Source organism: Nesoenas mayeri (genome assembly GCF_963082525.1).
Source record: "Nesoenas mayeri genome assembly, chromosome: 2".
NCBI lineage: Eukaryota > Metazoa > Chordata > Aves > Columbiformes > Columbidae > Nesoenas > Nesoenas mayeri.
In genome coordinates this window covers 114,785,143-114,894,968 of record NC_137543.1, presented here as the reverse complement: position 1 = coordinate 114,894,968, position 109,826 = coordinate 114,785,143, and the positions used below count along the sequence as shown (strand labels likewise).

At 38.8% G+C, this 109,826-nt stretch overlaps 2 protein-coding genes across 2 annotated transcripts in view; one reads left to right on the top strand and one right to left on the bottom strand.

The window, feature by feature from the left end:
• The window catches only part of NPSR1 (neuropeptide S receptor 1), a gene marked incomplete at its 3' end in the record, with an annotated part of 60,275 nt that extends 49,281 nt beyond the window's left edge, over positions 1–10,994 (top strand). Inside the window, exons 6-9 of the mRNA XM_080340509.1 lie at positions 6,399–6,475; positions 8,432–8,521; positions 10,610–10,790; positions 10,901–10,994. Of these exons, the coding sequence (XP_080196635.1) occupies positions 6,399–6,475; positions 8,432–8,521; positions 10,610–10,790; positions 10,901–10,994 (442 nt within the window). The remainder of the gene's footprint in view (positions 1–6,398; positions 6,476–8,431; positions 8,522–10,609; positions 10,791–10,900) is intronic.
• Positions 10,995–38,303: 27,309 nt separating this feature from the next.
• DPY19L1 (dpy-19 like C-mannosyltransferase 1) lies at positions 38,304–84,975 on the bottom strand (the record flags this gene model as incomplete). The annotated part of the gene is made up of 24 exons (XM_080364181.1): positions 38,304–38,460; positions 39,442–39,567; positions 41,213–41,312; positions 42,076–42,250; positions 49,098–49,217; positions 50,347–50,371; positions 51,456–51,505; positions 52,858–52,929; positions 53,684–53,785; positions 54,567–54,647; positions 57,170–57,229; positions 58,738–58,824; positions 60,817–60,894; positions 62,191–62,290; positions 64,341–64,432; positions 66,580–66,637; positions 70,683–70,776; positions 72,423–72,543; positions 75,409–75,546; positions 76,176–76,263; positions 77,556–77,580; positions 82,428–82,496; positions 83,445–84,143; positions 84,690–84,975. The coding sequence occupies 24 exons, from the start codon at positions 84,973–84,975 to the stop codon at positions 38,304–38,306; spliced, it is 3,003 nt and encodes a 1,000-aa protein (XP_080220307.1).
• Positions 84,976–109,826: the final 24,851 nt, after the last annotated feature.

Here is a 109,826-nt window from a genome sequence, read left to right as displayed (position 1 = left end):
TATTCCGAAGTGCATATAAAGGATAAAATTTTACTTTTCAGGTGCAGGACTTAATTCCCCACTAGATATCCTGCTTTGGCTGAGCAGTTTTCACTTGCTATAGTCCAGGTTCATCACCTTTTAAAGCTTTCTCATCCATCCCTCAGCTCTCTCGGCAGAGCTGATTTCCCATGTTCCTGACACAGCCCTCAACTAACTCACAGACATTGTGTTATTCATAACACCGCAGCCTGTGGAATGAATTATTTATCTGATAACCTTATGCTCAGTCTGGAAAATCCTTCCACCCGTGTGTGAGCAAACCCTATAGATTTCAAGCCAAAGCACAAACAAGAAGAAAATGTCTTTATATATATATATATATATAAAGGCAATCTGTGAACAAAACTGCAACAGCCCTGAAAGATTTAAACACCTGGGAGGTCTGTTCCCATAACTTTTTCACAACTGGAGAATCAGCAATCAGTTATCAAATAGCTTCTTGTGTTTTTGTGGCAAGTCTTTTTTCTGATTGTAATACAAATGAACAAGATCTGAATAATGAAAGGAGAATGAAGAACTGTGATTAGATATTTAACCCAAGTGTGTAGTTATCTTTGAGAGGTGAGAAAAGAGGAGAATATTTGTTATTTTAATATAAAAGCTTCACTTCTCCCCACTATCTCAATGTTGGTCAGGGGGAGCCACAGATCCTGCTTCAGGTTCTTCTTTACAGTGCTAAAAAATGTGGCCTGTTCTTCCCTCTTATTTAGACTAATCTATCACTTTTTCTGATCTTGATATTGTCATCCTACCCAACCCCAGAAAAATCAGAAAAAATTAATTAGGCAACCTGCAGTAATTAGTTCTCTCCTGTTCTGAGACAAGTGTCATGATCTGTAACCAAAGCCATTTCTCCTAAGCCAAGATATGCCAAGCAAATCTCAAATGGTATCTGTGATAGCTGACCATCTCTGGGGAATGGCTGAACTGAGGTTAAATATGGGTCAAAATAAGATTACTGACTTCTTTCCTGTAAATATTTGCACCTAGGTCCCTCAGATCCTGTGATGGGTAGACAGGAGAGCGACTGGGTTTCTGTTCTGTATCACTATGCTGTGCCAAACCATAATTATATTCTGGCACTTGGGTATCCAGAAACTCAGAGTCTTTTTAGCTGTTATTTATGATTGGCAAATATGTTTGCTATATTTTAACCTGATAAACGTAATACATTTACATTTCTCTAATTCCAAATTCAGGTTTAAAAAATGGCAAAAGTTCTTCTTGAAGTACAGAGGAAAAAAGATCCATCTGCTGTTTAAAATCAAAACTCCAAAGAGAACATTTGCTTTAGAGCAGCAGAAAAATAATTAGAAGAGGAGAAACAGAACTACTTAAAAGGAAAAATTGGAACTAAAATCAAGGCATTGCAATTAAATTTAAAAAATAGATTAAATAAAAAGTATTTGTCTGAATTAGATCAAACAAAGGGAAGGCAAATACCATTAATAAAAATAACAGAGGTAATTTTTGAGCTTAATTCAGCGAGCACAATCATTTTTCCCTGCAATTTCCATTTCTAAATAAAAAAAAATTAGATCTTGAACTTATGTTCTAATATCACTGCCTGTCTGTTCTCAATTACCCATTACACATGCCTACAATGATTTGTTCAGATGAAGTTACATGTACCTTTTGTCTTTGGATAAATAGTACTGTAAATTAGCTACCATAAAACATAATGCAGCTTCACCACTTTACACAAATAAAGTACAAGGAACAATAGGCAATGCTGGATGATAAATACAAGCAATTAGCAGGGAGCTTAAGTGTACTTTTTGCCATGGTAAAGACTCATACCACTGGTAAATACTGAGGCTGGGTGGGATGCTACCATAATGTAATAATTTATTTTTTAAAAAAATCTGTGTTTAAAGATTAGGCAGATCAATAACTCTTATATTTGTTAACATCAATACATGGCTTTACCAGAAGACATTTTATTTTACAAAACAAAAGTGATTTATGAATTAAAGATGGAGTGGGACTATTCACAGTAACATTTGTATGACTAACCACAAGTTATTTACTTTGACAAAGAATGCTGTAATTATCAATGAGGTCATATTAAACAACACCATTAACTGATAACATGCTACAATGAACATGCGTCTTAGTCATTCAGAATTTGGATGAAGTTAAATTGCTTTTAGAGATGCCATGAATTTAATTTGCTGAATTACATTCATAGTCTGAACAATATTCTTGTACTTTCCTGCCACATCCCTAGATATGCATCTTATCAGAGCTAGAAAAATCACTGCATTTTCAGATCAACAACATGTGCTTTTTATCCTGTGGTCTTCGCAGCCTGAGCAGTTTCTTCTCAAAAAAGGTCTGAATTATTTTTCCATCTAGGTTTGACTACTTCACCTAACCTCTTTCTTCTCTTTCTTTAGTCCCTCACCTGGAAATAATGGGCCACAACAACCTATATAACATTATAACATCATGGTATGCATTAAAATAACTACAGCACATATTTACATAGCCCCGGAGTATCCCCAGTGAGGGTTGACAGCCCATTGCGCTATGCATTTAGAAACACAAAGAAACCTGGAAACATCTGGGCTTAATGAACTATACATCACATTTCCTGGTGCCTTTAGAGGAGATAAAAGCAGGCAGCATGCAGGCATGCTACGTGTATTGGAATATGAGGCTTGTGGCAACAACAGGCTTGCCATGCACATGTGTACAGTTTGCTTTTACATCTTGGCAGTGAAGACTGAGCAGCCTGATGTCAAGAGGATGGAAAGAGAGATGACGATACAGTCAGAATGGTGCAGACCATTGCCGAACACCCTCCTGTCCAGCCGAATACCAGTTGTCATCTGTCCCTTGCTACTCTTGCCTCATCAGCCCCTTCATTTTCCATCAACTGGGAATCTCTTCCCACCCTTTGAGATGTCACCAACTGCCATGTCCTCCCCCAGCCACCTTTTACAGAATGAAAGAAGCTACGAATGCATTCTGAAAAAAAAAATTCTGCTTTTCCCTTGTAAGAAAAATGCAGCTTCTGTTCCGAAAGCACTTTCTTTTTATTGTGGCTTAAAACACACACACAGATGCCTCTCATGACCTTAAGCTTTGGGTGACACATTTCCAGAAACTCCAGTTTTTAGCTCCGTGCCAGTATAGTTGGAGGAAAAAGGAAAAATTAAACACTAATAAGATCTGAAGTTCCAGAGAGTGATGCATAAAGGCATAATTGTGATTGGCAAAACAGTTGCTGGGAAGTGTACCTGGCATGACAAGTGGCCCCTCTTGCCTGACCACCCACCCAGAGCAGCTTTACGCCAACTCTGGTCCCCTCCAGTAGATCCAGTAGATCCAGATATAGAGAAAATAAGGACTGTTGAACAGATGCAAAAACATCAGGACAATCCATTATGCTGGCAGCACTTTAGAAGCCACTGAATTAAACCAGGAATTAAACTTTCCCCTGGACTTCTGAAAATTAAGGATTCAAAAGGAACAGCATGAAATCTCATATGTAAAATGTCAAGTGTATTCCTGGGTTTGACTTCACCTCTCTCAGTTGGTGCACAAAGAAGACAGAGCTATAACTGCACCCAGGGAAAGGGATGCTCCTACCAGACTTTGCAGACAGGAGGGTAGGGTTTCTGGGGTCACACAGAAAGCAAGTGAGGAGCCCAACTTCATAATTCAGTCCTTGGGGCAGCTGACTGGAAGTAGGGAGTCTGAGTAGTTTGACTATGGAGTTAAGCTCCTTAGAGCTGATGCTCAGGAAATATTGAATGTGTCCTGCTGGACACAGGCAGGTCGGCATCAGAGGGGATATTGTTTAAACTGCAAATAAAAAGGTCAGGCTAGAGCTAGCAGACTAGGGAAAAAAAAGAAAAAAAGAAAAAACTGAAACAGGATTTTAGGAGCTGGATGGAAATTTTCTTGACAACGATTATCATTATAATACATTCTTATTCACTAGAATAATCAAAGGAAAAATGATACATCCATTTTCCACCATTGTCAGTAAAAAATACAAAGAAACTCTCAAGTGCACCAGCTGATAAATAAACAGGCTCTTGAAAAGCCAGGAGATAAAAGGAAAATGTTCAAGTCAGCTGGGAACCATGCTGGACTTTTGAAGAGACTAAGGAGGAGTCCATGGCAGATGCATTCAGAACACTCACTGGGCAAATACATTACTGCTCTGCTGCACAGCCCAGACTGCATGTTGAATTTCCAGCTCTCACCTATGGAACCTGGAAACCAGATGGCTCAAACTTCCACACAAAGGAAACCTCCAAGACACACAAATACTGCCTTTGCAAGTGTGCCTAGGAATTTAGGGTGCTGTAGGAAAGGCTCATAGATCACTCTGAAAGCTCCCGTAAGAATAATATCTTTTCTGATAATAAAGCTAAACTACATGATAGTAAGACTCATTTTTATCTCTAGAAAATACTCTGAAATAATCTCCCTAGTTGCACCTTTTTCAAGGGTCATCACTAAAGTTTATGGCAATTAATGGCCAGGCTGCTGCAGGCCCCCTGTAACACTGCAGTTATTGCAAAGAGCACACAATTACTTCTATTACAATGCTTGGTTTTTACATCAGGAAAACATGGCAACCTGACTGCATTAGCTAAAATATTTTTAAATTATTTTTGTCTTCCTCAGCAGACTAAAAAGGAAAACACCAGTCAAAAGTATGCTGTTGCTTAGTGATTTTAGCTGCACGTTATGCATGCTTGCAGGAGAAAAGGCAGACAGAGCAAGACCTCGTTATTTTTTGATGTAAATTGCTGAAAAAGTAACATCCTTATCCAGGATGTGGGTTCAAACAGCTCTTCAGCTTGAAGGAATTATTTTTGCCTATTCTATATTAAATAAATAGAATTCCAGATTTGTTATCACCTAGGAAAATGTCATAACTATCCAAGGTCATTGTGCGTTAACACACTTATCAGCTTTCTCATTAAAAGCATATGTATATTGCCCTCTAAACATGCAAATTGTGCTGGATCTAGTTTTGAAACATCTAACTCTTCCCATCTACCCTGACACTTCTGTCCTCCTCAATTTCCATCTCAGGACCTTCATGTCTGAAAGGCAGTACCATAGTATTTAACTGCATTTCTCATGGATCCTGTCCCTATCAAATTCCCCAGGGTACCATTTTATTTGTCAGCTTCATACTCACAAAGTAGACTCATAGAATCATTTTGGTTGGAAGAGACTCTCAGGATCATTGAGTCCAACCATAACCTAACTCTAGCACCAAACCATTTCCGTAAGAACCTTGTTTAAACATCTTTTAAACACCTCCAGGGATGGTGATTCCACCACCTTCCTGGGCAGCCTATTCCAATGCCAGACAACCCTTTCCATGAAGAATTTTCTCCTACTACCCAATCTAAACCTCCCCTGGTACAACTTGAGGCCATTTCCTCTCGTCCTATCACTCACTACTTGGGAGAAGAGACCAACACCCTTCACGCTACAACCTTCTTTCAGGTAGTTGTAGACAGCGATAAGGTCTCCCCTCAGCCTCCTTTTCTCCAGGCTGAACAGCCCCAGGTCCCTCAGCCATTCCTCATCAGACTTGTGCTCCAGACCCCTCACCAGCTTCATCACCCTCCTCTGCACTCTCTCCAGTACCTCAATGTCCTTCTTCTGATGAGGGGCCCATAACTGAACACAGAGTTCAAGGTGGGGCCTCACCAATGCTGAGTACAGTGGAACAATCACTTCTCTAGTCCTGCTGGCCACAATATTCCTGATACAAGCCAGGATGCTGTTGGCCTTTTTGGCCACCTGAACACACTGCTGGCTCATATTCAGCCAGCTGTCAATCAACATCCACAGATCCTTTTCTGCCAGCCAGTTTTCCAGCCATTCTTCCCCGAGCCTGTAGCACTGTCTGTGGTTAACACCAAAGTAACACCAAAACACCAAGTAACACCAAAACAAAAATATACACAGAGCAAAACCAGGTCACTCCCTTTGCTTCCCCAATTTCAGAGCTAGTGTCCTGGGACTGGTACTCACGCAAATTTCACCTAGGCTAGCTCAAAATCCCCAATGAGCTCTTGCCTATGAGATCTTGGGCAAATCATCGCTTTCCTCTGTGCCTCCAATTTGACATCTGCAAAGCCAGGATGACACTCACTTCCACAGTGAAAACTCTCCATATCTGCTTCTGAAAAGTATCATAGGAGAGTCATATTTTATTATGGTTGTTATCGTCATTATTGTTATTATTCTTACGCAGTCCCATGGTCTCTATGAGCTCCTCATACATAAACGTGTTCACAGAGCATGAATGACTGGCACGTCAGTTAAATTTGCACTGCCTCATAATACCGATGACTCTTTCCCTTCTGTAGCGTCATATACTCAATCGTGATTCGAACCATCTGGATGAAGAGCAAAGCTCAGGCTGTCATCATATCCAGCTGCCCTGGTGAGTGTCAGCAGACATATCTCCAATCTCATTATTCAAATCTGGCAGGTCACCCCAAATGCTGGACACGCAGTATTGCATTGGGCTTCTATCACTGTGGTGGAAATGGGGTTTCTTTAATTGTTCATTCATAACTCTTTTCTACATTATTTACCTTCTTTCCTTTGACACTAAGTCGCCTTTAGAGAAAGGATGGAAAACATCTGTGAGAAAATAATTTAAAAGTAAAAAATCCTTGTTCTAGAAATTAGAATCCCTATTCCTAGAACTTTGCCCATTTCCAGAATAATTTTTTCTAGCATATACTTCGATAACACTTTTGCTGTGCTTTCATATGCCCTTACACATCTGGATTTTGGTCAAGCTCAGAAATTCCTGGCTACAGAAATCCATAAAATGAGCTAAGATTTCCACCATAAATATTTTTGGACTGTTCTGAGCTACTTTGGCAAAGAGCACAAATTGTTTCAGTATCTTCACTTGTCAGCTGCCTTTGCTATTAGTTATGAAGAAAAGTATGTTCATTTATGCTAATATGGTTTGCAGCACAACTGTAAGAGCACACAACCAGTTAGTGCAGCCAAGTGGTGAGTGGAAACACATCAAACCACAGGGACCAGGTTGCTGCAGCTTGCCTGAAGGGAGATCATGGATCATGTCTGGCAGAGAAGGAAGTTCCCTAATGTGATGTTGCACATATTCAGATATCCTTATGTCATAATCTGACATCTGTCAACTATAATCTAAGATTTATTCCTTTGAAAAGCTTGAGCAGGACTGATTTCTAATGATCCTGCCTTCAAGACACGGTAAATATTAACTAGTCTTGGAAAAAATATCGTTCTCTTAATTCAGGAGGTATATTCTGCTCTGTAAGTCACCAAGTGATTTCCAGTATTCTATATATGGACTAATTTCAAGCTTCTACACGGGATGTTTCACTGATAACACGACCACATTAACTTTATTTGTATTTTTTCTTTACAAATTACACAGCCTGAATATTCTGTTTTTATAAGAGGTGCAAGAAGTTGTGTACACAGTTATTTCCAATTACATTCATCAAAATTCCAGTCCTAAGTTTGGATTACAAGAGTTTAAAGATGTTTTCATAAAAAATGACCTTCTTGTCTATTCACTATGGTGAACCTAATTATTCTGACCCAGTAACATGAACAGCAAATTGACACCAATAATGAAATCAAGCATATTATTCCAGTCATGTTGGAACTGTTATTCAAATATGGAACTTGATCCTCAGAGACATTAGTGTGGCTTCAGAGGAAATGAGATCAACCAGCCTTGGTGTGAGACTGAATAGAATTTGCTTCTCAATTCAAGCCACACTTCATTTCTGAAAAGGTAGTATAACAGCATTTCGTATCTCATTACTGAATCAACATGGAAAGTAAAATGCATGACTGATTACCCAAAGCATCAAAAAGAGTAAGAGGTTAAGGGAATGGAGTATGTAGATTTTTAAAATCCTCCTGACTGAAACGCAGTTAAAAGTGAAAAGGTAGTCTGTTTTGCCAGGTTGTATTTTCTATTTTCTTAAATGTAGCTGCCAGTTCCTTTCAGAAAATGATTCCTATAACATCACTCTGGTCGCATTTTTGTAGCTGTGTTGGCACATGTTTTTTATTAAACTGACTCAGGTGGGCACATAGGCAGTGATTTTCTTGACTAAGTGTCAAGGATCAGGAATACCCAGCTGCCACAAAACTTCAGAAAGATCTCTTCTGCTTACATTTCCCCTTTTGATTTTGGATGGCTCAGGTTTTAAGTGCCCAACTTGAGCAGGTTTACAAGTGTCCAAATTTCAGGAACTACAGAGCCCCTGCCTGGCATTAGGGAAGGATGCACTACATATCACTGTCCTGCCTGTGGAGGGATGTACCGACACATCCATGCGGTATCCCTCCTCTTTCACAAGCTGAACTTTTCTCTCCACAGGTGGCAAAACCTCTGCTGGCTACACCAGTCGTGGGTTCATATCCAGGGCAAAAGTGAAAGCAATCAAGTACAGCATTGTAATTATCCTTGGTAAGTAAGAAGCCCCACAGCTGGTAGCTGGGAAGGATGCTGATGTTGGGAATCTGGTCTTCCTCAGCTTCCTCTGTTATTAGCAGATAAAGCGCGGTAGATGGCTCAGAGAAGGAGCTTTACTTAGATCCCCTTACTTGCCTTCTGACCTTGTCATCCCCTCTCCTCTGACTCATAGGCTCCTATTTTAGGTATCTGACATGTGCCTCAAATGAAATGAAATGCACAGCCCCTCACATACATAAGGGGGGACGTTGTCTAAAAGGAACAGTGGAAGAGGTCATCTCCTTCCCATCTGGGCCAAAACACTTGGCAACTGAGTTGTCTTTTAGGCTTAGAGACTACATATGGCATGTTAGCTGCAGGGGTGGTACAAGGGAGAAGGAGAGGTGAAGGATGCAGAGCAACTGAGTTTGATGTCAGAAGTGCATTGTCTGCTGAGGTGGGAAGAATGAGCTTCCCTTTCCCAATTAGGCAGCAGATGACTCAGTGCAGGTGTCCTACATCTCCTGGGGCAATGACATAATCCTGATGGAATTAGAAGGCTGAAACTTTATCTCAATAAATAAAGGTAGCATCACACAGGGCTTGTGATTAGCTGCCAGAGACCGGCAGGAAGGCAACTGAAGCTATTTACTCTAAAGTGCTGACAGCCATCCCCCTACCACTGAAAAAGAAATCACTTCTCTTTCCAACACTACAAAAAAATCAGACTGGATGATATTGTGATAATAGCTACTACTGATGTGCTTAGCTCACTGTTTAGCAGTAGCAGTAGCGTCTGCAGACATGAGAGAGGCTGGTGTGATTCATGCATTTCAAAAGTTCAAGAACGGCTCCTCTGTGTCTGAACTTTTCTGTGTGGCAATCAGAGAAAGCTTTTGTCAGAAACAACTGCTATCACAACACCATCAGATGTCAAGAGCTCACCTGGATGCTCAGTATTTCAAAGGACCTTGATAATATTAGGCATCCAGCACCTCTTGACATGCAGATGAAGGCACCTAACATTCATGGATTTCTTTAAAGCCACTTTAAGTTCTGCATAGTTGGTGCTATTATCTATACACTGACAATGCATATTGCTGTTTTGCTGGTATCTGTGCATAGACACTGATGGTTTGGTTACTCTAGAAAACAGGAGGGGAGTTTACCTCCTCCTTGCACATTCAGTGAGTGCTTAGCTAACTGCCAACTAAGAAATACTGATTATTGTAACAAGAAAGCAAGCCTGGGATCACTCTGCTCTCTCATTAGACTCAGGGAGAGATGGTGTGTCTGATTTCACAGGCACCTGTATATACTCAAGGGTTAGTTGAGTGAACTGCCTGTTCCAGTGTTCCTATGTAAAGCTTTAATCAGAAGCCTTTGTGAAAGGAGGTGACATAAAAATTTGTGAGGGACAGATTCATTCCCTATGTCTGCAAATAAATGTAAACCTGTGGCCTTTTTATTTCTACCACCTCTGAAAAAAAAACAAGGGCTATGAACAATTCCCTAAATTCACCTCTCAAATTACAGTAGAGGAATTAGAGATTCCTCCTGCATACTCCATATACACAGCACCTCCAAACAACGTGCCAAATGACATGTTGGCCTGCTATAATGTGGTGTGAAAGGGTGTTGTTCCTTGCTCCTGGGTGTCTATGAGCCCTTTTTTAATAGGTGGCTGTGACAGGCGGTGCTATCATGGAGCGGCACTTTGGTGATGCGTACATTTAGATTGGCTTCTCACTCAGGGGACCGTTAAAAGAGCACTTCACTATAACATATGATGTTTTAACTGGCTACCTATTTACCCTTTATGTGTTGTGCAGTGTTCAAAAGTGCCTCAATATGTCTAGAGGGAGCACTCTAAACACTTAGAGGACCGTGCATAATATATTTTATGGGCATTAAAATAAAAATAAAGACAAATAAAAGCACAATCTAATAACTAGTCTCTTAAATAAGACCCTGAATAGGGAGAGATATTGTTTTGCATGAACAAATATTTATGTGTTATGACAGTCTCTCTATGCACGTGTGATTATCTCCTTAAATTGCTAAACTACCTAATGTCAAGCTCTTCCTCTCTCTCTCTTCCAGCATTTGTTCTCTGTTGGAGCCCTTACTTTCTTTTTGATATCCTGGACAACTTCAACATACTCCCTGAGACCAAAGAGCGTTTCTATGCATCTGTGATCATTCAGAACCTGCCAGCCTTGAACAGTGCCATCAACCCCCTCATCTACTGCCTCTTCAGCAACCGCCTCTGCCCCCCTTTCGAGTATCACTCCTTTACTGTCACTCTCACTACCTCCTAAGAAGGGAGGGAACACATAAACACAGCCACTCTTTTCACCTGTTTTAATTCTGACCATTCCTTATTTTCTTTAGGGAAAGAAGAACACGAAGGCTGGGGGGAACGTTCCGGGAGAGGAGTGATGGAGGGCTGGAGATGCAGGTCCTGTCCAAACCAGAGTACATCTAGCATGGGCAATGTCCTCCAAAGCCATGCTGGGACATGTGCCGAGGAAATCAGAGGTTCCCCACAAGCCCCAAACACCATGAGCAGACGGACATCGACTGGAAAGAGCCTGCACCTCTCTGCTGTTGAGCAGCACACATGTTTTGGATTGGCACTGAAGCTTCAGCAATCGCACACTGATGGGGCCAAACTCAGTCCAAGGGGTTTGCATTCCACTGTTGTGAGGGCTCCTCTTGGCCCTCTGTTTTCAAGCAAGCTGTAACATAAATGTATTCCAAATGGAAAAAAAAAAAAACATGCAAGTGGAATGTGGTCAGAGTCTTCTCTCTATTTTTCAGGAGTCACTAAAAGCCATCTACTCTACTGTATGGTTCACATAACTGATGAAGAGTATTTAAAAGTAATTACAGAGCAGGGAGCCTACTTAAAATTAAAACACTGGCACGCTATGTAATTATATCTGATTTTTGTACACAGCCACCCATGAAGTGATACCCAGAAAAGAGGGGACTGAAGGGCTGGGTTACTGCCTCCCACCTCTCCTGGCCCATCTCCTCAGCTCACACAAGTCCTCCCAACTGCACCTTCCCTGCAGTTCATCATCCCTTCCCAGGCACTCTTTCCCTGCTGTCCTACCTTGATATGTTGGTGGCACCCAAGGTTCCCTGCAGGTCTGCCACGTGACAGGTCCGGAGAGTCATTTATCTCTAGGGTACTGTATTAACAAAGCATCTGCCAAGCCCTTTCCAGCCCCCACAGCGCATCAGGTGTGCTGATCCTCACGTGCTTCTGTGGCACTTAGAAAAAAAAGAATCACAGAATCATAGAATGATTAGGGTTGGAAGGGACCTTCCAATGTCATCTAGTCCAATCCCCTGCAATGGGCAGGGACATTTTCAACTAGATCAGGTTGCTCAGAGCCCTATCCAGTCTAGTCTTGAATATTTCCAGGGATGGGCCATCTGCCACCTCCCTGGGCAACCTGTTCCAGTGTTTTACCACCCTCACTGTAAAAATTTTCTTCCTCATGTGTAACCTGAATCTCCCCTCCCTTAGTTTAAAACCATTATCACATGTCCTATTGCAACAGCCCCTTCTAAGAAGTCTGTCCCCATCTTTGATATAGGTCCTGTCTGTTGATGGTCCAGTCTTGTAAACTCATTGCAGGATCCACAAAACATTGGCTGTCAGGCAGAGCTGCACAGCACCCCAAGCAGCTGGGCATCCGCTTCCCCATCCCCCTTCCAACACACTGTTCTCAAGTTTAAGAAGAAACCTTCTCATGCAACTTTAGCAGGTGGGTGGATGATATTGACTTAAATGTTCAATTTACTGCAAGGTAGCTTAAAGTGTTTGCGTGATAATATCCTGTAATCAGCTGTATGCCAAGTGTGTTTGTTTTCTCTGGGTAAAAAAAATGCATTCTTTAAGTGGAGTCAGTTTAAACAGGGGTTTTTTATTATTATGATCCTTTGCAATGAGTTTGTTCCCTGCAAAACAAGAACTGAATAAAATTTATATAATTACCTATATTACAAAAAAATTTTTTTCCTAAGTAGGAGATACATAAAATCTTGGGGTTTTATGTTCTCAGGAAAATAAATAAGGTTTCTCTTTTTATTACGATGAAGTTCTGTTATGGCTAAATTTTGCTAACAGCTTAATTAAAACCATGAATCTACACCAGCCTATACAGCAGCTACCATGGATAGATTGTATATAACTAGACAACATTTTTTCTTGGGGACATGTTATAAAATTCCCAAAAGTGGACTGCTCAGTTTAAGCCTCATGGTGATATAGACTTTATTTTTTTGACTTTTTCATTGGCTACCTACTTTTGAACAATTAATGGAGTTCATTGACTTAATACCTGGAAATCAGATAACATTTCTGAGCAGCACTTTGATTTGCAAATTTAACATGCCTCGATCCCTCCATAATTTACATATAATTCACTGAGGTCACCCCATGAATTATACCATCTAAATTAAACACATGCATGAGTAAATGTAAGACTCTGGCCCTAAATGAAGTCATTACTCATTTATTTTCAAAGAAACAGCCTTTCTGTTTCATTCTTTATTGTATAATGTTACGTATCATTTACATGTTGTTCCTATCCATTTTCCTCTGGACACAACTGTAATGCCCTTACGCATATGAGGATCTTTCAGTTTAAATGGCACCACACCACTTTTGTCTGCATAGCTTCTAAGTATTTAATACAGAAATAATTTATCTCATTTTCTATCCTGCTTTCTTACTGTGCAAGAGATGGCATTTCATTACCTTTTTATATTCCCCAATACAATTTTGGTTAAGAAACTGAGAAAAAGCTGAGTTTTTCCATTAGACTGGAAAACACTTGCATGGCTTTCCTTAGTCTCTTGGGAAGGTGATCTAGGCAACTTCATCTGACTCCAGCAGGTTTCTGACTCTTACTCCATGTCTGCAATTTGCTCTACATGTGTTGACTCTTTAGTTGCTTAACCGCGAGAGTTGTTACGAAAGACCCCAGGCCTATAAGGAGAGGTAGCAAAAGCCAATGCCAAGGTCTAAATGATCAGAGGGAGTCTGAAGACAAGAAGAAGAGAGCACCCAGCTGGTTTTTTCCATGACAGCCCTCAAGGATCTGTGGTTTTCATTAGCTTTAATGCTTCAAGATACATCTACGAGATCTTTCTGACATTCCCACAGCAACAAGAAATACTTGTGTGCGTGACTGTTAGGACATAAAATCCTGTATGATGATAAAGTCCTGTATGATTATAGATTCCCAGGAAGAATGAAAAATCAGATACTCATCCCTCAGAGAAGTCACATCAAACAGCATTGAACTAGGATACTTTTCAAACTAATACATTAATCCAAGAGAATGGAAAATGTGTGCTTTCTGTGACAAGTTCAAATAAAAGCTGAATGAGAAAGCTATTTAACTTTCTCATGGACATTTTGGATGTAATTTAAAGTTCACTTCTCTTAGTGCAGATTTCCATCTGTTGCTGAAAGTTTAAAGCAATATTTTGTCTTTCATCTTGGTCTTGCTTTTGAAATGTGTGTCTCCTTTTTTATTTTTACTTTGAAAAAACTAATGTAAGAGAGCAAAATTTAACATCAAAATCACTGTGCAAGTATTCTCTAATAATGGAGTGCAATATTTCACATTGTAACCATGGAAGAATAGCAAAGTAAAAGCCTATCTAGAAGCATTTTGCATCCTTCTGCATGCTGCTGACCAAGCGCTTATAGGTGCAGATATTATCATTAAAAGAAAAAAAAAAAAGAAAAAGAAAGCCACTGCCTGGATATTTGTAGGTTTGGGAGTTTTTTTGAAATACATATTTTAATGGAAAATAATTAGATCTTTTGGTATGATACAGGATGATTTGTCTTCCACAGAACAAAAAAAAAATCCCCAAATTGACTCATCTCTAAGACTTCCAAGGCATGAATGAATGAAGGTCCATATTCTATAAGTTACCTAGATATTTAAATATGAATGGTTTTAGTAGGAATCAGGCACATAAATGTAACTACAGAAGTGGACTCTCACAATATGTTTTTAGAATACCAGCTATTGCAGATGTGAAACCCTTGCTGATAGCAGCCTCTAAGAAGGACACACAGGCAACAGAAGTAAAAGCAAGTCCAGTAATTATTTTAGTTCAAGCCCTGGTATTTGAATACCAGAAACTTTTGTGTCTATTAAGATTTTTTTATTTTCTTGGCACTACAAGGTGCAGGAAATGGGGAAAATCCTCTCTCAAACCACAGACCCCTACTCAAAACATAGGAACAAATTACACACAACCACCACACATACACATAAGCAACAACAACAAAAAAAACCCTAAACATTTTCAAAATGACTTTGGCAGAGAATTTCTCAAGAGCTGAGCTTTGGGTTAACACTGACCTGGGATAACTAAGAATAGTCTCTTGGTATCCTCTCTACAAGGAATACACTTGCTGGCAAGATGCCTTGAGTTACATGTCTCTTCAGAAAGTCCTACCTTGCTGCTTGTGCAGATTTGTTTCAGACAAGAACCCAGAAGGCATCATGCTACCTGCCACTTCACCTTACCCTTCACAAGGACTGCATGTACTCCTCAGAAATACTTGATGAAAATGGAACTACAAAAGAAAGAAATAGTAGAAAGAACAGCAAAAATGTATATACATGCCATGGGCACAAGTGGTTTGTTGTTTTTTTTTCTTCAAGAGAAGAATCATTCCACAGACAAAAATAAACAAGTGCAGAAGCTACCCATCTATACCTTCCAATCCAGAGCCTGTTGCTCACAGGAGCTGAGATTTTTGTTTATTTATCAGCCTTAGGAAACATGATTGATTTGGGAAGTAAATGCAATTTTTAGTGTAAGGTAAAATATGCTTCATTTTCTTCAGCAAACTGTAATTTATTTTACACAGCGTTCAATTTAAATAAGCATTATAGCTGAATGGTTCATCAGATAATCTTTTGTCATGTTTGATAGCATCTTATTCTTAGTATGCATAAAATATGGAAGTAGAGGGTTAGGCATACAAACACAGGCATGAATTTACAAATAGACATCACTGATTCCTCAGACTGAGTTGGTTATAGTGGTACATAATTAGAAGCTTAGCTGTTAATTCAGACTCAAGCAAGGCAAATGAAAATGAGCTAAAATTCAGCAGCTTTAATAAATTCAATAAAAATGAACAGTCTGAGGCATCACATGGAAAGATTTTTCTGATTTTTCTGATTTTCAGAAGCTGGGTAAGCAGAAACGTGGTGAAATGTACCACGCTGTGCGCTAATAATTACATCAATTACCAGAAATTCTGTTATAAATTGGTAGCTCATCAGCTGGAAATATCTGAAGAAAAGGAAGCCTTGAGCATGTTAATCAGCCAGATGATGCCTGGATATTGACAACAATGTGGCTGGTGGGATCAGGTGGCTCATACAATCCCAACATACATTAGGTGAAACATTTGTCAGAAGAACTAAGGTGCTTGTGCTGGTATCACTGTTGCCCTCTTTGGAGACCACTCTATGGAAAACAAGAAAAAGAAAGGGCGTGGAAAAGAACAACCTGAGATTTTGGCTTGTTGATGCTGGTAAAATGGAAAGCTGAAGACGGGTATTTCTGCTGCCTGGTAATACAAGTATGTCAACAGGGAAAGAAAGGAGAAGAGAGAACTACTTAAAATACATGATAAATCTGCAACAAACCCTGGCCCCTGGAATAAGCTCACCATGAATAAATTTGAATAAATTCAGCAGACACAATGATCAGGCTATCCAGATCTTTTTGCATGGGTCAGGAACAAGCTTTTTGTGAATAAGAGAGTCCTCCTAGTTTGTGCTATGGCTGTTTATCAAGATCTAAATGCAAGGCAAGGTAAGACTTTGTCTGCAAGATTTTCAAGGGGACCAGGGGTGGTTTCCTCTCATTTTGAATTGTGCTAATGGCAATGTCTTTGCAATCATGCAGCAAGGAGATCTGATATGAAGAATATGAGTGGGGAACATTTATTTGAAGACATAATTTCTTATTTAATCAAGGTGGCAGAGCTGGAAAAGCAAATGAACTTTCAGGCATGAACACACCCTCCCCATCCAGACACATTCAAGGCCAGGCTGGATGGGGCTCTGAGCAACCTGATCTAGTTGAAGATGTTACTGCTCATTGCAGGGGCTTGGACTAGATGACCTTTGAAGGTCCCTTCCAACAGAAACTATTGATTCTATGATTCCTGCCCTACCAGCTTGCATCACAGGTTTCAGAAAAGTACAAGGCAGCAGCTGGCCTTTTTGCTTGTGCTCAGGGTGAGACCAATACTGGTGAGGGCAGAGATATACAAGCATTACTCTTTGAAGTATAATCATCTCTCTTCTTTGCCCAAGAGGCACTGTGGCTCACACTCTTCGGCCTCACACAACAACCTCATGTTGGAGCAGCAGCCCAGAGCCATGCTGGCGGCTTGCAGACAACCTGGATCTATTCACATGGCAACTGGGTTGTCACTCGACTACCTTCACACATGTTCATGGTTTTACAAAGAAGTGATTAAGAGCCTGTAATCTGGCATAGCTTTATGCATAGCGTGACTGGAAAAATGCACCTCCTGGGCAGTACAGACTAATGCCAAAGGGAAAAAGTCTTGTAGCAGTAAATTAACAAAGTGCCCTTGACTTAAAGGATTTGGGTCACTTAAATGCATTACACAGAAAATTAAAGAGAAGTCAGACTCTCTTGATCATGCTAAAAGCTAAAAGGTACTTTATGAAGCTACCATAGAGTGAGAAAAGTATTTTAAGTGATCGAGTAGGAAAATATCAATAAATTCCATTTGGAGCCCATTGCTTAATCTCCTCATTTGGGGAAGCAGGATTATTTTAAGAGAGTCTTTAAAAACCTAGACAGGGGAATTAGTGATTTACACAGACATCAGGTAGGTGGAAGAACTGTGCTAAGTCTTGATATGGTGCCAAAATAACAGTTTAAAGGTGACTCTGATTTGTGCTGTTTGTTACATGCCATGGCTGCAGGATAATTCACAGATGAAAGTCAAATGCAGTTATTCATTCAGGAATACTTGGCAATTCCCTGAACATCCCCCAGAGAATGGGCTGTTAATATGGTTGTTCCCATGGGACAGAGCATAGGATCATTTGGGAATATTTATTGCCAAATAAATTCCTGCAGGAAAATATTATTTTTGTGAAAACTTTGATTTTGAAGAGTTTTGCATACAGAGAACATTTTCTGGATCAAACAGAAGAGCGATGCACCTCAGCACAACCATGGCCACAGCCATGGCGTTAGGAAATGTAGTTAAGCAAGGTCTATGAAGATCGGAAAAACACAGGGCTATACAATCAGGTACTAAATAAATATTCGCTCATTTGAATGAGAATGGCTCCAGCAAGAGAGGTAAGGAGAGGCTTTCTGGTGACATCTCCCACATGGTGCCCACCACTTGTGGTGGTGAACCCCTTGGACTCATCTCACAACTCCCTGTTCAAGGAGGAAGGCTACCTCAGAGGAGTACCCTGGAGATGCCTCTGCTTTTGCACACCTCTGCAGCCACTCCCCTCTTTCTCAGTCTGTCTTCTCTCCCACAGTGAGATTTTCATTATTTGGGACTTCTTATTGAATCTGGAAAAATGTCTGCATTCTTAAGGAAAAAAAAAGTATTCTTAAAGAGCAGTGCTTGGTCGGCAAGAATTATTGCAACATATCATGCAACACGACTACATTAAATGCTCTTTTCAAATCCTGAAGCTGTGGGTCAGATACCTAATTAAATATGTACAGAGGCACACTGTTGGTGTGGCTTACAGAGGGGCTTAGTACGACAACACAAGGGGCCTGTTGGGAACTCAGCATTACACAGCTGAACATGTTTAATATTCTATGCCAGATTCTCCATACATGTATCTCAGCAGGGCTTTATCACCTTCCGTTTATCACTAAAAAAACATAATACAGTGTTTTTTAGAGCCCGCCTACATTCATGTATCAAGGATGAGCCATTCTGAACCATGATCAATCGTCAGAAAACAGGCATAATTATAATTCTATAATTATGAGAATAATTGCAAAAGATTAGTAGTCTACCCAGCTGGAGTCTTTGCAAGAGCCTGAAGGCAATTAAGCTGCTATATTTTAAAAGTAGCTAATCAATTTAATTTTCTTAGATAAGGCAGCATGAATATTGTTCACATTGTCAGAGATCTGTTGAGTGATGAATCAATGTAAGTGATAGATCAACCCAGCCCTATCACAAGTCAGGAAGATTCTTCTTGCTGGTGTCAGTAGGAGTTGATCGGGCTCTTTTCAAGGAGAACGCAAGACCTGTGTAACACATTTACATTTACTATTTTGGGCAGGACTGAATTGATTTAACTACCACCCCAAATCAGACTGACATTTAAAAAACAGTTGCAGGGACTTTTTCATGTTGGCCAGGCAAAATGCTAAGAGAAAATAGTGCACATTGACACAGAGTTATCTAAGAAAAACCTAAGAAATTGAATGGGAGGAGTCACTTCAAAGGTGACAAAGGAGGAAAATACAACACAAGCTTCCTAGAAGCACAGGTCATTCCTATTTCTTGAAAGATAGCCCTGATATCCAGCTGAACTTCAGTGGATTCAAATTATACCACAGACAGGAAAATCATAGAATGTCAACAGTTTTGAAACAAAGTGTATTTGATGATGCTGTGGGGCACAAATTTCTCCAAGAACATTGCACAAACCTCAAACATCTTGATATTTTTATGGGCTCAGCAGTGGTATAGTGCAACTCCTGCATCACCGAGGATGCTCAGAGTCACACCCATGGCAATCTAAGGGATAATGTAAGCCTGTTCCATAAGCCTCCTCCTATTCAAGATCAGAACTGTGCCAAATTTCACTCCTTCCCACACAAAACTGGGATTAAGCAGCACAAAATCCATGGGACCTGTTTCAAACGTCCTGATAGACAAAAAGTCTTAAACCAAATAAAATTTGCTACCCTGCCTCCAGCATGTGACGATAAAGTTATAGACTTTCAAAAGTGGGTCTGGAGTATTTCACAGGTGCTGGGATTTTCATTAAGCATTTGAGAGTCACTGTCATCTTCTCTTCGCACACTGGGGAAACTCTGGTTACTGTGGGGTAAAAGGTAACACATGCCGGTAGCTGCAGCCTGAACCCCAGTCTGGAGAGAGAAGGAATCGGGTGGAAAGAAGTACAGAAAAGATTTACTCATGGTCAAAAGCCACATCCAAGCCCATCTATATAGCACTGTAGTGCATGTGTGGGATTACAGTCAAGAAGTCAGGGGCCACAGTACCCCGACAATTTTACTTCATATTCAGAGCTGGTTTGGATACCTCTGCATGCTGCTGTGCCCAGCTGCACCCTTGGACACCTCCGCTGCCACCCTTATGTCTAGGCCACAGTCACACCAAGTCTGACGTCTGCCTTTTTAATAAAGTAAAGGCTTTTGGAAAAAAAGACTCAGCATGCATGCTTGCTTTGCTTTTTCTCCGAGCAACACAAGCAAAAGGTGAGTTTCAGAGTAAAAGTGTTTCCACAGCCAAGACATCCTTTTTTTAAGGTTCATGATATAGCAATTTGATTTTAATATTTCTATAGTGTATAAAAGCCACCCACTGCTCCATTTCTGCTTCATAAAGCTAATATGACTCAGATAATTAACTCAAGGACAAATGATTGTCAAGCTACAGGACACTCAGCAGTGGATTCATTAAACCCTTTAAACATATAACCGTTGCTTTATTGACTGACAATCTTTATGTGATTAACTGAATTCAGTTCATGATCTTTTCAATCAGTCACCAACACAAAAGGTATGACTGCAGTTTCTCGGTCCTTCTTCCTTCTCTTCTGAATTACTGCATTAGCCTCCTCTGAAGTTTGAATCACAAGGATTTGTGAAGCTTCTGCTGCTGTCTATTAAAGTGATTTATAGTTCCTTCTATTTCAGGTGACATACCTGCAAGCAGAGACCGAAGTGACACTTTTTCTCTAAAGCTGCTTTTAAGTTCTTTAAAGCATTGCTGAAAAGAAAGGTGGGGGGAGGGAAGACTTTTCTAGTAGAGAGTAACTCTCAGGAAAGTTTGTTTACTTCAACCCACAGCTAAAATCAGAACAGCAGCATGACATTTTGGCATATTGAACCCCTGCATTTAGGGCTTTCTCCTACCACCCCATTGCAGCACCATAAAACCCTTATGGAGCATCAGAAATCCTCCTGTTGCCATGTTGCAGTATGTTGGAAAGCTGGAGCACACAACAGCCTACTGATGGCATAGATACTCTTTCCATCTAATCCTCCAGCCCCACTTGCTATGCAGACAAGGGACAGGAGGAAACGTGGGGATTAGCGAGGGACTGGCAGGGCTGACATTAGGTGCCCTCTGCCAGCACAGTGCAGGCAAAGAAGTCATCTCCTCCTACCAAAGGTCCTTTGGGGCTCTGGCAATCACTTTGCTACCAAGCATTACGCAGTCTGACCAAAAAGAGTGTAGAGAAATATCTTATTGATCTGATTCAGTATGCTTATCACTGATTTGGAAATATAAAGGAAATCACTTCTGCTAAGCTATGCAGATGTCAAACAGATAAACACAGATGAGGGTTCAGTGTTTGCAAAAGCAGGACAAGGACATTCAGTGAATTAGTCTTATACAAAAGGCGTGTTAGTGCAGTCAAACACTGAGCTATGCATCAAGGAGAATAAATGTCCCCTCTATCTAGAGAAAGTGGTTCTGTGGCTGGAAAACCTAAGACTATAAAGGAGTTAGAGAAAATATTAATGGATGAACAACACAGCATGAGCTCCCAGTGTGATCAGGGGATCAAAAGAGATTGGGGAAAAGAAAGAAGGGGTGGTCTGACATCCTTCCACACACAATGGGAAGGACAGATGTGGAAATCACATCTTTTCAAAAAGCTTTCACAAAACTGGACTAGGCTGCCAGAGAAGAGCCATATACCAATCTGAGGATGGAAGAAAATCTCCTACAGTAAGAAATGTCAGGATCAATCTCTTTTACTTAGAACAAGATTAGCAATAACAGCACCTAAGAACTTTCACAGGGAGAAAAAGCATAGAGCCAAAAAATTAAGTTTAGTGGAGCAAGGCATTGCACATCAGTAGGATAAAGCTGAAGCCTACAAATCAAGTCAGACATTAGGATCACATTTTAACACTGAAAATTTTTAACTAGGGGAGGGAATTACCATGAGGAATACTGGATTCTTCATCTTGGATGTCTCCTAATAAAAGTTGAGAAGTTTCTAATCTGTAAACCCAATTCAACAACCCTTCCACAGTTTAAAATATTTGAAAAGTAAAATTATATTCTGCATATTTTTACACCTTCTCTTCTAGCAATAGTTAACTGTACTGGGCAATATAAGAACCAAAGGTAAAATGATTGGCCAGCTTCCAACCTGATTTTTGCATCCTTGGTTTTCGATAGAAACAAACTCAAAACATTGATTGTTTATATCTACTTAAAAGGAATAAACCACCCAGCTGTCTTTTAGGACACATTGAAGTGGCACAGGGAAACCAGCAGAAGGCACTTTCAGTCTAAGCAAAACAGCCTCCTAACCTCATCCCAGCAGGACACAGGAGAAACAGAGCAAGGGGTAAACAAGACCCCAGCTGGGTAGCAAAAAGGGATGCGCAGGACTGTGAAGGAGATCTCCTGGCCCTACTGCAGGCAGTGGAAATTCTGCCTTTGAGTTCAAAATGAACCAGGATTTCACACAAACACTGTTTAGCTTTTTCTGGGAAAAGTCAGAATTTGGACAATGTTGTGATATCATTTATGCACTGCTGGGACAGTTGCCTTAGAAGGATAGGAATAAGGTATCTAAAGCAGGGATATAAAATAGACTGGACACTCCTATCTATTTTGCATGAAAACCAAAGAAAAGAGAACATTAGATTCAATTAGAAAGGCAATCCCACTTGTAGCAATCACTGTAAATGCAATATTATAATTAGCATATTGGTATTTGGAATTCATTACTCCATGCTAACATTTAATCAGTTTAAATCTCTGTAAACTCTTCAACGCTTGACTGAAAAGAGCAGTACCTGCAGCTACTGTAGCTCTGGGTGGGTTTCAGATTCAAAATATCATGATTGCTATATTTGCAGATAAAAAATATCACTGGTGGGATCAGAAATAAATTTCCATTCCCTGCAACATATATCTGTGAATGAATGCCCTGTTATATCTTGCTTTTGGGCCTGTCTCCTTTTTCTTCTGCTGACAAAGCCAGCCAAGATCACTCTGCTGGTAAAACAAGACACTTGGGGGAATGGTCTCTAACCCATTTGAGGGTGTCAGTTCCCCCACTTTCCTCTTCTAGCAGATGTTCTGGCTTGATGTAAATCTATTCATATGGTACTTTGCATGTAGCAAGTAGGAAGAGAGTAATTTTTCATTTTCACAGTTCAGCACAACGACATTACCAATTGTAAATTTAATCTGCAATGTGGACTGTGTATAGCTCTACAGCTGAGTCACTGTGATGGCTTGGATCTGCTTTTGTAATTTTGAGGTTTTATTGGAAGAAAAAAAAAAAAAGGCAGTGAGAATGAAAAAAAAAATAAATAAAAGGACTAAACTGCCTCATTGGTGCTTGGCAGGCACCCGAGTCTTCTTCTCCTGAATGAAGGATTAGTGGGCATTAATCCTTCCTGAAGGCAGTATATTCAACAGATTCCCATGGGGAACATAGTCCACTGTGGCTATTGAGATGTTCTGCTTCAGAAAAGCTTGACAACTGCACTTGTCAAAATGCCAGGATGCCCGTAGCCAAGCAGCAATGGGCCAGGCTGCCCCCTGGAAGAACCATAGCAAGTGGGATCCTTGAACCCAGGGAAGGAAGGAAGGAAGGAAGGAAGGAAGGAAGGAAGGAAGGAAGGAAGGAAGGAAGGAAGGAAGGAAGGAAGGAAGGAAGGAAGGAAGGAAGGAAGGAAGGAAGGAAGGAAGGAAGGAAGGAAGGAAGGAAGGAAGGAAGGAAGGAAAAAAATCTGTTCCCTCCATAGCTCCCACAGAGATGCTGAAGCTACAACATCTTTGACCCGTCCTCAAGAGACAGCCTGTCTTTGAAAGGACCAACACATTCATCAGCATCTCATGTGTGGGAGTGCAAGCACAGCACCTACAGGAACAACGCAGACTGGTAAGGGTCTCACAACCTATACCAATTTTGCATTTGATTTTCACGTCACTATATTAAGGCCTCAAATTGGAATCCACAAACTAATGGCAAAGTTAAGCCTGTTTTATTTTCTTCTAATTGGAATAGGAAGGTGATATTGTGGGTGTTCAGGGTATTTTTTTATTAACTTCTCTGTGCATCCAGGTTCAGTTTAAATATATTGCTCCCTCCTCACCTTCAAGTTCAGATGATGGTATTTTTTGTTCAATAAGACAGATGTGGAAATTATTTATTGCCTGATGAAATAGTGGTGGCTGAGGAAACGCATTCATTAATGCTTGAGGGAATTTGTTTACATGCATTCATTCATTGTCAGTGTTAAGCAGACTAAATGTCTTTGACTTTCCTCCTTTTTTTTTTTTTTTTTTCCTAAACAAGACATTTGGAGACATTTTGAAAGTTAATTTAGCATTTCTCAAATGTCACCCAAACTCTGAATGATAAGGTTTATCTAATTTCTTTTTCATCTTCCATCACAGCAAACTGTTAGTAATGTACTCAACAATTCTCTGGGCCATAATCTCTACAAATTGAAGGCATCTGAAAGCATGAGCCACGCTCTTGGTCATGCTAGAATAAATCCCACTTCCTTGGGTTTCTTTGGTTTCTTCAGCTTCATTATTTCCACGGAAGATAGCAACAGGGCAGCCAATTCCACCTACACCTCCATGTACTTACTAGGCAAGGATACTGAAAAAGAAGAGGTGGGCGTCATGTAACACAGCTTTTAGGCCAACATCTTGTTAGGTCATTTGGGTAACAACCCTCCATGGGGTTTGAAACCAATGGATTTTCCCACAGCTACTGAAGCCAACCTGAATCTGAGGTGCCATGGTCACCAGAAAGATAACTATTTATTTTTGTTAGTGTTGTTTCTAGCCAGATCATTTCTGAGAACCAGTAGTGTTAGCATGCAGGGAGGTGGTGGGGACATACTGTGGAGGATGGTGGGAGTCCAAACTGCAGCAGCTCTGACGCATCAAATCTGTACCAGGATCACTGCGAAGGTGCACAAATCCATGTGTAAAATTACCTGCACCCTGGCAAGCCCAATGAGTCACCACTACCTAACACAAAACTGTAAGCAGCAGGAGCAACCTCCTCATGCTACCCAAATTCCTGCCTCTCTCACACACAGTGGGTATCCCGTCAAAGTCTCAACCCTGTAGACACACAAAATGAACTGAGGCCCAGCTCTGGCCAATCTCCAAAACAGAGTCAGGCCCCAATGCCACTTCACACTTCCCCAGAGTGAGCCATCTCACTTTGCACAGTTACATCTGTTACTGGTCCAGTGCACCAGCCATCAAACTAGTTGATGGTTTTACTGCTTTGACCTAACCAAAACATCTCACCATGAATCTTGGAGAATGAATTCAATGCTGATGAACCACCACTGAGGATGAAGAGGTTTGGTCCAGAGATTTGTGAGACCTCTGTGCTGTGCAATGCAACTGTCACCATGCTTGCCATTTTACACCTTTCAGTAGTTGAAAAACAACAGGTCATCACCGTTACAAGAAAAATGTCAGCCTTACCAGTGACCTTGAGCTGACTTCTTCCTCAGCACGGAGTGGGGAAAAAACACATTGTCAGCATCCATCCAAGGCTGTACCCAAGTCAGCCCACGTGAAACAGATGAGGACAGTCTATCAAACTCCAAGTTTCAGTTATTTACACATTTGCCAGAAAAACTCAATTCTGAAAACTCTTCCCACAGTGAATTTCCGAACAATATTTCTTTTGTTGCTGAACATGACTTTGCTTTATTTGGAAATACCAGCCACAGTGAGTGAGCTCTGAAACACCAGAGTGAAACAATAGCAGGAGGAGGGTGGAAAGGAGGGAAGGCATTCAGTGTTACAGGAAGGAAAACTGCAATTTTCCAATCAGCTCATGAACAAGGGTTCATTGACACTGTGACCAACTAGTGTTTCAATCAGCCTGCAAAGACTCTCATCTAATTTGCTGATGAGCTCAGGCAAAGCCTTCCTGTTCTCTCAGTTCCCTGGCCTAGTGTTAACCACATGTATACCTGTAGCTTGTGCTATCCACCTGTGTTTCTCAGGGACTCTCCACTCAAGGACAAGCACACAGATGATGCCTGTTCTGTGTTTGTGGTGGCAAAAAAACGACGTCTTTTTTTTTAAGTCAGTACTAAGAAGACCAAATATATTCACAAAAATATGATAGTGATAGCCTTACCAGAATAAGAGCTTTAGAGGAAAAGAGGCTGATAGTGTCTCTGTAACGATAATTACTTAAATAGGCATTTAAAATAACAACACAATTATTCATCTGTCACTGTAACTGTGCCTTGGAATTTCACAAAACTGATAGAAAGAAAACATCAATTAAAGGGTCATTGCAACATATGCAGTGGGTCCACACAATGTAGTCCCTTACCTTGCAAAAGGCTAATAAGATGGGCTAAGAAAGATGAAGAATTTGCCATGGGGAAGTTAGACCTCAGAGGACGTGGGTCTGTTCCACAACCACTCAGCCACTCCTCTCCCAGGTGGAAAACCCTTGAGTTTGACAACTCAGAACTCAAATGGCCCTTTTTAAACTCAGTAGAAATCATGGCAGCATGGTTTACACCCTGCTTGCTTGCTTTCCTCAGGTGCCAGGAAGTAAGGGAGATGAGGAAGAAGCATGAATCACAGAATCACAGAATGTTAGGAATTGGAGGGGACCTCAAAAGATCATCTAGTCCAATCCCTCTGCCAGAGCAGGAACACTTAGTCGAGGCTACTCAGGAAGTTGTCCAGGCGGGTTTTTAATGTCTCCACAACCTGAGCGCATTTCCATGTTGCTTCTCGCTGGCTGCATTTTTCAAAGTAAGCCAAACACAGCCCCTCCATGCAGCAGATCGATCTCTACCACCAGCACAGCTCTAATTCAGAGAGGCACTTCAAAGTATGAATATATTCCACCAATTACCTTTTCTACTAAAGGTCATGCTACCATCTGGCAGACCTCATCCTTATGGACTCCCTAAGACATTTGCTTCAAGAGGGTAAGGTTTAAGAGACATGTAGGGAAGCTACCTTAACATGGTGGTATGTGATTAACTGAGCTGTCTGTAACAACAACGTGTTTAAGGGTGTATTTGAATGGAGTCAGGCTGAACACTGAGATGCCAGTTCAGCCCATCAGTTCCAAGTACAGGAGATCAAGCTGCCTGTGCCAGAGATCCTTTGCTTGTTCTGCACCCTGCCAGCCCCGCAGCCACAGCACGTCCTGCATCCACAGCAAAACAGCCTCCGGAAAGCAAGGGGAACACTAATCCAGGACCATGAGCATAAAGGCAGGGGCAGGGAGACGCCAGGCACCTCACTGAGAAGCTCCGTGTAGGGCTGAAGGAAAAGGATGAGAAGCAGACATCTACAGAAAATGCTATTGACCACATCTGCCAGCCACAGCAAATTTTTTTGATTTGCCACATAGACTGCAGTTTACATGGGATGCTCAGATTTTCCCCCTCACCTTACCTTGGGGCAGCAGCGGATTTTCCCAGAGGCTTGTCAAGCTCACCAAGTAGTTCACACAGTCACTTGTGTTAATTAAAAGGGTACAGAAAAGGCCACTATCCAAGCTGATGCACCTTAACCCACAGAGCAAGAGGGTTGGTCCCACTGCCCTCACCTCAGCTGAAAGTGAGTCCCAGGCAACACTGGCAGAAGCACGGCTGTAAAAAGTGGGTTCCTTTACTCAACTTTGAATACTAGATACATTTCTGAAGCAATTTCTGACCTTTTAAAATGTCATTTTTATTCATTCAAGCAATTTTCAATACTAAACTTAAAATATTATTCAGAGGAATCCTTTGTCCTTTTCAAAATGCTGTTAAATTCAAGACACACAGATTTTTTATTTATATGCCTCTTTTAAATTCTATTTTACTGTAGTACTGAAAGCAAAGTGCATAGCCTTTGACTACACTTTGAATTCCTTTTTAATTGTATCGCTTGAAGACTTCACACTGCATTGAACTTGCTGCGGGACTCCGAGACCATTTCTTCACCTTCTTTGAAGTGAACTTGTCCAGAGGTAAGAGTCAGTGCTGCACTCCGCAGCCCTATCACAATTCAAACAAGCGCCCTGTGGACCTGGGACATTCCCAGCCGTTTTCGATGCTGCAGGAGGTCATGGCAGAGCTGAGCCATTCCTGGGTGTCTGTCTGCTCTGCAGCACACTGACAGTGCAGTACTACACGAATGCAGATGTGCAGTGCAATATTATGGATGCAAGCATGGCTGTGCAGATGCACGCAAGGTGGCTTTTCATCTGTTTGAGCAGGTTCCCAAGACCACCCCAATTTGGAGGCGTATCTGCCTGAACATTCAGGACCAGTGCTGCTGCAGCTACTTTGCTTTTGACATCTGAGGCACTGAGATAAAAGCTTTATGCCTCTGCTTTTATGCTGGCTGAGATCTTTAAATCCCTGACTGCAGAGTCGATACACTCTCAAGCCTTTAACCATCCCATCCTCATTTGTACACAGGCAGCAACATCACGTCAAGGACCATCACGGTGCTGCAGGTTTCACGCTTGGCCCTGAATGTTCCCTAGCTGTAAACGAGTGCTGGAGAAAAGCGGGGGGTGTAAAATGAGCTTAAATCCAAAGAAAAACATAGTAGGCTATTTCCAGAATGGTAAAATTCCATTATTTTTGCATTTCCATTTAAAGTGAGAATTCTTTTCTGGGTTATATATTAGCATCTCATTTAGTTATGCAGCATACGAAGGACATTGTTTTGACATATGACCTTTTACACTGAAATGAGCTAAGTTTCTGAAGTTACCTGAGGAAAACACTTAGAGAATATGAAAAGGCAAGAAAAGTTGAGCATACTTTTCTAGAGCTCCAGCATGCACAGTTTTTAGAGATAACAGCATATCAAACATTGAACTGAAAGCAAAGTCCAGACATTGTGACTGACTACCCTTTGATTAAAACTGATGATGTGTGTTCAGTCAGTTCTGTATTTCCAAATTTCTCAATAGGCTACGCTTCATTGCCGATTGATTAGAATGAGAGGAAATGGCTCCAAGTTGTGCCAAGGGAGGTTTAGATTGGATATTGGGACCAACTTCTTCATGAAAATGAATTGTCAGGCATTGGAACAAGTTGTTCAGGGAAGTGGTGGAGTCACCATCCCTGAAGGCGTTTGAAAGATGTGTAGATGCGGTTCTTAAGAACATGGTTTAGTGGTGAACTTGGCAGTGTTAGGTTAATGGTTGGACTCAGTGATCTTAAAGGTCTTTTCCAATCAAAACAATTCTATGATTAGCAAGTATTGTGCTGTGCTACCAGAGAGCAAACTGATCTCAACATCTTCATGCTCTTTCAGCCAGACCACTGTAATTCAGGATTTTGAGGCGCCGAATGTCCTGGATGTACAAGACTCCTTCAAGCCCTTATGCGTCCTTGCAGTGAAACAGGAGGGTACTGGGTCTGGCCCACTCAATTTGGGCTGCTACTGGGTACTGGGTCACGTTCAGCGCATTGGTCGTTAGTTTTTCAGCACTTCAATGCCTGGTAGAATAACAGCTAAAAGACTATGGAACTCTGGGACTCAGTTAAACACCTCTTACCCACGATAGACATTGCGGACCAGTGCCAGGAAGGACAGTCTGGATCCAGTACCTGTCCTTCTCTGTCACAAAGGTGGTATCTACCTACAGCTGTGCTTGCTACAGCAGCCGAACAGAACCAGGTAATGGAATCAAAAGACTTTATCATACTTCCTACCAATCTTATCCTGAACTCTCTCCAAATCTCTGGCTGTTCAAGCTGAAGATGAGCAAACTCAAGAAGAGAACTTTGGTTCTCTTGTGTTTGGCATGGCCCAAACAATTAAAGGTCTCTCTCTTCCTCCTATGTGCAGACCTGTGGGGAAAAGCTCTGAAATATGAGTACTTGCACAAGGGAAAACTGGTAGCCTTATGAACAATGAAGTCTGTCCTCCTAAAATTCCCCTCCCCTTACCTTTACCACAAAAAAAACATTTACCCTATATCCTTACTACATTTGCACAGGCAAGAGACAATAGTGTTGTGGTTGGGGAAGAGCTATTCAGGCAGCTGGGGTTCTGCTGGTTTTGCAGCAGGGGAGGTAATGCTGATCTCTCTTGCCTTCTTCCTCCTGTCTACTAGTTTCTTTGAGCTCTACCTCTCCAGCAAATTCCATCGAACTTAGGCAGAAGCTCGAAAGTTTTTTGGTAAGGACTGACAGAGAGGGGACATCCTGGATCATAGACACTTTAAACCAGTGTAAGGTGATTCAGCCACTGAAAAAAGCTGATGTTGACTGTCTGTGTCTTCCTCCATTATGCCATTTCTCCTTGGTTGTTCTAAGGTTTCCTGTAGCTGTGTGATGAATGAGATTACGTACTCAGATGACAGAAAATAATTTTCCAGATGAGTTTCATCTGGACCAATTCCTGATCTGGTTTACTGCACTGTCTGCATGAAAGTTCATGCTAGCAGGCTGAGGGAGAATGACTGCTTCAGTAACACTCTAGTTTACACTGGTCTGACACATGGAATTACAGCTTTAGCCAGACTAAATTCTTCCATCATTTAAAAATCACTGAGCTGAGAAAAACCTTAGAACATTGCATTTAAAATTCTCATACCTGTATTTTGCATTAGCCAACAAAGTTTCAACCAGTGAAGAGACTGAATCCAACTGCTAACAAAACAAAGCCTGATGAAAATGGGCTCCTGGGTGCTGGAAAAGTAGACTAAAACCAAAGGCAACCCCCCAAAGTCACTGGAGTGGCGCTTGAATGACATCTGACCTCACGGTGACACGTGCTACAGATAAAATCTGATTGAACATTGGCATGTCAGCTATGCAGGTCAGCATGCTCCATGGGGACAGCCCATGGCACAGTATGTGACCTTCCCAGCCTTTGAGGGTGTCTTTTGTATGGACCTTACTGGTTGCCCACTGACACTCACCTTTTTATCATAGTTGTGAATCAGGTAGTCACACAGGAATCAATGAGGTCCATGTACAAAGTCTCCTTCCAAGGATACAAGCCATGTTCAGAAGGATTTGCTGCAATGGATATCTTCCGCTGACTGCACAGAAATAACAGATACAGCAAATGCACCAAGTGTGTGCCAGCAAGAGAGTTGGGCTGATTTGCCTTCTCCCTTAAAACAGTCTGGCTGCTCACTTATTCTCTGTCAGCTCAGATGCCAATAGCGAGGGGCAGTCTGTAGTCTCGCTGTGCCATAAGGAAGAAAATATGAAAAGGTATCAAGAGACCAGAAACCAATGGTGTCTATACTGCTCACCCACAGTTGTATTTCCAGAATTTGTGCTTCCCTCATCCTTGGTTCTTACAGAATGTAATCTGGCCCATCAAAAACAGATCACTATGATTCTGTAACATTGTCAGAAAACGCTTTTTGGCTGTTTGGTGATTTTATCAGAGGAAGTTACTTTGATTTGTGAAGCTTTCAGTAAAACTTGCATGTATATTTTCTGCATTGGCTTGTCACAGATTTGCAGGAGCAAGTTCTAGAAGGGAATGTAGGCATTTACACAGTGGCAGCAGCATCAAAAAACTACATCACTGTGGTTATTTATTTGTGAAATATAAAGAGAGGAGCACAGAGCAGATAACTTTCCTTGTAGTTGCTTGCTCTGCACAGGTGGTGTTTAAATCTCTTCAGTTGCAGAGAGTGGAGCATTAGCTAGAACACAAAGGAGTTGGATGAAGCACAGTGGTAACAAAAAAAGAGGGGAAACAGTGTGAAGTAATAGGGAACACTGAGGTCCTGTGCCTCACCACACTGACAGCAAAGATAACACCCATGTGTTGCCTAGGAGGGTCTAAATGATCTGAAACAATTCAGAAAGCATACCAGTACAAAGATAAATGAAACAGTTAAGCTGGCAAACAACAATGCCATGAATAACATCCCCAACCACAAACAACTCAAATTTTGTAGTTTTAAACACCCCAGACCTGTTATATTCTGTTTCAAAAACTCTGAGACCAGTAGGGGTGATTGCATGGATTACATGTTCATTAAGCACAGCTTTCATGAAAATTTTCCAATTGAACTACTTAGCACAGCAGAATAACAACCTCCTGCTCCTTCTTTTGTGACTTGTCTCAATGTGCTTTAACAACAGTCTTAGGAAAAAAAAAGCCTCAGAGAAGAAGGATTATGGCAGCAAAAAACAATGAGCAAGCTCTAGTCCTACATTCAAAGCAGAAGAGCAGCTTGAAAAAGCGCTCATTGAGAGTCAGATAATCTTTTTAAAACTAAAAATTCCTTTATTGAAACACTTCCAAGATCTACTGTAACTACTGTTAGGCAGATAGTCTGGAGGAAGCTACCAGGTCACTCATTCAAGACCACACAGAAGACATGATGTGTTGACAGCAGCGATATCTCCACTTTGGTTCCTACCATTACAGCACAGTACCGCATGCGCTTGGTAGCCTAATGCAGTGAGCACGTGTGCCATGGAAATTAGATTTGGTCTGCTATAAATAGAATTTGTAGCAAAGAAAGTTATTTGCAGACCCTATAAACAAACACAAATGAAGTGGGTTTTTTTTTTTCTCCAACTGTCCTATTACCCTGCAAGGTCCTGATGATTATAAAGTACTCCAGGTTTAACCTTGTAATAAGTCTAGGTTCTTTTAAACTCATTAATAAATGAATTGCAGAGCAACAGAGAATGATTATAAGACTACCCTTGTACAGGAACACCAGCTAACATGGACAGCTTCCATCGCCTAGTTCATTGGCATAACCAAGAATTTTGACAGCATTTAGAAAAAAGTCACGTTTGGAAGACACAACTTCTCGGTTTCAGCTATTCAATTTTGCTCAATTCTATCCTGTTCAGTTTTATCCCATTTCCCAGTATTGAAGTGAAACGGCATAAGATGAAATAGAACACAGGAAAAAACAAACAAAACAAAACAAAAACACAGAAAAAACACCTTCCAAATACAGTATGATTCTATTGACCCAATGTTTCCTTTCTGCAATCCTGCTGCATCTAGACATTACTAATATCTACATTTTTCAATTTATTTCAATTGGAACTTTATTACTTTGTTACTTCCTCATGTTACTTCCTTTGTTGCTTCCTACAAAACGATCAGTGCTGACAGTTTTCTTTCTAAATTCAGTTATCAATTGGGTTGCACATTGAGGGTTCAAAGGAAGGCAATACATGTCACAGGCTCCTAATTCAAACATGTCTTTACAGTCCCTTTTTATTTCAGACAAAACTCGAATGGATGAAAGAAATCTGCAACATTTTAAGTAAATAGCAAAGACCTTGTTAGTTGAAAAATTAGTTACAGATTCTGACAGCACCATTTGATTGATTTTAAGTGTCGAGGGTAGTTAACTGTTAAGACTAAAATGCTGGATAAAGAAGTTGCGAATTTAAACTTACTTTTGATCATCTTGTTGCCATTTCTCCCTTCTCAAAATAGTTCATCCTTTATAATTACGTAATAACACAAAAATGGCCAAAAAGTATCAAGGCAAAGATCTTGTATGCAGCAGCCAGTAGCCTGATAGCTGCAGCTAAATCCAGCAGGGATCTAGTCCAAAGGGTACAAAGGTTAAGGAAAACATCTACTCCTAATACTTTTATACAACTTACGTTTTGAGTTGAATGGCCTTTGCATACTTCATGAAGATGTGAATTCCTACTCTACTCAGCTTCTAAACTTGATTGTTATTATTTTCATAATCAAAAAAAAGAAAGCAAAGCAGTTAGTCAAGTATGATCATAAAGCTAATTCAGGGTAAAACAGGAGGCATCTTGTTCCTGGGTAATTTCAGCCTTTGCTACCTTTCTTTAGACAAAAAAAAAAAAAAAAAAAGGCTGAATTTTTAGAATTAGTTAAGCTATAAAAGCCAATACTTCAGAAGAGGCTAGAACTTTTTTCCCAGAACTCAGGCAGAACAAAACATTAATTGCCTGCGAATAGTGTTTGCTAGCTGCATCCTAAGACACCCTAGGGGCTTGTAGTCAGAGAAGCTGAGCAACCAGTTGCTCAGTAACATAAAGATGATACTGTTCAGGTGTCTAAACACAGTGATAATTAGTGATGAAAGTAATAACTTTGGGCACTGGCTTCGAAAATAAGCTTGGTCAAGCCTGAAGAATGAACTTGAGTGATTTGTTTCCTTCCAGAAGAAGATCAAAAGGACGTTAAGTTTTCCCTTTAGAAGTTGTCCTCTTTCAGGCTCAGTATTATCTTTAAATGAGATCCAATAAGCATTTCCAGACTCTTTAAGCTAAAAGCTAGATCCCATCCTTCCCACCAAATAGGCACAACACGTGCTGCTTGCACTCGAGAATCAGTTTATACATTGATAATCTTGATGGGGTAGAAGACTGGCCACAGGGATCCACCATTTGCACTCATTTTACACAGTGATCAATATCTTCACACCCAACAGGAAAATGAGAAATTTTACAAGAAATTAATTCCTGTGCACTTCTGACACAGCCAGGGAGTTCTTTAAGGCTGTAATGCCTGATCCACCATCCAGGGAAGCTGACCCAACATTCTTGCAAAGGCTCAGCTAGCATCGCATGGTATCTATCTTACAAAATCACTGATCACTGCTGAAATGCAGGTTGCCCTGCTTGAGTCCCCGGAGAGATACAGAAGCAGTATTATTCATTTATCCTGTAGATATCTATTAACTCATGATCTATTGGCAATAGATGTTCCATACACACTGTAACAGGAAGTAATAAAGTTGTCAGACTAGTACATGATGAACTCACTTGAACAACTGACAATTTCATACATTATATGAATTTCATCAATATGGAGAATTACATCACAAGATCAGAAACAAGCCAACTTCCCAAGAAGGAAGGAGATTCTGCCTAATCCCATAAATCCTTCTACAACAACCCAACAGGTCAACTTAAAGCCCTAATATGTATATTTTATGATGTTTGACTTTGTACTGAAATAAAAGTGCTTATGTTGTACGGCTATAGCTGAGAATTTGTTCATCGTAGCACTGAAAGGTGCAATTCCTGCACCACTGACCAGTTCTCAGATTTAGGAGTTCCACATGACATTTAGTATAGTTATTCTTTAACATCTGAACACTATTAATATTCAAACAGTAAAGTCTGTCACACCCCATCTGCCATCCTACTCTTTCCACACAGTACACCAATAAAGCTTTTATACAAAAAAGCACAACTATCAGTTAGGATTTGGATTCCTCTGTCCAGCCATTGAAACGACTCAGCAGCACCTTATTCTTTTGGATTTAAAAATATCACATTGGTCTACTGCAGTCCTTCACATTATGTAACTTAAGCGAAATAACAGCATTTATAGAAACAACAGAACACAGTCTGAAAACACAGGTCCCAACCCATAATTAGCATTTTATAATTGTGTTCAACAATGCTAATTTCTGACAACCCTGTGTTTACACTCTTCCTCACATATTTACTTTTGCTGAAGGAGTTTTCTTTACCTCACTTGGGGCAAGTCCTGTGTGGTGGAACTCCATGTCTTAATCATAAACATCCAGGACATACTGACAGATTTAGTTTCATATTTAAGCTGAATTGTATTTACTAAATGGTAGATGAGAACGACGAAGCGCAAGGCAGGACTGAATAGGACTTAGCATCTTTGTTTCACAGAGGTGCCTCATTTGGTCTCCATACTATAAATAATACAATTTGCACAGTTATCAAAAGGTTAATACTGAATTGCATAATAATTGTGTCCATGGTACTGAAGAAATTTATTGCACTCCAAGCAAGCAATATTTCACATTCCAACAGACAAATCTATATGATCCAATATTACTAGAATGTAATATAAACTGTTTTCAAGTATGGAAGTATTCCAATTCTGTGCCTAAACTATGTCAAGTGCATATTAAAAAATGAACTTACTTGATTTACAGATTTAAGATCTTGCAAAAGGTAAAACACCTTCAGTGAGAGCTAAGAAATCTCAATCTTCTGTCTTCTGGTTCAAGACTCAGTGATAAGCATCATGCTAACATGGTGCTCTATGTGTAAAATGTTGTATTATTAAAACTCAAATTCTTTCCTTTGGAATATAGAGAAAATTACTGAGACGACAAGAAATTACTGAGATTACAAGAAATTCATAACATGATACAATTTAAGAATTGCCGTGTTTCTTCCCCACAATCATATATTGCATTTTTTTTTTACTTCAGATTTTCCCATTACTTGATTTTATCATCTTAACATTAGATGACAATTATTTGGGTTTAAGGCCAGTTCAAAGAGAGAGACAGCACCTTATTTTTCAACATAAGCTGAAAATTTACAGTGTTTGGCCACGTACTTAGTTACAACAGCCTCATCATCAAATTGGGAACATTTGTACTCAAGTGCGTCTTTGAACCTTAACTTCTAAATGTTTCTTCATTCTACCATCATTTGGGTTTCACTCTTCATTACCCACGTTTAGAAACTCAGAACAAAAAAAGAATCATTTTGAACTGCCTTCCAAGTTCACATTGCTTGTCAATGGGTATTTGACATTTTCTCACTGTCTTTTTCACATATTCCTGCACTGATACTCCAAATAAAAGGAGGCCAAAAAGATATGTATGAGTTTGGTTTAATTATCTGAGGCGTTTCTGTGCATTGTTGAGTTGAGAGTTCAGCTTCAATCATATTTCCTGTGGAAACAGTATTGCACTTCTGTTTATATAACAGACATAAGAGCAGAAATGTAACACCCATCAGAAACATGAGAACAATTTCCATCTCTTTATTTTTTATTTAACCACATAAGTACATGTCAACAATTGGCATAAACTTCATAAAAATACAGTACCTTTTTGTGCTGTAACACTAGTCACAATGTTTATATAAAGATTTTTTTCCCACTTCCTTGAATTCAATTAACATTTTAAAAAGTGACTTCCCAAAAGCCCTTTTTTTGTGAGTTTCCTTATAGAAATTTTTCCAAAATCTATTCTGTAAAAGTTAAAAAGCTAATGCATTTTCAGCCATTCTCCCTCACCCTCTCAATAAAACAGATTTTAAAAAAATAAGCTGTCTTAGAACACCAAACAGTTGTTACACCACTACTTTATCATAGGTTCTCATTTAATTGACACTGTTATTGGCGTGTTTCCTATAGCATCTAACACTGCTAGATGCTCCTAGGACTAAAAAGACCAGTCATATCAATAGACTGATGTCTGAACAAAAAAAGAGCAAGTCAAAAAAAACCAAACCAAAACAAAACCAAAAACATGAATTATATACAGAGAAACATTAGACTTTAGAAGTCTTATACTGCAGAATCACAATTACTGTGATACTTCCAAATGGTGATAATCATACAAAAAGTCTATCGAGTCAGTAAACAACTAAAGGGTGTCCTTGCACTGGGTATCTGGGAAAGTGAATTCTCTAAATTCTTTATTACCTGTAATATTGGTGTGACACCAAGATGACAGAAAACTGCAGAACCAGTCTAATATTGTTGGAGCACTCATACCAACACAACTGACTATATCCATATCACAATTGGGTTAAAATTTCACTTTTCTTTAATGCTGCTGATAAAATCCAGGCAGGAACTAACACATGGGGAAAGAAAATAGGGCATAAATTTTGAAAGTAATTTCTTATCAAGTTAGGCGCTGAAGGTCTAGTTAAGGCAGTGAAGGATTTCTTTTAGTATCTTTCTAAGGCTATGACAGATTTTTCCTGAATAAAGCATTTTCCCTTAAAAAATTTCACACATATTATGCCAGCTTATTCTGAATGCGTAAGAATGCTAAAAATCCTTGGACACTGAGAAGCTAAAATATTGCTCACTGCAAATATTACCCTTATTAGTCTTTTTTTTTTTTTCCCAATATTAATAAGATTCCAAGAACATGCATCTAATAATGAAGTTTCAAGTCTGCCTACAAACTTTTCCACTTCAAAAGCAAGCTTAAAAGCATGTGTTAAGTGATCCCAAATGACAAACGTTCTTTATTCTCCCAAAGAAAAAAATGTATTTCTCTCAGACATGACGAGTGAAACTACATGACTTTTAAGAGAATTTCTAGTATCACCTTGTCCAGAAGGGAGAAGGGTAATGAAAGTGACATGAGAAATGTGATGCCAGATGCTATAGCACCATTCCTTTGTTCCTAGCTGCTAGCACCGAAGCTTTAAAGAAACTTGCTTTGCTAAGACATTCTGACAGTCCCATTTCACAAGATCATTGGGTTTGAAAATGCAGTTACTTTCCATAGCTACTTTTAACTTCTTTTTGGATCAGTGTTAAATACAATGTGCAAACATATAATCATTTGCATAGCAAATCTCAAGGGACTGACCCTGAAATAGAAATCCAAACTTTTAGGTTTAAGATATTTCTATAATCAGAACTCACTTAAAATGGTAAAAAATAAAATACATATTTTTCCATTTTAAGTCTAGTAGAAAAGGTATTTCTGATTTAGAATTCTCATAGTTACTAGTTTAAAAAGTTGAAAGACTTTCCATTCAAATGTTATTCCTTTGGAATCTTCAAGATTCTGTAATTGCTATTTTCGAACACTGTGAAGAAATACGGCCTGGAAACCTTGCTCATCAGGGTACATAAAGGAATTTTGCCACTATTAGCAGGATCTTCAACATCCCAAATTTCAGGCATACTGCAACCAGGCCTAAAAAACACATGAATACAAAAAAAGAAATGAAGAAATGCTATAAAAACCATACAGCATGCTGAACTCTGTTTTATAGCGCCCCTATGAATATTTGATTGTGCCATCTACATAAAAAAAAAAGTTTGTCTTTACCATAGCAATTCTTATTAGATTATAAAAATCAATAAATATAGCAGTAATTGAAAAAATATTATTGAGAATGTGCAAAATTTGTCTGCTTTTGTGGTTACATAATTATTAAGAATAAATTTGGAGGAGGAAGCAAATAAAACTACTCAGATTATACAACACACATTACTGAGACCCTTAAAATTCCACATAAAATGAAGAGTGATGTTCACGCTCCTAACATTTCTAAAGAAAACTCAGGAAATAAAACACCCTTAAAAAGTAATAATAACTCCTTGCTTTTTATTAAGGCACATAACCAACATCAATTCCCTGTACAGTTATATTTCAAAGTTAGAATTACTGAGAATTTCCTAATTTTTCAAAGATAATAGAAAAGAAATAGAACGGATTAGTTTAATTTCATTCTAAGTGCAAAGAAAATAAAACAAAAAATCCAAACTAACTGTGTTCTAATGGCCAACAAGAGAAAAAAAAAAAGCATAGCATAATATTTTGGTGTTCAAACTATCTTTTACTCTGCACCTTTTATTCATACCAGGCTGTCATTACACACACATCTGCTCTTGCCATCACAGAATAATGACTTGTTTCCTTTGTGAATCTCCTCTGTATTTTACAGTGAAGTTTAAAAATACATACATCACAGCTTCTCAAGTACACAAAGACCACAAGGTTGCTAATGTGGGTAAAGTTAATTATACTTATCAATCTCTGGAGACACTGGACAAAAATGTATCTGGGACACTTTTAAGGCACAGACCAATATTTCAAAACTACTACTTGATATGAATCCAAGAATACCTATTTGAGCAGCATATTACTCTCAGAAAGAGAGAGGTTACTCACTTTTTTCTGTTTACACATAATGACTCTTCCAGAATGTAGTAATTTACTCCTAGTTTTATCAATTCTCTTTTTACTTCTTTTGCAGGTTTTCGACTGTACATGGAATACACTACTTTAGTTCTGGCCCTTCAAAAAGAGAAATGTGAAAGTTAGCTAGCAACATAGCATGAAAATGTAAGGTTTAACTTTAGATTGGACAGGAAAGCTTTTTATTTCACCAGACAACTAGACTAAAAGTTTAAATGAATTTGCTTTAATGTGATAATTTCTTCACAAATATGATTTCAAGAACAATGTATACAGCCCTTTGATTTTTCTCCAGCAGAAGACAACTTTGTAACAAGATCAATGGTTAACGTGAACAGAAACTGTAAAGATGTCAAAGCAATGAATTCACCATGTAATATTCACGGCTAGAAACAATCTTGCTTGGAATGGAGGTGTTCAGTAGAAATCATCTGCCCAATCTCCCCACAAACGGTCATACTCATTGCCCTCGTTTGGACTTTTTAAAATGCAGAGTGCAAGACCTGATGTCTGCCTATGCTGAATCAAGCAAAATCATCACTTGTAAACCACAATCCTGTTTGTATTCCCCAGTAATATCATCCTTTTATTACGCAAAGCATGACATTGTTAACTCTTGCTCATACTGTATCATACTTTTATCATACTGTATCATCTCTAGCTTATTTTCCACAAATGTGTCCTGTCCTATATTGATAGGATAGGATAGGATAGGATAGGATAGGATAGGATAGGATAGGATAGGATAGGATAGGATAGAATAGAATAGAATAGAATAGAATAGAATAGAATAGAATAGAATAGAATAGAATAGAATAGAGAATAGAATAGAATATAGAATAGAATATAGAATAGAATATAGAATAGAATATAGAATAGAATATAGAATAGAATAGAATAATTTCAGTTTAAAGGGACCTACAATGATCATCTAGTCCAACTGCCTGATCAATTCAAGGCTGACCAAAAGTGAAAGGCAGTTAATACCAGAAACAGAAGTAAGGACACAAGTCATGTAAAATTAATCCCCTCCCTTTCTCCTTTATCCCTCTTTATCTTGTTTTCTCATTTGGTGTTTTTTGAGTGGTGTTTTTGTTGTTGCTTTTTTGTTTTGGTTGGTTTTGCGTTTGCGTGTGTGTGTGTTTGATTTTTTTAGCCAGTTTTACCAAATTACTCCAAAATGATGCTATGACATTAAAATTTTAAAAATTAAATTCATGACCTTTACAGAAAAATCAATTTCAATTAGAAAAATATCCTGATTTTGAAAACAGCAAAGTACAGAACTCAGTAATTCCATTACAAAATTTCAATTTCAACTAGTCTTAATATTTCAATAATTAGATATATTATCATGGAAACAATGACAACCAATCACAAAAAGCTAATAAGAATAAATAAAATGGCTATCTTGAGAAAAAAAACAAAAAATCAAGCCTGTCTACACTGTCAGGAGTAACTAGAATGAAGAAAGAATACTATATGTTAATTCAAATTCCATAATTATACTCTGATTTTTTCTATATAAGTTTGAAGCTGTATCTATCCTACAGTATATCCTTTCTGATGAACTCAAATCCTGAAGAAATACTGCATGTGTTTTCAATCTGACTAAAACAACAAATCAAGTTCTCTGGGATTTTAACAAATTTTACAATATAAAGTGATGCCATTCCTACTGTATATTACCAACATTAAGACAATTAGTAAAAAATAAAAATAAATCCTCAGCTTTGAAATTTACCTTAATCCTGCATCTTCGTAGTGAGGATGATTTACAATAGGACGAAGTGTAGACAATTTAACACTTGCCATTGTAGGCATTGCTCCTGCGAAAACTGCATCTGAAATACAGAATGAAAGGCATGTCTCAAATGAACAATCAAGCAGTAAAAGCACAGAAGCAATCTTCAAATATCTAAACTGTAGAAAAACATAGAGGGTAGGGTAGTCTCCTTGAAAAGGCCTTAAATGTCACCAGCAGGAGATGCACAAAAATCCCTCTTTTGTTTTAAAGCTGGAACTCAATGTAAGTCATTAGACAACTAAACATTTAAGAACGGAGATTAAATTCATCTTATTTTTCTTGAATGGGTAGAATAACATATTCATTACAACAACAAGTTTTTATTTGTCACATCTTACACCATTGTTAAATGAGCAATAAAATCTCAGTCCACTTTGGCTTGAAAGTATTTTCCTGCTAAAAAGGTAACTGCTGCTTTTCCAGCTAGTTTTCTGACACTTTTACCCATTTTAGTAAACGGATGAATGCAATCACAACATGCATAGTTTTAATTCTCTTTAGCAAAATGATGGTCATGGACCTATTTTAATTGGATTTTGCAAAACCACTCGTGTTGTAGAAATACTACACTGGTGGCTAGAACCTCCAGACTGGTATCCTGAGGAATAAAGCAATCTTTTGGTGGTTTTTTTGTTTGAGAGGGCTTCTACATGGACAAATACATGTGACTAAACCATGGCTTTAAGATGGTCCCAAGGCAAAGCCACAGACAGTAGCAATACCTCTGCAGTTATTCACATCAAGTTCTATAATTACATCTCACAGAAAATGGGGAAATCATACATTATTAAATAGTTTACCTTGTCTGGTATTGACTTTTATCCATTCTAAAAGTTCCTCCTGTGGCAAATTGCTAAATTCTCCCATGATGTTCCACTGAGTTTGAAGGTTTGCTGATCCCTCTATTGCCATCAATGCTAAAATAGCAAAGACTAATGTTTTGGGCTGGATTTTACAGAAGAGCCATCCAAACAACTGAAATGCAAGAATTGATTAATTTCTAGACAACAATTCTGTAATATTGTATGCAGAACAATTAATTTTTATTTCTCTATAAGGAGCCTAATATATATTACAATATGTAATGTCTCTGCTATTGCTTTTCCACTAAACTTCAGTGAGACCTCATAAGAAATATTAATGTTTACTGAATATAGGGCATTATATTTGTGATTTTACAATAAAAAGAAAATTGACATTAATGCAGCTTTTAAACTTGTAGTTCAAATGTCAAATTCTGTAAGTAAAGATGATTCAATAGTGCTAGTTGCACTTTTACAGTATTTTATCTCCTATTTACATCAAGAGTTTCTAGCTGTAGTATATGGATTAGAGATTGTACTGCGGACTTCTGAAAATACATCAGAAAATCAGACTTTGGCGATATAAAGTTAACGTTGCTTTATATCCTACTCTCCCTTTCTTGAAGTGAAAATGATGGCCCTGGCATTTTTTCCTAAAGATAGCCTGCTGGAGGCTTCTAAGCAAATACTTATAAATATGTGAAACAGGTAATTAAAGAATTACTAGATTTGCTATGTTGAAGTTTAGTTTGAGCAAGAACATTTTATCTCATCCATATCTGACCTAAATCATAAATAATGGAAAGTATGAATTACCTTTTTTTCCCCAAGTTATTGTTAATTAGAAGCCTTCACATTTCAAAAATATTAAACCTGCACTAAATAAATACATTTCATTCAGAGTACCTTAATCCTTTTTTTTTTCTTTTAATTAAAGCATGAAACAATAAAACAAAATTTTCTGAAACCTCCCACTAGGCTGACTACACCAATTAGGTATTGTATGTCATCTTTGTTATAAACTAATAGTAAACTACTTTAGATTATTAAAACTGTCAAGCCAATTCTCCAAAAATACAGTGTACACTGCTCCGATCCTCAAAGACTTCCTAAACACTCTAGCAAGAACAGTAATACTATCTAGGGAAACTTCATGTACCAAATACGCCTGACCACTGTGTAGGCCTGGAAGGATAAAGAGAAATTAATTCATTTTTACACTGCTCTACATGAGCAAACCTCCTTTATACCAACAGTTGCAAAAAACTCACTTCAAGAACATGTTACAACTTTGGATTCTTTATTGAGTTCCATGGCTCTTCCAATTTAAGAAAATCAAGTTGCTATCATGCTTTTATAAAAACTCATTAAAGTTTGATGTATCTAAATTTACCACTATTTTCTTTACATAAAGAGCCTAGAATGGACGAAAATATGTGCAAGGCAAGAGAAGCATTTATTTTATGGGATACTGTTCCTTATGTTTTTATATCGATTCAGAGGTTTGTTATTTGTTTTTTTTTTCCATCAAATGAATTTATTAAGTCTTTCTCCAGCTATTTTTCTTAGTTTTCAAAATATCCACTCATGACAGTGTAACTCCTCCTAACAGAAAGAGGAAACGTGTGGATGTAAACAGTCACCAATTCTATTGTCCATCAGGTGCCACAAGCTGCAATACTGAGGTAACAGAAAGTACACAAACTCATTCAATAGGCTGAAAGAACACAACATACAAAATTCCTTTCCCATGTGCAGAATAATTTTGCCTGTTTGTTTATTTTTTGTGTTAAAAATGTCTATTTCAGCCTGACTGTTCACTAATGAAAGGATATATTTTGAAAAGCATCTGATTAAACACATTATCTATGGATAGCCTCAAAATAAATTAGTAATACTAACATGCCACCACAGATAAACTTTCATGGGCTGTTAGAGGACAGTGTTGATTTCAATGACAATGAGATAACTAGATACATTAAATTTGCTTAAATTTTTCTTGCATCTGTAAAAATAAATTGCTGCTTATTAACTTATTCTTTATGCAAACATCTGAAACTTACATAATGATAAATGTACTGAGTGTTAACCAATAATTTGGTTGCAAGTCCCATCTTCCCCTTCTCATCTCCCTCCATCTCAGCAATTCTTCTGAATCGATATTGCACATATTGGGTGGGGAAAAATTTAATGAAATATAACAAGGGCAAGTGTAGAGTCTTGCACCTGGGTAGGAACAACCCCAGGTTCCAGTATAAGTTGAGGAATGACCTATTAGAGAGCAGTGTAGGGGAAAGGGACCTGGGGGTCCTGGTGGACAGCAGGATGACCACGAGCCAGCACTGTGCCCTTGTGGCCAAAGAAGGCAAATGGCATCCTGGCGGGTATTAGAAGCGGGGTGGTTAGTAGGTACAGAGAGGTTCTCCTTCCCCTCTACTCTGCCCTGGTGAGACCACCCCTGGAATATAGTGTCCAGTTCTGGGCCCCTCAGTTCCAGAAGGACAGGGAACTGCTGGAGAGAGTCCAGCGCAGGGCAACTAACATGTTTAAGGGAGTGGAGCACCCCCTATGAGGAAGGGCTGAGGGAGCTGGGTCTCTTTAGCTTGGAGGAGACTGAGGAGTGACCTTATTAATGTCTACAAATATATAAAGGGTGAGTGTCACGAGGATGGAGCCAGGCTCTTCTTGGTGGACAACCACCAGTAGGACAAGGGGTAATGGGTTCAAACTGGAACACAAGAGGTTCCACTTAAATTTGAGAACAAACTTCTCAGTAAGGGTGACAGAACACAGGAACAGGCTGCCCAGGAGGGTTGTGGAGTCTCCTTCTCTGGAGACATTCAAAACCCGCCTGGGCGCTCTCCTGTGTAACCTCATCTAGGTGTTCCTGCTCCGGTAGGGGGATTGGACTGGATGATCTTTTGAGGTCCCTTCCAATCCCAAACATACTGTGATACTGTGATATGGTCAGAGTTTTCAACGTCAAAATACTACTTCTGCTTAGCAGCCAGTGGGACACAAAAACCTCCCTAAAACCCATTTGATATTTTCAGGAAAATACAAAAAAAAAGATAAGGATCTTTCTTATCCCTTTGCTTGCTTAAGTCAGAGCAGTCTTAGAAGTGGTCTGATTGATAGTGGCTCAGCTGCCTTATGGACCAGTGCTTCTCTCTCGTGCTGAAGCCAGCCATGCATTCCCTGGAAGATTACCAGCCACTCCCTACTAAAGAAAGTGTACATCAGTCACACCAGAAAAAAATCCGGCTTGTCTTTCACAGGTATCAATCAGCACCAACCTAGGGAGTATACCCAACAGGCAAAAGAACCTTCACTGATAACAAGAGAAGGGAATTGATCTTATTTTTACTTACATTGTTCACCTAATGTGGGGTACTCTCAAACACAGGTAGGTACTTCTCCTAAGGCCCAAGCCAGGGCCAGGATAATCACAGGCCTCATTATATGGGGCAGCTGGTCATTTATCTTCTGCACAGAACAACTGTCCAAACTGCAGTAATCTAAAGCCTTTCCTTCCCTAGCATTCAAGACCTATTTCTTTCAAGCTTCCATGATGCTGCAAAGGAGGAAGAAAAAGTCACTGGACCTCAGCCACCTGGTCCAATAGGGGCAGGTCCCAGAAGTGGTTATCATCTGCATTTTTAGCTTCCTAAGAAGCTTACTCTTGCTCTACAACCATAGGAAACACCAGAACAACTACAGGGCCAAAATGCAGTTGGAAACACAGGAAATATGGATTAAATACTCTGAAACTGTCCTTTTTCCAATATTTACACAGCGATAATGTGTGGTATCTTCCAAGATCCAAAACGCAACGATTACCAAAAGCACCAGCTTTCATTAAATGGCCTGATGACCTTAGTTGCAGTACTAAAACGAAAACCACAAAGATGCAGGATAAATTACTGTAGTGCTATTACGCAGGTGATTTTAAAAGAGAAATTAAAAAATCACCAGCTGAAAACTTTTACTAATTTGCCATATGGCAGCTAACTTATTACATGGAAAAAAGCAAATGAGGCAACATATTAACAGAAAACATTCCTAGCAGCTCATCTTTGTCATTACCAGTTGCAAGGTATTTTTTATTATTTTTCAGAGATTATTTCTCTCCATACAGCAAAATAAAGCCATTCAGATTTTTTTGTTTTTCAATACTCAGAAAGCTGAGAGGTCTTTTACTGTAGCGCAAAATACAGAAATAAGTGTAGTTCTAAATTTCAGTCACTGGAAAATTCTACCAAAAAAATTCCGTAAGGTAGAAAAGCCCATCAATTTTATTCTAGGAACACACAGATTAAATAATAATTAATGACAAATTAACTTTGGACAGATTTAATTTATAATTGTTCTTTAGAAATTGCATGTTAGAAGAAAGTAGACTTTCTTTTTCTTTTTTGATTTTCCAACTTATGAAAAGCACCTTCATTTCAAATTACTCAGAGGCACCTTGTGAAAGTTAATTTAGAAAACTTTAACCACAGTGTAACTGCTGTTACTTAAACAGCCAGACTACTTAAGAGGACAGCAATACTTCAACAACAACTAACAAAAAGCCGGGAAATATTATAAGAACACCTTGGAACAGACTGAATATCAAAAGTGTAGAGGAAATTAAATTTCTCTAAAGTCCCAATAGTCAGTTACAAGGTGGATAAAGTTACTTTTTAAAGAGTTTTTGACACATTTTTAGCATTTTATATGTTCACTGTACAGATTCATTTAATGTTGGCAAACACTCAGCACTTTACCTATGACAAATAAAACAGGCATCAAGAAAGACGAGCACAACATTTAAGCTGACTGATACTGTGTAGCCTGTCCAGTGTTATCAAGAACTGTCCTTCCCTGAAAAAACATCCAGGGAAGCAACTCTATTTTCTGGAAAAAACAATATCAGGCATTATAGTCTGTACAATACTGCATTATGCACAAAGCAGCCAGAAAAAGGTTGTACATACACCCTCGGTTCTGGCATCCCAGATTTTGAGTACTGAACTTCAAAATATTATTCTTGTATTTCTTCAGTTTTCAAGAACAGCAAACCTAATGGCTCAGGTTTCTTTTTAAAATCCTAATTTTCTTTCCCAGCCATTGCTACTTTCCCTACTCTATCGAACATTCTTCTCTTTTCCTTCCTCTCTACTATGTCTGCAACAATTCTTAGCACTGGATTCTTTCTCCCACTCATGCTCATAGTGATGATCTCCATATAGACATTTTCAAGAGTTCCCAATCTCATCTTCCCAATTTGTTTTTGTCTTAGTAGGCCCAGCTCACTATTAATCTTTCTCTCAATGTGGGATACTTACTTTGAGTAATGTAAATAACACATTCTACAAAAATCACACCATGGTTGAGGTTGGAAAGGACCTCTGAACGTCATTTGGTCCAGCACCTCTGCCCAAGTAGGGCCACCTGGAGCCAGTTTCCCAGGACCATGTCCAAGGACAAAGACTCCACAACCTCCCTGGGCAGCCTGTGCCAGCACTTCGTCACCCTCACAGTGAAAAAGCATTTCCTGTTCAGAGGGAACGTCCCGTGTTTCAGTGTGTGCCCATCGCCTCTGGTCCTGTCACTGTACACCACTGAAGAGCCTGGCTCCATCCTCTTTACACCCTTCCTTCAGGTGTTTTTACACATTGACAAGATTCCCCTGAGCCTTCTCCAGACTGCACAGTCCCACCTCCCTCAGCCTTTCCTCATATGAGATCTGCTCCTTAATCAGCCTCATGGCCCTTTGCTAGACTCTCTCCAGTATGTCCATGCTTCTCTTGTACTGGTGAGCTCAGAACTGGACCCAGCACTCCAGCTGTGGCCTCACCAGTGCTGAACAGAGAAGGATCACATCCCTTGACCTGCTGGCAACACTCCTAATACAGCCCAGGATACTCCAGACTTCTTTTCAGCAAGGTTACATCGCTGGCTCATGCTCAGCTTGGTGTCTACCAGAAGCCCAGGTCCTCTTCTGCAAAGCAGCTCTACAGCTAGTCAGCCCCCAGCATGTACTGGTGGCTGCCGTTCTTCCTCCTCAGGTGCAGGGCTCTGGTGCTTCCCTTTGTTGAATTGCATGAAGTTCCTGTGATCCCATTTCTCCAGCCTGTTGAGATCTCTCTGGATCAATCTGGTCTCTCTGGCACAATCATCTGGTGTACCAGCCACTCCTCCCAGTTTTGTAGCAGTTGCAAACTTGCTGAGAGTACACTCTACCCCATCATCCAGACCATTAACAAAGATGTTGAACAGGACTGGACCCGGTATTGACCACTGGGGTACTTTCAAGCTACCTCCCTGCCTCCTTTCCAGACAAAGGACTGCTTATACCCTACTTTTGCTGCAACTGCGAAGCTTCTAAAACAGCTATTTAGATAGAAATTCAATCAAGTTCACTTCTCAAAAACACAGACACTGAAAACACAGAAACCCAATTCTAAGGTCTTTTGTATCTGGAGAAAACCTAGTAACATTTTATGTTACAGATTATTTCAAGCTAGGAAAATTAAATCTGAGTTATACATCTGACTTTCAATCTTTAAGGCTTACATGTTTTCAACATGCAAGACTTCAAAACTATACTTCTAGAAAGAATTAATACACAAGAAATATGCAAGGCAATAAGCTCTAAACGGCTGTGAAAACACTGTAAAAAAAGTCTAACACTGCTGGGGTAACATTAGTAGATTATAATAAACTCACAATGGCATAGAAATGTTTAAATATAGTAAAATCCAGTGCATGTCTCCCTAAGCTCAAGCTCAGTATACAGCATATTAACTAATATAATAATGTAACTGGACAAGTCAAGTAAAATAAGACATGATTTGGGGAGAGGGCAGACTGCAACTTCTGTTTTCATATTTTTGACGGGCAATATAATCTGGTTTATTTTTAACTGCTACACTCAGATTCAGCAATTACACACACAGAAAATTGCTTTAGGGCAAATATCTGGGTAATAATGTAAGTACTGAGACAGCTACAGAATTGAAAAAAGACCTTACCTGTTTTGAACACACCAAGGAAGCCATAACACACAGATGCGGTGTCAAAAACAGTTTTAGCCTCATGATTAAAATCGCTAGGACACTGTACGCCAACAGCTGCAATGCATGGTATACCAGCTGCAAAAGAAAACACACACAAAAGCATAATGTTTGCATACTTTTCATTTGTGTCTTAAACGCACAATCTCATTTTCAGTATAACTTAAATGATGAACTTGTATGAAAGAGTTGAAGTCGAAGCCAAAATAAAGATCTTCACATTTCAGACAGTAATAGGGACTTTCTGTTACCTTTTTTCTCAAGTGTATGTAGTGTGCTAAGGTACAGAACAACAGGAAATATAAACATTAAAAAGTAAAAGGCAATGAAGAAATAGCTAGCTATGCAAAAGATCCTGAAACATAAACAGGCAATAACAACATAAAATTGATCGTATAACTTCTTTATAGAATTGAGGAAACCTTGTTATTTTAATACCTAAATATAGCATAAAATAAGCAAAAAAAACCATCCTTAGTACTCACACCACCACAGGCAGCTTGTTCTATTATTCTCCAAAATGGTTAAAAAGCAGACATGTCACTCATGACACCTAACATTAAATCTATGTTACTTGTGGAAGTGCTGTGGTAAGTCCTAGAAGCATTTTTGCAATCAGTGCTTTTATCTAACTGATTATCATATTTTGAATGGTATGAGATTTCTCTCATACCATAAACCAGAAATAAAATATTAAAAAAGTTTTGCATGTCCTTGCTGTCTTAATTACAAATAAAGAAACCATGTAAGAAAGCTGCCATTCAATTATATTTTTTTTGCATAATTTTACTAAAAGAACTCTGTGTAGAATTACTTTCATTATAGCGTATTTCAAATCAGAATTTCAACATTATTTATCATGTGAAGCCTCAGTAAAGGAACCAATCTCTTTCTACTTCTCAGTCTATATGGGGAAAATGGAAGGTCCAGCATAAATTCAGTGTCTTTTAGTACTGCTACAGCAAAAGCCCAAAAGACTCCTCTCTTGCACTACCACCCTACTGTTAGCTTGTATATTTTTTTTTGTTCAACATTCCAGAGTTATTCTGGTGTTGTACAGGATACAATTTAAGATGAGGGAATAAAAGATACAAATACTTACCTTCAAATAAACCATGTAACAGGGTCAAACCACTGTAACCTGTATTTCAATATTGGGTATTCATATTAACACACAAATAAAATTGTGCAGAAAAAAGAACCTTACCTCACCATGGTTAAAACGTTCCTCTCTGGAAAAAAAAAACCAAAACAAAAAAATCAAACAAAAAACCAAACCAAACCAAAACAGAAAATCACATTATTTGTTTATGTACTACGGAAGTACTCGTTTTACTTTGAGGTCATCTATAGGGCCTCTGGACAACAGAACTAATCCAGTAACCATGAGTCAGCATCTGCACAGATTTTTTTCACCTCTACAACAAGCTTTGAAATATACAGCAAATCAGTAACTATCCTCCTCAATCTCTACATCTATCTGGAAATCTGAAAATTAATTTTAGTGGGTTTTAATTACTTCCATTAACTATTTCATATATAGAACATCTTAGAGAATGAAACTTCAGTAACAGAAGAGGTGGAGTTCTAGTACCAAAAAAAGAACCAGTCATTTATTGGATTCTCAGAAGGAAATATAAATATGAAAAGAGTCAAAATCATGTATGTGGGCCTCCAAAAACATCTGTGAAGACAAGATGCTGAATCCTGCTCACATCATATATAATGGCCCTTAGACTATGGGAAGCAGAGACTACTGAAATTATTAGTAATTAATAAAATAAGGGGGAATCAAAAATATATGTCAGGAAGTGACAACACTCAATTCGACAAATTGACTTGCTCAACAAGTGATGCCAAATGGCTGTGACAGGTAGAGCATGTATTACAGATATTTAGACAATAAATTGAATACAGTTGGGAACCCTTCCTATAGATGAAATTCATATCTTTATAAGCTGGAAAAAAATAATGAGAAAGAATTTGCATTCACTATTTATAGGAGAAAAGTGAATAGGCACATAAATCAACATTGGTTTAGGAACAGAACAGAAAAACAAATAATTAAACAGAAAATCTGGGGATAAGAGAGCCAAGAGGTCTAAAACTACATTCAGCAGCTAAACTTAGTTTTAGATGACCTATAAAAATACCACATATGAGATATCCAAGCCATTCAGTTACTGAACTATACATAATTCACCCTTCAGAAAGGACCAACATAATGTAGAATTCTGAATTATTTAGCATACAGCAAATCAAATAAACTTCCAGCAGAAAATTCAGTTTCACATAAAAAAATAAAGCAATATTTACCTTTCATTTTGGCCTGCCTTAGATAAGGCCCACATAACATATTTAATTACCTGAAGAAAGCAAGAGCCAACAAACAGTATGAATAAACTTTCAAAAGCATTCTAAAGCATTTTCAACATTTGCTAAATTAAATTACACCTGAATAATCTCATTTTGAGATAATGCTAAGATAAAGACATGCCATGTTTTAGCTAAAAATCCTTTTTGCGGATGTTTAATTACCCAGGCAGTTAGCAGTTATCCCATCTGTTCCTGTGTAAACTGTAAGTTGTTTTTACACAAATTACACATAATCAAATTTACAAAAACAGTTATAAACTTCAGTTATGGTACTCATCAGCTAAGTGACAGAAAATTTTTTGGCACTTAACATCAAAGCAAGTTTTGCCACTGACTCAGGACTGGATCTCTGCAAAAATCTATGTTAAGGGAATACAGAATTTTAAGCAAATATGTTTGAAAAAAAATGTTTTTTATCTAACTCTATTGGGTTTATGTAGCAAAGTTTTGGTAGCAGGGGAGCTGTAGAGGTGGCCTGGGTGAGAAGAGACCATGGGTTACCCCCATGTCAGACAGAGCTCCAAAATAGATCTACCACTGACCAAAGCTGAATGCATCAGTGACGCTGGTGACACCTCTGTTGGTAAGATGTTTAAGAAAAGGTAAAAACGCTGTTCAGCAGCTTTAAGAGAGGAGTGAGAAAAACAAGAGAGTAACAACCCTGCAGATACCAAGGTCAGGGAAGGAGAAGGAGGAGATGATCCTGGTGCCAGAGCAGAGATTCCCCTGCAGCTTGTGAAGAAGACCATGGCGATGCAGGTTTTCCCCCTACAGCCCATGGAGGACCATGGTGGAACGGAGAACCACCCACAGCCCATGGAGGACCCCAAGCCAGAGCAGGTGGACGTGCCCTGAAGGGAGCTGCAACCCATGGAGAGCCCATACAGGAGCAGGCTCCTGGCACGAACTGCACCTCATGGAAAGGAGTGCACACAGGAGCAGGTTTCCCTTGCAGGAGCTGCAACCTTCAAGGACTGTACCCCATGGAAAGGACCCACGCTGCAGCAGCTCTTAAAGAATGACAGCCTGTGGGAGGGACCCATTGAGACTGGAAATAAGGGGGTGGGGATAAGGGGAAGGTGGTTTTAGTTTGTGTTTCTCAGAATCCTACTCTATTTTTAACTGACAATAAATTAAATTAATCTTCCCCAATTCAAGCCTCTTTTGCTCATGACAGTAAAACAGTGAGTGATCTCCCTATCCTTATTTCAAGCCATGAGATTTTTCAACTCCTTTTTCCCCCTACACTAACTTCTTCCCATCTCAAAATAAATAGTGATTCCTTCAAAAAACTTAAACAGTAAATGCAACGTAAAGGTGATTCACAAAATCAATCACTTACCCTTTTGATGATCACTCCAAAAACCACCACAACAACTGGTAACAGCAGAGTCTTTGTGTATCTTACTGGAGTCTACAATAGAAATTAACTGCATTAACTGCTTTTCATTCACCTATAATTACTTCGATGGTCAGTTTAAAGAAAAAAAAAAAAAACATAAAAAGTACTAAATATAAACATTCAACAAGAACAAAGCAAGCTTCAAGAAACTCAAATTTAAACTCCACCCAGCAAGCACACTAGAGGTCATAATACTAGGGTCATTAGTAAATTATTCCCAGTCCTTTGGCAAGCCACCCAAAGACTAAAAGTAGATTCTATCTCATCTGAACATTATTAGTATGGGTTGAGTAACCTGTTAATATAAACATTCTAAATTCATATCTAGATACTTATGAAGTAAAAAAAAAAAAGTATACTAATGCCACATTAAGAAGCTTCCATGCTCTTCTGTAGTCTAAATCTACCACACAAAACCCTTGCAGCTTTCAGTACATTTTTACACACAATACCAGTTACTTAGAGCAACATAAAATCTTAAGATTGCAGAACTGTAACCTTTCGTTTATCCCTGAGGAAACACTTCTTTCATTCAAGCAAGCACATTTCTTAGACCCAAAATCAAAACAGATTTATTTTTAGTTTATAGAAAAGCAATAAAACCAGCTAAATATAGCTTGAGTTCATTAATGTCTCTAACTTCACAAGTAAGCACCTGAACTTATGATGGCAGTAAGAGATTATGGCTCCCAAAGTGTTTTAAGTTATAACTTAAGATAAAACAGAAATTTCCCTCTTCCATAATAATCTATTTTAATCAAATTACCTCTTTTTCCATGAAGTCAAACTCTGCAGCACAGGTATACATTAAGGTATCAAAATCCTTGTAGCCAATAAATTTAGATTTTAATATTTTTCCTATGTGAGCCTGGTAGGATATACGGGGAAAAAAAAAACCAAAACAAAGTGTAGTAAGCAAAAACTGTTCTGTTTTCCACAACAAAGTAGTTTAAAGGCATGTGAAAAATATTTTTAATTAGAACAGAATTTTATATCATTTTCAATACAGTTATAAAGAGCACCAAAAATCTATTTCTGGTACATTAAATGAATCTTTGAGCACAACACAGATCAGACTGTGTTAAATAAAAAGTAGAAAGCAGCAGAAAAAGGGTGCTACCATTGCAGCTGGGTTCAACAAGCGTATAGTTTTGCATACTCATATTCTAAGATATGAGCTTCTCATCTTTCACCCCTTGACACACAGCTGCATATAAGGTTTTAATAGCAGAATCTGATGACAATGGGGCTGAAGTGAAGTGAGGAGCCCTAGTTACAAGCATTTCAAAACTGTAATTTTGAAAATTAAATTCAGAAGAAAGCAAACGAAGAAATCAAGTAAATAAAGAAAATATGTAAGTAGAGGATATCCAAAAGAAACAAGGATCTACAAATCCACATTTAAAAACAAAGACAGAACATTTACTAACTCAATAATAAAAACATTTGTCTTTTCACAAAGTTCACTAATATCTCAGTGATAATATATAATGAATGAAAAAGTAAATATGCAGCAGCTATACCGTATTTCTGCAAAAGAAATCTTAGAATTTCAGAAAAGTATGTCATTAAGATGCCAAAAATTAAAACATTAAGAATTAAAAAATTTTTGAAAGACACTAACCAGATACTCAGATAAGAGAACTTACATCATCAGCTATTCCAAGCACTAAAGAAGTTAGGTATTTCAAGGTGACTGTCCCAAATAACCAGGCACATCCTTCAATGACCTTAAAAAATATATTCAGAGTGAAATAAACATGTCTCAACATACTTGTAAATAAACATTTTCTTTTTTTTTAAAGGCTTATTAAATTTAGCTACTAGTAACAAACTCCCCTATGTTATCATCAATAAGTACAGTAATTTTAACCAATTACACCTCCCACATCTCAGTACACTGAGATGTTTTAAGTTTTTGTTTTGTTTTAATTTTATCTTCTGTTACAGTTAAAATAATTTTGTGCAACTGGTTCACATTATAGCTGTACCAGTGCACATGACATTACAGCGGAGGAGGTACCGCAGTTAACTTTAAAAAGGGACAGCCTATCAGTTCCATCTGTTTTGCACACACCAGTGTGATTATTTCCCACTAAACGCCTTTCCATATTATCAGGATGTACTGCTGCGATAATCCAAACTCTTGGAAGAATTTGCTGATTTATAGTACAGTCTTGGGATAATCTCAGGTTAGAACTTGAAGAAAATATACTTTTTTAGTATACAATTACTACTTTCAGTTACATCATGTTTATCCCTGTACCAGAAAGATTAAATTCTTGGCAATCTAGCTTAATCTATCTAATTCTTTATAGAACTATAGCAACTGAATAAGATAACTTGGTTCAGTATTTTTTTATCTGGAACCAGCAGCAAATGCTTCCAGAGAGAATGTAACAACAAAATACAAACACCCTTACATAACCAGGGTTTTTATGTGACCACAGCTTGCATTTAATTCTTCCATTTAATAGTTGCAAGCGAACCTAAATACCTATGAGGTACATAATTCTTTTCCAAATGCCTCAATTGTTTTCCTTCCACAATGTCTCTTCTCTCTTATAAGCTTATTGCTACTAGCATAAGGGGCATTAAATAAACTATAATGATATCCTACTGCTATGTACTGGCTTAACCATATTTACCATTATTTTAGAAGATGTAGAAGTCTAACCTAATTTAAAACCTCAGCTATTTAGCAATTCTACATCAATAATTATCTTCATACTCTATTTAAATTTGATGGTAGTACATCAGGGGTGAAGGCTTTTTTTTTTTTTTTGTGAGTAAGACACATTGACCAAAATTGCATGAAATATTTAGGATGCTGAGTTTATAAATAACATATTTGCTACTTTCTCTGCAGTTCCTTCTCCATGGTTTCCATCATGTATTTTTCTTTTTGATGTCTGCTCCATCACGAATTGATTTATTCAGAGAACTTTTCATAAGAATACCAAGAATTATCTGCTAAGTGGCAAGCACTTATTTAGGATCAACTATGTTATATACATGCTTAGGGTGGTGGTAGTCTTTTTTTTAAAAAAACTTACCATTTAATTCTACTCTTTGTTTCTCACCTTTTAATATTCACACCTTATCCCATAGAGCTTATTTTCTTTCTTTTATAGTTCCAGTTCCCCAAAAGAATTCTGAAATTGTAGTGCATTACATTCACCCATGCACCCTTATCTACACCCTTCAAAGAAGTCAAATAACATTTGCGAGACACGAGTTCCCTTCACAGAAGCCATATCAGACCTATCTCATCACACTGTGTGTACATATAGCCTTAAAAAACTTCATCACTGTTCAAGTTTTTACTGTCTTACAAAAGTTAGACTTACTGGTTTGCACAGACACCTTGGATTTCCTTTCTAAAAACTGACATGAGATTTGCTTACACTCCTGTTTTCCCTGGTACCACAACTAACTAGATTGGCAAGTTATACATGCACTGCAGTTTGTGATAAATATTTTTTATACTCCTTTCTATTCTAATTCCTTTATAGTAACTGCATGAATTCCAACCAGTTTTGCTAACAGGTTATCCTTCATTTTATAAGAATGTCTTAAGCCAGGCATAGCCTGAGTTGGCTCCCATTTTAGTTGTTTTTACAAGTTAACGTTATATCTTAAGCTGCAAGTTGCTTCTCATGTTTTCTACAGTGTTATATGTGATTTTTCATAGTTTTGGGAGTGTCCTTTATATATGGACATGACTTCTACTGCCCTCAAATCCCACTCGCACACTCTACTCTAGTTTATTCTGCCCTGCTTCCTTATGTAATTGCAAGCTGCTTGTCGTCATTAGAAAAAATATCCTAAAAAATTATATAGGACACATTTTAGTGAATATCTAATGAAGTATCCTAATCTCAACTTCTACAAGCAATGTTAACCTTTAACTTGCCTCTTCTTAACTTGCCTTTTCTAAAGTCGCTTTTATTTTAAAGGGATTTTCATACTGATCTTAGGTTTTGTAAACATATGTAAGGTGTTACCTTAGAACTAAATGCATTGCAATTTGAAGACTATTTCAATTTTTTTATATAAAAGTATGTTTATGACCTTTTTCTTCGGTAATTTAAGATTAGATTCTGGGAATATGTACAATTCAGAAAGCAGTTTAGATATACTTCTTGATTTTCGACTATTAGAAACTAAACCGGAAGTTATTTCTGTATTTCAGTAAAACAAAAAAAGTCATCGTTCTATTCTGAAATTCAAAATATATGAAATTTCTTACCCAAATATAGACTTCTCTTCTGCTGCTTTTCAAGACTTTTGGACTCAGTTCTAGAATTACCTAATAATAAAATGAATGTGCATTTTCAGGTAACACATAGTAACAACAAGATACTCCAGTACCCCATATGAGGGGTTTTATTTGTTCTGGTAAGCGCCTATTGTACCACACAGCTATTTATTAAAAGACACTCCATAATTAATACAACCTGAAATATGACTGAATATATAATATTGTGATTTCAACCTGCGCTGGCAAAACATGCCAATGTAAAATCTTACTGCAGTTTATATACAATTAATGGAAGACTACTATTCTCCTTAGCAAGTAACATTCTGTATTATACAGTTCTAGACTTCTTTAAATTAAAGCCAATGGGAAACTGAATTATGTCTGCTTCCATAAATGACAAGAGACATCTGAAGCAATAAATAAATTACTGGCAGCATGATACAAACAATTTTCAAACAAGGTAACAGAATACTGGGGGTGGGAGGAGTTACTGGCATTTCTGTTTCACATTATGTTCCTCATTTTATGACACAAGGACGACTCATTACAAGCTAATGCAAACAATGCAATTAAGAAAAACTGAGAATGAGCTGAAAAGCTTTCAGAAACCCAGTGTATATGTGAGACTAAGGCCAAATAAGTACCCAAATAACAGACAAACAAGTATTTTTTCCAAAGCAGCAAACAAGTAAAAAGCTCAATGTACCTGTACTTACTATATAATTACAATAGCTGCTACAAGAAACTGGATTGGGTTTATAACAAGCAATCTATACTATGGCAAATACCAATAGCTAAGGCAGTTTATTCTTATAATAAGCGAGAATTTACCAAACTTCTGCTGATAGACAAAATATAAACAGAAGAAAAAAACAAAAACCAAAAAACACTGAGCTCACCCCCCAAGCTTCTAGGAGAGGCGAAAAGAATCATAAATCAAGATGATTTGTAGTATGCTAAACTAGATCTGTTCATACCATCTTATCTCCTATTTCCTATGTACATAAAACCTTTAAGAGAAACCATATGAAACTGGAAGAGGTTGAGGGTTGTTTTTACCTATTTAAGGAAACATTAAGATAGTGAATGATAAGATAATGAGTCCTCAGTGAATATTTTCACTAACATAAGTGGATGACTTAGCAAACAGTCTTAAACAATTTTTATGTATGTTTTAGTCATTTGTTCTACATTTGCAGTTTCACAATTAAGAATTTAAAACTCCTTGCTCATGTCTCTGTTTTACAATTATTCTGGTCAAAAATACATATGTGGTAAATATAATAATTTTTCTAAAAGAAGAGAGCTATAAAAACAAGAGAACTGAGCCTTAACTGAATTTATCTTATGAAGAGGTCTCGGTGTAAAACCACAATTTTTAAAATTAGTATTTGCCCATTCTCCAAATGTCTTTAAGGTCTAATTCTGGTTATCATGTAACAGATTTATCAGCTATCTGGTAATGAAGCAGTTTCACATTTTACATTAATACATACATAATTGTACAGCATTACAGTTTCAACATTCCATACAATTTTTTTTCTTAAGCAACTTACCCAAATAACTACTAAAGATGCAGCATAATATGAGGTCAATAACATTGAATTACCAAACATCAGAATAAAACACACTACAAGAGATACCTGAAAGAAGAAAATTAAAAAAAAAAAAAATTAAAATAGAAAAGCTAAGAATTGTCCAAGTATAAAAATTATCGTGTGTCAACAGCTTTGAAGACGCCTATTGCACAGTAAGCGCAAGTCTGATACTCAGCTTACAGAATTATTCTGAAAATACTGATTGTAAGGACTTAATGGCAACAGGTAGCCAAGTGTAAATTATGCTAATTTATGTTTTAAAAGTACTTATAGACAAAAAAATTGGTTACAGCACTAACTCATGTTATATTAACAGCTACATTTTTGAAGTTATTCCTAATTTTTTCCACCCCCCCCAAATGATTGTCTTATTTCTGTATCCTGTTTATTATCTTTCAGAATCCTGGACAAACAAAAAAAGGTTGAATGAAGTGTTTGTTGTCTTCTTTCTTCCAAACTGAGATTATATTAAAAATATAATCATCAAAGTCATGGAAGCAGAACTCTGACTGTTTGATCATACCACTTAACCACTTGAGGCTGAAAGTCAAGGCTGAAATACCACTTTTATCTGCCATCCCAATCTCCTACTGTGTTTTCTTTTTAACAGAAAGCAAAGCTGAATTACATTTTCTAACTTGGAGAGCAAAATCAATGATCAATTTCTGTTGTCTTCTGTACATGGGAATACGGAAAAATAATGCAGTTATTTGTAAAACATGCAGGCTTTTGTAATCCCCTCCTCACATATTTAAGATCTTCATTCCCCACAGAAATGTAAGGGGGGAGCAAAAATTGAAAACACCACAAGATGTAGACTGGCAGCTTACCCAGCCTCATTAAGCTTTCTCTGTATTAAAGTGATTTTTTTATCTATCTGAAAATAGGATTTTTATGACACTTTGGCACCAAAATTATGATATAGCTATTGACATAAGCCAAAAGGCTTAAGTATTTTATCCTGTTTCTGTCAAAAAATTACTACACCACCATGCTTATTTGCAAATTTTCCTGGCAAATCTGACTGGAAGCAAGCATTCGGTGTCCCAGGTTTATGTTTGAAATGAGCTGCACAGAGCCTACTACTGCCATTAATTTAACATTTAGAGTATTTCAAAATACATTGAAAACATATAAAATACAATTTGCTATAGCTCAAAACGGCTTTCTTGTGGAAAACATTCTCTTTTTGACTACTAAGTTTGCATAGCACAATTTTAGCAAAAATATATTTTTAAAGACATTCATGTTTCTTCAAATAAATTCTTCATGTCTTCTTGTATATTTAAAACTGTAATCTCACTTCAAAGAGCAAAACTGGTAACAAAAGTTGATCATTATCTTAATTTTAAAAATGAAAATCAGATGTATTATGCAGAAACTTGCAAGCCTTTTACTTGTCATGTCCTTCCTTTGTTGACTTAGTCACTCACTTTTGAACAAATAGTTTTTCCTCAGACAAATAGTTTATTTCCTTTGTCTTGCTTCCTAAGTATCTCCCCAAATAGTTAAACCACAACATCTTTGCATGGTCAAGACTACAGTAGTCTGCAAAACCCTACCTTGGTTGGGGTTCTCTTCTCCTTCAACAATAGTAAGTCAATATTAGAGAACAGACTTTAACATGTCATTTTTTTAAATTTCTGCTAACCTATGGCATGAGATAAATGCTGCCTTTTCAACTTTTGATTGTTAATCCTCTGTTACTTGATATGTTTTCTTATCTGTTTTTTGAGACAGTATATTCAAGTCCACAGAATGAACAGAGACAGAAAGGAGAGGCAAATATGTCTACAAATCTTTTAGGTCGATAACTTTCCTGGAGTTCAAAAATTCCTGTGTGTCACAGGGACCCTAGTTTCTGACACTGTGACATAAACACACATAAGACCAAATATTCAAATCCAAGCCCCTCCATCCCTTATTATTGCATTTTTTCAACCACCTTGCAACTAAGGAAAACACTTCAGACAAATGGCCTCTTTTGATGCTCTGACCAATTTCAGACGATTGAAGTTTTTTAAAAAAAAGTATTACCATATGAGCAATGAGTATCTTCTGTAATTTGCAGGAGTCAATATAACCCATAATACACACAGCAAATAATGAAGCTATCTAGAATAAAAAAAATGAAAGATAAGTTAAAACAATTTGCATTGGTATAATCTTTCTAGCAGAAATGCATACAAAAAAGTGTTTATTCAAACAATCATTAACTTTTATTTCTACTTTTTGCTAAGTACATGCTTAGGTATTTCACAATGGTTTCTTTCAAAAAACCTATTATGGTGCACTGAATAATTATTATAAATCATACTCAAACATTTAAGACATAGGTATTCAGCTTTATAAAAATGCAAGTCATCAAAACACAGCAATAACACATCATCTTTCACTCTTAGTTTAGAAAAAAAACAACCAACCAACCAAAAGAATCATTCATTAACATTATTTAACCTTATATTTTCAGCAAAGTATGGGAACATCCATAATTTGCTGCTGAGGAAAATGAGATTCATTGATTAGGCAGTTTGCTAAAAGTCACATGGGAAACTAATGAAATTATGAATTGAACCTGCAGTTACAAAATTCAGGCCCAGCACCTTTAACAGGTTATAGTTACGAGTTTCTCACAACATTTTTCAGAATGTAATGGTTTCCTCTTCTGGAGTAAGAAAAGTTGTGTAACACAATATATATTGATTCTTCAAAGCTTTCAACTCAAATCAAGCAACAGCAGCTTCAAGTAAGTCAGACAAGTGAAAAGGTATGGAGACATAGATGGATTTCAATCAACAGGCTATATTTCAATCAATTTAAACACTAATAAAGTGGGCTGTATGGCAGTATCCATTCTATGATTCTATCCTACTGCTCATATCAGTATTTGCTATATTTCAATGCTAGCTAATGTTACCTCAACTGTCCAAAATCTCAGACAGTAAGATTATGCTACTACTCACATGCTCATCAAAATTAAACAGGAAATCATGCAAAATCATGCCAGATACTACAAGCCATGCAAACATTGCTCCATTTAAAAATTTGGAATAGCCTAAAGAGATACAAGATCAATGCCTTTTTTACTTTTGTACTTCAATATACAAAGTTTTTTCTTGTTCTGTAGTTGTTCTAATGTACCAATCTTAAGCTGGAGGCTGTTTTTAAGGAAAAAGTAAATGGTTTAGTCCTGGAAACAGAAGACTTGAGTGGTGTAAATGGTAAATTTTCAAACTTAAGACTAGAAAAAAATTGATGTGATAAATGGTATGAATATTGCCTGAGAGTCCGAATGAAATCTGGCTAAAAGGAAAGCATTGATATAGTTGTGAATTCAATGGCTGCCTATACAAAGCAGTCAACTTGCCTACATAAGATAAAGAGGCTGTTTAGAGGTGAATACGGTCTTACCTGTGTTAGAAGAACAAACTGAGCAAACTGCCAGGGAAGCATGAAAAAGATATTAGAAACACACAGTGCAATCAAGCTTCCTGTATTAATATTCGGAATCCTTGGGAAAAAGAGACAGAATAGGCATCAGTAAGTAAAATCACACAGGTATTTGAATATTATTGAAAAGTACAACAGAGAATACAATAAAAACAAAGTTACCTTGGAAGTTAGCTAGCAATATTGATCAAGCACAAATAACACTATGTAAATTTAATATCTATTTTCCATCAGTTTCCAAAAATAGTAGTTCTGATACTTAGTGTTTAACTATTCAGTGAGCCACTCATTATCAAATAACTCTTCTCCTGGCAGCATGGCAAACCTATGTCATTGCAGTGGTCCACTTTCCTCTAACAACTCTACAGTCAGGTCACAACTATTTCCATTTAAGCTAGGATTACAACTATTCTCAGAACAGTCTGCATTTGAAAGCGATTTCACTGCACTCTCTCACATTTCTTCCATATTTACTTTCTGCAACTTTCTGTCAGCAATCCTGAGTCAGGTTTCAAGGCAGGAGACAATGACAAATACATGAAACTCATCTTCAAGTGAAAACAGCCCATTCTCCTTGTCCTGCTATACATGTTACATATTTAATCCTGTGTTAGCTTTGAGTACACTTCAGAAACATGTCATGTTTCAAATGTCACTAAATGGCCTCCAACAGATGAAGACACCATCATATTCTGCGGAAAACCCCAAACCCAACAGATTACGGCAGTCTCACCAAAGTCTGTAAAATCTTCTTCTTTTACAAAGCATCAAGATTAATTTCTATTGGAGTCATGCTGAGCATGAGTATAATGTTTTAAGTAATACATTATACAAATGTGGTAGAAGTGATAAAAATAATGGAGAATTTAAGTTCTAGTCTCTCTTTCAAAGATAGTTCCTATATTTCAATGGAATCCTCCTATACATAAAACTGAGCTGCTCTTGAAGAGGGAATTATAACTGAGAAATAAAAAGTTAAGATGTTTTATTCCCTTTTTGAAACCTCACACTGAAATGCTTAGATTAAGTACCTATTTCTAATCAGTAAGCAAGTTCAAGTACTATTTTGTGTACCAAGATCTGAAGAACAGGAGTGAATGTATCTAATCAAGAAGTGTCATAATTATAGGTACAGAATATATGTGCTCTGATAACCCTAACTTAAAGTGTAATTTCCTCACTTTCTGTTTGACCTCACAATTTAGCATTAAACAAACAGGTGTCTTTCTAATATGAAATCTAGCAACGACTCTATGAACTGTTTCTCAAAAGAGTTTTCTAGACAGCATATATCTTTTTGTCACCTAAAAGACACAAATTAGTGACAAGTATAAAATATTTTTGGTTTAATCATCAATAACCACAAATCAGTATGACTTAATAAAGGAAAATCTGGGGTTACAAGTACAAAGTTCAGCTAAATCATAAATACACTGCCAATCTGATGCAACAGAGCTGATGGAAAATCCCTCAAGTATTAACAATCATGCTTATTTTTCAAAATGGAGGCAAGACAGTGACTCCATCATGTTGTAAGCCAGAAACAAGCACTGAAAAGCAGGGCTAATGAACTCAAGAGCATCCCTCCATTAATGTAATTAGATTGCTCTAAATCATTGAACTAGTTAATTAGACTAGTTAATTAGTTATAGAAAACTGCAAGAACATAGTAGCTTATGGGTGCCTATAGCATCCTCTGTTGCATAGCACAGGCTTATTCTAAGTGCAACCAACATACCACTCTCCCAGAGGGACAAAACCAATTGACGGAGTATTAGCTTGTTTCTCATGGGAAGGAAGTGACATCAACCAAAAATTCTGATTTTTAGTTTAGATACTTATTTGCCAACACCGTAATTCTGATATTTAGTTTAATCAAGTCTTCAAGTTGCAAAGTCTTTCCTTTTAATAAGTGAGCAACATGACTGCAGTTGTACTGGTGCAGCGTCTGCAATGTAACAGTCACAGGAAAGTTTCTACGTTAATAATATCATTGCTACAGCACACAGAGGCACTTAAATAAATATTTAAATATACGCATTTAAATAAATGTCCTGTGACATTCAATTTTCTAAATCACTGTAAAGCACTAAGCATAAATTGAGAGGTACCTGAGAATATAGGTCAAAAGCAACATCTGAAGCACAAGGAATGGGTATGAGAAACTTTCACGAAGAGGTGGAGTCCACATGACACGAGTGCACTAAAAATAAGAACTGGGTTAGATGATAACATTTGCTGCTACATTTCCATAAAACAGTGCATTTGTATTTTAAGATGAGTGACCACAGATACTTCAAGAAAGTAAGAACCAAGCTACATGAGATTTTACTCACAAACCTAAAAAATGGAAACAGAAAAGAGAAGGAGAAAGGATGCAGCTTCCAGACTTGAGGTCTATGATGCACTGTTCAATTAAAACAGATCACTGCTTTTCCAAAATTAAATGTGACAGCTAGAGAACACCCCAGAAAAAAAGCCAGGACAGCAGCTTCTTGTCTCTGCTTCTGCTGAAATTAACAACTCATTCAGGTAACTAAAATCATTCTCAAATTCAGGCAGTGACTTGACACACTTCGATGGAAAAGTGTGTGAGGCTCTGAGGGATAAACCAACACACTCTTCATTATGCTAGAGTTCTCTATGTTATAAACATTTCACATTTCTAATAGCAACAGCACAGAAAGTACAAAATTCGAAACTGCCATTCAAAACAGGCCAGTAAAATTGAAATTGTGAAATTAAGCTCTGTAAGAGCTTATACTAATCTATGTACTTTGTTCTTTAACCCTAATAAAGCAAATCGTAATACAATGAGGTCAACAGAATAGCTTTTCATTAATTTCTTGAGGTCCATGGCAAATAGCTCAGCTACAACTGTCATCTCCAATGTTTATGTTCAGCTCTTTATAAAGTGCTTGCAGATGGCACTAACTATAAAAAAAAATAATTACAGCTTTACAGGACAACTTTACAGATGGGTTCAGAATAGCTATCAATAGATTTGCACTAAAAAATAGACATAGATTATTTACAACTACAGGACAAAAATGTAGTTCATCTTAATATGGACCATAATGAACCTATGAAAGTTTATAGGATGTTGACTCCAGGATGTTCCTTCTCCTTCACTTGCTATAATATTAAAACCATTTTTAAAAATATTGGTTTACCAAAGAAGTCACTAGAATCAACGTTGTACTTCTTTTTCCTTGCTTTTTCACAAACGTTAAATTAAAAGAGTAAAATAAATGTGTAGAAATAGTGTAAAATAAATGCAAAATACAGAAGCCTATCACGTTAATCACAGTCTTTGCTGTCTAAAAGCATTCTATAAAAGCAGCACCCTGATTACCATTAAAATAAACTTTTACTAAACATATATACACTTATGTGTTATTTTCAGCTGACTGCATAGATGTGATTAGTTTAAATTATTTTTATTAGCAACAAACATAATCATGATCAGTCTAAAGTAGTGTAGACTTTTTGATTATTTTTTTAAGACTACAGCAACATTTGATTTATCAAATCTTTTGATACTGGAGGAGATAAAGAGAGGTAAGAAGTGATGAACATACAGAACCATAAAAAGGACATAGGACCTTAAAAGTGGATTGGATAATGTAGCCCATGCTCTTTTTTCCATATTTGGAAATGTAATGCTAAACTCAATCATCTGTGCATGATCTACCAAGGCTGTAAACTAACTTTGCTGCAGGTATAAATACATCAGATCTGTCTAAGCTTGAAATCATTAAAACACAGTGGCACAAGCACAGCACAAATTAAAACATACTGCTCAATGCCAGAAGGCTACCCGCTTTTACATGCCATCAGATGGCAGATACCAAGACTTGCGGCTTACACATGTAGCTCAGTCCTGTTCTTCCAGGAAAGAAAATTTTTAGCAACTGGTCTAGATCCACTGTACGTGTGTATTCATGACTTTCCAGTAAAATATATAGCCATTTAAAGAAACTTCCTCCATTTCTGAAGCTTGTTCATACGGTACATGTAGCTCAGCTATGTCTGAAATGGGCACAAAACCAGAATATTTTGATGTTTCGAAACTTGAAGTCATTGTGCTACTAAGATTTTAATCTCAGGACCGCTTTACAATATATTTCCTTTCTGATTTTTTTTCTTTACTTTTTTTACAGTCCAAGGTGACACACTGGATTGTCCTATACACTTTCAAGTCATAGCCTATTTAGCTTTCAATAATGCCTTATTCCCTTTAAATTCATCCCCTAATAGATAAGGAACATCACTATATTTAACAAAATAAGAATTAGTTTAATCTTGGAAAAAAAAAAAAAAAGAGGAGGGTAGGGAAAGGAGACCTACCTCTCCATGGTTAAAAAAGAAACACATCACGGTAACAAGGCCTCCTAGACGGCTCCCACTGTGAAGAGAACATGAAAAATAGGTACAACAGAATCTCATAATGGTCAATGTTGCTTAAAAAATGTGAGGCAGCACTTATCTACAACTAAGTTTATTTGGGGGGACCAGGGGTGAATGCTTTCAAGCATCACGGAAAAGCAATCTACAGCGTACATACAATATCAAAATATTAGTCAGTCAGCTAATGTTTATTTCAGAGCAGACCACTCTTCATATATCAGCTCATTTCTGCAGAACACCAATTTTAACAAAAATAACTTGGAAAACAGTCATTCCATTCCTCACAAACTTTGTTTTAGATCATTACATCTGGTACTTCACCTGCTGTACCCAGAGTTTGATCTTAAAAAGAGCCAAACTTTTTTTTTTTAAACACCAGGCAATATAAATGGAGTATTTCTTCCACAAGATGTTCAGCAGAAAACTTCAGAATCTGCATGCTCCATCACCCAAAAGGGAATTTTGGTCTGAATCTACAACTCTGTTATGGTAATCAAATCAAGCACATTCAAAAAACCCATTTAGAAATGTACTCATGACATATTCAATGCAAGATACAATTTAATGCTTATGTGAAATACTGTGATGTTAACATGAGAAACTTTTTTAAGCCCTTGAATTAAGGGGTTTTATATGTTCTAAACCAATCAAATTCACCTGTTAAATAATAAGCACCAACTTCACCTGTTGAATAATAAGCACACTAAACCCAACAATATTACTTATCTACAGCAGTAGATAAGGTTCCTCCTTTTTTGACTAGATTTGTAATTATTCATGTCCTGTGACATAAAGCAAAGAACATTTTTGCACACACAATTGCACTACTACTATGAATGATAGAATATAGCATTTTTGCTACTAAACAAAGGTATCATCCAGCTGTTAAGATTCTTTAAAAAACCCATACAAACCTCAGATCCTTCATCCATCACTAATATACAATTCAAACAGTATCAGTGAGTTCAGAGTAAAATATCTCACAACTAAAGAGACAAACTGAGTGTTAATCTCCAGTAATTGCACTTTCTTGCAAATAAAAATCTAGCCTTTCATCCTACAAATTCTAAAAGTATCAACATTGAACCCCAAAATTATTAAAAGAATGTGCTTAATATTGAAAAATGTTACTTTTAGAAACAAAGTAAACAAAAATTTGCACTAAAACACCCAAAAACAGAAACAAAATTCAAGGTCTATGCTAAAGGTTAGCACTGTGATAAAACCTTGGAGTCTAGAATACAAGATCTTAATTATATTATGAAAGCTTTAGAGTTCTAAAAGGGATCATTATTTTATCACATGAGAAAATATCAGTAAATCTGTACCACAGAATAGGAAAATACACCTTATCAGTATGTTTTCCAAAAAAGGAAGTGAACAGGGTCTATTTCACAAAGGGTTATGTATAGTGTCAGTTCAATTAGTTCTCTTCTAACAGTACCATGCTATTAGGCAGGAGATACAGTAGTTAAGCCTTTCTATGCCAATATAAGAGATTCAGGGTAACTCTTTCCCACTGAAACTCCAATACCATACTACAATTGGCAAAGTACATGCCCTCAAGTTGGAACCTAGTTTGCCCATGTTTAATATAGAACAATTCAAATTTAATGAATAATTTGTAATTTTTAAGGAACTGCAGATGACCTGAACAGTTACACTTTGTCTGGTAGAATCAGCTCTGGAATAATGGAAGAACTAGTCTTTTGCCTCTGAGTACAATAAGCTGAAGCTTAAAAAATGTCATCTAGTGAAATGCTATAATTCATTGTTGATTAACATGCAAGAAACAAAACACTCAGAAAGTAGTGTTAGGAGGAGATATGGGAAATTTACTGGTAGTTCCTCAAGACACAGTATTTGACAATCAGCTCAAGTACTCTTTTCCCTTGACTACAAGAATGGAGAGGCGAGGAAGGCTGCAGGGAGGCAGAATCTTACAATTGCACAAAGTACTTATCACCCAAATGCCATTCCTTTGTTCATTAAAAAAAAACCAAACAAAAACACAACAATAACAAAAAAGCACAACTAAAAAGACTGCATGAGTTCCCTCCATATTGCTGCAGTTGTCTTAAAAGAGAATGCCCCAGAGCTTGACACTAACGTGCATCCTACAATAAGATTCCCAAGTGCCTTTGCATAATCAGGGGCCATAAAACGAGGGCTAGGGCAGGGAAATACTAAGTCTGGTATTTTTCTAACTTTGTGGAGAAATTGATTAAGGAAGCTAAACAGCAAAAGCTAGTCCTACAAAAGCAACTAGGTTTCGGCTAGTTTAAGTCTTTGGACAAGCTCAAGTATCGTGAGCACAGATATGAGAACACATGCTAGCTTAGAAAATAATAAGAAAGTGGTCTTCCACTATCCTACCACCTTCCATCACCACTTAAAGTTGCAAAGAGACAAAAAGGAAATAAAGGCCGAAAAAAAAAATATGACACATTCTTTGAACATATAGACAGGCAATAAAAATCCTAGAAAAAACAACTAGGTAAGCTGGAGATTATTACTGCCAATATATTCGAGAATGAAAAGAGAGAAAATAATAGAGGATGGTTTGCCACCATCATATGAGCCAGGCTACGAGAAAGCCTTTCAAAATGCATAGCAGAAAAAAATCAGCTTTATGAAGGATAATTACTCCAGTCCATAACATTATGTACTTCAGTGTAGTAGAATTGCATTGCTCCAGATTAATTTCTTTTATTTTTCACACGGTATGGGAAAGCCTAAATATCCTGGCTTGCTTTGACTAAGAGGAACCTTGGAACAGCCATAATGGATAAGTAGTCATCTAGATCTGGTATCCAACTATGAATATTCTTCAGACTAAATAAATAAATAAGATCAAAAATCCTACTTAGCAGTCACTTTTTAATAATCCCAGATAGCTAGTGGCTTACACCTTGAAATAACTGCACTTACATTTTAGACATCTTGGCTACCTACATTGCATATCATTTCTATTAAAAACTGAATCACTATCAACACTTGATAGTTATTTACATTCAACACAGCTCAAATCTAAGAAAAACACTGAGAGATTAAGAGTTTACTGTCTTTTCAATAACATTAAAAAATAAAATTTGGTTTTCCATACATCTCCTTTAAGAGAAAAACAACAAGTTAACCATAAGAATATTCAAAGTTTATCTACTTCCTCAAAACACCTATGTTAATGAATACAAATGCATGTGCTTTACTCCCAAACACCCAATAGCTGCACTAGGCAACTTCCTCTTTTCACTGTAGCTCCTGCCCTGCACAATTCTTTACTTGAACTATCAGTACATGCCTCAGAGAGCAGGAAAAAAAAACACAAGACCATTAAGCCACTGAACAAGAGGGGAAAGCAATCACATCCCTCAGAGGGAAATGTAGCAGCCTTTTGCTTTTTTGCAAAACTGACAAATGAAGATAGAGGTCAACAGAAAAACATTTCCCCTTCTGTTTTTCTGCTGAATATGGAGTCTATTTTTGTATGAAAGTGTATTACAGTTCCTGAAATTTAAGGACAGATACTGAAAACAGAAATTCATAGGAAAAGTGAAGTGTATACATACCTCCAAAAGAATGCATTATCTTAAAAAATACTTTGCCTTGTTGACTAAGTTAAAAGTGGAAGACATACAATATGACTCAAAGCAAAGCACTGGGAAAAGTCCACTCTTGGTTAGAAGTATACTGTAATTCAAACTTTGTTTAAAAATTAGCGACAACGATAATTTTAAGAACAGAAACCTGAGAAGAGCCATTTAAAACCTGTAGAGCATTTAGTTTTTATCCTCAACCCAGTTGTATCAGTGAGATACCATCTCACTGACATTTTCCACAACTTTTTCTGCCTTCATCGTTTATCTTAAGCAAAAAGTTTATCTGTTCAAGTAATTTTTACTGACAATGTATACGTAATAAAAAGCACTACAACTATATAAACAAACAATATCCCATAATGTATTTTAGCATTCAGTTTTTCAAATGTCATATAAAAATTGACAGCTAGTATCAACTAAATAGCTCAGTCTCAACTGCCTTACCTGAGGTATGTACCATATATGAAGAACAGTGACATCATTAATCCATTCAAAAGAAAAATCACAGCAACATAAAAGGAAGCAGGGTCTCCCAACCCTAACAAACAAACAGTTAACATGTTGTCAAACATAGAAGAAAGATAATATTGTTTATAAACTACCGTACAATCAGCATACTATCTTAATATATCTACAGAAAGAGACAACAAAGTCAATGTCAGCAAGATTATTGTGGAGATTTGATCAGTAGACTAAATTTCTGACCAAAAAAAAAGAAAAAGAGAGAGGAGGGGTGCACACAGCATTGGGGCAGTTAGCAACTGAACAAGTGAATAGGGAAACGTTAACTGTAAAGAAAAAACCTGTGATGTATAGAAGGCATAATCCTCACTGAGAACATTCTCTACAGACTACATTTTGACTTCACAGAGCTTTTTAGAGCAGGTTTGTACTCCCTATACTCTCTCTTCCCATCTCTTGCAGGAGTAAATCCATCTTTAAACATATCACACACAATGTTCTTTGCTTTTTTTGTTTCATTAGAAGCCAAGAGATTTTCCAATTATGCAAGTCTTTCAATTTATTAATTCACAAACACTTCTGCACTCACAATTCTGTTGTTATTCTCTTTCCCATTATTTCTTTAAACCCTCCTGGCTCTAATCATTTCAGCAGTACAGCATAAAAAGCCTTATTCATTATAGAGAAGGTAGCAAAAGTTCATAGTTTCATATGCAGAAATGATTATTCACCATTGCTGAAAATACAGCAAGGCAGTTCTCTAAAGTAAGTTGATGCTATGCTCACCAGACATGGCAGTCTCAATAGTTGGTGTTTTGTTGGTTTGGTTTTTACAAAAAAAAATGAATGAAAAGTTATACATTTATTGCCTGTTTATTGCTTCTGACAAAGTTAGAGAAAGTGAGTCATTTAAGCTCTGAAGAAAGTTCTTATAGCCTTTGTGCAAAGGCAAAATACTAATTTGTCACAACACAGAAATTTTAAATGAGAAAATGAAACAACTTCAATATCTACCATCTATCACTCAGCTATAACCAACTGCAGAACATCTCAAAAGCACTTCTTGACAAGGTACTTTTATCACATAATATGTACCTGACAAGCTAATACTTCGAATGTGGAAAAAAGTGTCAGTGTCCAAGCTTTGGTGTCAAAATCAAAGTATGACTGACATTCTTATGCTGAATAGTTCACAAGAGGAAGAGGATTCTTCCCAGCAGAATCACTACAAAAGATTTCTCCAAAAGGGAGCCTTGTGGTTACCTTTTTCCCCTTCCTCCCCACTCCTCAGTTTGTAGTTAGGGGAAGAAATAGAGAAGGTAAGGTTTTGAAATGTGGGAACTTGCTATGTATTGGGGATACTACAGAAGCTACAAAAATTTAATACATGTACAGTGGCCTGCAGTTACATCTGGGACATCTTATTCTTTATAACAGTCCAACATTCTGAAGGCCCAGACTACAGCTGTGAAGTTTTGAAGTGTAGAAATTCAACCTCGGTAGGAGAAGCTACCTGTTACACAAAGCTCACATTCTCACCCCTGGTGTTCTTAAAGGTATCTTATTTTCACGCTTCTCACTCATGTGAACCTGCCAAAAAGACAGGCTTAGCCAAATGAAAGCATGTCAGTGATAAAGATACAGGAATATTTATTACTTCTAAAATACAGAAAGCCACAATTATATGCCTCCAGGAAAAAGCTATAATAAAACACAACTCACCTTCACAGCTTTCAACAGGACTAAGTCCTTTTCCTCTGTTTACAGTCCAACATGTCTTTGTTGGTACACCAAGGAAATCCATAAGGGCAGTATATATGCGGTACCAGCTGGCGAGGACCACCTAGGTGGAAAACAGGATTTGAAGTTTCTGAAAAGGAACTTCAAGATTAGCTCAATGCCCAAGGTAACCTCTCCTGACAACTGGCCCTCATTCAGCATTTTCTTAAACTCGGAATTTATCTCTACTATTTAGCATTTTCGAACATAATTTCCTAAAGGCATCCAACGTAGACCAAGTGATCATTAATAGACTAAAATTACACCTGCTTTAGAACAAACAATTTCATCCATCAAACTGAAATATTTGAAAAATTATATATTTTAACATTGTCTGAAAGATTCCTCATTTAACTATTTTTATCAGATACTAAAATCCCAGATTTTGTTGACAGAGGACATTTAGCCAAATCAAATCCAGTAAAACCAATTAATTTTTTTCTACCTGGCAAGAATATTAATAGACCAAATCTTCAGGGATTTTTACTCAGATAAACTTGGACAGGTTAAATTTAAGCATGCATTATAAAAAGTTTCCAGATGCAACGTAAGACAGTGTTTCCATTTTCCATGCAAAGGTCATGATGTTCTTATAACAACCACCACGTTAAATCTCAACACCTGACACAGAAAACATCAGTATTTTACACACAGAAAAATGATGACTCATCTCACAGCAAAGTCATCAGTTAGCATTACTGAGCTATTCTGTCAGGATTTAACTGACTTTATGGAGTTCATAAATGAGTAATGTGGCCATTTCAGTTGAGCTGCTTTGAAAGTTATAACCCAGGGGTCCCCAGACTGAAAATATGTTTCACCATTGCACTATTAGCTATTTTAGCCCTGTATCACAAAAAACATTCCCTCTTTTCTTTCCCCATACAATTAATAAAACTCTTTATGCTGCACATGCAGGTGCATTGTTCTACTTTTCTTAATGGGTTCAACATCCTGTCTAGTAATTGGATTTCAAGGCTATTTTTGATGCAATTAATTTTGAAATCCACTAAACAAACAAAAAAAATAAAATATTAAAATTCAGCTTTAATGTTACTATTGGGCTGAAAGAGCTGTAGGTATCCTAAAATATCAAACAGGAAACTAAACACTTTCCAAAAATATATGAGTATCAGAAGGAAAAGTTTCACTGCCAACAAATAAATCCACAGGCATCTTTCTACAACCCAGCCCCATTTTAGTCATAAGTAAAATTAGCTAGATTTCGAGCATGTATTTCAAATATTAAATTGGACCTATTAACAATTTTACAGTTATATGGAAACAAGAATACACAAGAAATAAACTTTAAACAAACAAACAAAACACAAGCCAAAAACAAAGAAAACCCCACAAACTAACAAAACCTCCCACAAATATTTACAGGAGGGGCAGATATCGAGCAGTAAGTGAATGAAAGGAGCAAAAGAGACTAATTGTCAGCCACAGAAAAGATAAATGAATTCATACCTTATCACCAAGTTCCACGAGTCAGTAAGATCTTAGAAAACTGAATGAACAGACAAGCACACAAACTTTCCACAGTAATCTGCCTAACACTCTTACAGAGTATCAGCCCCTATACCTGATTGCTCTTGTTTTGATTTCATCATCCAATTTTCTTAGTCATCTTTCATGGCGATATTGATGATTTTCTGAGAGAAGTTCATTTGACCAGTTACCTTTGATTTTTGCAAGTCAATAAATCTTTCTCATCCTAAGAAAATAACTTGATAGTATTCAAACATGGCACACATTCCTAATGATGCATTTCTAGAACTGAACTGCAATCTCTTTAGAATTAAAAACCAACCAAACGAAAACCAACAAACACATACAAAAAACCACACACAAAAACACAACCAAAAAAAAACACAAAATCAAAAACTAACCAACACTAAAACCACAAAAAAACCCACCAACCTCAAACAAACCCCAAACTAGCAAGAGGCTACCAAAAAGCACTCATCTATCGCATCTAGTTCTTACAGAGTAAGGAATTAAGAAGCAAATGAAACTACCATTTGCAAGTTTTAGAAATACATGCATGCCAAGAACTCTTACACATACAGTTCCTGAAAGCAGCTCTGCTATGGCAGAGCAGGAGATTAAATATAAATGCTGGTACCCAGTTATTAGAACCATCATTAGTCCTTTGTTCTCCAAAAAATAAGTTGTTGCTGACACACAGATTTACAGAAATGTACATTAACCAAAGCAGTTTTTCCTTTGCAAAATATTTGAAACACACTGGCAAAACCATGAGAGAAAGAAGAACAAACATTTCTGTACTTAAAGACATGTTCTTTTTAGTGACAAAAAAAGGAGAATAGGAACATAATCTAACCAGGTAACAAGTCTAACATCAAGTACATAGAAAACAACCGTAATCAGTCTTCTACTGAGGAACTTCTTTCACAACATGCAAGTAAACTATTGCCATTCATGGATTTCAGGACCACAGTGAACTGTGATGTGACAGTTCATTGTCCTACCCAAAATGCAAGCCAAAATAACCTCTCAGGACCTGTATCACCGCAAATATTATTGTCACATTCTACTGATACTTCATATGTCATATTTCCTGAAATACACAATGTCAGCAACTTTCAGTTCCTTTCAGTGAAAAGGACAAAAGAAGACAAGAAGGAAGCACAAAATTCAATTACAACTTTAGAGCATGAAATACTAAGATCTAGAAGTATTCACATTTGATTGGACATACTTGAAGCCTGAGAACTGATCACAATCTATGAAGTAACTTTCTTGTTTTAAATCTGGAACTAAAATACAGTATTTAAGCAACACTTTGTTGGTCATTACATCTTCATAAGTACATTTTCCAGAGTAACATTTCTTACAAATCTGTAGTCAAATCTGAAGAAATCAAAGATTTATCAGAAGGTATTATTTTTAAAACACATCTCACCTCTGGGTAAAGATTGAACCTTTTTAAGGTGTTAATCACTAAGGGATATTCAGTTAGTCTGTCATTCATAATTGCCCACACTCCATTCCAAAACGATGGTGCCTCAATAATGGTCTTGAAGTAGGAATAATAAAGACCCTATAGGAGAGCAGAATCATTGTGATTAAAGAGGTCACTTCTGCTTCATGAACTGCCATATAGAAGCTTCATTTTCAAATCAAATTTTGACAAAATTATTCAAGATGACTATACAGTATTTCAAATCCTTTCGATTAGTTCCACTGAAACAAGCAATGTGGGTTGTCTTCCACCTTGTTGCATAGGCAAATTTGGAAATCTCTCATTTGGGCTGGTTATACACTAGCATGGTAGTTCACAATTCTCAAAAGAAAATCAGCCAAAAGGTGCATGTGTACACAAACATTTATTAATACAAAAATAAATAAATAAATAAATAAATAAATAAGGCTACATAACAGGACTCTAATTGAAAGTATGCTACAAGGTACCTGTAGTTTTCTATTTTAGTTCCTCTAGAATCATATTTTAAAGTTACATTTTAAGTGAACTGTGAAAGGATACATTCATAACGATCAGCTGCAAGACACACAAATGTTTCGCATGTAGAAGTGTAATGTATGTTAGCTGCAATAGATCAATATATTTACTTATCCAGATGATATTAAGGAATTTTGGAAAGCCCACAATCACAAGATTACAGACAGAATTTTTCCAATAACTGATTTTTTATTGAAGCACAATCTAACCATTTCAGTGCGAAAAGCCATTTCTCTTTCTAGCGTTGACAGATGAGAAAAATGACGGTCATTTTCAAAAAGAGTTGTTATGTGGCACCTGTTAAAAAACAATAATAATTAAAACTGAATGAAGAGTTTTAGAAACTGCACTAAGTCATACATACCAAGGAACAGCTGGCAAAACATTCAGTGAAACCCCAAAGTTTACTTACAAACTGTTATTTTAATTTACTATAAAATTATATTATACCAACATTCTCCTCTATTTTGACTATTTTAAATGGAAAAAAAAATTAATCCAGAGCATTCATTAAATTCTATTACAGAATTAATTATAATACTCTAATGCACTTTAATTGAGTGCAGAAACACAGAATGATCAAAGGTTAATGCTAATAAAACTATCAACTCTACATATTAGGAATGAAAGTTCAAATATCTGACAAATGAAAAGAAACATAGATTAAAAACTGGTGAAAATAACAATGCGCACACAAGTAGTGCATGTTTTTTCCACGAAAATCTTCCCTGAGTTGTACTTTAATGCAGTTATCTGCCATTATATATAGATACGCTTACCATCAAAAGTACATTTAAATATAAATGGGAAACGGAAGGCAGGAAAAACGCAAATAATTTTGGAGGCAAAACTTGCAATTTCCAAGAGGCGCTTCATCTCGAGAAATGATGGAAAAAGAGAGAAACAGAGCAGTGCACATGACTCTGCTTTTGAATGGGAATTTGCAGGAAACAAATTACTAAAAATCAATAGTTCTTTTTGAGCTAGGAAACAAAAACAGAGTGGTAGAAGCTGTTACTTTTTATCTCTGCAAAAGCAGCTGGTGAAAATCAGGATAGAAGCCATTCTATTTCAAGTCTATACTACAAAAGGGAAGGGTGAGGATTAGGATGGAACCTGAATCACAAGGATTACATTGACAAAAAGTAGTTGAAAGGCCATTGCTGTGTATAGAAAGAAACCATTGGCCAGACTCCTCTAAAGAGGTTAGAGAGAATGTGATGCAAAACTAAGAAATTAAAGTAGAATCTAAATAAGAATAATATAGGAGAAAGTTGAAAGGATTTACCTGGACTTTCAAAACTCACTGAGGGTAATATGGTCTGTTAGTGGAAATATACCTGAATTTGTATAGCTAAGCAACAATTTTCCACCTGGAAAACAGGCTTCACTCTTCGCTGAACAGGCTTAAGAAACCTTTCATGTCAGCTTCACAAGAACAGAATTATTCATCTTAGAGACATACATTTGGTTTTCAGAGGGAAAATCTAAATGTAAATTATATCAATAGTCTGTCTAAATATGTCAAAATGATATTTTTGTTATTTAAAAATAATGATGTTACTCTCAAACAATAAATTTAACCTTACCAATGTAGGACTCCGGCCAAAGCGGCTGTAAAGGAAACAAAAGGTATCAAGTTACTAAAATATTTAAATCATGGAACATGGAATCATGTTCTTTAATGTAATTACAGTACTACTTCAGAGATGCATAGAAGGTACTCAGCCTCCAGAGGAACAGAAGAATAGGAACATCTGAGTTAACTTTCATGGCCAGCTCTGTGAAAATCTGAAGTTATACTGATTATGCATTCAGCAATAGGCAATGTTCCCACCTACATCCTGCATCATTCAAGTTGATCCGTCAGAATCTAATGCACCCATTTCAGCTACCAATAACAAAACTGAATTATAAGCATTTTTTATAATCAGCATAAATATTTTTAACATTTTTAAGATAACTACTGTGACTCTTCACTCAACTCCTGCTCAGATTTTGGCTAACACACAACTCATGCTGAGGCCTGATGTCTGCTAGGACCAGTGATGTTAGGTCAAAGCAAGAGCAACACACAAGCAGGACCCGGTGGCCAGAAATGGCTGAAGGTCATAATGCAGCTGTTAGCACCTGCAGCTTGCTGTCTTCTGCAGCCATAATCCTCACATTGATTGTCTGGCAGTTTCTTCAGAGTCTGCTAACTCATGGAAATGGTGTAGACTCAACTTCCAAGCTGGAAGGTATAAATACATCTGCTTACTCAGAAAGATTTTGAAGCAGATCCAGCAAGAGCTGGACTGCTGCGGCTTTTGTGCTTCCCAGTGTGATACAAGGGACACCTGCACCATGATGGAAGAGGAAGGATGAGCACTCCCATCAGCTACGTAACTATTTTGCTCATAGGTGCAGAAGTTAGGAGTTCTAAGTTGTGAATTAGAGAACTTGTGAGTTAGAAACATCAAGCATTAAGTGATGAATTAGTGAATTGCTGTGTTAGACTAGTCTGTACAAAGTGGACTGAGCCCTTGTTTGTAATGTTTGTTTGTTTTCTTTCCAAATCAGCTCATTAAGATAAAGTTTCATTTACAGAGTATATTGTCATGTAAATTTCAGAGATCCAAATAGGCCATGACAACCAATACAAACCTAAATGAGACTATAACTGCTAAAAAGGTAGACTCTACATAATAACTGTCCATTTGGAGACTATCTGCACTGTTGTTGGGCAGGTACAAAACCAGAGAGGTAATCTGAAGGACAAAGAGTTATACTGAAGAAAAGACAAATGATGGGTAAAACTGTCTAGCTGTCTAACTTCTTAAGAATGACCAGATCCACAGAGAGCAGAAGCGACATCGTTTTGCTTGGGCAGCACTCACGACATATCCAGAGATCACCATGGAAGCAAACCCAGCATGAGTAAGGGATAAAGGATAGGTATTTAAAGGGACCTTGGTGCTGCTTCTAGATCAAAGGTCTCTTGATTGCCCTCTAGGCACACAGTGGCTCTCTGCCATACAAAGGTCAGGTAGAGTGGTTGCCTTCAATCCAATATAATCTTTATGGTTAATGAAGAGCCCTTTTATCCCCATAGGCCATATGGAGCAAAGAGGGGAGGAAAACCACCCTCCCAGCCTCCACCCAGCTCTGGCCAGCAAGGTGCTGAGCCCCGTGTCCCTCTCCAGGGTGCTGATCTGCACACACCTACACCAGCTCACAGCCCTTGCTGCTGCTGCCACATGGTAAAACATACATTAAACGTCTGAGCATTAATGCAGAATAGAGTTGGAGAGTTAGTGAATGTGCATGTGTTCAGACTGCATGTTACATGCATGTGGTGGCCTGTTTCTGGAAAGCGGCAGGGCCAAGAGAAAGAAAAACATCTCTGCAAAACCACTAAATTTATGTGGAAAGATAAAGGGACTGAACATACATTCCATGCCCTAGTATGTATTCCCAAACCACCTGTTCCTACAACACAGAGCCTGCAAGTGCTGCTGCTAGCAATACTTGTTATCATTGTCACCAACAACAACTTCACGTAGTAGTTGAGGTTGTAGAACACCACACTGAAACTTCCTTAAGAGTTTTTCAGCTCCACTGCAGTCACTGAAGCAGTTTTCTCAAAGAGAATCTTGGATTACACAATGAATACCACAAGCTTTCATCTAAAACTTTACATTTTTACATATCCTTTCTAGGGAAAAAAGGGGGAAAAAAAAAAAATCACCAAAGGATTGCTCAGTATAGTTCACATTAAGTGGAATTTAATGTCTTAGGAAAGTTCCGGGAACTACAGGGTTGTTTTGTTTTGTTTTTATGCTAAGACAACTTACATTAGCTCTCATGGAGAGCTGCAAATTCCTTTTTCAGAAAAGCAGATATGGATATGATATGGAATCCAATGTAAGCACATTAGCTATAGCAGCAACACAGCAAACCACATTCCATAAACGAATGCATTTTGCAGTAACTGCATGGAAAGAAACAGAGCAGACCATACCTTTCTTAATTATTACTTATTGAGTCTCATGTTTGCACAAGGCATTATTTCATCTCTCAGCAGTGTCTCTAAGATTCCCAATAAAATTAGATGCTGAAATACAATTACACATACACACACATATCCCAACTATACTTGTTAGATAAATACAGTGAAGTCAAAATAAATGCATAATAGCTACCAGCACTGTTCATGATCTCAAATTAATGTCATTCCAAATAAGCCAAATACATAGTATTTTATTGTTACAAATAAATTATCTTTTAAAATGGAGACTGCATTTCAGAATCAAACATACCACTTATTTCACAGAGAAAACAATATATTCAAAACTGATACTTCCCTTCAGACAACATTTTATTTAAAGTCACTGCATTAAGTGTAAATACATTCACAGTTATCTTGAAGAATTTAATGTACATTTTTATACAAATTCACAATATCAGTTTAAGTCTAAAACAAACATCTTTTATAATCATACAGTAATTCATATAATTACTCACATTTGAAGAGACAATGCACTTAATTCACAGACTTACACTACGAGTCCAGATCGACATTTTTCAACAGACTGCATCCAGACTTACATTAAGCTAGTTTCTGATGGAAAACATGCAGAGCAGATCTCCCGAATTACCATCCTTTGATCCCATTAATGTCCTTACTGGGGAGGGAAGGAGGGAGAGGACAGGAGAGGAATACTCGAGTCCTGATGCTACAAAGACTCACACAGCTACTATGTACTTGAACTTGCAGATGCCATTTTCTTACCCAAACTAAAAAGCCCTAAAAGCAAAGCATATGATCAGATTTTTGCAGACTAGGGCTATTATGTAAAATCTGATAGTTTACTCTTCAAATTTCCTATTTTTGCCTGTGCTCTGTCCTAAGAAAAGCAATGTGAATGGCATATAAAAAGCATTCTAATGCTGGAAAATAAATACTGAAGAATAAAGCCATAACACACAGAATTCATTTACCGAGAGAACAACAGACACTGAGATCCAGGATGTGAAACTGACTAGAAACTGATTAATAACTCTGCAAGTCTCCCCAAAGTGACTAGGTTGGCATATAGCAGAATTGGAAACAACAAGGAACATGCAAGCATTGACTACATTTGCAGCTTAATCAAGATGTTTCATTGTGGAATTCTGTGCAAACTAGAAAGGACATCTTCAAGAATAAGGCCCCAATTCAATGGTCATTTAGAAAAAATAAAAATAAAAGAATAACACAAAACATAATAGGACAAATTGTCGTATAAGAATGTCCTTGAAAATCTGACAACTTTATTGTTACATGTAAACTGGAGAACATTCTTAAGAGAAAAAAAATCCACACCCTATAACAAAACTAGCTCCGAATGTGGGAGCTAACCTCCATTTTTAAAATTTGAACCTTAAAGCTTAAGCAGAAAAATAACAAAAATTCAAATACCACCAAAACTAACCAAACCCACTATTTCATATTTAATGTATGTACATTCTCTGCTACTGCAAATTCTGTATGCTGCTACATACTTCACTGTTAAAGGTTTAATCCTATTAAAAATACAAACAGCTCCCTGAAGTTGGTTATCTGAGTTTCACAGCGAAAATCAAACTCCAGAAATTATAAAGCTCTCTACCTAATCTGCTCTCAAATCTCAAATGAAAGCATTTTTCAATTTTGATCATCAGTTTACACTTCTATGTCAATTAAGTAACTAGTAGTCTCGGAAATGCTGAACAAACAGAGGTAAGCAAAGCAATTCAGGAACAGTTTATTCATCAATTAGTTTGTAAGCTAAGGGTTGTTTCCCTGCTACTATTTTACAATGCAATTCACCAAATTGAAGAAACTCCCTCTGGCAACAAGGACTACTGGTGGTGTGACTAATAAGGCTGGCATCTTTGGAGTACCCTGACAGTCTTTCAATATAATACTTCTAACAATTTATCTAATTGTGCGTCTGACAAATATGCTACTATTTAACATTTGTTAACTTTAGGAATGCATTTCCTATTTAATTTTGTAAATACTTTAGGTGCTTTTTCTAAGACTCTGGCCATTATGAATTTTATTATTTACTCCAAAATATTCCCAAAGATATTAACATCTAAATTTACATCCCCCTGCAGTTGTATATACTTCCACCCGTAATCTTTCCAAAACAAGCTCTTTTAATTACATTACTTAATAAGAGTTGCTTTTATTTTCTTCCTAAAAATAAATGACTGGAGAAATTAATAAATATCTGCACAATTATTTTCCTACAAATGTTCTGATGCTGCTACAATAACAGGTTTACAAAATTTACCAGGTAGGAAGTTATTTCCTGTCCCTTTTCAACATAAGCTATGCTCTTCTATTTTGCCAAGTTAAATTTCCAAACATATTTTTATACAGTTTACAGTTCCAGAGAAAGAAAGATAAAAAGAACAGTATTTTACCCCAACATATTCCTTCTACTTACCGAGAAGGAAAGTGAGCCATATCTTGCTATCAGCTTTTACGATGAAAGCCCTTCTGTCCTCAACAAATACTGTCAACAGAAAATAAGCATTTTAAGCGTCTATTGAGAACAGCCTCTGTAAAAAGAAATCTGCTTGAACTCTGCAGCCTTAGTTTTCTGTAAAAATCTTAACTTCAAAACTGCTGAGAGAAATTGCATACAGCTAGTTGGTAACTACACATAAAAGCATGAAACATCACAAAAAGACTATTAAGGCAACTGCACAAACCACGTTTTTAATTCCTGCAATAACTTTTACAAAAGAACTTGTCAAAAGAGGATTGGTTCAGAGACATGTTATTGACAAATCTGCGCAAAGAGAAAGTCAGACTTTGAAAGAATAAGCAACCCTCCGTCCTCTCAACAAAGTGCTATCAAGAAATAAGCTGGTCACACCAACACCGTAAGCAGAGCGAGTCAACACGATTAGAGGGGCTGTTTTAACAAGTTACACAAACAGCACATTGTCCCATTGCTCCCCCAAAGGATGCTAGAGTGGTAAAAAAACCCCTTTTCCTCTCCCTCACCTCCAATTCTCACCGATACCAGTGTGCGGGTCTTTTTTTTTTTAACCTCCTCCCGTTGCGACAGACACGAGCAGAGCAGAAGAGCCACCGGGCGCTGCCCCGGGCAGTGCCACACAATCCTCCCGCGGGCACACGCCGGGAGGCCACAGGGGGGACAAGGCGCTTCGCTCCGCTCACTCCCGCCCCCCGAACGCCTTCCCGGGGAAGGGAGTCCCGGAGTTCCCCTTTTCGCGGCAGCGGAAAGCTACCAGCCCGTGTGAGGGGACCTTCCGCGCCGGGCCAGGCAACTCCACCGACACCCGGAAAAGGGGAAAGGAGGCGAGACCGAGACTCATCCCACTTCCCCCGGGCGGAAGGGCTGGCCCCCCAGCCGAGCGGAGGCAGAGGGAGCGGGGAGGGGGCAGGATTTGGAGGAGGGGGGCGGCTCCCTCCCCTCACCCCCCCGCCTCACCTCGGAGCCGGTGCCTGCAGACGCCCAGGAGCCTCCAGGGGCCGCGGCCCAGCGTGTCCCGCTCCCCATCAGCCGCGGGCCCCTCCCTGCAGGGTCTCTGGAGGTCGCTCCTGGCTCCCCGCCGGCCGCTGCCTCCCTTCCGCATGGCGCGGGCCCCGCCGGGGACCTGCCCGCCGGGGGTGTGCGGAGGGCGCACGCTGCCGCTCCCGGGGCTGGCGCCCGGCGACTGGCGCTGCTGTTGCCCGGGCTTGAGCGGCGGCGACTCTTTGTTCCTGCCTCGGGTCAGGACCATCTCCGCATAGTCCCCGCCGCCACCGGGGTGCCGCGCCGGAGGGGAGGCGCGGGGGGCGGCGCTCAGCGAGGAGGTTCGCCCACCCCCAGGCAGGGCCCTGAGGCCACGGGGCGGAGACAAAGCCAGCGGGCTCGTCCTAGCGGGGCGGAGGGGCGGCCGATCACCGCTCCGCCGGGCTGCGCCGCCACTGCCGCCAGCGCCCGCTCCGCCCGGTTGGCCACGTGGGGGCGGGGGCGGCGCTCGGCGGCGGGGCGGGTAACGGCTCCCGCGCCCCCGCTCCGCCCCGCTGCTCACGCACGCGCCGCCCCGCAGCCCGGCGGCCGCGAGGAGCCGTTGCTCCCCCCCTCCCCCGCCGCGCCGCACGTGCTGCCTGCCCCGCGCGCGCGGAGCTCCCGCCGCCCCGCGGCCTTCCGCAGGGGGCGCGCGCTCGGGCGGGAACCGGGCTGTTCCCGCTCACCGCCCGCCGGCCCCCATTGCCTCCGCCTGTGCCCTTCCTGCGGTGTTGCTCTCGGTTGCCTTTCCCGTTTATGAGGAGAGACGGAGAGAGCTGAGTCCGTTCAGTCTGGAGAAGAGAAGGCTGAGAGGGGATCTCATCAATGTTTATAAGTGTCTCAAGGGTGGGTGTCAAAAGGGTGGGACCAGACTCCTTTCAGTGGTGCCCCACGATAGGATGAGGGACAACAGGCACAGACTGAAACAGAGGAGGTTTCATCCGAGTATGAGGAGAAACTTCTTTACTTTGAGGGTGCCAGAGCACTGGAATAGGCTGCCCAGAGAGGCTGTGGAGTCTCCTCTGGACACATTCCTGTGCGATCTGCTCTGGGTGAACCTGCTTTAGCAGGTGGGTTGGACTAGATGATCTCCAGAGGTCCCTTCCAACGCCAACCACTTTGTGATTCTGTTTATAAACCCTTTGGCCTTGTAAGGATCATCTTAATTAAATGAAACCATACCCAGAAAGACAGGAGATCTCTCTGGAGTGCTGCCACCTTCAAATCCGCGAATTTTAACTGCCAGAAGGTGTCGGGGGGGACTTCCCGGCCACAGAAAACACCTCTCTCTCCACTTCTTCTCCTCGTTTTTGGAGCTGAAACATGGGTTTGCCTTATCGTGTGCCAGCAATGCAGCAACACCCGAGTGGCCTCGGCCACAGGCGGGAGAGCTCAGCAGGGCTTCCTGCAGCACCAGGCTCCAGCAAAACAAGGGCCGCGAGCAATGCACAGTTCCGGCCAAAACCATCTTTCTGGGTTCAGGGCTTAAAAGGTCTTGTTACACAGAGGCCCTGTGTTATACAGACCCCTGAGGTCTGAAATGTTGTTTCGTGACTTTTCAGAGACCCGAAATATTCTTTCGTGACTTTTCTAGAGCAGTGACTTATCTTCAGCACCTCACTGCAGCAATTACTGTAGCTCCTACACTAACAACTGTAATTACTGTTCTTTTAAGGGTTGTGAACATACAACACAACTCCCAGTCCCAGCTACACAAGCCCTAGCTACAGCAATACTACCTTTCCTCTTCCTGTGCCTGCTTTTTTGCTCAGCACACAACAGTGATCAGTGACTCATCCCACAGGGATACATTAATTACCACTTTTTGATAATGTCGATACAATGTAGCAGAGTATAACCTCTTAATCAACTGCAACCTCTCCAAGCAGATCAATTTCACTTTCCTCTCTGTCCCCTTCCTAATTTTTTCTGCTGAAAGTTCTTTCTTGACTGTACATATTCCTTGCCTCCCATTGCTGCCTTCAGGCTTTTCTTCGACCTTGCTCACTATTTCTAGGTTTCTGCTCCTAAGTTTCCTACATGTTTGAGTTTTCTTGGCATCATCTTTCCACTCAACTCTTCACTTATTTTCCATGACCTTTCCACCCCTTTCCTCTGACATAACAGATGCACGGCTCTTGCTAAAATGTTCGCAACTTCAGTTATTAGTTTTCACCTCCTTTTCCTAACTATTTTTTATGAATCCTATCCTGTGAAATGCAAGGTTTGAGTATTATACAGCAAATACCATACTAAGTATTTAAAAAACATGCTTAATAAATATATAGCTGGCATATCATTAGCATAGGAAGGTAATTTTGATCCAGATTCCGCTACCAAAGTAACAAATTTCTGAGAAGAGGGTGGCCTTTGCTGTCTTTGTGGTAGTAGGAAGGTTGTTACCACAATAAGAGTATGAAAAGACAAACTGATACAGCTGGATAAAAGAAGTCTGTGGGACTGACAGAGGGCCTGTGTGTCCACAACTGCTTTTGGTTCCACATTTCTTCACTTGTTGAGGGAAAATCATCCTTCTACTACCATCTATTTTGGGGAGATAATTACAAAAAGGATGTGTTACATTGATCTCAAAAATGAGCAAGGAAGAAGTAATATTTTTCATTGGACTAACTTATATAGTTATATAAAACAGCCTGTTTCCTGACCATGCAGGCCCTTCTTCCAATGTGAATTACCTGTAGCAGTTTAATATTTCAGTAAATACTTATCTGTGCTTATTATGTACTAAATATAAATGAAAGTGTAAAAGGAACACCACTTGTATGTTTGAAGACTACAGACTATTTTCCGACCTGCTTTCCTAGAGAAAAAGTTCCACAATCTGCTCTTTTTTGACTTTTATCATGCTGCCTTGTCATAAATTTAGTAATGAAAGGAGTCTATTGTTGCTGGCTGAGTGATTGAAATGTATAGACTCCAGATAGTTAAGGAGTTCTGCATGTAACTGGCATAGAAAAAGAGTAAGATGATATGTTCTGCTCTTTTTAACTCCTGAAAGCTATTTTCAATTTTTGCCAAAATCAATAGTCATGGAACACTTAGGAACTTGAAGGGTTGAGATTATTAAGGTTCAAATGATAGCTGTGGGATGGCTTGATCATTGAGATTAACTGGGCCTGCTCCAACTTGCAGCAAATCAATTACTTTCAGGCTGTTTTCTTTTATTAAAACTCTTCAGGCAATTTATTTCAAAAGGTACCACCCACAAAACCTGATTGAAAAGGCACATACTACTGAACTAAACAGCTTTAAAGATTTTAAAAGTTATTGTAAGAATGCAAAGACAAAACATCACATTCTTAAATGTAAAGGTGCCCATATTCACCAGCTATGAATTGCTAAAGAAAACTGTCAGTGCTGCTTCAAAAGAGCTGCAGTAGAGCAGTACACCTCTAAAAATAAAATGACACTTCCTTCACTCTGCAACAGACACAAATAGTAAGAAATAAACCTTGAGTTTATATCATCACAGGAGTAGCATATTTATCCAGAAGTGCTCTGTTTATTTCCAACATCATGTTTCATACAGAGTAGCTCATCACTGATCCTGCACATCTCAATGAAAGCAGTGATCCCAGTAAGGCAGCTGTTTATAACGAAAAGAGGTGAAGGAAATGTGATAACTCTGAAAGTAAATCTGATTTCTCTCAACCCTTGAGGGTGCTGAAGGATATGTACAGGCCACGGGAGAGAGATCACCTTTATCAACTTATCCTAACTTATTTTGTCCAGGGACAGTAAAATCCATAAGATGTTGCTCCACAGTTTTATGCTGTCCCAGCACAAAGCACATCCTGGACCACAGCCTTCCAGTTTCTGCTAGGTCTGCCCTATCTCCCTGACCACACATTGTCCAAGATCACTGGGCTGTCTCTTCATATTTCCAAATCCCTCTGCCAGATATCAGCAACCTCAGGATGCTGAGCTGGATGGTGGTTGTGACAAACTGTCAATGAAGATAACTGACAGTCCTCAGGTATCAGGTCCTGCAAGTAAAACACATTGCCTTGGCAGTTCCTGCATATCCTCTAGCAGTATTCATTCCTCAGGACATTGGATAGGCACACCTCATTACAAAATAGTCCAGAGATTGCTTTATTTTCCTCTACTCATTCTCATCTTCTGTACTGTTTCTTGCTATCAGTTCTCCCACTCTTCATCTTGCCTCAAGCGAGACACTCACTTTGCGGTTTATTACCAATACCAACCCCTTCTCTCTCCCAAGGTGATCTGAATAAGAGTACCCGTAGAGAATTTCATTTTTATATCTATAATAATGTTTCTTGTACTGCTCTGCTTTGTTCCAGTGGCACTACTTCAGAGCATACCCTGCAGATTGTGTGGCAAGGCTCCTTTTGCCACCTACCACAGGGTTCTGCTTTCTGTGAAGTGTGTGTTGATCCCCCACACTTTCACACATTCAGCAGCAGACTTAATAATAGCAGGACTGCATTGTAGCAAGTTAGGGAACTTCAGGCTCCTTTTCCTTTTTTTTTTAATTCCAGGGTTATAATGCAGTGAAGGCATAATCTGGGAAGTATGTCTCTTCAGCAAATAGTTTTGTGGCTGCTTCCTGGTTAGATGTACTCAACCTAGCATTGAACTAGCTATTTTGAGTGTTGACAGCAACATAGATGGGCAATGTGGAGCTCAGAGCCTCAGCTAACTAGCCAGGCAGTTAGAGCATTTTGAGCTCCATACCATATGGCTGTAACTGACTTAACTCATTATTAGGATCTACTTGAGCTTCATCCACAGAGAAGAGAAATTCTTACCTAAGGAAGTAACTTTATGAAAACAGAAATAGATGGGACCTCTTCTTGTGAGGACTGGGCTGAACAGAAGTGCAGAAGGCTCTGGAGCCTCTTAAGGCAGAAGAAACAAGATTGCCCTTGAAGTTTGCATGTGGAGGAATCTGCCAGCAAAACGCAGCAGATTGTAGTGGCAAACAAGTTATAGTGTATACCTTGTCCTATTTAACAACTTTGTGAGGCCAGTTCTCTTTCTGCAGGATATGAATATCCCCCACTTGAATTAACTCCTTTAGACATACATTGTCTGTATCCTGAAGAGGGAAAAATTATGCTCCTGGTGAGTTAGTAATACAGCAATCTGATCTCTACTTGCACATCTCTTTTCACATTTCTCTTCTCTCACTTTAAAAATTGTGGTTGCATTTTAACTATATATATGTAAGTATTTAAAACTGAAGCATCTATGTCTGTATAGCTAACTTCTCATACAAGCAAAAGCTTTTTTCTACTAGAAACAAACAACAACAATTTACCCAGCCTGCCTACCCTGGCAACAACAACAAAAAAAGCACATTTTTAGAATGAGAGGTCCTGAAGACCCTTCTTTCTTTGACACAGAAACTACCTCCTTCATTTCTATAAAGATGATTGTAAGTCTCAAACTACCTGCTGCCAGAATAGTGCCAAACAACATTAGTGATTCAGAGAATGCAATTACTCTTCACCAGACTTTTTCCGATTTCTAGGCTTTCAGTTTCCACTACCATTTTCATGCTATCTTAAATGCTTCCCTGCAGCTCTGAAAAAAAAAAAAAGCTAAAGAAAAAGGAACAGGAAAAAAAATTAAGCTATACTGGGAATCTCATAGTTGTAACAATTCTCCAGTCACCCTTCCTTCCTTGCTGCAGACAGAACGATCCAAGCAGCACAGCCAACCATTTGCCCTGTTGATCAACTGATTTGGGAGATTTGCCAATGCCCCTTCTTATAACATGGAGTGCAACCATCTCCTCCCAACTGGGGCCTGGAATGTTTCTGTAATTCTTCACCGTTCTGAGGGCTTTTAACTCCTCTGCACAATATAATCTCCTTACAGCTTTCGAAATGAAGATCTCTTGCTGTACGCTCCATGTTCTTACTGCGTGGCATTTGGTCACAGCGAGTAGTCGCGTTAATTTGGCATAGATGCTGTGATTCACAGCCACAGCAACTGCATCTTGTTATGCTTCTATTTGGAGTAGCAAATTATAAAGCAAGTTATCTGAGGACCACAGAATGCACTGTTACGAGAAGTGATGGATCCAGTTTACCCTAACCTGATTTACCAGCCACCATGGTTTTGCTCCATTTTTTGCAGATTTGGTGTTTATCTGGTGTGTCTCCAAGTAGCCGTTGCCAAAAGATGCATCAGAGAAGTTGGAGGAAACAGCTTGCAGCGACAAGCAGGAGCTAAGTGACAACAACAGAACAGGATAATTTGAACGTGAGCTGAGCTATTACTGTATTTCATGGCAAATGCCCTCTATGCAAGATTGAGACACCATTTATGGTGGAAATACAAGAAGGTCAGCAATGGACTTAGAAAAGAAACATGAGAAAAGCAATGATCTGGAAGTGCTTACAAAATGGCTTTTCAGTTAACAACTGGCAGAGCAGCCAGACGTGAGAAACAGTAGGGCTCTGCAAATACATTTTTGTATCAAAGTCAATAAACCTGCACTGCTGGAGTTGTACTGGCAAATCTACTTTGGCAAAAGAGCGAAGGTAGCTTCTGTGCCATTGTGAAATACTTACAGACAGCTGTATCAGAAACAGCGGTAGGGTGTAAGTTTGCCTGTTTAGATGTTACCATGTTTATTTCTGTTTCATCCTGTGCCTACTCTGATAGTTATTTCAGTATATCCTTTAATTAAGGTAGAGAAGAGGCAGATTAATTACCCACAGACAGTGGCAGCAAGTATCTTTGGCAAACTAAGCAAATGGCAGACCAGACCAAAGACAAGATGATCCTGCACATTAAACACCCCTTAAATGACAAAGCCATGACTTGAGAATGTTGTTTGCTTCCTGTATATGACTGAGAAAATGTGAATTCTTTGTGACAAACTGAAGTGACTAACATGGTCACTTGGGGGACTGCAAGGCTTACTACATTGGTAAATCTGGTCCTTTCACCAGAGATTTTATCAAGGGGAGAAAAAACAATGATGAGGCTACAAACCCTTTAATTTATACCCACAGAAAACTAAAAATGTAATGCAAATTTTACACACAAAAAAGTTAAAAATCCCATATGGAGTCCTTGTAGGTGACTAACAGCAGCAGTTTATGGCTTCCTCATCTCCTTCCTCACCTTTTTAACTTTTTGATTATCTGTCTCAAATCACGATCCTGACTATTTGTGTGCTTTCATTATAGGTTCTGAGACCTTGCTAATAACAGCACCCAAATCAGGCTTTAAAAGCTGTGTTCCCAAAACATTAAGATGTGCCACAGCATCAGACAGCTTGATGGAATTGATCGCTTTCTTTCAGTTTCCCAAGGCGGAGATATAGTTCATTTGTAAGCATCATGGTTTTACACTACCTATTGGTCTGTCGCCCCCCCCTTACTTTTTCACATCACTACTCTATTCTCTTGAACTGATGAAGAAACAAATAGAGCTCCCTTTCAGTTGTAATAACGTGTTTGCCTGTGTTCATCAGCTGTGCTGAAGAATGGGTACAGCTATGACCCAGTTTGGAGCGTATTTCTGAGGTCACAGTGCCCTCTACTGTCTAAGACGTCCTCTTGACTTCTGCATCATTTTGGTTTTAGAGGAAAAACAACAAAAAAACCAAAACCAAACCCAACCAACCAAACAAACAAACAAAAAAACAAACAAACAAAAAAAACCACCACAAAACAAAAAGAACCCCACAACAGGGCAACACCAACACAGCATGCCAGATGTTTATACATACTCACTAAAGAGAGCAACTTTTTTTCTTTTTCCTCAGATTTAACACATTCATTTCTATTTCAAGAGATGCTTTCATCCTGCCTATCAGGCCAAATCTGGGTTGATTGGGCAGAAAACAGCTTGGCCAGGATACAGTTGTTCCTTGTGGACTATAAGGCTGTTTTGCCAGTCACTGTTAATTTAAATTTAACCACTGATCTATGCAAGGTTTTAATCACACCTGACTTGTAAATGTTGAGTAATTCCAAATAAGGAAGCACTCTAACATATATGCAAAGTAAGAGGACTCAGGCCTGTGTTTCAAGTACTAATTGTAAATACCTGTGCCACAGATTTGTGTTGCTCCTGGTAATCATTCTGACTCTGCAGATATAAATCACCTATTAGATATGCAGATGTTCTTTACAAATTCCTCTCCTGCTTGTGTTTGCCTTCACCATCTCTCTTAATGAGTGATCTGTGGTACTGTAGGTGGTTTCACTCCCCTGCAGGTGTCCCTTAGAGAACCAACGCACCATCCTACAAGTGAGGCTGGGACCATCCCCGCCCTCTTGCCAACTCACCTCTCACAGGTGACCAAGATACCTTGTGACACTCCTTCTGTCACCCCAAAGCCCTGTTCACCTTCACACAAGACATGGGCTGCTTTGCCCACTCAAACCTTACCATTAGCAAATTCTACTGGCTTTTGATTTTAGCAAAGAGAATTCAAATCAGAAGAAACACCTATAGCCAACAAAAATCCCTAGCCTGGCACACTTCTTAAGAAGCAGGTAGCACTGAAGGGGTTATGTGAGGGGCCAGGATGAACATATCTTTTTAAAATGTCCTCTTTGTTTCACACTCTGAATTTTTTTCCCTTGACAAAACAACTTCTTATGCTACCAGAGAGTAGCAGCTGGCTTATTGTTTCACAAGGCAGGTGCAACTACTCCAGCTCCTCAAGGTGCAACAACTTGTTTCCCAGTAAGGGATCTTGTAGCATGATTCCCCATCACATGACATGTAGGAGTTCAGAGGATTTTCCTTCTTGAGAGTTTACATTAATGATATATATCAGTGTATATATTAATGATGGACTGAAGCCTGAATATAGTACAGAGTTCATTTTCTGATGTTAGTCTGATAGCAAAATGAGGGGAGTTCACTAAACAATGCACTTTCAAATGTACACATGTGTGTGTTTGCATGCATCTATGTATAAAAAACAGCTATAAAATAATAAAAAAAAAAACATAACCAGTACTGCTGGGCATGAAAAACATATTCAAATGTAGCAGACATACTTGTCTTTATCTAGCCATTTTTCCTTGCAACTGCTACATCATAAACTCACAGATAATTTCACTGATAGTGAGTAAAGCTGAGGCTCCAGAATGAGCCTCAGGGCTGCACTGCAAGGAAACTGTGGCCCACTTGTAATCCTGAGTTTCTCTGAAGAAATGCTTTGCAGGAAGGATGCTTTTAAAATTACCACTTAATGGAAGGAGAAAAGGATGTCAAAGAGCAGAAGAGTATGTTGGATGGTGTGAATACATAGTGCTGGTTTTGGGTGCAAAAACACACCGTTGCGGTCATGCAGGGGAGCAGAGAAATGCAGAATGAACTATCGCGAAAATCATGATAAAGTTTTAGAAGACATTTTTCTCTTTAGAAAGGTTTCACTTTTCCCTTCTGCTGAGGTGATACTTGAAAAAAATTCTACCCACTTTTCAAACAGAAAGAGCTTCATCGTCCACTAACAACTCAAACTACTTACCAGGTTTAAAGTAACTTCACATTTACATGCTGTATGCATATGCAGAAGTGCAATTTGCAAGCAACATGAAACTTCCACATTTCAGCTGTCTTTATAAGCCTTATTGTTAACATTATTAGAAAAATTGCAGAGGAAAGAATGCAAAATAAATTATGACAGTCTTACTTTACAGAAAACTCATAAAATAATTTTACATTATAGTGAAATCAGTCAACAGTGTCATACAGCTGCAGAAAACCAAAAATGTTACACTGGAGTATGTGAAAAGGAGTTTCATATGTCACTCATTAAGTCATCTATTGACTCCAGTCAGTACTGGTGAGATCTCAGTTAAAGGAATGTGTCTGATAGTGAGCACTGCACTTCAGGAAAGATGTGGACTCACTGAAGGATGGGAAATTTTCCTAATCTCCTTTATCCCCTACTGTCATTCTGATTTTACATCAGCCATGGTAGCTGCGAAGTACATTCCCCCTCCATGAAACATACATGCAACAGAAAACCCCCTTGAACTCTACACATGGAGGATGTGAAAAATATCCTGGAGAAGAGTAATCAGAGGCAACGTTATATTGATTTTCAAATAGGCAAAAGGTTGCCACTAGAAGAGACAGAAGCACTGGATAAGGAGTGAAAGGCTAAAATTACAGTCTGGGTCAGGTTAGACATTAGCAACAATTTCTGAGGAAGGAGTAGTTAAGCATAGAACTCTTTAAAGGACCTGTGGAATCTCTATTGTTGGAGGCTCTTAAAAGCAAATAAGATAAACATCTTTCAGAGGTGGTTTAATTATAAACTGATCTTGGCTTGAGCCAAGAAGATGATCTCTGAAGATCGCTTCCTGCCCTACTTTGTATTATTATATACCAGCTAATCCCTCAATGAGTCTTCATGAAAAAAATACATTCCAAGCATCCCCTGACCCAGCTGTGAGCTAGAGACCACCTGGCTCCTAATATTCTGAGGAAAATGCTACTTTTACCCTGAGCTGTCATTCCATGACAATGAATTATGTTGGCAATGCCTTCATATTTTGCCAATGCCTGGAAAAAACAAAACCAAAAAAACCCAGAACTCTGAAAGTAGAGGAGAAGGGCGCAACCTGTAACATTTTCACATTTTCTCGGGCTTTTGTTTTGAGGTGGAGGAGCAGGAGAAAAAAAGAGGAAACACTGAGTATGTAGTTGAAAACTAGCTTGGGTCTTAAAGAGACATCCAAGTTTCACTAGTGGGTTTGCCACGGATCTACTTTGTAAGTACAGTGGATGATCTAAAATGAGTTGATAGCAAGGAAGAAAGGGAATTGTGAGACTAGTTATTAATAACATTGAGAATAGGGGCTGTGTGTGTGGAACAAGGCTGAAGAGGAGCATGCAATAAATGAAGAAGAAAATGAAAAGTCAGAGGACAAAGAAGGAAAGAGGAAGGAAAAGTCAAATTGGAAAATAACCTTAAAGGTGCAAGTGCAACTGAGGCCTACCTCCAACAAGGATTCTCCTATTTTCGGTGTTTCTTCTGTTTTTAAAGGAGTGCTATGGACAGAAAGGAAATATCTAAATGCTGGAGAGAATCTTGGTCCTAGAACTTAGATCCCTTGACCTGCTGCTGATCAGAGGCCCTGAGATCTCACATTTCTGAAACAGTGCATAAAAGCTCAATCAGTAATAAACAATTTTTTCATGTAATTCAAGAAGTTGAGACATTGGAGGTACATTCTCTATCCCAGGACACAATAAATGTTGCTTTCTCATGAAATGATATCAACTCTATTGCCCACATTCAAGAATGGGTCGGTCTGTCTCTTGTGATGGATTTTTGCTGCCTTCCTCTCTTGAACTGACTCTGGAGGTCTCTTCCTCCTCAAAGCTTCCACAAATAAGTCCCAAGAGTCTCTTGGAGACCATGTTGCTGGTCTTTCTTCCTCATTGTCACTACAATCCTAAAAAGAACAACTGTATCCCTTGTGCTCGAAGGAAAGCTAAAGACATCAAAGGAGTCCACACCAATGCATACCTTACAACAAGAAAGACTGCAACTGCATCTTCAAGTATTTGTTACATTTCTCCTGCTGTAAGCTTCACCTGAATGAATACTGTCAGATTTCTGTCCTCTCTCTACTTTACTCTGCAAAGATAGCTTATCCTTGTCTTATGGTCCCTGTAATTTTAGCCCCAAGGGAATTGGAATCTTCTTTCTTGGGGTTTAGCCCCCCTGTTTTTGAAAATCTCCCCAAATGTGGCCTGGAAGAACAACGAGGAGTTCAAACTCCATGACCAGTCAAAAGTACCTGCTTCTCAGAGATGGCAGGGCTATGGCAGACACATGCTCTGGACTTCAGTATTTCCATTGTGAAGAGATTTATCCCCATTTCACTAGGGAGTCCAGCTGAATCATTTGGATCCTTCAGCAGAGACTGTATTTGTCCCTTTCAGGGGATTAATCCATTTCTCTCATTAGAACTATTTGAATAGAGAATTCAAAATCATGAAGTTAAATACAAAAATAAGTCCTTAAGCTCATGTTTTTTACTCAGTTACCTACAGAAATAAGTCTCTATATATGCATATATGAGTTTAACTATACCAAGTGATTCTTTGCTGTTTAGCCAATTTCAACTTAATTCAACAATTACACTTTACAAAAGTAAGATATATTTTTGTATTCAGATGGCTTCTGTATTAATAACAATTTAGATCTATGCACACAGTGGAAGGAAAAGAGGACAAAATGTTTGAGACCACTGCAAGATAATAAATCACAAGGTCCTTTATAGCTCCCTGTCAGCATGCTTTCTGAGACTCAAAGTGAAGGTCTGCAAATGTATGAAAATTATTACCACAAAAAAAAACAAACCCATGCATCTTTATGCAAACATGAGATCTACATAGTTTTGCCCTGAGCAAGGTGTTAGGTGCGGCACACTTACCCGGTTCAGCAGCAGCAAGTCCTGAACAACTCTTCAGTTACAGAGCTCTGGTGTGGAAAGAAAGCTTTAAGTGGGTGCAGACATCTGCTTTAAGCCTTGCAAGGCTTCCTGAGCATTATAAGTTGGCCTTTGTGTAAATGAAAATCAGGCTGTGTGTGTTTTCTGCCTGGTATGATGTTGAGTACATGTTTCAAAAGCATTTAAAGATAACTTATTTGTTAAGACATGCACTGGTACACTTGTTTTGTCTACCAGAAAGAAATTAGAAGTAATGCATGTGGATATGAGCTATTTATTTTCTCTTGTTCAGATAGCATTTATTACAGACAACACTAATATTTGCTGAAAATAAGAGGGTAAGATACACATATATTTATATATCTTACCATCCATAATCCAAAAAGACATTACAGTTTACAACTGATTGGGTGCCATCCAACCAGCAAGTAGAAAAAAAATGAACAAAATTACCAGGATAAAAACAAACCAAAGAAAAGCCTCATGAACTTAAGAAACATAAACAGATATCTGATGAAGGCCAGCATCCTTTCACTCACCATGTGGATTTTGGACCTGAGGACCTGAGAGGATACGCTCGAGGCAGACTGTAGGTTACATATCGTGTAGGAAAAAGAAAAATGGATATTGCTGCCTGAAAAACAGTTGAAGCAGTACAATGACATTTTGCAGCAGTGACAAAGTGAGTTTCTGAGGAAAGAACTGAAACAATACTGCTGCTGCAGAGAGGATTGAGGGCAGAGGGTGCGGGCCAGCGGGAACAAGGGAATTTGGAAAATACCAGCAACGGCATCTGGTGCACACGGAAAATTTTGGATAGGACAGATCTTTTTGGTCTCCTCCTGATTTTTTTTTCCCCTTTTTCTTTGACTCTCCCACCCGCCGAGAGCACTGGCGGGGGCAGTGACTGCCGTCGAGAACGGCCCGGCAGGGGGCGCCCGAGGCCCGTGAAACGCCCCCTGCAGGGCCGGAGCTTGCGCTCTGCCGGGCGGCGTTTTCCTGGCGGTTGTGTCCCGCACAGGAGGGGAAGGACCACATTTGGTGCACCGAAGGCCGTTAGTTTTTAATTAGAAACAAAGGCGGGAGTTGTCCCTGCGTTTACGTGGCTTCAGGTTAGGCTGAGCATTAGGGAAAGAATTAGAAAAAAAAACCAAACAAACAAACAAAAACAGCTCACTGATGTCTGACAATAAATTACCATAGAATTATAGAACGTCCTGAGTTGGGAGGGACCCTCAAAGATCATCGCATACAACTCCTGTCCCTGCATATGACACCCCCCACAGTTCACACCATGTGTCTGAATGCATTGTCCAGTCTCTTCTTGAACACTGTCAGGCTTGGAGCCGTGACACCTCCCTGGGGAGCCTGTTCAGTGCTCCACCACTCTCTGGGTGAAGAACCTTTTCCTAATGTCCAGCCTAAATCTCTCCTGTCACATCTTCCTGCCATTCCCTTGGGTTCTGTCGTTGGTCACCTAAGAGAAGAGATCAGTGCCTGCCCCTCCTCCTCCCCTTGTGAGGAAGCTGTAGATGCCAATGGGGTCTCCCCTCAGTCTCCTGACCTCCACTCACGACAGCACACTCCATCCTCCCCTGCAGTGGCCTTCTCAGCAAGTTACTCCCTGTGAAGAAGTTCTCTGAACTTCTGATTCCCTGAACTATGACATTTCACAGCAAGATCGTGCTGTGAGGAGACAACAGTGCCAGGAGTTGTGTACTTGCACACATGGACATCAGTGTGGATGTCAGGTTGGCTCGGTACAATCCAAAGCTTCCAACCACTGCAGCACAGCAGAGAAACAGGCTTGTGGCACAAAGCAGTGGCACCTGTTGACCCCAAGCAGAACAAGAGGGAACTGTGACTGCCTACCTGTAGAATGAAGCTGGTGGACAAAGGCAGGACTGCAGCAGCCCAGCTGTGTAGGGCACCTCCATCCTCCAGCAGTAAGCACTCAACAGTGCAAGATCGTGTGGCATACGGGGAAGTGAGGAAGGAACAGTGGTCCTCAAAGCACTGATCTGGCATGTGCAAAAATGGGTCTAAAAATCTATCACAGCATCCCAAGCTACAGAAGGGAGTGTGAAATTATACATTGTCTCAGCCTTCACAGTAATCAGGACTGCATTTTTATGTTAGGGTGCTTTGTTTCTTTGTTTGTTTTTCAACTCACAATAAAAAAGCATGATGGAGAAGCAGTGTATAATAATGGAAAGATTGAACAGTCAAATGAAAGAGTATGACTTAGGACCCCACATGGCTGAGAAGTGATGAGTGAATTTGTCAAAAGAAAGAAGCTGTTCCTTGAAACTGAAATGAGTTTCTAATTCAGACCAAAAGATTATCATATGGAAATAAAAAGAGGGAAGTATATCACAAGTAAAACAAACAAACAAACAAACAAAATGTTGTTTCGATAGGTGATAAAGTGTTTCATTTTGAAACTGATGTAAATAAATAAGTTAAGGAAGAGTGGTAACTAACTTGAGAACACAGTCAAATATTTTCAGTGAATGTAACATTGTGCATTTACCCAAATGCAGGATTCTTCTTGTTCTTTTAAATCAGCCCTTTATACTCCTCCAAATTTGATTTTTGCATTTTCAGTTCATTCTGAACTAATTTTCCCTTGTTTTTCCAGTTCATCAGTCAATGAAAAAACATCCACAAGCCCATTATTTTAGACTCTTGAGTAGAGCTGCATAAAGAGTAAAAGTAAAAAGTCACTTTGCTGCTGTTGTTTATTTCAGTACTGTAACTGGAATAAATGGTTAGAAATAAATGTATTTGCTGCCATAACAGCAGAAGTTATTCTGCTATTTCCAGTCTCGAATACTAAAAAAACCAACCAATCAAACAAACAAAAAATACTGACTTAACAAGAATCACAAAGTGGTTTAGATATTATTATCCTGAATTTTGGAGTAGATTTATTTTGCCTATTTCCCTCTGGGAAATTTTTAATGGAAGCTAGGGTTCTCATGAAATTTGTTTCTTATGGGTGTGCTTTTAATCAAAACAGTGAAACACTACAAAACTCACAACAAAATTATAAAAGAAAAATCAGGGGGTCTCTTGGAGGCAAAAAGGTGCCCAAATGCTGAAATATTTTAGTCTTAAAATTAGATTATAAGTATTGCAGCCATCCCATATTCAAATTTAAATTGAGTCTTGTACCTTATGCCTCTACACTTGGATATCTGGTACATGTAAGGCTGGTTGTAGCAAAGCAAAACAACTGGTTTATAACATATTGTAGATATAAATAAGAAAATCTAGTAAGAATAGCTGAAACCACATTTGCATTTCATTAACAAGGTCCCTGCTACAGTCCTTTCTATCATAGAGATACATAGCACTTAGAGAATTAGGTTTATGCCTGAGCTTTATAATGCTTAAGAATCATTGCTGTCTTTACTGGCAGAAGTGCAAACCATCACGTAACATTTTTGCAAAGGCTTGGTTTGGTTTTGTTTTTAAACTTGCGATTTCCTCACTAGCTTAAAATTCATCATGCAAGTGCTACTTTTCAAAGCAACTTCACATTGAGAAATCTATTTTAAGGCATTTGTTAATTCAACATCAGTGAAGTATGGAGCAAACAAAAAATGAAGTCATTGTTCATTTTAAGATTATTTATGTCGTATTCAATGGTGGAGGAAAATTTGCAGAGCTCTGTTTCTTTTCTCAATTTTATTCCAACAGCTTGGTGCACTTATTAATTCTTATGGTTTTCATTATTTAAATGAAGATGATATGCACTTCTCTGTTTCCTTTTCTGGGATCTTTTTCATCATCTTTGAATAATTTCTCCATCTGGATGCACACTCAGCCTTTGTCATGAATCACAGATAAAGCAGAAATCCATTATTGCCATCCCATTTGTTGTCTTTGTGTGTTTGAATAACTAGTTTAGCCCCAGCCTTGCAAGTTATTTTCTATGGACATACTCCAGAACCTAAGCAGTAAATAGGGAATTAGCAGTGCTAACACAAATATTAGGATAAGCGTTCATTTTTCCTGTGCTTAGGCATGCTTATAGGGGTGGTTTTTAACATTTTCTTCCATCAGGATCAGGTATAGCTGAAAGTTGGAAATATGATCTGGATTTCCTTCAGGTTACATGATAATGGAAACCTTGTTCTGAAGCTAGAGTCGTCTTCTTTAACTATACTGCACGGGGTTTTTTATGATCATATTGCACGTGTGAATTTTCGTAAAGTATTCTTTTTTGTGGTTTGCAATTTCTCATGTGATTTTAGGTTTTAAAATGTCTCCCCTAGTCTCCTGTTATCATACAGTACATAGTGCAAGGTTTTGTGCATGGCTCATAGAGCAGTTCATCTCAAAATTACATGTTATTTGCTTAATTTGGTATTTCTATTTACACTAACTCTAAATACCTACTTGGGTCTTATGATCAGCTTCCAATTTATTTCTGCTGTAGCATCCGGACAGTTGCTATTTATGTCTTTCTTGTTTTTCCAGTTTGTTCATTCTGGTGAAAGTGTCTATCTCCTCACAGCTGCATTGTGGATTCACATTTCCAGAACAATCCAAGTGTTAAAAATATTTCAAGTCATAAGTTGTTGTATGTGTAAAAGAGACTTGAGAGTTACAGATCTTAGTTTTCAGGCTGCTAGATCACTAGGGGAATCCACAGCCTCGAGTTGCTCTAGGCACAAGCTGACAAAGCATTTCCTCAGCATCAAATAATCTGTGTCTTGCTATGTTGGCAGATGGAGGGGACAGACCAGTTCCAACCCTGCTGCCTGCATTGCCTCGCTGCCTATTCCAAAGCCCTGAGGAGCAGAGAGTATTGGTTTTTTGCTGTGGGATGAAATGGAACGTGCAAGGGCAGTAGCAAAGCTGGAAGCACTGCTTGCTGGTTGTGGTACAAGCATTCTGATCCTACGCCCCTCCACGTAATTTTACATTCTGACTTCACCCAGCTTCTTTTTCTGGCAAGACAGCTCTAGCCCATCCCTCGTGTTTCAGACAGCAAAATTCAGTTCTGCCTATATTGTCAGGATGGCAGCTCTGTCTTTGAGACAAGTATATAGACTATTCTTATATAAAGCATAAAAGGGCTAAGCTCGTAGGAAGAGGACCCACAAAAGGAAACACATCCCAAACCCCACCAAAAAAAAAAAAGAGAAATTAATTAACCTCTGCAACTTAGATGAGTGCTCTTATTATTGAGGTAGCAAATAAAAAGGAAGTATCCATGTGTTCTCTAGCAGTTTGGCCAAGGTTGAAAGAACAAGAGAACAAAGGCACGATACTATAGCATGGAGCAAAAGCAGCTTTAAAATACTGTTTCAGGAAGGGATGATAAAATATTTAGGCTGGTCTCTGAAAAAAAAGATAAAACTTTCAAAACAGCAAACACTATAGTGAAGACTTTCAAAACAGGACTTGGAATCATAATCCTTGCTAAAATTAATGGGAGCTGTGCATCTACATCCATAATGGCTTTGAAATCTCAGCCTATAGTATTCTTCGTTAGTTTTTTTCTTCATCAAGCATGTAGGAAGGAAAACATTTTCTGCAAATGAAAATACAAGTAATTGTCCATCCAGAACTACTGGAAATCATGTCAAATTGTCATAAGTGCTAGGCAGGCTATACGGTACATACTAATTCGTTTAAGAACAACTGAAAAATGTTTAAAGCCTTATAAAGGAAATTAGGGGACACAAGTGTTAGACTTTTAGATGTTTATACAAAAATACATGAGGTTCCTAGTGCACTGTAAAATGAAGGAGCAAAGAAGGCCAAGGTCTTTAGCCATCTGAAACAATCTAATCATCCTCTGGAAATGCACAGTTTGGGGTACTATGTTAACTGAAAATGGAGTGATTAAATAGAGTTAGGCCAATAAATCTTTTGAATACTACTAACTTATTTGTAATACCATTGAAGATAAGTAGTATGACTGCTGTCTCAAGTCTAAAAGCTGTGATATTCAGAGGAAGGTAATTGAAGCCTGCCATTCCAAAGCCTGGGGTACATGTTCAGATACTATCAACGCAAATTTTACAGCTGATGATTTGCATCGAGATAAAAATTAATTATTCTTTTGGCTGCCTGGGGATCAATCCATGAGACAGCAAGGAAGAAATAATTATAGATTTGTAAGTGGCTATGTATCAAACATGAATTTAAGATGGAGTAAGATAAACAGAAAAAACCTGCTCTCTCCCACACTCAGCTTTCATACCAGAGAACAGTGAAGACCAATAGACATTTTGTCTTATAAAAGCATGCAAAAATTCAGATGCAGACAGAACAGGAGGAGTGATTTTCAATAAAAAGACCCCTGATTGAAGGCAGTTCCATTTCAGCAGCCCCTGTTAATCACAGACTACCAGTATAAGAATCACAACTTGTTCCAGCTCTGTGAGAACTCAAAGAGAGTGGATTCTGATGACACTAAATACCTGAATGATTTAGTATTTTATAGTTAAAATTATGGTATGCATTTTCACTATAAGCTGACTGGAAGACAGTGCAGACTACAAGGCATAATTAACTTCTCCAATTCCTTATTAATGCTTTCAGGGCATCTTAAGATGCCTTAATACAAGGGCCCAGGAAAAATCACAGTAGTAATTCTGGTTTGAGGCAGCAAAAACACACAAATGCATTACCTCTGAAAGAGTAGATAACAGACCTCTGATGCAGGTAAAAAATTTTTTGCTATGTACTTCATTTCTTCTATGACTCTCTCAGAAAAAACAACCAAAACTTAAGCATCTAAATGAAGAAAAGCTGAAGCTGTTCAAGCAACTACATCACCTCCACTTTTTGGGGAAGTATTTTTTTCTAAATACCATCAATTACAGATTCAGTTGCAAGCATTTCACAGAATCACAGAATGTTAGGGATTGGAAAGGACCTCAAAAGATCATCCAGTCCAATCCCCCTGCTGGAGCAGGAACACCTAGATGAGGCTACACAGGAATGTGTCCAGGTGGGTTTTGAATATCTCCAGAGTAGGAGACTCCACAACCACCTTGGGCAGCCTGTTCCAGTGTTCTGTCACCCTCACTGAGAAGAAGTTTCTTCTCAATTTTAAGTGGAACCTCTTGTGTTTCAGTTTGAACCCATTACCCCTTGTCCTTCCATTGGTTGTCACTGAGAAGAGCCTGGCTCCCTCAGCGCTGGGTCAGAGCTCGTCATGCAGAACTTGAGGCATAAGAGAGCACAGCGATGCTGTGCTGTTCTGTTCTGTACATCCAGAAGGAGTCAAATAAAGATGTGATTATTTGACAGAAATGCCACAAGGATTTGAGCTCCAAAACTAATTTCAAGGACACATAACACAAAGGATACAAGTGGAAACAGGATTTTGCTTTATTTTTTTGCAACCTGGCAAAGACAAGCCACAGAGCTGCAGAGAGCAGCAGCAGGAACATAGGCCAAGCCGTCCTGGTTCCTGAAGAGTGAGAACGTGAAGAATAAGGATCAGGACCAACCGGCCACACACAAAAGAAGAAGGAGAAGTTGCGTGGTACCATGGGGTATTTCCCAAAGTGTGATACGCAGCAATGACAAGCTGGCTTTTGAATTTCTGAAACTTGCTGTGCCGCTGGGCTTCTTGGCCTGGGATGCATGACAAGCGCTCTCACCCCTGCCCGGCGTTTGTGTTGCCCAAGCGAGAGCTGACAAGTGGCAGCTGTGGATGGTGCGGTGAACCTGAAGCACCTTCAAGCACGGGCTGCTCTGGCCAAGCAAGAAGCCCTGGGGCAATGGAGCCCAGGGAAGAGCAGAGCTGGCTCCCTGGCTCCTGCTGCAAACTTGCCCTGGGCAAGAGAGACCAAGAGATCCAGAACACCAACGGTGCCTTGGAGATGCAAGAGCAGCGGGCAGGAACTGCGGGCAAAGGGCTCAGAAGAGCCCTGAACAGGGGCTGTGCTCAATGCGACAGAGGTTGAGAAGCAACACCCGGGAGCACCCTCGGGGCCCGCCCTGGGAGGCCGTGAAGGACCCCCGGGAGCACCCTTGGAGCTCAACCTGGGAGGCTTTGATGGACCCCGGGAGCAGCCTTGGGGCTCAACCTGCAAGTCCGTGGAGGACCCTGGGGAGCACCCTTGGAGCTCAACCTGGGAGGCCATGGTGGACCCCAGGAGCACCCTGGGGGCTCAACCTGGGAGTCCAAGAAGTTCCTCCCCCCGGATGCGGGGCACGAGGGCCACCTTCGTGGAGCAGGAGCAGCAGGCACCCAGCCACAATGGCCCAAAGGTGGCCCAGGGCTGAGGAGCCGTGCTCACTGCTGCAGAGGAAGGCAAAAAACCCACGGAGACACTTGATACTCACGTGGGGGAAAAAAAGCCTTCCTCCCCCAGCTGCAGGACACGAGAGGCCATCTTCCTGGTGCTTGAGCAGCAGGCAGGAACCGAGCCAAAAGGGACCAGAGGAGCTCTGCAAAGTGGTCATGCTCAATGCTGCAGAGGAAGGCAAAAAACCCCCGGGGACCAGTGCCAATCTGCCCCGGGGGAAAAAATTCCTTCCTGACCCCAATGCTGGCGATCGGCTGATCCCTGAGCATGGGAGCAAGACCTGGCTCCTTGGCCCACAGGCTGGTTGTACTGCCCAGGAGATGCCCAAGCCCTATTCTCCCTTGACCTGGAGCCCTCTCAGGGGCTTCCGAGAGCACCCAAATAACCCCAGCCTGATCCACCTTGGGGGCAAGGATCCATCCTGTGCCTGACGGGACACCAGTGGGTGCTCCAAAATACTGGGCCCCCTTTCAAGTACTGTACATCCCACTACTTATGGCTTACCAGGGACACAAACCTTTTTCAGAGGGGATAGCAGGGGAAGCTTTCAGGAGCTGTAGGCTGGTGGAAAGCCAAAGAGATGAAGAGAGCATGCCGCATTTCCTCACCATTCCTTCCCAATGCACCAAGTGACATGTGCTTCTGTGCCGTCTTTTTTGTGGAGGCTGGCTGCTTGGAAAGGTGTCCTTGAATGCTTTTGTGCTGCTTACCATGTCTTTCCTTGCACTTTGATACCTTTTACCTCCTCTGGCCTTTTCCCTTGCTATCTTTCTAGAAAGTGATGACAGCACTCTCAGGCTTTGTCTTGCTCCTTTTAGCCGTTCTCTTCTTGTCTTGACTGTCCATGTTCCTAACCAACTACTTAGTCCTTGTTTGCTTTCATCCCAGATGGACTTAATCTTTCTTACCGTAGTGGTAAAGGCAAGTGCTCAGCAGGGCTTTGCACAGGGTTTGCCTTTCCTATGGAAATGCCTTGCCTGGCACACCAGAATGCATTTGCCTGTGTCAGATTCATGGCTCATAGTCCCCCTGTGACCTACTCATGCCTCTAGGAGCATTTGCCTACACTAATGTGCCCAACTGGTGCCAGAAACTCATGGTGATCCACCTGATGATGTGTTCCCTGTTTCTACCCTGCAGTTCTTGACACGGGGTTTCTTGATGTAGGGGGTATCTCCCGCATCAGAGCTTCAGCTGGGAGGGAGCATGGGGGCTGTCGAACTATACCGTGAGATAGAGCTTCTTTCTTCTGTTTCGTAGATGCTGAGGACCTGGGGTTTGTCTACTTTGGAGATAAGGAGGCTGAGGGGCGACCTCAATGTTCTCTGCAGTTTCTGAGGAGGGCAAATGGAGAGGGAGGTGCCGATCTCTTCTCCCTGGTACCCAGTATCAGGATGCATGGGAGTGGCTCAAAGCTGCGTGCATCAGGGAAGCTTTGGACTTGACAGGACGAAACTTCTCTTTCCCAAGAATGTGGTCAACCCCTGGAACTGGCTTGCGGGAGAGCTGGTCGATGTGCCATGCCTGTCAGCATTTAAGAGCCATTTGGACAATGCCCTTCAAAGCATGTTTTAACATTTGGTGAAGCCTGAAGGGGTCAGGCAGTTGGACTTTGGGATCATTGTGGGTCTCTTCCAGATGAACTCCTCATCTCTCCTTTTTTCTCTTCTCCTCTCCTTCTGTTTCTACCTCTTCCTTTCCCCAGCAGTATGTGCTGAGGAAATCTCCGATGACATTTCTTCCCAGCCCTGCACTAGCAGAAGGCATCAAATACTCATAAACTTGTTCCAGCCCAGGCCCTGGCTCTGTCACCTTGTTGGAAGGAAGAAAGTGCCTTCTTCTGATGAGGGTGAGAGCACTGGGCCCCCCTTGCAACATTTGGACATCCCACTTCTTATAGCTGCTGACTCTGGCTTCAAGGGGGATGAGGATGGTGAGCTCTGCAGTGCTCCTCAAGAAGGCATTCCCTTAGTCTTGCCACTGCTGTCCAGCTGAAAAGGATTTCCATCCATGAGCTGAGTTTGAATGGTGGCTCTGCCAGCAGATTGTCTTGCAGCAGAGAACCTCCAGCAGCCTCATGCAAGGTCTTCCTCCCTCAGCCCCTGCCCTGTGATTCCACCTGCTCCTCAAGTGCTTCCTCTGGGATGTGTTGGGGCTGCCCCTGTTGTTGGGCCAGCTCTGGCGGTGGACACAGGACCCGGCTGTTCCTTTTGATCCTGCCCCGGGGGCATTGTGACCTCAGCGCTGCCGGGTGGTGGCCCAGTGACATGGGGGACAGAATCCAACCTGTACAGCCCCGCCCACCACAGCTCCACCCAGCACCCTTTGGAAGAAGCCTTTGGGCTACTGCTGGCCCCGAGGGGATAACAGGGATAAGAGGAGCTGGTTTCAGCAGCCGCAGCCTGGAGAAATTCCAAAGTTTAGCCAGAGCCATAGGCTGAGCTGGACAGTGCCCATAGACCACCATGGAACTGAGAAACAAGTGAGCAATGCTGACATTGAAGTGTGGCGGAAAGATTGGTCATGTTCAGACCTAGAACATTTGGATCCATTCTCAAAGTACAGCCAGGCAAATGCTGCCTCTTCCAAACAGCAAAAATAGCCCCCTGCTGTGATCCCACTGAATCCAAGCTGCCCTCCTCCTCCCGTAAATACCCCCGTTAGCCATATTTAAATGGGTTCTAGAAAGCCTCCTAGCCTGAGGTCATGTGAAAGACTTCCACAGCACTAAATATCCATGAGAGAGTTAATGTTTTTTGCTACCAAGTCAATATAAAAATATACTACAAAGACAAAAGGCATCATACAGAGCTGCCGAGTCATTGAGCTGTCCTCATTTTCATATATTCCAAATGTAAGAGATACACATTAATGCACAGTTGTAACTTAGCATAGTTAAAAGTGGATTTGAATTACCTCAGGCTGTTCCCTCCTTGCTTACATCCACAGACAAAAACAAATTAAGGCACTGCTGCTGCTGTTCATTAGGACCTTGCAGCTCTTCTATCACATTGAGCTTCTTAGTAAACCAGTGATTCTTGTGAACTACCTGCAAATGACCCAGCAGCTGATCTTGATTTGGGGACAAGCTGAACTACAGGTGTATAACATTTGATTGTCCCAAGGCAAGGTTGGCTCTAATCACATGGTTCTTGACTAATGCAAGTTTGACCTGTTCTGAAAGACTTCTGGTGACAGACATTGTGCCTTATCTTCTCTAGACAACCCCATGCTGTGCTTCGCTATCCTTCTTCTTTGAATATCTTAGATGTCAGGTAACTCTCCTTTGCTTTAATATATGCTATTAAAATAGAAATAAAATCATATGAAATAAAAGCCTGCAGCAGATATGGGGAGGAATTTGTTCCTTGTTTCTTTACATTCTTTATACATTTTAAAACGTTGTTGTATCTTCCCACAATCTTCACTTCTCCAGACTAAACAGACCTAATTCCTTTCCACTTTTTTCTTAGAATACATTTCCTAGGTCTCTGTTTATTATCTTGAGGGTCCTGGGAACCCCATATTTCAGCCACTTATTTGGGCTCCAGTGGCAAACCCAGAAATTTTTCTGAATATGATAGCAAAGCACTTTGAAAAAAATAGTTTGTGTAACTATCTGCAAACTACAATTGTATTTAACTACAGTACAACAGTCACTCCATACGAATCCAAGATTTAGACCACCTTTTGCCGATGACCTGCCTTACCAGATTTTGTGCACTCTCAGAGAAATCTGTCACCGGTTCCGCTATACTCAATGACTTGGTTAGAGGAAAAACAACAGAAGTAGAAAGATTTGGCCAAATAAGAATGATATATCAAAACACCCAATATTTTAATGAAAGAAACAGAATATCCACACATTTGCACTTCTGTACAATTTTTGTGATATATATATATATAATTTTAAGCTGTTTACAAATAACATTTAATGCTTCAAATATTACATAATGTTGATATTATATTTCTAGCAGAAATAAATATATTGCACTTAAAAAGAAACTTTTCATTAGATGTTGCTTCATAGTTTATGTTCATAACTTCTTTTTCCATAAAAAGATTTCCCCCTACCCCCACCCCATACACACAAAAACACACTTCAGTACATGGTGAATGTGCTCACGCAATGCATCATAAACAACAAAGTCAACACAGCAAACAGCAGAACTGTGGTACATTCTGTTAAAGAGGTTACATCCAGTTTTTTACCTTCCTTATTTTTAAACCAAATCTTTCCTCATGTTTCTGAAGGTACAATTAAAAAAAAAAAAATTAAAAAAAAAGAAAAAATTGTTTAAATGTGCTAAAGGTAAAATACAGCAAACTGTATTTTTTGTCCTTAAACTATGAGAAGAAGTTACTTCAGAGTTTACTTAAATCACTGCTTAGTTTTCTTTTAAAAAGATAAAATAAAGAAGTTGTCATTTGATAAACTAGAGACTATATGCAAGGACAGTTTATTACAGAGTAATATATATAAATCCTCCGGCCAGGCAGTAAGTGGTTAGTAAAGAAACCACATCTCCTGCAGCAGAAAATGCTCTGTAAGAAGTAGTGAGAATAATTTCTCACTAAAACCAAAATTAATCTTGCAGTGCGTGAATGTCATCCTTCTGCAGATGATGAGCATAAGCACTGTGGCCACAACTCCCTCCCAGATTAGGACCCCTAATCATTACACTGATCTCACTGTTGCTTTTACCCCTTATCTAGGGGTAAATTACCACAATTTGTATTAACTTACAGCTTTGGAAAGCTCTCCAAGTTTTCACAATAATTTTCATTGATATTTCTGTTTCCTGATAGTACACACACATAAAGAGGATGTGGAACAAAATCAAGTTGCCAGTCCAAATGTTTTCAATTTAACCATAACTTAAAAGAGGCTAATTTTCAAAGGCTGTTTAGTGTTGTTGGAAGCAGCAACATCTTTTTAGGTGTAGATGCCCATACGGTGTCCCGGCCTCCATGGATAAAGCCTTCTGGGAGAAAATTTGCAATTGCATTTTGCAGATTTTACGGACAAGTATATTAGCTATTGTACAACTTGCCATCTTTGAACCCATGAAGAAGCATTTCCATTAGAAACTCTGTATCTTTATCCACTTGCTCTATGCTTGTTTGTCCATTTATGCCTAGAAGACTACCACTGAAACACAGTAACTTTGGATTTTTATCTTTGACAGCACCTCAGGCCATAAAAAGCAACATTGCAAACCTAACAGCCAAATTCGAAATTAGTTTTACATCCGTCTTCCCTTAGAGCTCCAAAAGTAGAAGAAAACCCAATTCAGACAAATGTATCTAAATCAGCTCTGTTACTCTTTGGGATGCTTTTGTTGGATTAAAGACCTGAGGCAGTTGACTATCTACAGATAAAAGGGTAATCCAGAAAACAAAAGTACTTGTAACACTTTAGAGGAGAATCCTACTCTCTTTGGAAAGCACATTTAGGCATGTTCTCTTCCCCTTCCTTAAAAAAAATATCCAACAACATAAACCAGCACCGGTTTGCTCAGCCAAGAGAGCTCATAAAGGTGAAGAGCACTTCTCATGGGATATAAAATGTGAATTATATTAGAAAATAAACT